A 144,179-nucleotide genomic window follows, 5' to 3' on the forward strand; every position below is an offset into this window, starting at 1 on the left:
ACCGGTAGTTCTTGCATAGAGCAAAGGATGGAAGAGATTAAAAAAGCAAGGTGAAGTGTCCCAGTTTGGGGCAGAGAGGGTGAAATCAAACTCTAAGTGGAAAGAATGCAGCACGGTAATTGCAAAGGGTGATTGAGGCGAATCGACTCTGGTATTTTTTTTAAACAAGAAAATCGAAAGGTAACATCCTTGCATAGTGCTTCATATTGTTCATAGTAATCAAGATGCGAACTGTTGGCATTGATGCCTAAAGTACGTAGGTCGTCTCAATGTTCACCTTTTTCTTAGAAACTCATCTGAACATGACGCCCACTGCGGTATTTTTCTGAAGACCTCATTGATGTCAGTGCCCTCAACTAGGAGTTACCTTATTGTAGTCATATTTCCTAGCAATCTTTAATTAGAGCACCGTTAAAACAGAGAGAGAAAGAGATGAAGATGACAGGCAGGAAGGTTAACCAGATATCAGTCTCTGATTTGCTACCCTACACTGGGGATGCGAGATAGGGGTTAGAAAACCGTTAAAACAGCTAAAAAGCGAATTTTCTTGACAAACAGAGCCCTCAGTCACAGTAGTAAAAGCTTCATCGAATTCCACCCACTCATTGAGCTATAAAACGTCCTGCATCAGAAAACACAGCCGCCGTTGTGGCTTAGCGACTGCAGCATGGCGCTGCTAAACACGATGTCACGAATAACAAGTACCAGTCATGGTAGCTACATTTGGATAAAGGCGAAATGCGAAAGTGTCCGCGTATCCTGCATCGGGTGCCGGTTTGAGAACCCCACGGGGTCAGAATTTCTTCGGTGTCAGCAACTACGACGTGTCTCGTAATCATTTCGTAATTTTGGCCCGTTATGTGCCAGAACTCGGTTTTTATACGCAAAATGCGCAATGCATAAACTTGTAAAAACTCGCTATGGCGTATTTCATCCCGTCACTTCCCATCATTGTCCGATGAAGATGCGGACGCTCATCTTTGAAGAAAATCGAGAAATAAATGTTGCGCATGGTGCGTACTCAACAGCGTTGCGTATCTGGAAACATCACGTTCGGCATGCTGCTCATGCACGGAACACAACACAAACGGGTATTCGATGGGTACATGAGTAGAGTAGGCATGCATGCTATTCTTTTTCGCTCTTCTCTCGTGCGTGCTGATCTTGAAGTTTGTTCGTGACTGCGCGAGATTTTTTGTTTCCACGAAATGGCAGCTATTGTGCCGCAATCTGACCAGGGATTCGACTAACACGTTTGAATTGGACTTAATTTACCGTAGAGAAAAAGCGTTCTTATTTTACTGTTCGGCATGACGTAGCAAGTTTGCGTATGTTTATGTACGTGGGCACTATCATGTACTAAAGTAATTGTGGGTACACGTGCTGCCCCACACCCCTAAGCATAAGGTCTATAAATGACCTACAAACACTTCCAAATTTCTTCTCCGGCGTGTTACTTTGACTTACCCGTATCGATTGTCTGTTTCTGAAGTCTTTTTGCAGCGTTTTTGGAGCGCCGATCTCGAGGTCAGTGCTACTATAACTGGCAAAAAACTGATGATGGACGACTGTATAACTTTACCTGGGCTATACCGATGATTACATTAGGGTGGTTATTTAAAATAATAATAATAATAAATAATGTGATACTGAAGACGATAACCGCTGAGAAAAAGTTGAAATTCCGCTTAACGTTGTCGCTTCAGCGGGCATCCCACACATATGAAAACGCTAATAACTCAATTCTCACACCAGACTTACCCAGGAAGGAATTACTTTCATCGACCTAGGCCCCAATTCAAATTCCAATTTTTAAAGTGAATTGTTGATATGCGACGTGCCTAACGCATCAAGCTTCTCAAAGCGCTGGTGCTCAATACACGCAAAGCATACTTTCGCGAGCTAACCTTGCGCGTGGTTGTACCACGTGCTCCAGCATGAAAACACGAAGTTGCCGATGTCGCACGTGCAGAGTAGAAAAATATAGACAAGCACGTAGGATTTAGCAAGCGCCAGCGATGAGCATTCAGCCAAGCGGAAGAAACTATGGGTCTCCCTTAATCCAGAGTCGATGTAAGCGTTAAATGGCTACCATCCAAGCAGATTGCTTGGAGATGATACTAGACGCTATCGTGAAATACGTGTAATGCATTTTCGCAAACTCAAACTCCACCATACCCCATTACACCAAAAGAGCCGGTTTTGTATTCAACTTCGTTGCAAGTGTCCACTTGGCCAAACAGCCATCAGTAGCGCGCTGAACGCTGCCGGCTTTGGTCAGAGGGTCCCTAGAAAAAGATTTCAGAGTGTCGTATTTGTATCCCGCGAGCCGCCGCCTGCCGCGGCCGCCGATGATTGGGTCACTCGTGTCACGTGACTGTTTGCCGCCGCGTTCCTTTCAAGCGTTTTCAGTAGGCGCATTGAACATGAAGCGGAGGTAACGCGGGCGGAGAGCGTGAACTTTGTCGCTTTCGATATGAATTCGTTTCTACGGAGCACAGCCACCAGATGTTACCGTAACATTATGGCTGGTTGCGGCGCCTTCTCTAGCACCTGTCAAGTTGAGGCCGGAAGGGTAATCTTTTGCATTTCGTGCTGGAAGGACGACCGGAATCAACGTTCTGCGGGGTTGCACAGAATTGGTCGCAAAAACTTCGCGCCCTCTAAGAAACCCCGCTTGTGCCGGCTGAGCTTCTTCAGTAACCTACGTGCAGTTTGCTGGACACTTTTTGCTTTCAAGCGACTGTAGCGACTGTACCTTTCCGGTTCGCGCACCTCGCTCTGTTTGGAGCTTTTGTTTCATGTTCGGTGTGCGCAGCTCGCTTTGGTTCAGGCTATTTAAAATGACGTAGAACATACCTATCAAGTAAGCTAATCGGTTCGCGCGTCCAGCTCTACTTTGTGCGACTGTTTCCAGTAAACTGTTTGGTTGGCACAGCTCGTTTTACTTCGTGCTGTTGAAATTCACCTAGTACCTACTTTTCAAGTAAGCTCGCTTTTCACGGCTGGCTCCCTTAGCGCTAATGAAAACAACGCAGTCTACAAACTTCTCAGCAAGCTGTTCGGCTCGCTCTGTTTACATAGATACTGTTTCGCTTGGTTTGCGCGGCGCTGTTAAACAGACTTTCTACAAATATATCAAGTAAGTTGCCATGCCACCTTCGCGCCGCTCTCTGTGATTAGTGCTATTGGAGACAACGTACATATATTTCACGTAAGCAGGTATTGCTCACATGGGGAACAAGAGTGTTGAAAGATTTGGTGGATTACTGAGTGTTTATTGATCAGACATCTAGACGGCAGAGATGGTGAGATCTGCCAAATATTCGTAACCGAAATATGGCTTAGGTTGCGTATAAAATACCCATGATTTGCTTTTTACGCGACATTAGCATGTGTACATTTTCTTCAAAAATACCATACTACAACGTTATCGTGCGCAAGGAATAACCTAGCAACAGTAGTTAGGTCGTAATAAACGGTCACCGGAAAACAATAAACAATGAACGTGTTATTGTGCTTTATACTTAGCACAGTTGCGTACTTGGTATAAAAAAAGACGTGAACGAAAAGGCACGGGAGTTTTTATTTCATCTTCATCTTCTAGCCATCTCACTCATGCTCATCAAATAGCGAAAGAGGAAAAGGAGTCAGCTCCTACGAAAAATGTGTTTTAAATTAGCCCTAGGTCCATACAGAAGATGTTGCTTCAGTATGTTTTCCATAAATTTACTGGCCCTGTTCTCTGTGACAGCTTGCACTTGACATAATTCGGGCGGCGCCTCAAGGAAGTTCACTTAGGATTCATGTTATTTTATTCTTTTTCTGCGTGAGGAAATTAGAGGACTATATTATTGCTGTTGAATTGCCGAAACCAAAAGTATATGGTGGAAAAAGCTAAAGTGGTAGGCAGTAAAAAGCATTTTTGCACATGAGCCGCAGAAAAAGCCCACACAGCCACCGTTTCGTAGACTCCAATACTCACAGCAAGCAAGTACTGTCTCGCAACCATGCGGCCGCCAGCAGACAGCTGATAAGCTGGGTTATGTATTCGAGGCACCACAAGTAACAGGGAGCCAAGGAGCACCTAAAGTACCAGAAGAGATTAAAGGTACCCGTTATGTACCTGACTGCTTAGGACGGACTGCCAGCTCTGCTATGACTGGAGACGTGTTATTGCAATGCTCCACAGGAGCTACAGGTACATGTATGTTACCATACAGTTAAACGCTACTTCACAGTTTGTTTGGAAACATTAACTGAAGACTGAAATACTGTGTATTGTATTTATTCAACCATGACAAAGCGAAGTGATAACGAGTACTTCATAATGAGAAGTACAGTCCACTGTTGGAGGGAACACTCATATGTGCGGTCTTCATTTTGCGGCAGGCAACTCTAGCTACAGGTGGCGACTAAAGCTATCGCATGTTTACCTCCAGCGTCAACGAAATATAGAGGATGGTAAGTAAAGGATTAGATGAGCACTGCGGCACTGCTACGAACTGTTACAGCCTTATGACTGTCTTTTCATGCGCGAGAAAATAGTTCAGTGTTTTTGTGCCTGTGTAATCACGCACAGAAGCCTCAAGTTCAGTAGTGCACAGTCCATTAAAAACACAGAGGTAAAGATTAGTGCCGTGCACTGGCGATGTTTGCGAAAGTTCGCTGTTATGCGAATTGTGTTACATTGGCTTGACGCGTCTATTTAGGAGAAAGGAAAACGCAGGAAAGCTTTTTTTCCGGAGTGAAAGAAAGAGGTGATGCATTTGGCCTTGTATTGTTGCCTGGCTTCGCCGCTGATCAGCACAGAACGCCACTGCAGATCTTCTGCAGTAGATGAAGGTGGCAGACTTGACTGCCCAACCGTAGATTCGCTATATCTGGCTTAGTGTCCTTGAAAGTGCTATCAAGACTCGTGTCTTCTCTTTTTAACTGTCCGATCCCATCCCCACACGTAAAGTAGCAAGCAGCGCAACGTCAAATTAACCTTGCTGCCTTTGCTTCTCGCTCTCTCTTCGCCTTGGTCATGTACGCTCGTTTTTTATTGTAAGTGTGTTTGAAGGAACAAAGATGCGAAACCTGCCAGCCAGCGAATGCATACTCATTTGAAACAGGAAAGAAAAAAGCACAACCTAGGCTTTAGTGGTGCTACACACACACACAAAAACTTCCTCGATGAAGAAATGGACTGAATTCGATCTCTTGCTTATGATGAGACGTTAATATGCCATGCAGTTTATTGGGGACCACTTTCAAATTTGCTATTTTGCGCATGCCTGAGTTTTTTTCTTTTATATCTGATGCAGTAGCAATAACCTTTCAGTGTGAGTAAAGATGCATTGTGCCTAAACATTGACTATGCTACTCCTTGCAAGCAACTGTCAATCAACCATCTTACCACCAGCCTGCACCTAACCCAGTAGGTTCCGGTGGCGCACCACAAGGAACAGGGATAGAAGGAGCACCTGACAAACGAATACCCTCATGTCCCTTTGTCGAAGCACTGACTGTAAGCTGAGGCTTCCCTTGTTTGCCTACATTAACTCTGCTGTTGTAAGGTTAAAATAAAGACTATCGTGAGGCTAGATTGATGTTTCACTGTCGAATGTCAACTATTGTAGGAAGACTTGGTATAGCAATAAATAATATTTCGTCAGTGCAGTATGTTACTCTTGTGCAACAAATACCTGTTGTTTGCCTCCACATATAATGCGTGCTTTCCTGAAGATGTCAATTTGCTGAGCGCACAAAGCATGTCAGAGACAAATCTGGATAGGTGTCTGTTCTACTTTGTTATTATAATGTTCTACCTCGTTATTGCAATGTGTTCAACATTCTTGTTCTATGAGAGTGTCATTTTGTTTTTGATTGTTAGAACAGTGAGAAACTAATATTGTATTGTCTGTAAAAAATCCCACTTGCTCGGTCTTATTTAAGACCGCAGTATACCTGTAAGTAAATAAATAAATAAATAAATAAATAAATAAATAATAAATTATTGTCCCTTAGACAGGAAGGGTGTTGAGTAACAATTTATTGCCAGCCCGTTCCAGCACCATTTTAAATGCTTTCCAATTACCAACATGTGTTTTACCTCTAAAAAACAGGCGTGTGCATCCTTTCATGGGCATAGTGCAGTGATAGAGTATCGCTTAAAGTGGTTCCGACATCAACTTTGGAAGCTATAAAAACCCTGTTGTAAGCTGCTTCTGTATGCGAGGACACCCACAACGAGGTACTGGACGCTGCAAACATTTGAAAATAATTTTAATTCAGCTTAAAAAAGTCAATAAGCGCTCCTTCTCGTGGTCGAGACGCATCGAGAGCACGGCTGCTATGACGTGACAACGCAAGAACGAAAATATTGACGTCATAGCACACTAGCACAAAATTGTGACGTATGATGAGTAGCGATGAAATGCCGATACAGAGCCTGCTTAACCGAGCCACTGAGCATAGCCTCCACTATGACCGAGCCACAGGAATACAGATATCCTTTCTCTATGCTACAAGCTTCTAGAACACTGTAACCGTGCTAACCCTGGCCCCTGGCTAACCGAGACATGCACAGCGCTGTAGCGGAGAGTAGTTGACGCAGCATCTGCGAGTCGCGTAGTAAGGCAACTCAGAGCGGTCTCTCGTTCGCCTGGCGTTTCTCAATGTGTAAAAACCCCTCCACGTAACGGGCGTGGCAACTCGCCGCACCCCATTCGCTGCTCGCGAACGTCAAGATTTCGTTGCCATGGAGAAGATGTATACGGGACCCATTTGCGCGACCACCGTACGGTGAAGTGGCCAATCAGCGACCGAGGAGTGGTCCCTCGGGCGCTGGCGGCTGCCGCGCCGCCGCTGATTGTTCGGCCGCGCCGATAGCGGCGCTAGGCATCCTCCGGTTCACTTCAAAGCTTAAGCTGACGGCACTTCGGAATGAAACATCGACGCTCACAAGCCGCAATATTTTCTTATCGTTGTTGTCGCTCTTCGCAATAATTATAATTATCGCGACATTCACTTCGAGTCGCCAGTTGTTTACGTCTTCTGGCAGAGCACGCGTATGCGCGAGCAGATGACGCAGCATAGTTTTACGTCACAATTTTTTGTGACCCACGTGACCAAGCCCTGTTGCGTTTCCTTTCTTATGACCTCACAGCATCACCCGGAGCCAAGAAACCGATACCGAAATCACTCGGTATAATAATGCTATTATTAAATTATTTATCGGCTACGTATGAATCCCGTGGTGTGTATCGTGCTTCCTGAAGCACTACGCAACGCTTGAATTAAAGAACGCAGGAACGAAAATTTTCATGTTCAATTTCCACCCCTTTAAAAATTAAAGGTATCAATAGCCGGGTACCATTGTGTTTTCGAAAGCTAGCTTTACCCTCACCTCGCAACGTCTCTTGCTAATGTATACGTACTTTCTTCGTGTTTGTGATCCGACATGAATAAAGGCTCTACATTAAAAAGAGCAAAAGATAGGTCAGCTTTGAGAGGACCCACTCTACTGTTAAGCATTAGCAACGTCAAGAAACAGACAACATTCCAGAACACAGTGTCGCGAAGACAATGTAACGCGGCCTTCTTTGCTGTCTTTCGGGGAATTTTGTGGGGTCCTTGGCGCGGGGCAAACCATTGTACACAAATGATCTCGACGGCGCCGCGGACAGTGCTGCCGCGCGGCCGCCGCCCCTGACGTCACACCTGCACATGTCGCGTCGTCTTCCCACGCTCGGCTGTCAAAAGCCGATTAGTTATGGTCAAAGTGCTTTTGTGTACGGAGTGTTGACGCGACCATTTCTTGACCCCTTGAACTCTGCCGCTTATTGGATGATGTCGGCTTGCCTGATTGGTCGGAGTAACGAAGTAGCCCATTGGTGGAGAAAAGTGTCTCTTGGATGCTGGGGAAACTTATTTAAGGAATAGTTTGGGGTAGTTTAGGGTGAGCAAGTAGACAGCAGCAGACGGCGCATCTTCACCAGGGGAGACCAGGCCGGTCAGGCAGGCCGACGACGACGGGTATGACATCGTTTTATTTGTAGATATTTTTGTACAGTTCAAACTTACGGCAAATGCCAAGGGAATAAATCTAGTTGTTCAAATGCTACTCTCGTCGTCGTACCTGCGGATTTGGACTTTCCCCTGCCAGAGCTCATCCCCATTCTTCTTCCGTCTTCCTGGTGAGTTGATGCGTCTGATACCTCACGGCTGCGTCACTTCGCTACAAAGTGGTGGAGTGTGCTGGGTACCGAAGGCCACGCACTAATATCATGCGCCGTGGCAACAAACCTCAAGAACCTAGCTCTAACAGCTCGACTATAACTGAACCCCCTACTGTTCTCGCTACCATGTCGACCCCTCAAGCTAAACCTTTCGTCGGACCGCCAGTCTTTAGAGGCACACCGGAAGAGTCAATAACCGAGTGGCTGCTTTGCTACGAACACGTAGCCTCCCTCAACAACTGGGATGAAGGGACGAAAGCAAAATTTTTATATTTGGCATTAGATGGCAATGCGAAAAAGTGGCACACCACGCAAATTCTAACGGGTGCCCCTAATACATGGGAAGAGTGGGCGACGCTCTTAAAAACGTCCTTCACAAGTCGTCACTCAGTTGAGATCGCATATTTGCGGCTCCAAAACCGAACGCAGCTGCCATCAGAGTCCCCGGAGCAATACTACTATGACATTGTGCAGCTGTGCGCCAAAATTAATCCCTCTATGACAGAAGAGGAACGGCTACGGCATCTCATGCGCGGCCTGCGTCCAGACGTGCAGGAGAAGATAATCATGGCTAATCCGGACAATTGCTCAACTTTCCTGCAAATGCTGCAGCGGATTAATCAGGCGGCTTTGATGACACGTGCGTACCAACCAGAAGCGATCGGCACCCACCTCCCTGCCGGCCAGCAGTCGTGGTACCCACTCGCCGCGGCACCCTTCGCGGGAGTGACCCCCGCCGGGGTAACAATGCAGCCGCCTCCGGCATGTCTCGCTACCTGCGCTGCGGCAGAACACCATTGCCCGCGAGAGGCCACCGACCGCGATAGGGACTTAAGGGCGATCGCGGACTCTATAGCCACATTATCGGACCGCCTGAAGGCTATTGAAGAAGACGTACGCCGTCCTCCGGTGCCTTGGCCGGCAAGAAATTCCCGTGCCGACGACGGGCGTCCACGATGCCAGCTATGCCGTCGCATCGGTCACGTCGCGCACCAATGCTGGACGCGGTTTCGAGATGACAGAAACCAACAGAGAGGGCCCAATAATAATCAGGGTGGGCAACCCAACCCTTCGGGAAACGAGAACGGCCGGGCCTAGGGAGCCAGTCCGGCCGTCCCGTATGCACTATGTCAGATAGTCAGCTTTTAACAGTACCGATACGAGCAAATGGTACCGACACAAAACTCATAATTGATACTGGCTCCTCGGTAAATGTCATCTCGTCGCATTTCGCTGAAAAAATATGTGCTTCATATAAATCAAGAAAAGAGGTCTTCATCAGAGGAATTGGCGGAAGCTTGCTCTCCCCCCAAGGTGAAACTGAAATAACTCTTGATTTCGACTCCACAACTGTTCGCGAGAAGTTTTTGATTGTGAAGGACTGTCCCTATGAGCTATTAGGTGGTCTCCCGTTTTGTCGAGCAGTGCGTCTTCTAATAGATTTCTCCAAGAGTGAGCTCCAACTCAACGGTGAAACTTTTCGGTTGCATGTAAATTCGAGCACCCTGGCACACAATGATGTACTTAGTGCGCGGTGCCACGAGCATATTCGCATTGAACCTCGCACTGAAATCGCTGTCCAAGTAAAAATCGTAAGGGACGGAGTCCATCTCATCGAACCAAACAGCACGCTCAAAAACGGACTTCACGTTGCTCGTACCGTGACCAAGGTCGTGCATGGGACAGGTGTGATTCGGATCGCTAATCCCACCATGTCGCCAGTAAATTTGCTCAGCGGAACAAAGCTTGGATGGGCTACTTCTATCCACAATGCACAAATGGCAGTCATCGCACCCGAAGGCACGCAAAACTCTCGGGATTTTGACGTGGAGACTGGAGACCACTTACGTCCAGGTGAAAGGGCTGAGTTGCTTTCGCTCATTGACAACTTCCGCCGCCTGTTCACTGGCGATAACAATCCCATTCAGCAGACGTCTATGGCAGAACACGTTATCGACACAGGCGATTCTCGACCAATTCATCAGCATCCCTACCGTCACTCTCCTTTTGAAAGGAACCTGATTGAGAAGCAAGTAGAGGAAATGCTGCGCGATGGGATAATAAGGGAATCTCGCAGTCCCTGGTCATCACCTGTCGTCCTCGTAAAAAAACCGAACGGGTCATGGCGTTTTTGTGTCGACTTTCGAAGGGTGAATGAAGTTACGAAGAAAGATGTACACCCACTGCCGCGAATTGATGACATTCTAGACGTGCTACAGGGCTCAAAATACTTCACAACCCTTGATCTTACATCGGGCTATTGGCAAGTGAAAATCAAGGAGGAAGATAAACCGAAGACCGCGTTTGCCTGTGGGCCCGGCTTGTATGAGTTCAATGTTGTTCCCTTTGGTCTGTGTAACGCCCCGGCCACGTTTCAGAGAATGATTAACAAAGTACTCAGTGGTCTGCTTTGGAAGGTATGCTTGGCTTACTTGGACGACATTGTAATTTTCTCTAAGGACATGACCGCTCATTTGCAAGATTTGAAAAGCGTATTCTCGGCCTTGGACGCGGCGAACTTGCGGCTGAAGCCGGAAAAGTGCAGCTTTGCTCGACAGGAGATTAAGTACCTTGGTCACATTCTCACTGGCGAGAACATCCGACCGGACCCAGACAAAGTGGCCGCGATTGAAAAGTTTTCCCCACCAAAAAACAAGAAAGGTGTACAGAGCTTTCTCGGAATCTGCAATTACTATCGGCGATTTATCAAGGATTTTTCTCGTATTTCTCGGCCGCTCACTAACCTCACTAGAAAGGATGTCCCTTTCGTCTGGGATGCAGCTTGCGAAGCGGCTATGCAATCCCTGAAAGAGAAGCTGATCACGGCGCCCATTTTGCGTCAGTTTGAGCCCGGGAAGCCGATAGAGGTGCACACTGATGCCTGTGATTATGGAATTGGTGCTGTACTAGTTCAGAAAATCGGATCCGAAGAGAAAGTAATTGCCTACGCTAGCCGACACCTTAATAAGGCTGAGATGAACTACAGCACAACTGAGAAAGAATGTCTCGCTGTCGTGTACGCGTGCGGACAGTTTCGCCCGTACATTTTTGGGTCTAAGTTCACAGTCGTGACCGACCAAGCTAGCCTGGCCTGGCTAATGAAAGTGAGAAATCCGAATGGTCGCCTTATGAGATGGTCTCTGTTGCTTCAGGAGTTCGACATAACGTTGCGACATCGCCCTGGCCTGAAGAATGGAAATGCGGACACGCTTTCTCGCATTCCTCATGATCCCGCACCAGCAAGCGAAGAAACCCCATTACCGTTGCTCGTGCTGGATCATGTGGACATCGGGAAAACGCAGAGAGAGGATTCCTGGATGCAAGAAATAATACAGCACCTAGAGCAGCCGAGTGCGCCCGTTGTCAGAAAAACGAAAAGAACGGCACGGAGCTTTCGGTTGGTCGACGGTGTATTGTATAGAAGAGCGAAGGGTTTTCAAGAAGATCGCGCAGCACTCGTTGTCCCCAAGTGTTTGAGATCGGAGGTTCTGAGGCACTGCCATGACGACATCACGGCAGGCCACCTCGGTGTCAAGCGCACATGGGAGAAAATTCGCAGCCGCTATTTCTGGCCAAAGATGTTTTGCCACGTCACCAAGTATGTCCTCTCCTGCCCTGACTGTCAGACGCGAAAGCTACCACCCGGAAAGCCGACCGGTTTTCTCCAGCCGATCCCACCTGCAGGTCGCCCTTTCCAACAAGTGGGCATGGATTTTCTTGGCCCTTTCACTAAAAGCAAAGCAGGAAACCGCTACATCCTCGTGGTTACTGACTACCACACGAAATGGGTCGAGGCTGTCGCGTGTACAGCGGCCACTGCTGCAGAAGCTGCTAAAGCCTTCGTCGAGCAAATTGTCTTACGCCATGGGGCACCAGAAAAAGTGATAACAGATCGGGGGCAGCATTTTGTCGCCAACCTGACTGAAGAAATTTTCCGACTTATAGGTAGCGAGCATGCCACTACTACAGCGTACCATCCTCAAGCAAACGGCTTGTGCGAGCGCTTCAACCGCACGTTGGCCGATATGCTCAGCATGTACGTTTCTTCGCACCATCGCGACTGGGACGAATTTCTTCCGTACGTGCTCTTTGCATACAATTCTTCTACCCACGAGACCACCGGGTTCACCCCATTCTTTCTTCTTCACGGACATGAGCCCACACTTCCTATAGATGTAGCGCTAGGCGCGGAACGCGGTTTCGACTGCACACTGGACGCCAGGAAAGTGGCCCTCCGGCTGCAGCGTGCTCGCGAGCTAGTGACCGAACGGGAGAGGCGTCAGCAAGTAAAGAACAAACGTAGTTACGACGCTAAATGACGTAGTGCAGTCTACCATGCGGGGGACTTGGTGTATTTGTGGACTCCCTTCAGAGCTCGGGGAAAGACAACAAAACTCCTTCACCGATACCACGGGCCTTTCCGTCTTGTTAGGCGAATCGGCGAGAACAACTGGGAGGTAGTGGATAGAACTGGCAAAAAACGCGACGTTGTTAATGTTGCGCGCTTAAAACCGTGCCACGTCAGACAGTGCTCGGATAATGACGACGCGGACGACGAGTCTGTTGACGGACATCGAGAGGAGGTGTGTGATCCAAGTGGTGCTGTGCGCGAGTGCGATTTGAATGGTGGTGTGCGCGAGTGCGGTTCGCGTAGTGATTGTGTGTACGAGACAGAGCCTTGTGAAAGAGTGCGCGTCGTGGAAGACTCGGACGATGGGACTGAACTTTACTCCGACTGGAAGACATTCCACAACGAGGCCGATCCGAGAACTATCACTGCTTACGACACGGACACTGATGTGTATCACAACGCAAGCGAATAACCTTCATTGTTAATTTTATTGTGTAGCGCGCGCGAATGAACTTTGTTTCTTGTCTTGTGCATTTTGTTCCCATTTTGTCAAAACTTGTTTGTTTTGTTTTACGTCATGCTAAATCTTCCTTACGGATACTTCAGTTTTTTATATGAATCCCTAATGTGCGCGTTTAACTTCTTGAGCCATGTTTTATTTTGAAGTAATGATTTATAACGAGTGGGACACTCTTTTTCGTAGGGGGGAGGTGTCGCGAAGACAATGTAACGCGGCCTTCTTTGCTGTCTTTCGGGGAATTTTGTGGGGTCCTTGGCGCGGGGCAAACCATTGTACACAAATGATCTCGACGGCGCCGCGGACAGTGCTGCCGCGCGGCCGCCGCCCCTGACGTCACACCTGCACATGTCGCGTCGTCTTCCCACGCTCGGCTGTCAAAAGCCGATTAGTTATGGTCAAAGTGCTTTTGTGTACGGAGTGTTGACGCGACCATTTCTTGACCCCTTGAACTCTGCCGCTTATTGGATGATGTCGGCTTGCCTGATTGGTCGGAGTAACGAAGTAGCCCATTGGTGGAGAAAAGTGTCTCTTGGATGCTGGGGAAACTTATTTAAGGAATAGTTTGGGGTAGTTTAGGGTGAGCAAGTAGACAGCAGCAGACGGCGCATCTTCACCAGGGGAGACCAGGCCGGTCAGGCAGGCCGACGACGACGGGTATGACATCGTTTTATTTGTAGATATTTTTGTACAGTTTAAACTTACGGCAAATGCCAAGGGAATAAATCTAGTTGTTCAAATGCTACTCTCGTCGTCGTACCTGCGGATTTGGACTTTCCCCTGCCAGAGCTCATCCCCATTCTTCTTCCGTCTCCCTGGTGAGTTGATGCGTCTGATACCTCACGGCTGCGTCACTTCGCTACAACAGTAAAAGGTATGCAAGCAAGCGCACTGGAAGTTTCACCTTATCCGAGGTGCACCAATATAGAAAACACATTCGTACACAAATTTTGTATACCCACATACGAAAACAAGCTTGCATTTCGCGGTGTGTTCTGCCCAATCCGAAACACAGAAACACCTCCGTTCGGCACTGCGTGTTGTGTATGCGGTTGCCTGTTGTTGAAATAAGACAGCAGCTGCGCTCAAAGATCGCATTACCAAGAAGCGTAATCTTCGGCCAATTTTCTTATCGCATCGGTAATAAAGCACAGCACGTGCCACACGCACAAAGTGTGAAACGCTGCCTCGGCGGCTCCAGCCAGGATGGGCGGAGGCGAAGGCCATCTCTTTGTGTAGCAAGCAACCTTAGAGGTGCGCGCGAGCATGGATAGATGGGTGTTATGAGCGTCCCCTTTGGAACGGAGCGGTGGGTTGCGCCACCAAGCTCTTGCTATTATACTGCCCTACTTAGGTTAAACAATGAAGAAAAAAAAACACTGGGAACTACCACGCCCAAATTTTCTGATCCCCTATTGCGAACTGTGCTTTTGTACGTCTCCGTCTTTTGTCGTTTCGCTACTCCGTCTTTTGTCCCTACTTTCCCTCTTGCTCTTGATCTGAGCAACATCAAGAAGCGAGCGCAGTCTAGTGGTGTTGCAAGAAACCAAGCAGGGCACTCAGTACGACCACTGCAGAAGCGCCCGGAAAGTCGGCAGAGAAGGAAAAGAAAGCTGCGCTTTTAAAAAGGCGCTGGGCCGGTTTCTCTCGATCGGGTCAGTCTCGGAGTTGCGTATGCGTAAAGCAGAGGCCAAAATTGGGGTTTTTCTTCACTGAGGGGCCTTCAAGTTCCTAGCTCTCAGCATAGGCGTAACCGCAAGGATCCCTTTCTCTTGGAAAAAGCCTATGTCGCACGCCGCTACACGCTGGAGGACCTCCCTATGTGAGCGAGTCCGTGGTGTTGGATGTCACCAAACGCCTGCCGACACACACACACTTGCATAGGCGCGTCTCGAACCACTACTCGAGTAGCGCCATCACGTGGTCCAAACAAAAGGTCGAATTCTATGCAGCCCTGCAGAGAAACTAACTTTATTAACACCAAGCCAAATCTATATTTTCTTGATTTCCATCGACGGCACTATCCGTTGCTAGCGAGAAGTGCATATGCGTTTTACCTAGCGGCTTCCAGTATCAAAAAAAAAAAACGGCGGTGTTTTCTTCTATTCTGAAGTTAAGCCGGATGAACCACGCGAGTTTGGTAAAACTTCTGCTTGAGTATAAAGAGGTGTAGCGTATCTAACTGTAGAAACTATGCGGAAAGCGCCAAAGCATTTCCAGCAGTGTCATGCAAGGCCGGCTGCTTGAGCGCCGGCAACAGCTATCGCCTATTGGTATGATTCGCGATCGGCAGTTTGTGAAAATTGCCAGGTCGTTTAGTCTGTGCATAAAGGAGTCGTACAATGCTCTATACATGAAATGTTTGCGCGTTGATATTACAGCGAAGCTGCATATGGCTAGCCGAATCGTTTCACCGTCAGTCCGGTTGTCGGTTACCTGTAAGCCGAAAGCTCCTCCGGCGCAACGCCATGTGAATGTGCCGAAAAAAAAAAGAACGAGTCGTGCGCTTACCACACACGACCTAGATAGCTCAACGCCTGTTTACTTCGACCCGTAACGTCACGCTACCTTGCCCAAAATTTCAACTGACGAGGCTGGCGTGATGAAAGTGGCGACATCAAAATCACTTTTGCCTGCGCGGGAGCATCCCAATTAAATTATATGGCAGTCGGGCGAGGTAACATGACGTAATGAATCGGAGCGAAAAGGCATTGTGCTATCTGCGTGGTGTTGGATTAGCTTCGCTAGTAATCATGTCTTTGCTCTGCGTCACAGCCAAGCGCGCGCGCAGCAGTTCTTTCCGGCTCCCTAATGGGTAGTCCACGTGGCATACGCACTCCTGAGGAGCAGGCACCTTTCGATCAGCACCGCCAAGAGCAGAACCGGGAACGAGGTCGTCTAAGTAGTGCCGATTCTGCAGCCCGGGCAAGTGAACAGGCTCGTGCAGACGAGCGCAAGCAGCAACATTGTATGGATGATCTGTCAGCCTACCAAGCCATCGCTTAATTAAGCGTGGGGATTAACCCAATGATAAACACCGGGGTCGCAAGTTTCATTTTTTTCTTGTTAACCATCCGTAAAGAGCGCTTGGGTGGCGATTTTTTTGTGTACTTGACATTTAAGCATCTACAACGCATGCGTCGGACGGCGCTACTGCCGTGAACGTCGGTTACCGATAACTAACACTCCCTAAGGGCCCCTCCACACTACTACAAAAATTTGGCGAGCTAAGCGAATTCGTTTGCCGGAAAAAAGAGAGAGTGTTCTCATCTGTTGACGCGAGCATCGGCGGATCCGCCGCCGCTTCTCGCTTTTCCGCGAGGACAGCGAGATCTCGCGGCAGTTTTTTTTTTTGGTTTCGCGACTTCGCGAACGAGACGAGAGTTCACGGGAGTACCTCTCGTTCGCGGGTTTTTGTTGCGTCTGCTTGTATTCCGCCGTTGCTGCGCTTCCAACTGTGAGGTACTGAGCACAGCACGATGGCGAGCTTTTCAGAAGACGAGGAAATGTCGGAAGAAGGACAACTTGTCATGATTCTCCTCTGCAACTCAATGATGACTATGCTTCAAGAGCTGCGACGGGCTGAGCAACCAAGATAGCGGAGGTGGAGACGACGGTGGTGGGTCCGCCCGTCCTTGCAGGAGCGGGATAGGTTGGCACAGGCGAACAATCTCTTGCCACTGCTTCGCGATCGAGACGTCGAGTACTACAGAGAGTAAGTATACATGTCTGTACGTGGTGTTTTATGAAAGTTTCACCATGACTGTTGTAGCGCTAAACGCACTGCAAAATGCCTCGCTTGGTTTAAACTGCCGCTTATTCTTGCTATTTGACTCAGAGATGGCATACGATAGTCTTGCTTTTTAAATACCACGTTTGGGGGAGGTGCTTGACTGAATCGATCAGAATTGCTTAGAAATCCGTGTCGCCTGCAGCATCGGTGACCTTACACAAGCAGTTGTCGCGTATACTGATGGTGCCTTCCGAGTAACGCTTGTTTTGCCTAATCTGGAAAGATTTACCTTTGAAGCTGCAATATGTATAGGCACCAAATGGCACTACCGGCATCAGATTTGCGTAAGCTGACTGCTCTAGGTCACCGATGCTGCAGAGGGGCCGATTTCTGAGTAATTCCGATGGAATCAGGCAAGTACATCACCCATACGTGGTATTGAAAAAGGAAGACTGTTGTATGCCATCTCTGCGAAAATAAGGCGCCATTAATGGATTGGTTTAAACGAGAGAAGCATTTCACGGTACATGTTTTGCTTTGCAACACTCATGATCGAGCACACAGGGGCGTTGTGTGTGCTTTCTTCTCAGTGCCGGTTCTCTTTGGGCAGCTTCCTGCGCATGTCACCCAGCAGATTTGACACACTGATGGAGCTCCTTGGCCCCCACATCGCAAAAAAAAAAGACACGCGGTTTCGCAAGGCTATACCTCCAGACCACAGCCTGGCGCAAGGTGATGCGAACATATTTTTGCTATTGTGCACACCCTGTTGTACACACGCTTTAATATTGTTTGGTTTGCTTTTTGTTTTGCTCAGAAAACAGACTACTCGTCATATCAGGGATACTGTGAAGGTCGTAAAGGATTACTGCATAACTTGAAAGAATGCGGGGATTTAAAACTCATTTCCTTTCTATATTTCGGCGCCTGATGAGTTGGTTCTTGAACTTCGTGTGGGTCACGGTTGGGGTTATCATTTTATCCAATGAAAACAGCTGCTGGAACTAGAGGCGTTGGATCCATCGCTTTGGAACCACAGAACACTTGAAAACTTAATTAACGAGTGTAGCTGAATTTGTTTGTCCCTTCTCTTTCCCTCTTTTCACATTACTGGCCATTGGCGATACCCTGCGGTAGTCTGCCGTTTATTTTTTGGCTGGCAGGTCCACAACGTGCAACCTTGTTTTAGAGGTGTGCCCAGCCATTTGGGAAGTGTTTCGCCCTATATACATTATAACACCATCATCTCCACATGAATGGTTGAGGGGAAGTTCTTTGATCTCATTTCCTTGCACATACTGCATAGAGTGTAATCCAGTGACAGTATCGATAAAATGTAATTTAGGCACTGAAACTTCGTAAGCACCGTCGTTGAAACTAAAGTGACCAGTACAAAAAGTCTGCAGAAAAGCAGAATTGCCAGTATAAATAATTTCAGTGTCATTGTGGAGGGTACAAATCACTACTACGTCTTCTAGGGCTGCTATTCTACATAGAGCATGTTACACATCCCCCGCCCGAGGTTATCTTCGAGCTTGTGCTTAACATATGAATTTCGTTTTTTTTTTCTGCCCTTAAACTTAGGTATCCGAAGAGTTTGAGCGCATCTGGAACATGCCGCACTGCCTAGGCGCAATAGATGGAAAGCATGTCAATATTGAGTGTCAGAACGATTCAGGCAGTGTGGAAAGAAACTATAAAATGCTTTCAGCAAGTCCATGGTTGCGATCAGTGATGCACACTACAGGCATGGAAGTACAGTTGCGTTACTCAAAAGTGCTTGGAACTGTTGTATATGCTGTGCCTGGCTGATTTTCTTTTCTTGGTAATTGCCAGCTTTTTTGCATGTAGTGGTGGGTCTCAATCCCAGAGAACACGATGTCCTTTGGTAGATGCTTGAGAATCATATACGCCCTCTAAGCAGTCATCTGTGGTGTTAATTTCAGAAAACAGCCAGTAAGGGATGCTTTCTTAAGAACTTATAATGAAAACATAGAGATATACTTGAAGCAACCTTATTTTACAAAACCAACTTTCAAGTAAAGTTTAAAACCGCTTCTTGCTTTTTTACTAGCCACTGTAAGTCGCTTATGGCTAGATCTTGTCAGATTCTGGCTTCAGCCTTTGTAGCTCTGTCACCTATTAAACCTCTCAAAGAATGAGGATGGTTGTAGTTGTATCATTTAGTTGGTATTTAAGCTGCATGTTGATGCACGCAACAGTCCAACTGTCATGATTAGTTTTCATGTGAGTGATATGGCAGCAATAGCAAGTTAAATGTGCCTATGTTTCCTTGAACCAGATCGTATGAATATAACTAAATTTGTTTCCACTGCACTCTTAGGTTCTTGTTTGCAAAAGTAGGCCACAATGGCAGCAAATCAGATGGGGGTAATTTTGGCCGGAGCCCATTCTTTAAGAGAGTTGACCAAAGCTTGCAGGGGATTCCTGAAGGCTCTCTTTTGGCCGACATTGGCAGCACGCCCTACTCCTTTGTAGAAGACGAAGCGTTTCCTCTGAAAACCTACCTCATGAGGCCGTATGCAAGGAAGAATAAGTAATACCATTACCTTCGTCATTTCTTCACCATTACAGTACTAGCCATTAGCTAGATTTCCAGGAGTGATTTAACACATTTTGGGGGGCTTGTAATATGATATGATATGTGTCATCAGCCAGTGCTGCAAATTTATGCGAATGAGGGATTGTATACAAGCATGGAAAGACCCTTTTTCTCCATTGACCTAAAGCACTCTAAATGTTGCCATCGCAGTTATTTCTAACAGGTAGTGACTATCTGTAGCGCATTTATTGCGGTAAACATGTAGTGTGCTCGAATTTGGAAATAATTTATACGTGCAAATTTACACAACTTTCTAAGGAAACTGAAGCGGCACCCCTTCTGCAGGTCTACCCCCTTTGTTTGGAAACTGTGTTGATGGGCAAGCTCAGCAACCAGATGTTCAGGGAGCACCAAGTCAGTTTTAACAGCTACAAGAAAAAAGAATTTTCAACTATAGACCGAGCAACCCTCGACGAGTTGCTGAAAATGCCTTTGGGATCCTGGCTTAATGGTGGCGCATCCTGCGCCGGCCATTTAAAGCCAAAGATGCAAACGTCTGACGCATTATATTTGCGTGTGTATGCTTAGACAATTTCCTGATGACAGAAACAGCTTCCTCTCAAGCAGTTTACTGCGCACCAGGAACTACTGATTATGAAGATTGGTAGAGACGTCAAACCGATGGGACATGGAGGCAAGAAGCGGGCGTGAATGGCGGACTGACTCCTGTGCCTGCCACATGTTATCACCAAAGGAGGCAATCATGTTGTCGAAATATCTGCGCACAGAACTGGGACTGCTGTTTACTCACTATTCCCCCAAATAGCTTGCTTTTATGATTGGTAGGTAAAGCGATGTTGATTGCTACATGTTGGAGCAAGCACTTAAGCTTCAATGTTCCATTTGTTTTGTGTTTAGGCTTGCCTACACTGCACGGGACAGGCTTTGCAAACACTTTATCGGAAGCGGCAAGGTCACCTGGCAACAAGAGATGATCAGGAGCAGCAGAGTGTAGTAATGGTAACATTTTTATTTACTTACAGCCACTTTAAACACATCTCATATTCCATTGTCTGCCTGCAGTGATGCCAGCACCCTGGTACACTTTGCTGTCTTCTACAAATTATTCATGAGACATATGTATGTTGCAGGTACGGATGCAGATAATAGCAAGTGGAGCACGCTTTCGCCTTCTAATATTTTTCACGTGTTCAGTAACTGCAGTTGGCATCTGCGGTATGTGCATGCTGCTGGTGGACGCTAGTGCGCTTCCTCATAGACAAACAGTGTTTCTTCATGTCAAAAGAAAAGGCCTGATTGCAATTAGAACGGAATAGGATGCTCTGTTTACTTGTGTCTGCAGCTATATATTTGGCAGCACTTGTGACAGACGAAAAGGCACATGCGATCACAGATGAAAATGTGGCAGCAGTTAACCCCATAACAGCTGGCTTTCTAACAATGCTGGTTGTAAAAATGTGAATAGTTTTCATTGGTAGTTGCAGGTGAATACAACACCCTTTCAGCACTGCACAAACCATATTTCCTGACATATTCCATATAACAATAAATCTGAAAATGGGCCGAGCAAGAAATGCCAAAGGAAGAACTGTCATCCAAAATGTTTATTTATTTAAAATACCTTACAGGCCCCTGAGCATTCTGTAAAGGAGATGTTATTCTTAACAGTGCGTTTGTAAAAGGAATACAAAAAGGGAGAAATTCAGCTGATAATAAATAACATTTGAACACATGATTACAGATAAAAAGCAGGAAGAAATGGACGATACAGTCTAATTCAATTAAGAGAAAAAAGAAATAAGACGCATAACACGTAAACACAAGTAAAAACTATAGTGTTACAGAGATGCAGCAAAGTAGAAAAAATATGCGTGGACGAAGTAAGCAACTATAGAACGTTAGTTCGAATTTTCTTCATTCGTGGCTCCTTGGAGCCGGTGGTACATCAATGTTTGAATTTCGAAAATTGCATCTGACTGGTCTCTCAGGCCAAGCATTCGCAGCTGCCCGGCAAGTGCCATGCACGTACGGTACACGGTATCTTATGCAGTGGCGTAGCTAGGTCATCTGGCACCCGGGGCCCATAGGTCTTCTGTCACGACCCCCCCCCCCCCCCCCGCCCTCGGGTGTAGTCGAGGAAGGCGATGATATGGATATCGCGCACGTCGCCCGGGTCCCCCTCTCCTTCACTTTCTTTTCCAGAGATCGCGAATGCATCAGGTATTGGCGGCGAGGAGTTACAATGTCGCCATCTATCGCAAGCGCCTCGCTGGCGTAGTATGAGGGATCACGCGGTGCGCTCCTCATAGGTTTTGCTATCAGCGCTCACTGAAAACACCACGCGGGAGCTCTCCTGGACATTTCTGTTAGTACTTTCGAAACGAGAGAAGTTTTTTACTGTCGAAATAATAATCTTGGGCAAACTGAAAGCACAGAATCCGTTACAGACGCTATATATCTCTTTACCGTATACAGACAGTGAACGCCACTGTGCGCGGTCGCCACGATGCAGTCTCCCTAACCGGCCTCTTGCGTGAAAGGTAGGCAAACGCTGAGAGCAAACTATGTGAAATATGTTCTTATAGTGTTTGTATAACTAAATGGAGCATAATAGAATGAAGCCTCAATGCAGCGATCGAACAGCTTCGCAGCGACCGACTACGCGTCTGCACGGTTGTCCGCGCACTGTTTCGCTTTCGCCGCGTGCGCGTTTTTGCACCGTGCCACGTGCTTTAGGCCACAAAACATGAGCATTTGATAGTATACACGCAACCATTCTTGCGTGGGCGTTATCAGAGCTGTTCAAAAATAATTTCATTGTAGAGACTTCGACGGCTACGGGGACTGTGATGTGCCGTCGCGACGATTCAATCTTTTTTTTCTAAATTCTTGGACGTTTCAATATTATTTCTCGAGTTGCGTCGCACTGTATTTTTATCAGTGTTCTCAGCGTGCGATTTCCCGCTGCTTGTTTTCTTGTAATCCAGTGCATTAATTCATAACACAAACATGACCATATGCCATGCTTTCTTTTAATGTGCTTCTTACCGCTCCCTTTCCCCTCCAGTGAACTTGCCAGTATCTATAGCATCGACAAGTTCATAGACCAAACCATCATGACATTAGTTGGGCAGGGGACTCGGGCGAGCGTCTCATTGCGCGTTTTTCGAACATCGCAGACCCGGCGCCGTAGCAGAAATCTTCTTCGCGTCTGTGCTTTCTGCATACTCGAGTTGTAGCCGATGACTGTTTGCCTGTTTTATGTTTCGCGAGCCAAGCTTCACGCAGCTTGTTGTCCTGCGGCTACGTATGAATAAGGCTGACACCGGGCTCCGTTGCGTACGTCCGGCACTGCGGCACCGAGCAGTAGCCTACCATGTTGCGCGCCTCCAAAGACAGCCACTATCTATTGTAGTGCTTTCAATGGCTGTAAAGGACACACTCGAAGCGGGAAAATCTCGCCACTAAATGAGGGCCAGAGCGTACGAGGGAACTTAAACTGGTTTTCCGCTCGCTTCCGCGCTCCCGAAGCAACCGACGCGGCCGCTGTGTCCACTTGATCTCTCATAGCACGTCATGCCGACGGTGGCGCCAGCTTTTCCAGGGGCGCAGCTCGAGGCCAGTACACACTGTTTTTTTCTGCGCCAAATAACACAGGGCGCTGCACTGAAAACTTGTGATAAGCGCATGTGCACATCTTCTGTCAGACTGTAAGGCTTGGCAACCAATACAAATGCGGCATCGTTGCAAATACGGGTCACGTCACAAGTAAAAAAAAAGTTATAAAGTTTTAACTACCAATTTTAGCGGCAACATTTCATTTGCAATATTGAAGGCCGACATTCATATCTTCCCCAACAACAACTTCACAAAAATCGTTGTAGGTACTACGGCCCACAGTATTTTGGCTATGGGCAGCCCTGAACGAAAACGAAAATTAAATTGTGTCTGATTGACGCTGATCTCCCCACCATATTAGAAAAACGGAAAGCACCACCTGCCTCCCTGCTGCGCGGACGCCAATGTTATTAAAAAAACGAGTTCTCTTCATTCTGATCAATAAAGCCTTGTTTTCATTTTCTGCTAGACGGACAAACGTGATTATCCGAGCTGCGGTTCCACCAAAAGATTGGGAATATATAGCACGCTTCGCGTCGATTCTTGGTGTCACCATAAAAAAAAAAAAAAGACCGCGATGAAGCCGTGCCAGCGAAACCTGTTGGTCTGCACTCGCAATGGAGAGGGTTGAGGGATCAACCTCACTGGTCCAGCATTTCATATTTCTTTCGCTAATGCCATACTGGGCGCCGCCCGCAGTGCCAAAATACTGTAGGTTTTAGCCCCAAAAACGATTTTGTTTAAGAAGCTTTGTTGAATCAGTAATATGACTTTGAGACTTGAGTCCTCTATTATGGAATTGAAGTGCTTCCTCTATGAGTACTAATTGAGGGATTATTAAGGATATGGTTATTACTTACCTGCCATATTTTTCACGCTACCGAATTCGTAGTAATCACAAAGACACATAACTTCATAGAATATCGGGAAATATCCTTACAAAATTCACGTTTCTTTTTTGTAAAATTCTGCGCAGCTGACACAGATACTGTACTTGTGACATGAAGTCACACAACAACAACACTTTATTCTTAAACTTTCGAGGGTAAGGAAAGCGCGAAACATAACGGCAGGTTTCGCAGCGGCTTCTCGGAGCGAGTTGGAGAGGGGAAGTAAAAGCGAGCTTAACATCGCGGCGCCCGCGACTATATACAGCCGGTCGAGTCATACGCCGCCAAACTATTCCGCCGCACCGAGTCTGAAGACGATCCAGAGAATCCCATTCGCGACTTTTCACGGCCGCACTTATGCAACGTCGCTCTCATAGAACGCTTCGCCGCAAACGCGGGAGCCGGGCGCACTCGTTGAAGGCCCTCTTGCTGCGGTCTTTGTTCGTCTTCGCTGCGCGTTCTGAACGGAAGCGGGACCCAAGAGCCTCATCGCCTTACAACGCCTCACTATATGTTTCGCGATTCCTGCTTCCAGCATGAACGCACGGCAGCAGCGCACCCCACGTGAAACGTTCCGCTAAGGCGAATACTTTAACGACCATTTTGCGAATTAAATTCTTTAGCCCACACAAGTATTTCGTGGGGTGTTGATAGAGCTGCAGCCGACAATTCTTCGGCGCAACGCATCGGGTACATGAGCTCGGGCTACTGGATACGGGAGCATTCTTTGCCATTTGTGGCCAGTCAAGCCGGCAAAAGGAGGGGCGTCTTCAGACGTATGACACCCCCCCCCCCCTCTGGCCTCTTGCACTCGGGGCCCACGGCGCCCCGGCCCCCCCTGTTGCTACGCCACTGATCTTATGGCTCCTGCAGCAGTTGCTTCTGCTGCCTCTCAGTCCGCACCACCTGGAGGTGCTCCATACAGGCAGAAGTTAATGCACCATGCTGAGGGGCTTTCAATGGGCTGCAAGTTGAAACAGTTTTTTTAGTATTCGTGTATTATGTAGTCATTCCTGATTTACGTCTGTTGTTTGCTTGGTGACCACCGTGCTTTTTTCCGCCTTGGAGTCCTTCAAAAATATTAAACCTTTCTCAGCAACGAAATGCATTCACTCCAGAGGCACTACAGCAAGCGGTCAGATGCAAGCATCTGTTAGATACGAAATGGAAAAGCTCGAGTCGCAGTGCTCCACCTACCTATCTGTGTCAGACTCTAAGTCATCATATTTTGGTCTCTCATCAAGATGGATGTAAAAATGAGTGTGTAAATGCCATGTTTGTACAGATTGCATTGCATTTCAGTGATTGCAGTCTTGTATGCCTATATTATAAGTTGTTTACCTTTCAGTTGCAGCAGCTGCTGGTGTTGCTGGGCCACTTGACGGAACTGATGAGTTAGAAGTTCGCGGCAGCTCAGCTTGGTCCTCGAGACGTCTGTTTCCAGTGCACAACAGTTAATAAATGAATAAACCTATAATTATTTGACCGCCTAAGTTTGGGCAATAACACTGTGATAAATTCATTTTAGATATAGTCATGACTGGCAGGAGTCGCAACCTGTACATGATAGAAAGAACATTGTTCAGGAACTTACTCTTCAGGAAGGAAGTCAAGGCTTGAATAGAGCCTGCAAAAATATATTTACACAGAAGGAGAGCACTCTGAAAGGTTGCTAACTTGAGAGTGTAGGTTTTGTTTCCTCCTGGGTTTTTGCATGGATAGCATATAACAAGCAAGGCTACAAATTCCCGTGTAGATTTTGGAAAATTGCTCCACTCACATTGGCTCTTCTGAAACTGACTGCATGACTGCTTGCATGAGAATAAAGTGTTTCCACTTGATAGTAGGGACGTCTGCGGCACCGGCTCCGCTCTTCATGCATGTTCTTATTTGATTTCTAACCTTCGCTAATGTGTGCTTTAGGTATTTAAACTTTTTTTTTGACACAGCGAACCTGCGGAGAATAAAAGGCGCCTTTGTCAAGTAGAATGAAGCAAATTGATGGACTGTTCGCTTTCATTCCCGCTCTTTCGAGCCATCCAGCATAGCACCTCCGATAATTTTTAACGGCTATTTACTGTGCTCTGATGCAATACGCGGCCGCCGCTATTTCTGACCACAACAAAACCGCGGCTGGGCGCGGCAATAATTGCCGGGCATCGGCTGTCGCCGCAGATCATGAATCTTAGAAACACTTTACGCTCACCTTTGTAGCACAGAGAAGTTTCTATTGTAACACTGCGCTACTCTCGCGGTGCCATTTGTGTCGCGCGTGCATGCCTGCGCAGGCATTCGAACGGCGCATGAGCGGAGCAAGCACGGCATATGAGCAAGCAGCGGTGCGGGAATGATGTTTGCTGACGTTTGACGGAGAATATGCATAAAAGCAAGGTACTGGCAATGAGAAAGTCTCGTCGCTCCGGCATCGGCGCGAGTAAGCGTGAATAGCAGTTGTACTTACCACTCCTTCTCATTCCTTTCCCGATCTTGTCCCATAGCTGCTCTTTGTAGGCAATGTCCTTGAAATTCAAGTGCCTTTTGTCGTACAGTATGGGGTGCTGCTTAATTGCATCGATGAGTACTTCCACGGAAAAGGCTGGTCGCTCAGATATGCTGGCTGCCATGTTGACATTGAACGTGCTGTGACGTCGAAGACGCAATTTCCGGCTGCGGCGAAAGTGCAAAAAATGGGTCCTGGACCGATTGCCTTCAGCGCGCCGCTTTCCGCTCTCCTCGGCGTCAAAAGTGACCGAATCCGCTTCGCTCGCCGGATATTTCGTGTAGTGTGAACGGGCCTTACGATCTCGAGCTTATCCGCATTGCACGGGGAAATGTTTATCCGCATGTATCCGCATGAGGAAATGTTTATTTTGCCCTATATAAATGCTCGTTCTGAGCATTTTGTGCATTCATTCGTTGCTGTGGCACTAGGAAAGCCGCACTAGCTCTTGTACAAATGTACAGCCGACGGCAACAGCTGAAAAAATAAATTACAGGCATGTGTAATTTTCATAGTTAGGCCTGATAGGAAAACTGTGTGTAGACGCGAAACGTACGAAAATGGTGAACGGGTAATATTAAAAACAACTGCAATTCGCTTTTAAATACACGGGTAGGAAAATACTTGACTCATCTCAAAGTATACCATTAAATATGAAAAAAAAATCTAAATTCCGAGCACTCACCCATTCCGAGGCATTACTTCCTGTAGTGTAGGATCACAAATACATGGTTGCGTGCCTCATAATCAGTAAGTGGTTTTGGCTTGCGAAACCACATAATTACTTGTTTTTGCAAATACATGGTTGACTGCACATTTTCGATAAAACTTGACATCAGCCAACATGGTGGTAGGCTATGTACACATAAGTGTCCACAACAAAGGCTCCCAGCCCGACTGTGTTACACCTTCGCGGAATGCCTACTACTCGCAGTCAATGCAAATGCATGGGCGCGAAGCCTTTCTCAGTCGCTCAGAAGATGGAAATTTCTAGTTACAACTTCGTGGTTTTCGAGCATCTGCGCATTCTCTATGCGCAAGCAACAGGCTCACTTCATATTACTCCTAGCAACCCCTCGTTGCGTTTTCGGCAAGCGTGGTTACGAAAGAAGGGATATGTTGTTAGGGGGCATAAAAACCACTAAGCTTGCACCTTCAATCGGGGCAATCTTTCCCTGCCCCTTGTTTACTGTGTCTTTGAGGTTTTTATAACGCGCACCAAAGCTCTGCATGAGTCGGTGTTCTCACATGTGTTTAAATTGGATATATCTGATCAAATAGACTTTTCACCTTCTACAATAGATTCGAACATTTCCTCTACAGAAGGTCCAGCGTTTTGTTCCACATCCGCGCAAACCATCAATTTACAAACCCAATAGCATTCATATGCAATACGCCAGCACTTGCATGGGCATGGCGCAAAAGCGAGCCATTGATTATCACTAGGTAGGCAGAAGCTACAACTAAACAAAAGGATGAAAGCAAGATGCATGGCAATCGACCAGCGCTCAGCCATTTCGCCGTGGGCACTGAAGGTGGTCTGCAACGGTGCATTCTTTATACCAGGAATTTGGTGACGTCATTTAGCCATGGATTGAAGCAGAGAGCGGGGCAGCCTCGATGACGTTGTAGATATGTTCTTGGTGCGCATCGATTCTTGGAGCAGTACACTCTGGCAGCGACGAAGCTGAGGCAAAAGTGGAAAGCAGCGCACTGGCAACTGACGGTAGCAACGCCTGAACGGTGAAAGCAAACGCATGTGGAGCGATCTGCGCTCAGCCCATTCGCCGTATCTATCTATCTATCTATCTATCTATCTATCTATCTATCTATCTATCTATCTATCTATCTATCTATCTATCTATCTATCTATCTATCTATCTATCTATCTATCTATCTATCTATCTATCTGCTTGCGCCTACCCAATGGCCAAAGTTCTCTACCATCTTGGACCTTTAGCCACGTACTCGTGGCTGTGATGACTTCGTGGTCGTTCTTACGTCGTCATTCTAATGTCGTTTTCTTACTCGTCATGTTATCGTCATCACGCCTCCTTTGCCGATACAGAGGAACAAGTTCTGTAATAGCATGAGCCCCTAGCCATTTGCTCCTGGCGTTTGCATCGTCGTCACTCCATCTTTTTTTTATCTCACTCTCATTGCGCAGTCATTGCCGCACCATCGTCATCATGCTGTTGTCATAATATTCGTTGGCAAACTGCCGTCTTAAAGTCGTGGTCGTTACATGCACCTTACTCGAGCTTCTCATCCCCCTCTAATCATGCGGTCGTCGTGAAGCAATCGTAGCCATGCACACTTCGTAATGCAATCTTCTCAAGCTTTCTTTGTTACGCGATCATCGTCTTGCCTGTCGACATGGCGTTTTCGGCGCACTGTCGTTTTACCCTCGTCATCACTGCAGTAACGTACTCCTATTGTCGTCATACCGTCGTCTTTCTATCGTAATCACACTGTTGCCATGCAATCGTGATTATTCCACAATTATCATGCCACAGTCGTAATTGCCTCTACGTCAGCCATGACATCACGGACGCACCATCGTCGTCATTCCAGCTTCATCACCCGACTATCGTCATTCCATCGCTGTCATACAGGTTTCATGACACAGTCGTCGTCACGCTGTTCTTATCATACACTCGTCGTCATCCCATTGTCCTCATACCATTGTTATACCATTCTCGTGGTAACTTCGTCGTCGTGCGTTCGTTGTCAAAGAATCATCGTCAAGCTTCCATGGTCCTTTTATCGTCGTCATTGTAACTTCAGCAGTCGCCATGCCATCATCGTTACATTAGCGTGCTACGGTCATCATAACTTGAGTGACGTTATCCTATCTTAACACCATGGCGGCAGGCGCTAGTTGCTGGATACTCTATATTCTATTGCCTTTATGCCATGGTCGTCATATCAGCTTTTCTCAATCCAATTCATTCATACTTCGCAATTCTATCGTAATCACATCAGCTCGTTGTTTTTGTTCGTAACACCCAAGACTAATTTTTTACCGTAATCATGCTGTCGTAATTCAATTTCACATGGGGTGGATTAGGATAGGTCGTCATGCTTTCGGGGTTTTGCAATCATCGTCATAGCCGTTTCGTCATCCCGTTATTGTTATACTGTCGCCGTTATTCCTTCGTCTTCATCAATTCGTCGGCATCTCATTATACTCATGTTGTCGTCACGTTCTCAACGTTGTACCGTCGTCATCGTTTAAATAATCGTCATCTCATTGTTACCATAAAGGTCTCGCTCCCAGAGACCGGGGTTTGATTCAGACCGAGGCCGAAATGTACCAAATTTTCTTTTCCAAGCCACTAATTTGCTTTGTTCACAGCAACCAACCTGACAAATGTGAAGTCAATTCGAGCATTTTTGACGTGCTTTTTACTCTTTGTGGCTCGACCATTTAACGTCACGGCGCAGGTTCGCTAAGGTGACCGACAAGGGCACTTACAACATAGACACCTGAGGCTTTCGCCCTAGGTGTCTACGTCTAACTCCCGCTACAGCTTTTTGTTGCTCAATACGTGCTACGTAAAATATTTTCCCAAGGGTGAAAGAAGACTGCGAATATGCGTAAAGCGCCTCGAATGGGCCAGTCGCACGATAATTTTGCGTGTATTCACCGGCTTTTTCCACGCTCAAAAAACAGTTTTATGTGTCATGTAGCGAGCAGCAGAAAGCTGTATCGGGTGTTTTTCATGTTCCCCTACTATTGTATGGGTCACACTTGTCTCCTAATTATCAAATTTTGATGCTATATTAATAATTAACACTAATTATGTAACTAGACGGAATGCGATAAGTAATGTCAGTAACTCCAAGCCACAGAAAAATTTACCTTGGTTCTGGCGACTTATGTGTCATTTGCATACTTTTAAGTGTTGGCGCAGGACAGTTGAGACCCGCTGCAATGCTAAACACATTACCGTGGACATTAATGCTGAGATAAGTACAGTTGACTGGTTTTTCTTTTTTCAGTTTCAGCCAGTACAATTCGCTAGGTTATGTGGTTTTTAGTGACCGGAGGTCTGCTTCCGATGTAAATAAAACATTCTTGGCATGGGAAAACACGCCACACTTCATCAATCACATTTCGAACGGCCCATCATGCTGTAACATCTTACAGTATACTACAGAGTGATAACGCTAAGGTTGGTAACAGTGAAACAGATCTGGACAAGTGGCAGTAGCTTGCACTAGACTTCGCTGTGTTACAAGTTTATGTACTGTGGTATCGTCTTTGGTAGTGACCGGCTAGGATCGCCGTGTCTGTGCTCTCTGTCGCCCTCTACCCTGTCATGCTTTTTCTCATTTTAGAGCAGAAATGAGATTTCCCGTTGTCGTTAACTTCCCCGTATTTCCATTTCCTTCTACGACTCTCTCTCTGCTTTGTATTTTGTTGCGATAACAATTGTATGGACACTCCAGATCAATTTTCATCCCTGTCAGAACATATAGGGTGTCGGCGTGATTTTTCATGTGAAGTCCCAGTGCGATTAAGTCCTATTGCGACCCGCACGACGTGAGAGGCGAAGCATGCAAGTGAGAGCCAAAAAAGTTGGTGGTTTGATGCATTCCAATCTGGGAGGTCACGTGATGAAGAGCGCGAGGTAGGAGGGAGGGGGTTGTAAGTAAGCGTGCGTCTCCTCCTCTATCTTGGCCGTGCCTTGCCCGTGCCATAGCTTGGACGTAACCTCCGGTGGGCGCCATGGTTGGCTAGCCGAGATGCATCCCTAATTACTTCGGGTACCATTACTGCGAAAGGGAATCTTTTTTTTTTGCCTCCTCTTTAATTTTCTTGGTCTCCAGATACACAAACGACATCAATGCTTCGTTTAAGAGATTTCGCAAATGGGCGACAGTTTTCTCTAAAAACGTATCCATATACTTGGACAAAAAAAAGCGGCCGGCAGCGCACCGTTGAAGCGCCGATCTTACACGACAGTGCCGATGTTGATGATGCTATATGCAAGGTCGATGTACACCCACGTGCACTGCAGGTTAAAGGAAACGGTAGGGCCATGAAGAAAGATTCCAATTGATTAAGTGTAAGATGTCACTTATTACTTGGGAGGACAGCTGCAGGAGAAAAGGGCAGCGCTAGTGCCACCTTGTGTTTATTGACAATGCCTTTTTTTGACATTTAAAAAGTAAGGTTGTGTTGCATAAAGTTCAGAGCCAAGTGGAATGTGCGGCTGTTTTACGTAGTACCAGGATCAGGTTGAAATGAAATATGTGCTTTATCAGACAAGGATGGCCCTTTAACAACGTAGTCCTGTAGGTTATTTTAAGAGCGTTACAGAATCATGCCATCCACTCTATTAGAATATCATCGTGCTTTATTTTAAAATGTCATTCGATCAAAGCAAACATTGTACAATATGTATGGAATTTACCAGTGATCTCATGTACATTGTTTTGGAAAACTGATTGATTTATCCACCGATATTCCCTCGTACTAAGCATACGTCATGCACCTTATCACTGGTAAATGGTCTCGCATAGTGAATTGGCATCTATGACATCTTTCTAGCAAACACGATGTCATACATGGTTTTGAATTAGGCGCTAACACGATGTCATACATTGTTTCGAATTAGGCGCTGGAAACGGTGGTGTTACTCGGATAGCGATGGAAAGCAACATTGCTTTTGTACTATGATCTCGGTGAATGCTAAAGCTCGACTGCTCAAAGCTAACTCCCAACCATACCACTAGGATTTAATTGTGGGATATGGTTGTATTGGGAGAAAGGTAAAGAGAAAAATTCATTAGGTTTTAGATTCAATGCGTGAGGAAGGAATATCGCTTAATTCTAGGTGAAATATGAGCATTGTAAATTATTACTCAACCCTCCTTCTAGCTCTTGGTATCTTTGAAAATTGTACGTGGTTCGTAGTATGTTTCGGCGGTGTAATTGGTGAACTCATCCAGGCATTTTCTTTATATTTCGCGCGAATAAACGGCATGACAGCGGTTGTGTGTTGCCGAAACTCAAAGCAAGTACATTAGCTGTTGCTTTCGCAGTATATTTGGTATCCGAGCGCTTCGTAGCTTTAAAAGTGTGTTGCAAACTGCGCACAATTTAGCCGGCTGTGTTGGGTGAGCTATAACTGATACCATGACCAAATTAGGTCATGGAAAGTACGTTATAGCCAATGTCGTTGCGAAGGTTATTACGTGGATGAATTATTTACAAGCTTTGTATAACAGATTCCTCACCGAGGGTATGCAAGCGTTATATCCAAGCAATGTATCAAATGTGTTAATAATATGCGAGGCACCTTTAATGTATATAATTTGTCTAGGCATCTGAAGTTGTCCATGTAGCTAACCAAAGGGCAGAGATCAAACAAGGTCGCGCAAGTTTGCTGTTTTTATTATAAGTTTTACCATGCATAACGGCGAGGAGTGAAACAAACGCACAAGGCTCACTATGAATGGCTCGGCCAGGTGAAAACGACGTCCTCTCAGGGTGGGTGGAAGAAAGAAGTTGTCTTGAATGATTGGCTGACCAGCTGTCGTACTTCTCATGAGTGGATGCCAAAGCCAAATGCTTCAATAATCACATAAATTACGAATTGTATAGGTAAGAGAGAGCTGCGACGGCGCACTTGAAGATGAAATGGATATGGTAGCATACGTGGTACAATTTGTAGCCCTAGAAGCCGTGGTGGCCCTTCACATTCTGCGTTGTTGTTGAGGCTGCAGCGTCACTGACACCAATTAAGGTTGGTTACCGAATTTCAGCCAGCCCATGATCCATAGGGTTAATTATTAGAGAAATTTTACTATGAAGATACTGTGGATATTGTGCATGCAGTGCGATGGCATGCCGCTAGTTGGATGCCTTTATTAAATTCATTACGCCTTGGCTACATTAGTGCTTCCTTTCGATGTATTAGGAGTAGTTTGGACAATGTATTTGTAATTAGCACATTGCGTTCACGCGTAGCGCTCTGTATGCCAAAACCAAGTGATTTATGGACCCAGCTGTTTTTAGCGTTAGTTTCGACAGCACGCAAGACAAGAAAATATTTGACAAAAAGTAGGGACGCATAGCCGCCGTTATTTTCCTAGGAAATGCAAACGCATTTGAAACCATTGACCGCGTACACATTCTCGCAATTCGATGGAAGGCGAACGGACATGTTGCTGGCGCTTCTGTCTATTTCACTTTCTAGCGCTCCTCAGATGTTGCATTTAACAGTAGCGGAAGAAATGAACAGATCCGTGGCAAAAAAGTTTCCTTCGTACTTTACGTGAAACACGCAAAACAGCATTTGGAGATTAAAAACGGGTCTCAGACCTGATTGTTTTCGCTCATGCAAAAGTGTGGATACTCATTGCTCTCTGATAACTATAGTGTTCAGCAAAATCGCACTGCTGTAAATGTGCAGCGGCTCTTACGAAGAATTAAGGTGTCGTTGTGCGATGGGCAATTGGAAACGCTTGCAAGGAACAACGCTCCAGTAAGATACTGGACTTATATTTCGCTCACTGAAGACACCTATAGAAATTCTTAGGTATAACATTGTACAGAGATTCATCTCTACTTCATATGTACGCACCCATCGGCTTCACGTGGGCTTCAAGGCACGGCTGTTCGATCACTCGCTCCATGATATGGCCTGCCACGTAGCGCCCAGCGCAGTAGGTATATGCTAGACGACGGAGTTTACTGTTGCCGCCACTCTTTTAAGTGAGGTTGCTGCACAGCCGGTGCAAAAATTCGGAGACAACTGAGCACATCCGGCTCGAAGGTTAAGGTATTCACCCAGCGAGACCTGTAGGAAACATCCCCCAACTAGAAGCGCTGATATTTAAAGCGCGAAAAAGCGATAACCGGTCGCCAGTAGAGACAAGCTGAAGACGTATAGAGTATTGGGGCGAAAATGCAAGGAACATATTCATAGGACCTTATCTGTCACGGGTATAGGTAACTGCACAAGATAGGTAAGGAGGTTTTAGGAAGAGAAAAAAAAACGAATAAGGACGCTTAGGCAATATACTAGGCTGATGCATATCTATAGATTATTTGTATAGATGGAGGGGAGACGACGACGCTGACGAGTGTGGAAATTGAAACACCGGCTCCTGCTTCTTGAAATGTTTTCGATCAAACATTATATTGACACTTCGAAATTTTGGTGTCATTCCACGCATAAAGCCGTCACGATCACGACAACACCACGACTGTTCCGGTGGATGGTCATTTTCACCATGTTAAAGAGGATTTTCTGTGTGAGCACGCCGCGGCCGCGCTAAGCCTAGCGCTCTAGGCACGACTCGGCGGGTGAGCTTCGCGCAGCGCTGAACAGACACGCAACGATGGCTATGGCCGTGCAAATCACCATGGAAGGGGAAGATATCACCGTGGAAGGGAAGGGGCGCTAGTCGGCCAGCACGGACGCGCCTCAGCAAGGCAACCGAGCTTCGTCCGCACCCCGAGCCGAGAACAAAGGCCCTGTTCTAGCTAACGTGAAGAAACGTATCAACGCGGCTTCTAGGATTCCACGGTTGCCGAGGGAACACATTCGAATCATCGTTCGCCCACGCGGAGGCCTGGACATCAGTAAAGTGGGTCATCTTTGGTCGCCCAAGTCCTCACGGCTGCCGCCTACCTGCAGGAGACGGACGTCACGCAGGACATCGTATGTCCAAACATAATACAAAACATCATGATTGCGAGCACCTCCTCGAGGCGCAGTGCCATGGCGTACGCTGGGGTGAAGGCCTTCACCATCGGCCAAGCCAATTACGAGGTGAATGCTTACTTCGCTGTCCCCGAGATCTCGTGCAAGGGAGTCATAGGTCGCGTCGATCCCGCCATACAGCATGAGTTACAGCGCCTCATAATTCACCCCAAAAACTGCAGTGCCCTCAAAGAGAGGAGACCTAAGAATACGAGTACCGTTGCCATTATTAGAGTGCCATAGAGTGCCTGATTAAGCTGAAGGTGACCAAATCTCGTAAAGTACTCACTCTACCGCAGGCAGACCGATATCTACTACGCATGCGGTTGGCTAGGCCATCGAACCGATGTCTTTCCGGGACGCGAGAATGTTATCTGCCGAGGGCACGGCAAGAGAATCCCCGAAACAACCATGAATGCTCTCCCAAATGCAACCTCTGCAGAGGGTCTCAAATTGGGCGGACATGACCCGTAAGCAACGTTATGAAATGCCCTTCGTTTTCCATCACTGTCGTAGGCAGGGACGCAAGCAAGAACAAGCATCCCAGCTGATGCAATCGCGGGCACCAATGAAGTCAGCCCTGAGCGGAAATACGTCACGAAGCTGTCCACGTCATAGCGGCGCCACCGGCAACGGCTCCATAGGGCGCTCGACAGCGCGGTCGTCCTCAAGAGCGCGCAAAGCTTCGAGGACCACATTCGATGCTAGGGGCGGTCTTGCTCTCACTCACCCACTAGGGGACCTCCTGTTGTTCGCCTCCAGGTGCCAGGCTGCAGCAGCAGCCAGAGCACCAGCTGTACTGATCGAGCCAGGGACCCACCACCACGGCCACCGAGAAAGGTAACGGGGGGTGTATTTCCAGAGCAAAATAGGATCGCCCAAGTAGAAAAAGAAAACGCATTATTTAGACAGGCTCACGAACTGCTTAGGTCCGAGGTCACAGCACTTAAGCGGGACGATCGGAAGACAAGAACGGAGGGCGCCTAACAGCCTGAGCAACCCCCTCCCTCCCCCGGAGGTCGAGGTTGCCATGGAAGTTCTGGTAGCAGTGTCGGTGACTAGTGGTCAGTCCAAAAGTTGAGCATTCTCTCAGACGGACGAGCAGCCGAAGGACGTCCTTTCCGGTCGAATGGAGAAACTGCAAAGCGCGACGGATAGTTGTTTTGAATATATTGAGATGGCGACGGGCAACAGGCGAGTCGTCTTAGACGAAGTCGTCGAAGCTATCCAAACCCTCGTGGCCAGACGCGACAAGATGGGCAAGGCAATCTCGAACTGGTGTATTCTCCAAGGGCAGCAGGCAGGAATTCACCGTAACACTCAACATGGCGGTGCAGCAAAATAACATAGAAGTTTAGCAATACAACTGTAGAGGCTTCCCCCGAAAGAAAGATATCTTCTGTCAGTTTGTTTGATCCACGTCGGAGAAGCAAAGAAATCGCTAACGAGTAGGTAAAAAAAACAAAGGCTCAATTGACGGCATAGAAAAAAGATTGCGGAGGTTAACAGGGCCATAGACGAGCACTGTCAGTTACTAAGCCAGCAGCAACTCGGTAGAAGGTATGCAACTCGGTAGAAGGACCAATGAGACTGGGTGCTAAGTGAAATCGCCTCAAGCACCTACTCTAAATCGCGCACTATGCCACTCGAAAAGAAGACGTGCTGAAAATCCTCGATAACATGGTCTGCAGGCATATCTAGCTAGCAGGGCTGGGCCGAACCCAGTGTAGGGAGGTGGATCGTGCCCCGAGCTGGATGCTCTTTTCAAAACCTACGACGTTAGGGAGGCCTTACAATGTATCAATGCCAGGTTTGCGCCGGGGTCCGACCATGTCACAAATAAGGTTCTCAGGAAATTAGAACGCGACTGCATAGACTGGGGCACAGAAGAAATCAACAAGGCCTGGCAGATGGGCGAAGATACCCGGGGCTGGAAAGATGGTCTGGTAATACTAATGCCCAAGCCCGGCAGACCTCCGAACTTGTCCAGTCTCAGACCGATTTCCCTCACGTATTTTGTTGGAAAGGTAGCAAGGCACGTAATTCACATTCGCATAACCAAGCACGTCGAATACAACGGTCTCCTGCCTGTAACCAGGCCTCTCGACCAAAGACGCAATGAAACTCATCAATGATCAGATCATAGACAATGATACGAAGGACGTGCGGGAAATTCTCGGACTCGACTTGGAGAAGGCCTTGAATTACACATATTCACAAGGTTTCCCACAATGTTAAAAAAACTGCCGCACGGTGCGGCGTTCGGGTTGTGTTCTCGGCGCCATGCAAGATGTCAAGTCTATGTGCTAGGGTTGAAAATCTCGAACATAGGAGCGCCTGCAGTACCAGCCATAATTTCACAACTTGCATCAAAAATTTTATTCATCGCATGCCATCGAAGTGTGGTAGCGTGTATATAAGCCAGACGGTGCGCTGTAATAATGTTCGCTTAAAAGAACACAAAACAGCCGTCACGTCAGCAGGGAGGGCAAACCTGCCTACTCATTGCCGAGTCTGTGGCATTTCACCTGTTCTAAAAGACACACAAATTATTGGCAGGGGAACCACACGATACGAACGAGAACTTATTGAGTCGTGCCATATACGAAAACATGGTCCCAATCATTGTGTTACTGTGCCGTCGTTATGTCAAAGAAAGAGATAGCTTATTGAGAAAAATGCGGTTACTAGATATCTATTTTGGGTTTGTTGATAGTCACGGAATATGTACGGCGCATGCGCGCTCTGGATGCCCTACGAACTTCTTTGTGGTTGTTCTCATTAAACTTGTTGCTAGCCCCAGCGTGTGTCTGCCTACTTCTCTCCTGGTGTTTGCTTCTTAAAGGCTGCCTTCCATCGTTTATAAGAGCAAAACCAATTGCTCGGGGTTCTCCAATCCTTTCAAGCACTTGTCCGAGGCACCTCGAGTGTCAGAAACACACATGGAGCATTTGAAGATGTTTTCAGTCGCATGTCTTCTGCACGGCTCTATAATTAGCAGACGTGCATGTGCTGTACGCGCAGAAGAAGCGAGATCAAACACATCTTCTGCTTTTCCGTAAGGTGCCTCGGAAGTGCCACTGCTATGACCCTCACTGATGTGCATGGCTTAGATAGGTTAGTTTCATACATGCAGTTTCTACGGTCCTTTTTATGAACCTAGTTTTGAAAAAGTTTTTTTTCACGATCTACCGCCTGAATCAACACGTTGGGGTGCGTGCACCGAACATTTCACGTGGAGGAAAGATAAGTACAGCCAGTGGCAGCTATACTTTCAGTCTAGCATCCGTCCATTGAGCTGTACAGAGGCTTACTCGAGAGTTTGAGTGAAACAGAACATTCTCCTACGTAATGTAGTGCTGGTCCGCTTTGTAGTGTGACCGATATATAAAAATCAACTACAGGTTTCCATACACCGCAGAAAAAGTTTTCGTAGCTGACCTGACACCTCCATATGCACACGGTGAAGCCGAGAAACAAACGAGACGAGTTCTTAACTACGTGCACTTGTCTTGAAGCATTGAATGTTGAGGCATATTAAGCATATAGAGGGGGTAATTCAGCTGCGAAATTCAATAATGCTGCCCGTCTGCAATAACTGTTTAATGAAAACCACCAAACATCATTTGACTGAGCCTGGTTTATAGCGGATGCCTAAAGGAACTAAGGCTCTCTTCAATCTCAAGGTCCGCAACTTCAAAAGACACTGAGAAGGCTGAAAGAAAGATGTCTTTCACTGGAAGAGAGATCAGAGAAGTATGAAGACGACGGGGCAGTGCAGGCCTTCGATGATGAACTGTCAAAGGTACCAAGAACGCCTAGTTCGTCATGTACCCGAATAACGGATTTATTTATTTATTTATTTATTTATTTATTTATTTATTTATTTATTTATTTATTAAAATATAAAGTGGCTGTCGACATTCGGTTCCAATGCGGTTGGTTACAAGGGAACGCTGGTACGACAAAACCTATAGGGCAAGAGTCAGTGCTAAGGGAATGTGTATTATAGAAACCGACCTCTTGCAAAGGCTGCAGTCATGTGCGCGGGCATCAGTAGCACAAGAAAGAAAGTTTCTTGCTTCTACTAAGGCCTACAAGTGGAGGCTGCCCTCTGAAAGCGACACAGCTCAACTTGAACAAACTACGAGGGAAATAAAAGTCAATTGAATCAAAGAGCTTGACATTGGTTTACTTGAAATGCCGCCTCAACGATACCCATGGATTGTCACGTTTCTGCTCCCAGAAAGGGTTGGCGTTCTTCAGACATTTGTTATTACCTTTTGATTGCGTCTGATTGCTACTCTATGTTGTTCATTGTCAGACAAATTACTGAAACTCCTAAATAGACAAAATTAGTGGCCGACATTCATCTGCCGAGTCGCCCCGAGGCTCTTCCCATGCCCGATGACAATCATCACTTACGGCATTGCGTGAACGGCGCTGAAAAGAACAGTCAGACTGCGCCAATCTAAGGGCGGAGAAGCGCTGGGAGCAGTTCTCTCCCAGGAGAATTTAGCGGCCTTGCTGAAGGTAAACGCTTATATCTCTTGAAGTCTGCATTTCGAAGAGGGAACGGAGCAGAAAGACATTTCATACTTTTGAGGTAATTCGTTCATTATGTTGATAAACAAAATACGGTTGTGACTTTTTGATGAAGTAATAAAGCTTGTACAACCGGCCCAGTGAGAACTGTGAAATTATAGAAATATCATAAAAACAGCAGCTATTTGTTTAAAATAATATATGGTGATGCACAGCTCAAATTTTGGCAATCATGAAATAAAGAAGAAAGAAATAAACCAAAACACTTAAGTAGCATAGGAATAAAAATTTCTTCCCCGAAGGAAATTCACTACGATGATCATTGTTTTATGTGATAGTAGCTCCGTCTTTACTTAACCTAAATACGCAAACACCTTAAGTATGTAAATAAGAAATATGTTGCAATAGCGAAATGGGGCTGTTCAGTGTTGAAAGCACTTCTGCTTAAAAGTCATGTTGTGGTCAACCACAGTTTGGCAATATTAATCATCTAACTTGTAGCACAATACCTTCCCATGTCACCTGTTGTCCCTGGGAACCTTTGCTCAGCACAATGGACAAAACAATGAAGACAATGTATTTTCTGTCAGATTTAAGGCATTCATATCCAGACAAACCAGACAGTAGCTTGTGATCTCTCATTTGAGCGTCATTTCCAGCACGACAAGGTTTCAGTCCCGAAATTCGAACATGTTCTTTACAGCAAAAGCAGAGGAAACTTGTGAATAGAATTTAATTGATTTGAACTTAGGTAAATGTGTTGTTAAATTACTTCAGATGCTTCGTGAGGCGAATATTATGCGACTAAAAATTTATTTCACTGGTTTACATAACTGCGAAACTATTCTAGGACAGTGCAACTGTAATTTACCAAATGGAGAAATGAAAAAAAAAGAAAATGGTGCACATAAATAGCGTTGACGCTGGCACGATAGCATCACGACGTTGTTAATTATTTTAAGGAAACTGCGCTTTGCACTCGTTTGAATAAAGCGTATGCGAGATATTACATAAATTATTGTAGTGTTTTTCGCATTCGGACACTGTTCCATTGATATTTTCGTCCCACACATGGAGTTCGCATAGTGTCATGCCTGGAAATGAAAAATAACGCGTATTAGCAAAAGGAATCAGGCGAACGCCTGCAAAAATTGCAAAATATGTTAATGAAATTACAGTAAATAAAATTAAATTATGGGGTTTTACGTGCCAAAACCACTTTGATTATGAGGCACGCCGTAGTGGAGGACTCCGGAAATTTCGACCGCCCGAGGTTCTTTAACGTGCACCTAAATCTAAGCACACGGGTGTTTTCGCATTTCGCCCCCATCGAAATACGGCCGCCGTGGCCGGGATTCGATCCCGCGACCTCATGCTCAGCAGCCCAACACCATAGCCACTGAGCAACCACGGCGGGTTCAGTAAATACAAAATATACAGCACCCGCTTCCTGACTGCAAGAAGACATCTTGTAAAACAGGACTGTACTAGAAACCAAATCGTGCAATATGCTCTGTACTGCAACCCACATACGAGCCTACCCCCCATTTTCCTTCCTCAATCCCTCTAGTACATCTTAACTTATGTGCTGTAGACATTTGCATGTTCGGCATTTTCTGATGCTGACCTCGGAAATGAGAACCCGCATTTTTAGCGATTAAGTCAATTTTCTTTTCAGTACGACCAGGTTTTTTAAACGCCTGCAACGTAGCGCTGTCCTAACTTTTGAATTCAACTTTTGGACAAGGAACAATTCATCTGCAATAAATATTGTAGCGTTCAAGCAGGTGTTAACTATATTATTTGACTAACTTGCTCAATATTAATTTATCTGTACATGTACGAATTATTATTGGAATTCAAGCAGTGATGCAACGCCTGCGCCAGTCGCACCGAACTGAGCCGAGACGCCACCCCTGTTACATTCTGCTACATCTCAACAAAATATGAGAGAGATGTGCAGATTCTGCACCACAAGAGTTGCTCCGGCTTTAGAAAAGGAACTAAATCTTCGAGAGCAATTTTACAGCACTATCGAAAGTGGCATGGCGTGAGCCAGTGGCAGCGTGAGCTCTGCGGTGGACTGAGTTAAGGATCTCCAATTAGCCAGGGATCGTACTCCTGTTTCTTCCTTGGGCTGCTCTCTATATTCAAAAATATCAACCCTTACCCGCGAGGCTTGCTTTGAAAATGGGACAGCTTCGTTTTTCAGGCGCCGGCGAGGTATCGCGCTGGCGCCGAGTAAGCTACCCCGCTTCGCTCCCGCATGACCAATGTAACGCGGGGCAAAGTTTCGGACTCCTCAGGGTGTCTCGCTCAGCTTTTCGAACAAAACGCAGAAAGTTGGCGCAGACATGGCAGCCGTGAACATTTTTTTTCATTGTTCAGTTTATCGTGTATCCTCCTCTTTTGTTGGCGTGGTGATATCAGGGGGTAACGATGGCATACGGCCGCTACTAAGATTTTTGTGGACTCGACACCAAACAGTAACCCTCGCCTCTGGATACTAACGAAGCGCCGCTGGTTAGGTGTTGCTGTATTCTACGGTCGTGAATTCACTGCCAACTGACGTGGTGGCCAGGAGCAGGTTATCGCACCAAGGTAGCGTAGCATCCAATATGTTCGGACCAGTAAACCGCTTCGGTGACTGGGCGTGAGAGCAAGGGCGATGAGGGTTGGGCCCAGGGGTGGCATGTCTGCCACTGCTATGAATGCTGTCGCCAAGTATTTTTTTGGACTTACTCGGATGGAATAGAGAAAACTTGCTTAGGGGCGAAAGCTCCCAACAGTATTCGCGCATCACAGGTTAACCTGACAAGGTACAACGCGCCTATTCCTGCACTTCACGGCAGCGCGCGACGCAAATTGCTATCAAACTGAGATGCATGACGAACGAAAGCAAACCACCCGGGCAATGTCAACCATGGCAGTATTTGAAGTAGATGGCATATACCACTGAAGCATCAGCGCAGTGAAAAATAAGTAAATTTATCATAATGCTGACGTAGCTTTCTTTCACAAAGTGAACCGCATTAAAAGATACATTTATAGCAGCGAAATTACGGTGAAGGCTCTCAATACGCGTCCGAAATCTTCGCGTATCCCGCAGAAGTGGTTCCGTCTTCATCACCCCCCCCCCCCCGCACCTTGATCGCGGTCCACAGTAAGGACTGCGATGAAGGTGGGGGGGGGGTAGTAATTTTTAGTGTTTGCATTCAGTTTTTGAACGAGTGACCACTCAATTTTTTAACTTTGTTTGCCCACTGTTGAAGCTTCACACATTATAGTTTGACATCGCTTCCAAAGTTGCCATCGCTGCTGCAAAAGCTGTACGGATGTGGCATTGGTCAGTAGTATCGCTGCGAGCATTGGTGCAGTGTGGTTTGCTTACCAGAAACAAATTAGCCCAACTAACAAGATATGCGCTTTTATACTTTTTGCGAAATTATTTAATCGTTGCACTGAGATTGGTTGGTTCATTGTTTGGTTGGTTAAGGTGTTTCCTACAGGCGGGTGTAGCCTGGCATTCTGAGCCGCTCGTTGCCCCGCCTGCGCATTTCGTCGCAGGTCAGGAATTATTTAGTACTATGGACAAGTGGGGTGTCGTCTAGATATGCTAATCCATGAATACTTTGTTTAGCGGGAAACGACAGACACAAGAAAGACGACCAGGACAAGGCGCTACTCTCAACTGACATCATTTTTTTGCGTCACTCCTTTATAGACCGCTCAAACCAGAGGAACATGCGCAGTGAGCACCATGCGGTGGTGCTCACAAGGGAATCCTTGTCTTGTGGCAAAGTGTATGTAGGGCAGTCAGGCCACTGTGTTAACGAGCGCCTTTGAGAACATGAGCGATCCATACCAACAGGCACAGGTTCCCATTTGGCTCAGCCTTGTAAAACATGCAAGTGCAAACCCATGTTTCGTTATACTACGATTTTGAAGAAGAGCCGTGACCCCACCGCCCGAGAGTTATCGGAAGCATTTTTCATCCAGTCATTCGGGTCACAGTGCTTTAGTGTGCCTTCCTTAACCTTGTACAGCGCTGAATTCGGTTTTTTGGATTCTGTCGCATGAGTGCGCTCTTGGGATCGGATGTTTGTGGTTCCACTGCATGGTGCTCACTGCGCATGTTCCCCTCGTTTGAGCGGTCTACAAAGGAGTGACGCAATAAAATGATGTCAGTTGAGAGTAGCGCCTTGTCCCGGTCGTCTTTCTTGTGTCTGTCGCTTTGCGCTAAACAAAGTGTTCATGGATTCGCACCAACTAGCCCACCAACGCATTGTGCGCAGATATGCTAATAGAAGTGCGGGAAGCTTCCTTGCGAACTATCCACAGCCCTGTGGGAAACACTATATGTTGCACGCACGCGTCAGGAAAACCTACCAGTAGGTTGTCAATTACAGTCTTCCCTCAAACACTGAAATGCTGCTATGCTCTAATGGAGCGTTCCTCCAGAGTAATTCATTGACATTCTGTGCAAAGAAAATACGCAGCTCGCGCCGTTCTGAATGCTTATTCTAGAGCGCAGACCGATCCTGTCCATGTTCTATTAATTAGAGAACCAGAACTCGGTTAAGCCTTTTCACTACAGAGGACTCGTGGTGTGAGATTAAGGCCAACTGAAAGTGGGAAAGTTGCATCATTTAGAACCTAGTCGCAGATGGGCGTTCTCACTGTTATTGACCTTCAAAGCGCTTGTTGTGAATACTGTCACGTGGTCGTGACGTCGAAGAACATAGTAGCAATACTGTGAAAGGCAAAACTAGCTTTTACTGGGCGAACCTATGCCCACAAAACAGGCTAGACTTAAAGCACAATGAGAGCGGCGAACACAGTCGGCGATCGTCGAAAATCTGATGAGCGGGTCAAGCGCGTCCGCTTTAATACATCAGTCGTCGAATGTTCCAGAGTAATCGCTGGGACCCGCCTCCCTTCCACAAAATTCTACATTATTCGCGTCGCGCACACATGCGATCAGATTACAGAAGGTTCAGTCGGATCGGTCGCAGACAGCGGATGGAAGCATCGATAACATTCCAGAAGCTTCCGACACATGCAGGCGCATCGTGCGCTGTACGATAACATTTGCTACGTGGTAAAACATGTCACCCGATAAAGACAAGTACACATGTCAATACCCCGCTCTTAACAAGTATGGACCTGATGCTGCAAACAAACGAAAGTAATAAAGAAAACCACTCGTAGCAACGAAAACAACCAAATAAGAAGTTCGTCAGCGTCCGTAAAAGGCTTTAAGATACACCACGTAGACCACTTTAGATAGTGCGCGGCGCCGTTGTGAATGCGAAATGCCGTCTGGCACGACCTCATAGTCCAGTGCGCCAATACGTCGGGTGACCTTGTAGGGCCCGAAATAGCGTCGAAAGAGCTTCCCACTAGGTCCTCGTCGGCGCATCGGGGTCCATACCCAAACGCGGTCGCCGGGCTGGTACTCGACCAAGCGTCGTCGGAGGTTGTAGTGTCGGCTGTCGGTGCTCTCTTGGTTCTTGATCCTCAGGCGGGCGAGCTGTCGGGCTTCTTCTGCGCGCTGGAGATATGTAGCGACGTCAAGATTCTCCTCGTCAGTGACGTGCGGCAGCATGGCATCTAGCATCGTCGTCGGTTTCCTGCCGTATACTAGCTTGAACGGAGCGATCTGTGTTGTTTCTTTCACCGCCGTGTTGTTAGCGAATGTTACGTATGGCAGAACGGCATCCCAGGTCTTGTGTTCGACGTCGACATACATTGCTAGCATGTCGGCGAGGGTCCTATTCAGACGCTCCGTAAGACCATTCGTCTGTGGGTGGTAGGCCGTTGTCCTCCTGTGGCTTGTATGGCTGTTCTGCAGAATTGCTTGGGTGAGCTCTGCTGTAAACACGGTTCCTCTGTCGGTGATGATGACTTCTGGGGCACCATGTCACATAAGGATGTTCTCGACGAAAAATTTCGCCACTTCGGCTGCGCTGCCTTTCGGTAAAGCTTTAGTTTCAGCGAAGCGGGTGAGGTAGTCCGTCGCCACGATGATCCACTTATTTCCGGACGTTGACGTCTGAAACGGTCCCAACAAGTCCATCCCGATCAGCTGAAAAGGTCGGCGAGGAGGCTTGATTGGCTGTAGTAATCCGGCTGGCCTTGTGGGTGGTGTCTTGCGGCGCTGAGAGTCTCCGCATGTCTTGATGTAACGGGCAACGTCGACGGTTAGGCGCGGCCAGTAATACCTTTCTTGTATCCTCGAAAGCGTCCGTGAGAAGCCGAGGTGCGCGGCAGTCGGATCGTCATGTAGGGCGCGCAGTGCTTCTGGACGCAGCGCCGACGGAAGAACAAGAAGGTAGCTGGCGCGGGCTGGTGAGAAGCTCTTCACGAGTAGATTGTTTTGAAGCGTCAAGGAAGATACTCCGCGCTTAAATGCCCTGGGGACAAGGTCGGTGTGCCCTTCCAAATATTCGACGAGGCCTTTTAGCTCCGCGTCTGCCCGTTGCTGTTCAGCGAAGTCTTCCGCGCTTATCATTCCCAGGAAGGCGTCGTCATTCTTGACATCTTGCGGCGGCGGGTCAATGGGGGCACGTGATAGGCAATGGGCATCAGAGTGTTGTCGTCCGGACTTGTAGGTTACAGTGATGTATTCTTGTAGTCTGAGGCTCCACCGCGCCATTCGTCCTGAAGGATCATTTATATTCGCTCGCCAACACAACACGTGTCGGTCGCTGACGACTTTGAATGGCCTGCCATAAAGATAAGGGTGAAATTTCGCTGTAGCCCAAACGATAGCGAGGGATTCCCTTTCGGCCGTAGAATAGTTGCCTTCCGCTTTCGACAGCGACCGGCTAGCGTAAGCTATCACATGTTCGACTCCCTTTCTCCTCTGGGATAGAACAGCACCGAAGCCTAGGCTACTGGCGTCAGTATGGATTTCTGTATCGGAGTACTCGTCGAATTGCGCAAGTACCGGCGGCGACTGCAGGCGTCGTTTGAGTTCTTCAAATGCGTCGACCTGCGGCGTTTCCCACTTGAACTCAACATCACATTTAGTTAGACGTGTCAACGGCTCAGCGATGCGTGAAAAGTCCTTGACAAAGCGCTTGTAGGAGGCACACATGCCAAGGAATCTACGCACTGCCTTCTTGTCGATGGGTTTCGGGAACTGTGCGATGGCAGCTGTCTTTTGCGGGTCTGGACGAAACCAGATTTGCTGATTACGCGGCCTAGGAATAGAAGCTCATCGTAAGCGAAGCAGCATTTTTCCGGCTTCAGAGTAAGCCCATGACTTGATGGCTTCTAGTACAATTGCAAGCCGCCTGAGGTGATCGTCGAAATTTCCGGCGAGGACGACGACGTCAAGTAAACGAGATAGGTCTGCCACTTCAGTCCTGCTAAAACCATGTCCATCACGCGCTGGAACGCTGCAGGCGCCGAGCACAGTCCGAATGGCATAACCTTGAACTCGTAGAGGCCATCTGGGGTGATGAAGGCGGTTTTTTCGCGATCTCTTTCGTCGACTTCTATTTGCCAATAGCCAGACTTGAGGTCCATCGACGAGAAGTATTTTAGCGTTGCAGAGCCGATCCAATGCGTCGTCTATTCGTGGGAAGGGTTATACGTCCTTCGTGATCTTGTTCAGACGACGATAATCGACGCAGAAACGTAGCGTTCCGTCCTTTTTCTTCAGCAAGACTACAGGAGATGCCCACGTGCTTTTGGACGACTGGATGATGTCGTCGCGCAGCATTTCGTCGACTTGTTGTCTTATAGCTTCGCGTTCTCGCGTCGAAACTCGGTGAGGGCTCTGGCGGAGTGGTCGAGTGCACTCTTCGATTGTTATGCGATGCTTTGCGACTGGTGTCTGTCGAATCTTCGATGACATCGAAAAGCAGTCTTTGTGTCGTCGAAGAAAGCTTCTCAGCTGTTGTTACTTAATCTTGGGGAGACTTCGATTTATGTCGGTCTGGTTCGGGAACTACGGTGGTCGGGGTGCATGCGGCAGATTCCCAGAGGACAAACGCATTGCTGGTTTCCAGAATTTCCTCGATATATGCGATCGTCGTGCCCTTCTTGATATGCTTGAACTCGTGGCTCAAGTTTGTCAGCAACACTTTCGTGTTTCCTCCGTGCAGTCGAGCGATCCTCTAGCGATGCAAATTTCATAGTCGAGTAGGAGACGTTGGTCGCCTCCGATGACGCCTTCTACGTCAGCGGGTATTTCTGTGCCGACCGAAATAACAATGCTCGAGCGAGATGGGATGCTCACTTGATCTTCGAGCACACTCAAGGCGTGGTGGCTACGAGAGCTGTCAGGCGGTAGCGCTTGCTCTTCCGATAGCGTTATCGATTTTGAGTTCAAGTCTACGATTGCGCCGTGTTGGTTCAGGAAGTCCATGCCGAGAATGGCGTCTCGTGAACACTGATGGAGGATCATGAAGGTGGCAGGGTAAGTTCAGTCATTAACGGTAATTCTTGCCGTACAGATTCCAGTCGGCGTAATGTGGTGTCCTCCAGCGGTTCGAATTTGAGGGCCTTCCCATGCAGTTTTAACTTTCTTCAACTGGGCCGCGATGTGTCCACTCATGACGGAGTAATCGGCCCCTGTGTCCACTAAGGCGGTAACTGCGTGGCCGTAGAGAAGCACGTCGAGGTCGGAGATTCTTTCTCTGGCGTTGATACTAGGTCTCGGCGTCGGATCACGGCTGCGTCTTGTTGAACTGAAGCTGGAACGTCGCGTCGTCAGGTAGTCTTTCGTCGTGGTATTCATTGCTTCCAGTCTTCGTCGGGGTGGCGGCGTGTCGTTATATCGTCGGGGTAGTTTCTTCGGTGTCTTCGTCGGCGGCGGAGGATCTTCGTCAGTTCTATGAACAGCAACCGCACCTCCATCGGTTGCTGCTTTTAGTTTTCCGGATACGGGCTCGCTGACCGGCCCCGGGCTGGGCCAGTGAATGGTCGGCGCTACGGCGACAGGTAGCGGCCTGGTGATGGCGAACGCGACGGTCGTCGAGAGCCCCACTGAGTAGCGGCGAGGTAGTCGGCGATATCACGAGGGCGTTCGCCTTGCTGCGGGCGCGGAGCGTTGACGGCGAAACCCCGCAGCCCAATCTCCCTGTATGGGCATCGTCAGTAGACGTGACCCGCTTCTCCGCAGTGGTAGCAGAGCGGGCGGTGGTCAGGAGCGCGGCAAACGTCAGTCTTCCTCGGGTAGCTGCGCTGGGCGACGGGTGGGCGTGCTGGCGGTGGCGGTGGTGGTCGACGGAATTGCGGCGTTACGGGGCCCTGGCGCGGTCGTGGAGGGGGACCTTGACGGTGGGCGACGGCGGCGTAGGTTGTCGCTTGCGGCTGAGGCTGCGGCGATTCAGGGGCTACTCCGAGTTGTTTTTGGAGCTGCTCACGTACCGCGTCGGCAATCTAAGCCACTTGAGGCTGTGATGATGGGAACAGCTTCTGTAGCTCCTCCCGCACGACCACTTGGATAGACTTGCCTAGGTCGTCGGTGGCCAGTGACTGAACTCCGGCGTAGTTGGTCGAGTTCGTGCGGTGGTCGAATCGCCGGTTTCGCATCTCGAGTATCTTCTCGATGCAGGTGGCCTCGCGAAGAAACTTGACGGTTTTCGGGGGGCTTCGTACCATTCCGGCAAAAAGTTCCTCCTTCACACCACTCACGAGTAGGCGGACTTTCTTTTCCTCAGGCATTGCAGGGTCGGTGTGGCGGAATAGACGGCTTATTTCCTCCGTGAAGATCGCGGTTGGCTTATTTGGTAGTTGCAGCCGGGTTTCTAATAGCGTTTGGGCTGGTTGTCGGCGTACGACTCTTGCGAATGTCTGCAGGAAGCCGCTTCGGAACAGCTCCCAGGTCGTTAAGCTGGCTTCTCGGTTCTCGAACCACGTCCTGACAGCGTCTTCCAATGCGAAGAAGACATGACGCCGTTTGTCGTCGCTGTTCCAGTTGTTAAATGTAGCGACTCTCTCATACGTCTCAAGCCAGCTTTCCGGGTCCTCGAACGTTGAACCGCGGAGCGTCGGAGGTTCCTGGTCTGCTGCAGCACGACGGGGGACGCTGGGGCTTGCATTGGGGTGGACTTGGTGGCGATCTTCCTTGTCATCTCAGGCAAAATTCTGCGCTCCGGGGGCAGTCCTTGCAGCCTGTGGCTACCTTGCTGGTTCTTGGCGACGTTGGTGTCGTCTTCCGCGTGAGGGCTTGGGTCACGGCGCTGTGGGGGCGTCCGGTATATGAACGCAAAGCACTTCCACCAGATGTCACGTGGTCGTGACGTCGAAGAACACAGTAACAATACTGTGAAAGTCAAAACTAGCTTTTATTGGGCGAACCTGTGCCCACAAAACAGGCTACACTTAAAGCCCAATTAGAGCGAGGAATACAGTCGGCGACCGTCGAAAATCTGATCAGCGGGTCAAGCGCGTCCGCTTTTATACATCAGTCATCGAATGTTCCAGAGTAATCGCTGGGACCCGCGTCCCTTCCACAAAATTCTACATTATTCGCGTCGCGCACACATGCGATCAGATTACAGAAGGTTCGGTCACAGACAGCGGATGGAAGCATGGCTAACATTGCAGAAGCTTCCAACACATGCAGGCGCGTCGTGCGCTGTACGATAACATTTGCTAGGTGGTAAAACATGTAACCCGATAAAGACAAATAAGTACACGTGTCAATAGCATCCGCTTTTTCATTCCCAAGGGCACCAAAACGGAAAAGCATCCAGTAAAAGACGATGTTTTACGTTGTGCTACAGAAATGCATGAGTAACGGCAGTCATTTACGAGGATCGTGATGGGATAGTTTGGAAGTGCAGTTATTGAATGCTGTAGCACGGCAGTGTTATCGGACTCCACACTTGCACTCCAGTGCAGTTTCAGTGAGCGCAATACAACTGTAATAGCAGAAGTCTTCTTAATTTAAGTTCAAGAGTGGGTCATCCAAGAGGCCTGACAAACTACTTCAATCGAAGGGATCCAAAATGAAGAAGCTCTATCGCTTAAGACGAGGCAGACTCACCCGTCAGTTTACACCGTGCAGGTAATCTTGATAAGCAGTATCTAGGTGTCTAAGCAACAAAGTGCGTGCCTCTTAAGAATGTGTTAAGTGATTGTAGCGCAACCGACGGAAGCTGTGATGACAAGTATTATTGTCTAGCAACCAACGCGTCCGCCGCTTCTATTTCAAAAGATTGATACCAGAGGAATGTGGAGTACGTAATGCCACATAAAAGTGATCACAAAATCTAGGGCTGATATATCGTAGAAGGCCTTTGCCAGGGACGGTCTGAGTCGATGGGGCTTGGTTGAAAACGCCAGAGTTCCGAAAAGACGAAGCGACAGAGCCTGAGCCTTCTAAATATTTTATTGTCACTGGCTGCAGAATACGTCCACGCTGCGCTAATGACCAGTTGCATGTTTACCTTTTAAACTGCCACTGATGCCTTGTTTGGAAATCCAGTACGAATGATCGTAGATATTCTATATGAATGCCCTGCACTTATCTAATAATTGATAGGTTCCCCGGACGCGTGCGTCGATCACATCGAAGTGATTGCTTTTTTTTGGCCAAAGTTGAGGGCAGAGGGATATCTCGAAAGTTGATCTAGTCCTCGAAATTCTACAAAGCGAACATGACTTCGCTACTGCACAGATTGAACTTGAATCTGGAACTTGAATCCTAATTTATGCATTAGAAAGTTATGTATTTTTCTCTCGGACACCATGGTGTTCCGCTTTTTCCTAAAGAAAGTGCCCGTCTCTTGAGGTTATGTACTTGCGGTAACCTGCCTTAACAGACCGGATTGCACTATAATGCTCGATAATTAAAACAATTCTTCGAATGAAAAGAACACTCTTGGTATCTGAATAATGTGCACTGGATTGTGCTGCCCATGGCTATAAATTTTGTTGACATGGCAAAAAACACAATCTTTTGTACAAACGGACGTTTAATGCTGTTAAGTAGGTTAGGTTATTGTAACATAGAAAAGAAAAAACAAATTACAAGGAGCTCATGAAAGTGCTTCTGTCTTCTCTTTCCACCTGAAGGATCCATTCGTGTAGCCGGTTGACTATATCAGGTGCATTATTATACGTATACTGAACATATTCTAGGGGGAAATAGCTTCCGTAAGACAGTGCAATTCTTCCTTAAAAGTGGATTTAATGAATAGATGAATATTGATAATTCGATAAATTGCAAGGGCCAAGTATTTGGTGAAAATTGCTCAGTAATTGATTATTTGTTTCATTCGCATAAGTCCCACGTTGAAATTGAGAAGTTGAAGCTGAGCAGATGTGAAGGTTATCTATTTTTGACAGGCTTAGACAAGATAGACTCCTTGTTGACAGGATACCTGCTTTGTCGAAGCTATGTAATGTCGGTTTGCAAGTATAGAGAGTTCCAAAATACGAGCCAACCTCTAGTTCCTGTCCTCGACATCAGTGGGCGCACTCGTACATTGAGGGTTCCCGTTGCCTTCTTCAACTGCTTCTTGCTGTAGCACATGTGTATTGTGTCTACAATGCTTTCGAAATTTGCTTCACAAAACTTGCCTTCTGCATTTATGAGGGATTGTACCATTAAAATGTGATTGCATGCACAAAGGTACACATAAGAAACATGTTGAAGGACACATAGGATGTCAGGAAGCTTATTACAGTCGTTTACGTCGGAGATAAACAAAGAGCACTAGTTTCATATTTAACATATTTATGAGTACGTTAGCTACGTCGACTGAACTGACGTATACCTCAAGGTCGATGTTGAAGATTACCTATTCGCTGACGAATGGATAGCACTTGGCGTTTTTATCATGTCTTAAGGTCACATTTGGTTAGTTACCTTAAATCAGACGCAAAGCACGTGCTCATCTTTCTTGATCTTCAAGCCACGAGAAAGGTATCTTTCGTCAGATTGTTTACACAAAATTGCACTATGGACAGCGCACTGCCGTTTCTACAGCAATTATCGCGCAGGTTCTCAACATAGAGAGCCGACATCACGAGGAACGACAGAAAGAGAGAGCATGCAGTCACACCGAAAACAAGCTACAGCCAGGACAGCACAGAAACCCGAAAAGCAGAAACCCGAATTTTTCAAATAAAATAAAACACTTTTGCTAGAAAGTTGCTGCAGTGCAGCCTAGTAGTACTTGTCGAGTCTATAAACCGTATTCTCATCTTAATCACTGGAAACCTGTTTAAATTAGTTTAGTTTTAATCTTTCAGCCACCAGTGAATGCATAAGATAATAGTCCGTCCGGCTATAAAAGCGTTGCACCATAGCAGGGACGCCAGCATGCGTGTGGACAACTCACGCCAGCAGCGGAAAACCACTTTCGATCTCAATGAGTCGAGCGGGACGCTGTGTCCATTTGCTTCGTTGATTATAACTCACAGATAAGTTTCAATGGGTAGGTAGTCAAAGCTACAGAGACGATACACAAGTCCTTCAGCGCCACTGCATATAGTGCCGTACTTAAGTCAATAATGTAGGACAGTACCATTTCCAATATTATGAGTGCTTTCGTTTCAGACACTTGCGTATACTATACGTTCTTATACTTACCAACGAGTCATAGAAATTGCCTGTATTACAAGAAGGCAATAAACCTAGCTTTGCCATTCATTCCTATGCCAGGCGCGCTACGCTCGATCAAAGGCTGCGCCGCAGTGATGATGAAGGCACCAGATAGCGATGTAAAGCTGGTGCGGACTACCTTCGAACTTATAATAGTGAGGAAGCTCCAGCCCTGCAACTTTTTTTTTCTTAGCCACAGAAAGTTGTCCGCAGCCAAACGAATTGAGTCTCACTAGGGGAAAACCACACCGCGGTGCGCGGTGCTTAACATCTAACACCCAGGAACACAACTTTGCAAACTTCCACCTGGAGCTGCAGCTGTTGCGGACCTCGCTCTAAGCTGTTTGTGGCCTTACCACAATTAGTGCAAATATTTGTGCATGGCTCGATCAACGACACTTTCCTTTTTTCCTACAGGGCCTATACTAATGTATTATTTTGCAAATGATGTGTATGAGCCATTTCTGTGAGTCTCTGGAGAACATTCTGAATACGCACATCGAGACATCCTTGAATTCGCATCAGGTGATACAACCTGCGTATGCTTACAAGAGTACCTGAAGCACTAGCCACCGAACACTTGCGGGTGACGGTAAGAACCGCTGTGCTCGAAGAACTACGGAAGATGTGCGTATTTGTGCGTCCCAGCTGCAGTTTGCAGGATAGATGGTACTATCCTGTTTGGATTGTCACCTTGAAGCTAACGACCCACTACCCACCTGTTGCACGAACTGGATTTAGACACCGCTTTTCAACACCGCATGTCGCCCTCATAATCTGTGACATTGGGAGCTGTAATCGAAGCTCGGTGCACCGTTGTACGATATTGAGCGTTTAAAATAAAATTTCTTGACAATGTGCACCAGTCCACCATCCTTTAAATCCTCGCTAAGACAAAACAAAGTGCTTTCATGCACGTGCAGCATTTGCTTTCTGAGCACACCGTTAGCCTACTCAGGGCAGACAAAATACCTAATGACGCATTCTCGGTTGACCGTGGAACTCCGGAAGGCGCAATACGTTTACTTGGTCTTCTCCACTCGGCTATGCGATAATTATTGCACTATCTTGACATAATCTAAAATGATGAAAGCAGTAAACGACGCAAGTGTGAATGCTGTATGACGAAACGCCGCAGATGTCCTGGCACTGTTGATGAGGCTGCAAGAACCGTTTAGACAACCTAGCAAACCGGACACTTAAAGACCAAGCGAACGATGCGTGTAAAAAAACTTGACGCGTGAAGTAACAGTTGAGCGGCAACGCGATGCAGGCCTTATCCAACACCACGAACTAACTGCATTGGAAAACCAACACCGATCTCGGCGTGCTTCTCAACAGTCACAACGTCACTGATCTAGTACAGATGTGAGCAGAGAACTACGTTATGAATGGATGACTTGCCGCCAGGTTAAATAAAAATAAGACTGCACGGGACCTCGAGGACACCTAATAACGCCGGTTTGAACCTGCCCGGTACGGCTGCACTTACCGTGTCATTTTCGTTAACTGATACATTGCTTACGAGACGTAATTCTCTGCATAGAGTTCCTCAGCCAAAGCGACGAAGTCATCGACATAAGTTCAAGTCAGTAAGGTTGCCCACGGATCATCCATTCCGCGCGATAGTATTCTCAGTCGCCGTGCCTTGAGCATTCTTGAAGATTAAGGTAGCATCTCACCTGGCGCCACAATCAGGATTTCTATCGGCGCAGAAGTAGCCAGAGGCATGGAGGGCATTTTTGGGAGCGGGCCACCGTCTGCTGTTCGCCCGAGAAATTACCATCGTAAGGGGAATCGTTTAGTCCTATGGTAGAAAAGCGTAGGTAATGGTGGCTACCTTCGACGCACAATACAAAGAAATAAGAGCTCGAATATCGCATCCATAGCAGTTAGGGCCGTCAGTGACGCGTTTGTCTTCTTGGATTCGAAACCCCCTACATCGACGTTACGAATTCCTGAACTAGTTTTCGATATTAACCTCAGAGTTTCCAACCTAAAAGTGAAACAACTTAAACGTGTCCTCCTACAATTCAAGGGCTACTTTTCGACTTTTCGGCAATTCGACTAGCAGGAGTCGCTAAGCATCGCATAATAACCGTAAAATGCGTTGTACCACTCCGCCACAGCCTGCTATCCATCGCACCTTCCAACGACGCACGTACCGAGAAATGCCCAAACGGTGTCAACGGAAACTCGATCAGGTCGTCTGGCATGATAAGGATGGTGTTTTCTATATTAATCAAACGCAACAGTTTTAATGCAGCATTTCAATGAAATTCTGTGCGGTGGAGTCTTCCAGCCGCACAAAAGCCCGTGGGCATCTCTTGTACTCTTAGTGAAAAGCGAAAAACCATAGAACCCGAGTTTTGCGTTTATTATCGTCACCTGAGCGAACTCACAAAGGAATGCATGTCCCTCCTCCCGCGGTTAGACGATGGCTTAGACGGGCTCTGTTATGCAAACGATTTATTGTCGATGCATCTTCAGACTGGCTACTGGCAAATGGAACTAGATGAGAGGGATCAAGAAAACACCATCCTTATCATGCCAGACGACCTGATCGAGTTTCCGTTGACACCGTTTGAGCATTTCTCAGTACGTGCGTCGTTGGAAGGTGCGATGGATAGCAGGCTGAAAGCGACAGACTTGTCTCATCTGTTTGGATGATGTTGGCTTCTTTTTCTGCAAATATTCATGAGTACCTGCGCCGCCTTGGAGCGGTACTTATCTGGAGTACGTCATCTGGAGTCACTCTGAAGAAAATGTTGCGCTGTTACTTCGGACAGTACAAAATACTCCGACGGCTTCGCGTGCCGGAATGTGAGGTCGTTCCAGACAATGTTGCGCAATCACTGCGGCACTGTGCATGACCTGATATCCTACATGTATACTGCTGTGTGCGGTTTTTCGTGCGCTATAAATAATGAACAGTGTACATTTATATTTTTACTTGCTTTGTTATTTTCCTTTATTACGTACACATTTTTGCCTTCATGTTCTATTCAAAACCTTGAGATAATGCGCATTACGAGGGGACCGTTGACAGGTGTATATTACTTGTTTTTCCGGTGACCGTTTTCATCAGATAAAAGAGGTTACACATTCATGGCTGGACACGAGACAAACCTTTCCTGTATCGAACTTTCTCGAATGTTATAGCCGATTCTGGAAGGCAGTAGCCTTTGTGTAATTAAATTGCGTGCGCGAGACGAATACACTCTAAAAGCTTGAGCGAGTATAGCAGGAGTAAAAGGTCCGATTTGCTTTTCAAAGAATTGTTTTGCTTTCTGAAAATGTTGAGTGGAGTGAAATGCATTGTTCACTCCGTGAGCAAGAGGGGAGCGAAATGTTCTTTTTACTCTGCCCTTCAAGAGAAAATGAAATGCACGTTTACTCTTGCATCAATAGAAAACAAAACGTAACGTAAGCTCCTGCTTCAAGTGTAGGAGGTTGGCCGCGAATATGGCGATGTATCACCCGCGCACGCTGAGCAAAGGGCACACCGTTTTGCTTGTAAGAGAAAAGGCAGCCACAGTGCAAAGTGAATCGGAGCCAGTGCTCTACTTTCTTACTCGGAGTTACGCCACCGCGAGCGCCCACAACATAGCAGAGCAGCACAGCACCGGAGAAAGGGGATCCGTCCCGCAAGCAGCAACGGAGGCCATCAAAGGGAGATCGTGTGTTAGCCATCTCGCGTCGCCTTGAAAACAGGACAGTCATTCATCATTCGTTGGATACAAAAACAAATCCTCCATGGTAAGCGAATTCTCCCTTACGAGTACATTCTGCGTATATGACATGCTGTCGCCAGGAAGTCGTCGCGGCGTTTAGCCGACGCTCTTGACAACTGACCAGGCAAGCGCGCAGTGTATCTCGATGTCAATCGAAAAAGCCAGACGTCGCGATAACTGCATGTGATTTTATCTCTTCCGGCTATCCGTAAGAGCTTTGAAAAGTGCAGACGCTTCCAGGACCATGGTATTTTAAATAAGACCTGAGGCGAGGGGACGCTTAAAATGATTTGTTTACCCGTCCATGATTTCGTGCCTATGCGGAGCGTGCTTAGCATGCGTATTGTGTGTTAGAATTTATTCTGTTTGGCAGTCTACTATGTTTGGCAGTGTACTATGGACTAAACGCTTTCGAAATAAGGAGTCATATAACAGAAGGTGTCATTTTGCTAGCGGGAAGCTTTCGTTATAAGAAGCCGCGCGTTTGACGGTGTATTTCGCCCATGGATAATCTGCGACGACTGAAGTTATGTGCAGCGCCAGTGCTAGCTAGAAACATTGCCGCAGGCATTCATCTGCATGCTGCAACAAGTAAATTGGGCGTGTTATCTTGAACTTACTGAAAACGCATGAGGAATTTATATTTTAGGCTGAATAAGACAGCTATTCTTGCTCATGTATAGGAATAGTGTGATTATATGTCTGATTTTATGTATCGTGTTGCGTTTCTCGACCACAGAGCGAATGTGAAAGGGTGCTTATGTGTATGAACTCGTTGAATTGTCAAGCGCCGTGTAATGCATCGGAATCGAATATAACGGCTACTGTGTGGAATTACAGTTGCAGTGGTGTTTTGCATACGCTTACTGTTTTGTTTGATTATATGTCTGATTTTATCTCTTCTGTCGCGGTTTTCGAGCACGGTGCGAATGTGAAAGGCTGCTTATGTGTACAAAGTCGGTCCATTGTCAAGGGCATTTGCTGTGCATTTGCGAATATGAACTGGCGCTGGAGAGTTGTTGCATATGAACAGTTAAATCACCTTTCCTATGGGGCTTGCAAGCGTAATCTGTACATTTTGCTACTGCGTGGCAGATCAAAATTTGTTTATCGCATTAATATTTTTAGTGGAGCAATAAAGCGTTATAATGAAACTTTGCCTTAATTCTGTGTCACCAGTCCTCTGCCTTACACAAAACAAAGAATTGGTCTAATAAACTAATAACAGCGGTCTAACTGCAAGTTTTACGTGGCTTCTAGAATGTAAAACGCTAGATTTCAAACGGCAGATAGACGAGTCTGTCAAAAATGAACCCCATTGCGTACCTCTTAAATTTCATGCCTTAAGAAACCCTGCCTCGGTTGCTGATTACTAAGCCCCGCAAATTCTGAACCATCCTTAATGTGAAACCAAAACAAGGCATCATACTGAAATGTAACCACGGTACTCTGCTTCCACCGAGCCAATCTTGCAGATTATTAAAGAACACATTTTTTTAATGATTCTCAACAACTACTGCGGTTACCCTTCCCGAGGTACCTTCCATAGACTTCCTATTGATGGATGATATCGTAATTGACTCGGAAGGAATTTCCAAATTCGTCAATAACTCTAAAACGCCATCCTCCTCGGTGTTGACGATATTAACCAGTTGTTGAAAAGCACCAATACCTACTCTTCTCTCATGCTATCAGAGATTTTTACCCAGTCTTTGCAGAATGGTGCGCTCTCTGATCACTGAAATATGGGCAAGGTGGTCCCATTTCACAAGTCTGGTCATGTTCACCGTCCTTTAAGTTACAGACGAATAGCCTTAGCATAAATTCCACGCAAATTACTTGAACATATTATCTATTCTGCCCTCGTCAGCCACCTTGAAGCCTATTCGTTTTTTACAGATTATCAGCGTGGTTTTCGAAAAAATCATTCTTGTGAAACACAGTTAATCACTTTTACTAATGATAACTTCTGCAGATTTGGGTCGCTCCTCCGTCGTTGATTTTATATTTATTTATTTCACTGAAACATATGAAAGCGTGTCTCATCCTCTTCTGCTTTTTAAACTTGGTGAAATCCAGTAATATCCATTGAACCGGAGGACCATATTTTCATCTCTACTGACTACTAAGCATCGTGTTTGCAGATACGATCCTTAAACTATGGCTTGAGCAGTGACACAACCAGAGATGGTGCGGAGGGCACACTGAGCACGTGCGTAAGACGTGTCACAAGTGGTGTTTGTGACACGAAACTAATGACAGAATCATAACATCTGAGGATGAGCAATAATGTACACATTAGTAGTAGTATTGTAACGCTGGTGCTGAACGAGGATTAACTATCGGGCATTTGTTTTCCTTTAAACCTAAAAATTGAACCTAACTTAGGCGTTTACTATTCAGTCATTTAGATGTTTCGCATGCATTTCAGTAAAAATACTACGAGCTAATACTTTCCTTTAGTGCAGTGACCTTATTTCGTGACTGTCTGGTTTTACACCATGTCCTCGTGTTAAGTTCTGCAGGCAATATTTTTCAGGCACCCGCTTTGCATAATGCAAGGAGGCAGCTGAAAGGACATGGTGATGTCAAAGAGCTAAGCCAGCACGACTCCACGAGGTGCCGACTAGCGCGCTCCAAAGAATCAAAATACGTTGCCATGCAGTTTGGACGAGAAATGTGGCTATATGGGTGTACCATTTGACTAAATATTACCAAAACTTTCAAAATACAACATGTCATACCAAGACGAAAATTCTCACGTACTCTAGGCAGTCATCTTAACATGGTATTTTTTTATAATGTCTGTGATGGGGAATCAAAGATTAAGTATGCTATCTGGAGACAAACGCATAAGAGCAAGTGTCACTGAAAAGCTGTAAATGTGTTTTAAGGAAAAGCTGATTAGGTTTGTCAGAAGTAGCCGCTTTTTGTCTTCCCTCTCAACAGATGTATCTATGTGACAAGAAAAAAAGTGTGATACAATAACATTGCAGAGTTGCTTAGTGACATAATACATACTTGTAGTGAGCCCGGTGCCTGTGTTCACTATAAAAAGAAACAGCTTGGTTAGTTGTTGACATAAATTAACAGGACATAAATACAGGAGGGCAAATACCAAAGCACTGTAATGCTCTATTTTAAATGCTGACATGATGCAGGCAGATTTTCATGTCTCCCCTCGTATCTATTTTTTACGCCTTATTTTAGAAGTTTAGCAGCCTCTGAGGTTCCACAATGGGAAAGCATTGAGGGAAGAGTACCCCAGCTTTAAGAAGTGATTATTGTTTACGTGCATGCGCACAAAACGAGTTCATTACGACTGCTCACGGCTCCCGAAGCGGGAGCAAGGACCAGGGCATTTAACTGTACTTAACGTCTTCATAAGAAGCCACAGAGTCGCTTGCAGTTGAAAAAAATATTTTGGCACATGTGAAATTGTGGTTTCAGCTGCGAAATAGTCATGAGTGCTTCTGCTGAGATTTTGATTAGGGTTACTCAATCTCTTGCCAACCAAGTATGCTAGTGGAGGCAAAGATGTGTTCAATACAAATAACTGAGAGCATCTGCGTGGACCAGTTCGTCGAATGGCGGATGTGAACGTATAACATTTCTCAAGCAAAAGTTTAATGGCTTCTGCAGACAATTTTTATAAGGCAAAATAAAATAAAGCATTTTTGCACATAGTTTTACTGGACTTAACATAGAGTACACCGTGAGGCACTGTATTAGTCTTCGCAGACACATATATACTTGTTTTGAGATGAAGATAACATTCTGCAAAGCGCGATGATTCTCGCTTTAGTGTACCTTGACCACTCCAGTAGGAAAAAAGCTTTGATTTCAGGTAGTTCGTTCATTGTACAAGTATATGCACAGCCGCATACAAAATGCGCGTGCTTGGAAGAGATATGAAAATCAGGATGGTGACTTTCCCTCTTTCTGCTTTGCTGCTTTGTCCCTTTTGTGCACTTCCCTGCATGTTCTTGTGCTTATGTCGCCTTTGATGCGTCATAATTATCATATCTGAACTTTGGTTCACATCTGAAGCTATGCTATATTTTAGTTAGATTGCATTTTGAACTCATCACATTTATTGAACATGCAATTATGCAAGCTGCTTCCCAGAAGTATAGCGTTCATACCGTAAGGCGAAATAAAACAAATTTGATACACAATACTTTATTGCAATGCTCCTTGCAGTTCTATACTAATTTACTACACAGCACTGTGTTACCGGGGCTTAGCGGAGAGACGAGAACTAGGAGTCGGATTCCTGATTAATAAGGAAATAGCTGGTAACATACAGGAATTCTATAGCATTAACGAGATGGTGGCAGGTCTTGTTGTGAAACTTAATAAGAGGTACAAATTGTAGGTGGTACAAGTCTATGCCCCTACATGCAGTCATGATGACCAGGAAGTCGAAAGCTTTTATGAAGACGTGGAATCGGCGATGGGTAAAGTCAAAACAAAATACACTATACTGATGGGCGACTTCAATGCCAGGGTAGGCAAGAAGCAGGCTGGAGACAAGTCAGTGGGGGAATATGCCATAGGCTTTAGGAATAGCAGGGGATAATTATTAGTACAGTTTGCAGAAAAGAATAATATGCGGATAATGAACACCTTTTTCCGCAAGCGGGTTATTCGAAAGTGGACGTGGAGGAGCCCGAATGGTGAGACTAGAAATGAAATCGACTTCATACTCTGCGCGAACCCTAGCATCATACAAGATGTAGACGTGCTCGGCAAGGTATGCTGCAGTGACCATAGGATGGTAAGAACTCGAATTAGCCTAGACTTGAGGAGGGAACGGAAGAAACTGGTACACAAGAAGCCATTCAATGAGTTAGCGGTAAGAGGGAAACTAGAGGAATTCCGGATCAAGCTACAGAACAGGTATTCGGCTTTAACTCAGGAAGAGGACCTTAGTGTTGAAGCAATGAACGACTATCTCATGGGCATCATTAAGGAGTGCGCAATAGAAGTCGGTGGTAACGCCGTTAGACAGGAAACCAGTAAGCTATCGCAGGAGACGAAAGATCTGATCAAGAAACGCCAATGTATGAAAACCTCGAACCCTACAGCTAGAATAGAAATGGCAGAACTTTCTAAGTTATTCAACAAGCGTAAGACAGCGGATATCAGGAACTATAATATGGATAGAATTGAACAGGCTCTCAGGAACGGAGGAAGCCTAAAAACAGTGAAGAAGAAACTAGGAATAGGCAAGAATCAGATGTGTGCGTAAAGAGACAAAGCCGGCAATATCGTTACTAATATGGATGAGATAGTTCGAGGGGATGAGGAGTTCTATAGAGATTTATACAGTACCAATGGCACCCACGACGATAATGGAAGAGAAAATAGTCTAGAGGAATTCGAAATACCGAAGGTAACGCCGGAAGAAGTAAAGAAAGCCTTAGGAGATATGCAAAGGGGGAAGGCAGCTGGGGAGGATCAGGTAACAGCAGATTTGTTGAAGGATGGTGGTCAGATTGTTCTAGAGAAACTGGCCACCCTGTATACGCAATGCCTCATAACCTCGAGCGTACCGGAATCTTGGAAGAACGCTAACATAATCCTAATCCATAAGAAAGGGGACGCCAAAGACTTGAAAAATTATAGACCGATCAGCTTAGTGTCCGTTGCCTACAAAGTATTTACTAAGGTAATTGCAACTAGAATCAGAAACACCTTAGACTTCTGTCAACCAAAGGACCAGGCAGGATTCCGTAAAGGCTACTCAACAATAGACCATATTCACACTATCAATCAAGTGATAGAGAAATGTGCAGAATATAACCAACCCTTATATATAGCTTTCATTGATTACGAGAAAGCGTTTGATTCAGTCGAAACCTCAGCAGTCATGGAGGCATTACGGAATCAGGGTGTAGATGAGCTATATGTAAAGATACTGGAAGATATCTATAGCGGCTCCACAGCCACCGTAGTCCTCCACAAAGAAAGCAACAAAATCCCTATAAAGAAAGGCGTCAGACAGGGAGATACGATATCTCCAATGCAATTCACAGCATGTTTACAGGAGGTATTCAGAGGCCTGGAGTGGGAAGAATTGGGGATAAAAGTTGATGGAGAATACCTTAGCAACTTGCGATTCGCTGATGATATTGCCTTGCTTAGTAACTCAGGAGACCAATTGCACAGCATGCTCACTGACCTGGAGAGGCAAAGCAGAAGGGTGGGTCTGAAAATTAATCTGCAGAAAACTAAAGTATTGTTTAACAGTCTCGGAAGAGAACAGCAGTTTACGATAGGTAGCGAAGCACTGGAAGTGGTAAGGGAATACATCTACTTAGGGCAGGTAGTGACCACGGATCCGGATTATGAGACTGAAATAACCAGAAGAATAAGAATGGGCTGGGGTGCGTTCGGCAGGCATTCTCAAATCATGAACAGCAGGTTGCCACTATCCCTCAAAAGGAAAGTGTATAACAGCTGTGTGTTACCAGTACTCACATATGGGGCAGAAACCTGGAGGCTTACGAAAAGGGTTCTGCTGAAATTGAGGACGACGCAACGAGCTATGGAACGAAGAATGATGGGTGTGACGTTAAGGGATGAGAAAAGAGCAGATTGGGTGAGGCAACAAACGCGGGTAAACGACATCTTAGTTGAAATCAAGAAAAAGCAATGGGCATGGGCCGGACATGTAATGAGGAGGGAAGATAACCGATGGTCACTAAGGGTTACGGACTGGATTCCAAGGTTAGGGATGCGTAGCAGGGGGCGGCAGAAAGTTAGGTGGTCGCATGACATTAAGACGTTTGCAGGGACAACATGGCCACAATTAGTACTTGACCGGGGTAGTTGGAGAAGTATGGGAGAGGCCTTTGCCCTGCAGTGGGCGTAACTAGGCTGATGATGATGATGATGATGATGATGAGACAATATTGCATATTTAATTTTATTTATTTGTGAGAAAGTGTATTGGATAAGTTACAACAGCACCAGGATGAAGCTGAACTGACTAGCGCAAGAGCAGACACGGGACACAAAAGGACGACAAGTACAAGCGCATGTCCTTGACATCCTTTTGTGCCCCGTGTCTACTCTTGCGCCAGTCACTTAGGCATGGAATACCGACTAGTCCGCTCTCACACCCTGCTTCAGCACGAGGAAACCACTTTCGTGAGGACGCCAGCCAAATAGGAAACATAAAACGCCTCTGTACTGCATTGAGACTGGGCAGGATATGGCTGCAGAACCACGAGAAGACACGCTTAAAAACAATGAGGTGTAGCCAATACATGAATGACTATGTGCTATATTTATAACCAAAGTTATACCGGCCACCTCATGTGAGAATATTCGTCACATTTCTAAATGCAGCGTACTCTCAGGCGGGAACATCTTTAGGCTGTACAGGACGTTATCAAATGAGCTGATGTCTAAGAATATGGCGCCAAAAAGTTTCTTGCAGATCTGTGTTAGCCATCTCATGCTTAGCAGCTTATCTGGTAACCTCTGCCTTATAAGTTCATGCATTTTGAGCTAGAAATGCGCTGGCTGGCCAGTAATGTGGCGTATATTTCTCTTCGATCATAGTGTCAATACTTTGTGAGTTTACGCGCGTTTCTTCTACGTTGAGGTTTCCAATGTATACTGTATAATTGAAGAGATGGCAACAACTGATAATAAAGGATCTTTCACCACTTTAATACTGATGAAACTTCAGAGAACATAATTACGATTACAAGATACGTTGTAAAGTTCATGGGCGTTATTGTAATCTGATTTTATGTGTGTCAGTTTGTTTCTAAAGTTATTATCAAGTTTGTCTTGTGACTGATCAGTAAAGATTTGGATCTTCCAAGAGAAAAAAAGTTTTCATTTGGGCATTCGGCGACTACAGATAGCATTCGATTCACCAAGCATAATTGCAAGAGCTGCTTATGAAGGAATCAAGTATTCCCCAAATGCAAATATTGCGAATACTTCTAAAGTGACCATGGCTATACATCATGAGCACGTTCCCATTATTGGGAAGAGTACTAACACTCTGTTCTGAAGAAGTACAATCTCTCTGTTAGGAGAAGTGCAAACACTCAGTTTAGGGGAGTAGAAACACTCTGTTTGGAGGAGTAGAAGTAGTCTGTTTGGAGGAGTAGAAGCACTCAGGCTGGGGAAGTACTATTACCCTTTTGGGGATAGTATTAGCACTCTGCGGAAGTGCACAAGCACTTCCTTGCGGTGGGAGTAATAAAGCTGTCAAGGGGAGCTATTCTATTCTCTCTGAAAGGCGGTCGATCTACTCTCGAAAAGGGAATTAAATATGGGACAAGCAGTAACTCCCTGGAGTAGAGTTCGGGGAACGCTTTTTGTTGGGAGAGTGTAGCGGTGCGCTTTTCGGAACACATGCCATTTGCAATGATTCGACCTGAAGATCAGATTTCGACGATCGATGACATTGGTTTGTTTGTTTTAAGGCGAAAGCGTTAAGTGGTTCGTTGCAATAGCTCATGCCCGCAATAAGCGGCAGTTCAGTCAGACAAAAAATATAGTCATCAGGTGTGGCTCATACCCCCGAAAGAAAGTAAAGATGCAATGGCTCAATATGAATGCAGAAACGAAAGAAAGAGAGAACAAAAGAAGGACCGAAAGAAAGAACTAACGAAAGCACGAAAGATTGAAGTAAAGAAAGAACGAAAGAACAAAGAATGAAATAGTGTAAAAAGAAAGAAAGAGAGAAAGACGGAAAACAGAAGGAAAGAAAGGACGAAATAACCGTTAGGTAGTGCATTCGGCGCTCGCATCTGTCGTTGAGGAGGCCGACCTAGAGCACAATGCGTTTACACTGCCATACTTGACAGTGCGGCTCGTTATGTTTTGCAAGAAGTCTGACCCATCCGATCGTAAACCTTAATGCACTACCATGTGTGCACCAGGATTTCAATTTCACGTGTTACCGGAGTGTAACATGCTGCCAAACCTTTTGTTTGTATTGCCGGGCATAAGTTCTCTCAATAATGTGTTAAATATTTAATTATCCTTCTTTGCAGTGCTATTGTTAACACAACATGAGACTATTAAGTGACAATATTATACAGCGTGACAATATTAGGTAGGGTAATTTTCTATGGATTAAAGGCGGCAGGTCACTTTATTAAAAATCTTGAACATACAGACTTTATGATGGTGTACTTTACAGGGAATCACTGTCACGTGAAAGTTAATTCATTGTGTTATCAGCTTATCAATGTAGCTGTCATAGGCTTGGAAAACGCCTTCGATTCAATAAGGATACCTCTAGCCGTTTAAGAAGCGGGTAGCTTAAATGTATGGAAACATGCCTGGAAACGTATGAAATTTCTGCGATTGTATCCTATATATATAAAGAGGGTGTGCTAGCTATTACGCATGAAGCTCTAAAGAAAGATGGAACGTTTTATGCTGATGAGCGCGTACTATTAAGCGCTTGAATGAGATATCACCAGTAAATCTTTATTGATCCAATGCGTAAATAAACGTTTTACGCAGCCTTTTCATTTTTCTGGTTAATGCCATGATGTCAGTTAGAGATTTTTTATGGAAGGATCAGAGATGTGAAAATTAGATGCTTCCAGGAACCTACACGTCGCATATTTAACTTTCATTTAGCAAAAAAAAGCAATATCTCGCCATATAAGAAAAAGATTCGATGTGACCACACATCTGCGCGTGCGTATCGAGCACCCTTATTGAAAAAGCAAGCTGTTCATGTCCACGCTTGACATTAAAGTCAGGGAGTTTCCTGGCTGTTGGCACGCAGTAATGAACTGGAGCTTCGGGCGGCTCGGGGGAAGCACGGGTGTTGTTATCGTTGCCGCTCGGTCTAGTCACAGTTTAATGGTTTTCTTTCTCACTGAGAGTGCTTGATGTGATAGCTATACAGTACGTGCGGGCGCATAGATACGCAGCATCTTTCATGTTTCGCGGGCTTTCTTCCTTCCCCAGTAATACTCACCAGCAGCATATATTTATGTGCACTGCCGGACGAAGGCCTCTCCCAGCGATCTCAAGTTACCCTTGTCTTGTGCCAGCTCATTGGAATTTCGTCTGCAAATTTCGTAGCTTCATCGCCCACCTACTAGTCTGTCGTCCTCGATTGCGCTTGCCTTCACTTGGCATCGTGTTATGTGAGGAATACACGTCCATTTATTTGTTCTGCGCATTACACCGCCGGCCCAGTTCCACGTTTTCCTCCTAATATCAACCGGAATATCAGCTACACCAAGTTTCTAATGCAAACTGTTCTCTTCCTTTGTCCTCATTTTAAGCCTTACATATTTTGTTGCATCGGTTGTTACGCGTTCCTAGACTGATTCTAAAGCTGCTGTGTTAGTTAACCAGGAAGTTTCCTCCCTCTTTCTCTCTTTGACCCTATACCCCTCCCTCAGAGCAGGGTAACATATCTCTTCTATTTCTCTCCCTCTCTCTCTCTGCCCTATAAGTTAGCACTGGAAGAATGCAATGATTCTACTTTCTTTTCAAGAACAGGGAGTTGCCTGTCACTATTTCGTAATTCCGGGTGTATGCGCTGCAAACCATTTTTATTCTTCTAAAGTAAGTTTTCTTCACCCGATCAGGGTGGCCTGTGAGTCAACCATATGTCAACCCTTGCACAGATTATAAACGCTCACTGCTAATCAGAAGTTCTTGTTATCTTGTCAAGGTTTTGCATGTTCTCTTGGTCTTAAACAAACTAATCTTCCATACACCTTTACACTTTCTCGTCTAAGGTCTTCAACCATTTCTTCCAATTCATCCCCGCCGTTGCTGAACATGACGATGTCATCTATAACCCTAGACTGCTGAGATATTCCCCCCTGATCCTTACTCCTAATGCTACCCAGCTTAAATACTTTTAAGCATGCAGTGACTAGCACTAAATTTTGCTTCATGATCAGGCGCCTTTCCTTATCAGTATTTTTCAGCTTTTCTTGCCGGTAATGAATGTGGCTGGGTGGTCTTTAAATATATTTGCTGTGATAATCACGTTTGTTTGCTCTACATATTCATATGGTAATGCCTTTATGAGCGCTGTCAAGAATAATCTTAAAGCCGAATATTTACTTTGCAGAAAATATCTTGTTTACTTATCTTTCGCGATTCTCTACAAAATCATAATTCAAATCTCAGCAGTTAGAGCAGTAATTATACATTTATATAATTTTTAAAATATCTTGTAGGACCACAGAAGATAAAAAAATTAGTGCCGGTTTCTCAACAGTACTGGCAACACCATGCACTATGTTTATGCGCGTAGACTGATTCACCTGCCTGTAATGCATTGCGCGAGATAGCTGAGGCACCACCATGAGCTATAACATATCCCCATAATATTGTTCATGTAGGTAGCACTCTAGATTTCTTATTTTTCCTTAGTGTCACGTGCAGTCTTATGAAGATAATGGTGCCAATGAGAACAAAACATTAAAAGTTGCTACCACACTGTCGCTTTGATATATCTCAAAGGCGCACTGAGACAACGACTGCATGTTCAGCCAAAACTGTTGCTGCAACAAACAGTCATCGGCGTCATTTTCATGACATATTATAAGCAATGTCAGCAGTTCTCGACAGTACCAGGCACTCACCTAGGTGTTGAAATGTTAGAACGCCGCACTTCTGAGTCTTGTTCCAAGCCTCAAGTGTGTATTTCCTCCCAGGTCCACCTGTGGACGAGTACATTACATAATTTACGGCAGCAAAAATGAGAAATGATCAATTGCAACTACTGCGAAATCATAGAACAAATTTTAGAGTATCAGATGGGACCAATGTGTTTACATGTAGAACCTGTACTTAACTGCCTGTGGACCTGGAGAGGAAAGGGGAACAGGAGGAAAAAGGGGAACATTTTATTATTTCATCGTCTATATTAGTAAACAAACTGTAACGCAATAATTTGTCAATTCTTTTCTCAGTTTCTGTGTAAACTCGTGTACTATGTGTGAAAATATTTAACGTTATGTGTGTTCGCTCATTGCCAATGAACTGCCACTAAATAAAGTATAATACACGCGTATTTTACGGGTGCAGGTATCCCTGTCAGGCGCTATTCGCCTTTTGCCCCAGCACCTTTTATGCAATTGTAGTCAAGATGAAATAAACATTCATTCAATCAGTGCGTATAGCTGTCGCGAGTGGAACACAAGCATGGTTCCTACTAGAAAACGCACTTTATCACGAAAACGTAATGCCGAGTGTACTACTAAAAACATTATCCGCAAAACTACGTTCCTATACGTATATCTTAGGTGGTCGGTATAGTTGTTCTGTATAGCCGTAAATAAACATATGGCCATAAGCAAGTTCATTATTGCATGCGATGTTTGATATATGGGAGTCTAGAGAAAGTGTCAGGAATTTGTCGGCCTATTTGTGAACACAGGAATAACTTCTGTAGAAGCTACGGTGTCGAACAAAATAATACAGAGGTTTCACAGCACTATGAAACTTCGGCATGGCACGTATTGAGCTCACCAGTAACGTGCCACAGTGATGCTGTTTTGGAGACACAGTCAGAAATACAAATACAAACATTCAAATAGAAATAAGCCTGTATGCTAGCCGGCGCACTTGTTTGGCCCGTCATGTGCAACTTTGTTGAACGGATTTCAATCTAACTGTTAAGGATAGGTGAGTTCAGTGGTCAGTATGGTACCAATCATTTTGTGTCCTCACGATTACGCAGCCCAGTTCACCTAATAACTGTGCATGATGCCTTACGTAAATGCTTATTTCATCGCAGGAAGTTCGAATGTTGCAGCTGTAGGTGAGCCTTTTAGACCGTGGACTAAGGGAGTTGCACGTAGATTATCGAAATTTGTGGCTATGAAGTGATTTTTTTGCCTGCTGGAGGCCTTGAGATTTTCTTTTTACAGAGTATTGCGAAAATGAGCCTGCGATTTACGTCTACCTGGCTACAAATGCGGGACGCGAGCTGCGCGAGACGGATGACGTCCCCTCCGGGTTGTCACTTGCTCGGGGCTGCTTAACTGAACGGGCGCGAGTTTAAAAATTAAATCAAGGTTCTGTAAAAAAGTTCTGAACAATTAAATTTTGCTTCATGTATGCCAGCGATTTATTTTGGAACATCTTCGCAAAAGCTCAGCTATGTGGTATTCGAGGTATATGTTCATATGCAGTTTCGTTACACTGCCACCGATAATAATCAATTTATAAGCGCTACTTACACCTCATAAATCGACAAGGTTACAGAAAGAACGACGAAAACAGGCGCTGTATTGTCTTCTTACCCCTTGTCTATGTATGCGCTCTAAGTGACGTTTGCAATGGAATACCAGCTAGCCCGTTCTCAAAGTCTGCTTGAGTATGATTTATAAACCGTCAAATAACCTAGAATTTCTGTTAGAACGCAGCTCTTGGGCGCCCGTTCCTGCGGCGAGCGTCATAGTCGGCGGTGGCATAACCAGCAAACAAGCACAGCAAAAGATGAATGCGGACGCCGAGCGCAGCAGCGGTGGTTAAAAGACGCGAGGAGTAAAGCGCGGAGAATGGTGCAGCGGAAGCAGGAGGTGGAAAGCGGAGGAGCGTACGGTGAAAGCGTAAGAAAAACGTAGCGCGGCGACAATGGCTACGGGATGGCGCCAGAGTAGTGCGCGTCCTCTGGCAGCTTTGTCTGTGGCGGCTGCTGTGAATCGTGTCCACATGTCATCCGCGCGCTAGCCCTCGCGATCTCCAGATTAGCGAGGCAGTCGCGCCGCACTTCGGTCCATTTGAAACGTGCCGCACGAGACAGATTGTCCACGCTAGCCAATAGATCACGAAATGGAAACATGTCTAGAGCTTCACTCATGTTTTGGATTAGGGGGTATCGTAATCACTGCTGAATGTTTTTCTCGACTGTGTCTTATATGAAGGCCCCGGACCACATATGCCATCACGATACGAAGGATGACCAAAATGAGTTCGCTCATCCGTAAGATCCGTTGGTCTAATTAAATTGTAGTGAAAAGGGCAGCAAGGTCGCATTCTATATCCGGATCCTTCAATATAAGACACATTTCAGTTAGCAGTTATTGTTAGTTGTTACTTAGCAGTTAACAGTTAGTAGTTAGCAGTTAGTAGTTAGTGTGGTAGTTTGTGTAGTTAGTGTGGCATTAAATAACTGCAAATGTTCATTGTTCTGCACCTCTCGCAGTGCATAATGCATAAATCATTGCGGTTGTGTCAGTTCTGCCATCTGCAACGCACAGTGCATGGCCTTCGACATTCCCTCCCAGTAATTGCATAAAGACGCATCCGAGTTGAGCAGAGGAAAACTAATAGGCAGTTATTTTTTCTAGGGAAACTAGGCAAGTAACTACAAAAAACATTGCAATGAACTGCCCGGTCCAAAAATGTGATCTTTACGCAAAAGTTGAGCAATATAGAAGCTACGGTAAGCTCAAGATATCTTTTCTACGATTGTACACGTTCAATAAGGATCATGTAAGCTTCGCTGCAATACTTATGTGCATTGTGGGAAGACCAGTTAGCATACTAAAACACTACTAATAGCCGCATACGTAGGCCACATGGAAGCACCTGAGAATGTGATGAAGCGCATGGCACAAGATCCCAAAGGCGGTGCAAGGATTGGGGCTGCCGAAGCCAGAGCGTGCCGTGCGGTGACTGCATGCAAGATCGGCTGTGTGCAATTCTCACTTTAGCGAAGCATTACATTTTAACGCGATAGCGTTAAGGAGCTCGTGTCGCAGAAAAGCAGGTGTCGTCGGCGTCGGTGTCGGCGTCCGCGGCGTTGGCCGTGAGCGATAAATCACGGCAGGCACTTCATAAATAAAAAGCAACTTCCAAGATGGGCTGGGTGGGAATCGAACCAGGGTCTCCGGAGTGTGAGACGGAGACGTTACCACTGAGCCACGAGTTTTTTTTTTTTTTTTCTTTATTATAGCCACGAGTTCGATGCTTCAAAGCGGTACAAAAGCGCCTCTAGTGAACGCGGTGTTGCCTTAGAAACGAGCTGTTTCTAAGGCTCAGGCGTGCGTCGCTTGCTCAGGCGCACATTTAGTTGTCGCGCCGAACGCTGCGTTGCTCGACGCTCACCGCGTCCGATGCGGGGCGCGTAGTCGCTGCGCCGTAGCCCATTGTCTTACACCCCTTAGCGGGTCGACGGGAACGCTGTCGCGTTCAACTCTTGAAGGCGAAGCTTAAGCGTCCTCCAATTTTTTTCTTTCACCGCAGTACACGATGGTGCTGCGGAGAAGCTACTACCACATGCTATACGCCTTGCGTATAAGCCCCTTAAGATACGTTTTCTTTGTTATGCTATTTGCAGGTAAACAGCATGCTCACACACCACGTTTCTTCGTTTTCTGCACTACGGCGAAAGCATTAAAATTACCTTAATATACCTGCAAAGTGTTATTAACGACATTTACTGGCAGCTAGCAACCGCCAACCGCCAAATTAGTCATAAATTCAAGGAAAAGAAAGAGAAACGAAAACTTCGCACGGCGCCTTCACATTGACATTCACACCACTCATCCCGCACACTATCTCCCAAAACGCGGCCATCTGGGGAAAGACCCTTGCTGCGCGTTCGTGAAAAGTCAATTGATTTATTTAGAGTGTAACTTCTCTTCCTTTTTCTAGACTGAGAGTTGACACAGGATAGCATGGCACAATGCTAAATTGTTTGATTTCTATGCAGAACTTTTTGATTTCTCAAGCATGCGTATTCCGGAACAATCCGAGTGTATACGCGAATGACAATCGGCAAATAGGTAGTGCATCATTGTCACCTTGGTACTGGCTGACGTTCATCCACGGATTTGCTTCCCCGCCACCTCCAAGTTTAGCGTAGAGAGTTTGATTATGTCTGAAACCAGATTGAGAAAATAAAGGTGACACACTCTACATGCAGAATACGCCTACAAATAAATGTCGTTGGTCATGCATGCTCTACATTTTATGTACAAGGTGCTCGAAACAGAGGTGCGATCTGTTTTATTTGAGCTGGAGGTTTGGCTTTACAGGATATTTGCCAGAGCGATTCGCCCATCAGACATCAGACAAAATGAAAGACCCGAAAAATAGCTCATCATATTATTTCGAGAGCCACCACAATATATACGAATTTTAGTTAACAATATATATCACAATATGGCTATTGGTGTACATTTACGAAAATAACTCGCCTAGAAAACTGCGTGCGGCAATAACAAAATCATCATTACGTATGCTTAGATCGGGACAAACAGCGACCGACACAACGAGCACACAGCCGTGAGCCACAAGTGCACGCCTACTTTCTATTGCAGCTCTTCATTTGTAGCTAGGGCATCCCTCTATATTGCATGAGCTTCACAGTTAGCATAATAGTCAGACAGGCAAAAAAGGATAAAATATACTAAGGTTCCTGTACCAAGCGATTCAAAATAATTCGGAAACGCTCCCCTATGGCATGTCTAATGTTTGAGGTTAGACGCTAAATTTTCAGAATGAATCAAAAGAAGTAACTGTAATTTCGCCTTGCTTTCTATCATACGTTGCTTTCCCCAGTGGCATATAGCACGGATTAAGACACCAGCAAGCGGCATAAGAATTGCTTCAGAGCCCCTGTAAGAAGCTATGTTTGACGGCCCTGCACAAGAATTCAATTTATAGGCCTAAACTAGCCTAAAATACCGCTCGTCAGTGTCTGGAAGTTTTGTAATTATTATAGCCTTTTTAGCGTTAGCCATTTTTCTAACGAAAGGCTCAGACAATCGTCAATTTTTTTGGCCCGCCGTGTGAATGTGATTTTGTTATTGTAATATACATATTAAAATTTTTATAACTGTCTATCATACTTTTCTTGTTCAGGATATTGCAACAGTGCTGCGTAAAGATTTAGTCATTTCAGCAAGCGCAGTCTGGGTTCACATGCTCCCGTAATATAGCTGCGAGACGTTTTAGCAAATATTTCTCCATGGTTCCAAATCTAGTCTTACAAAGATTAAAAGAGAACCCTATCGGCCACATATAATTCTCACTAGCCGACATGGAAAATCAACTACTAATGCCTGATCACGTTCTTCATTACACTATATGTACCAATTAACTTGAGGTAAAATTTAGCAATTTCGGAAACAAATTCAGGAGTAGCACAGTGCATGTTCACTTAGCATGAAACCCAAGACCAGCCGACCTTTGGAATATCTACCTGCGAGTACGCTTGTAAAAGCATTTTCGTTCAACAAATAAATATTTGCAAGGTGCTAGACAAAACCGTGTTTCAGAACTTTGCGGTCGGTCGCCACACAATTATTCACTCAAAAAAGCCATTGCATTTATTGAAATAAATAGGCCCCACGTACTGTAGGTGCAGTGGTGGCATAGAGCTAGAAAACCCGCCTCGCGTGCAAGAGGTCCGTGGTTCGAATCCCGGTGCCGCGCAATTTTCCGCCGGATTTTAAAAAAATCCGCGTGTGGATAAAATTGCATAAAGAGGCCTAGAGTGAGGCCTGACCCCAGTGACCAGAACCGGTAACGCACTCCCTCACCAGAGCAGGATTGGCCACCCTGGTGCAGTACTAGGCCACAACCTCCTATATTAACACAACAATAAAACCTCAGCCCTCAGTCCCCAGCAGCTGCGAAGCAACTGACCACGGTGGTGCTCAGACCTGCGACGCAGCAGAGGGTGCTAAGAATCCCTGGCTCCGGACTGGCGCCATTGGAATATGAACCTGGCAACGTTTAACGCTAGAACGTTATCTAGTGAGGCGAGTCTAGCAGTGCTATTGGAAGAATTAGAGGGCAGTAAATTGGATATAATAGGGCTCAGTGAGTTTAGGAGTCCAAAAGAAGCATATACAGTGCTAAAAAGCGGGCACGTCCTGTGCTACCGGGGCTTAGCGAAGAGAAGAGAACTAGGAGTCGGATTTCTGATTAATAGGAATATAGCTGGTAACATACAGGAATTCTATAGCATTAACGAAAGGGTGGCAGGTCTTGTTGAGAAACTTAATAAGAGGTACAAAATGAAGGTTGTACAGGTCTACGCCCCTACATCCAGTCATGATGACCAAAAGTCGAAAGCTTCTATGAGGACGTGGAATCAGCCATGGGTAAAGTCAAAACAAAATACAGTATACTGATGGGCGACTTCAACGCCAAGGTAAGCAAGAAGCAGGCTGGAGACAAGGCAGAGGGGGAATATGGCATAAGCACTAGGAATAGCAGGGAGAGCAATTAGTAGAGTTTGCGGAACAGAATAATATACAGATAATGAAACCTTCTTCCGCAAGCAGGATAGCCGAAAGTGGACGCGGAGGAGCCCGAACGGTGAGATTAGAAATGAAATAGATTTCATACTCTGCGCTAACCCTGTCATCATACAAGATGCGGACGTGCTCGGCAAGGTACGCTGCAGTGACCATAGGATGGTAAGAACTCGAATTAGCCCAGACCTGAGGAGGGAACGGAAGAAACTGGTACATAAGAAGCCGATAAATGAGTTAGCGGTAAGAGGGAAGATACAGAAATTCCAGATCAAGCTACAGAACAGGCTTTAACCTAAGTAGAGGACCTTAGTGTTGAAGCAATGAATGATAATCTTGTGGGCATCATCAAGGAGTGTGAAATAGAAGTCGGTGGTAACTCCGTTAGACAGCGTACCAGTAAGCTAATGCAGGAGACGAAAGATCTGATGAAGAAACGCCAATGTATGAAAGCCTCTAACCCTAGAGCTAGAATAGAACTGGCAGAACTTTCGAAGTTAATCAATAAGCGTAAGACAGCTTACATAAGGAAGTATAATATGGATAGAAGTGAACATGCTCTCAGGAACGGAGGAAGCCTAAAAGCAGTGAAGAAGAAACTAGGAATCGGCAAGAATGAGATGTATGCGTTAAGAGACAAAGCCGGCAATATTATTACTAATATGGATGAGATAGTTCAAGTGGCTGAGGAGTTCTATAGAGATTTATACAGTACCAGTGGCACCCAAAACGATAATGGAAGAGTGTAAAGAGAATAGTGTAAGAGAATAAGATAATAGTGTAAAGGAATTCGAAATCCCACAGGTAACGCCGGAAGAAGTAAAGAAAGCCTTGGGAGCTATGCAAAAGGGGAAACAGCTGGGAAAGATCAGATAACAGCAGATTTGTTGAAGGATGTTGGGCAGATTGTTCTAGAGAAACTGGCCACCCTGTATACGCAATGCCTCATGACTTCGAGCGCACCGGAATCTTGGATAAACGCTAACATTATCCTAATCTATAAGAAAGGAGACGCCAGAGACTTGAAAAAATATAGACGGATCAGCTTACTGTCCGTTGCCTACAAAGTATTTACTAAGGTAATTGCAACTAGAATCAGGAATACCTTGGACTTCCGTCAACCAAAGGACCAGGCAGGATTCTGTAAAGGCTACTCAACGATAGACCATATTCGCACTATCAATCAGGTGATAGAGTAATGTGCGGAATATAAAGAACCCTTCTATATATCTTTCGTTGGTTGGGAGAAAGTGTTTGATTCAGTCGAAACCTCAACAGTCATGGATGCATTACGGAATCAGGGTGTACACGAGCCGTATGTAAAAATACTCAAAGACAACTATAGCGGCTCCACAGCCACCGTAGTCCTCCATAAAGAATGCAACAAAATCCCAATAAAGAAAGGCGTCAGGCAGGGAGATACAATCTCTCAAATGCTATTCACAACGTGTTTACAGGAGGTATTCAGAGAGCTGGATTCGGAAGAATTGGGGATAAGAGTTAATTGAGAATACCTTAGTAACTTGCGATTCGCTGATGATATTGCCTTGTTTAGTAACTCAGGGGACCAACTGCAATGCATGCTAACTGACCTGGAGAGGCAAAGCCGAAGGGTAGGTCTAAAAATTATTCTGCAGAAAACTAATGTTTAACCGTCTCGGAAGAGAACAGCAGTTTACGATAGGTATTGAGGCACCGGAAGTGGTAAGGGAATACATCTACTCAGGACAGGTAGTGACTGCGGATCTGGATCATGAGACTGAAATAATCAGAAGAATAAGAATGGGGTGGGGTGCATTTGGCAGGCATTCTCAGATTATTCGTAGCTTGCCATTATCCCTCAAGAGAAAAGTTTATAACAGCTGTGTCTTACCAGTACTTACGTACGGGGCGGAAAGCTGGATGCTTACGAAAAGGGTGCTACTTAAATTGAGGACGACGCAACGAGCTATGGAAAGAATAATGATAGGTGTTACGTTAAGGGATAAGAAAAGAGCAGATTGGGTGAGGGAACAAACGCGAGTTAACGATATTGTTGCATTAAGGAAGCAGGCCCACGAGTGTAAAATAATGTATATTTACAACTGATATTAATGGCGTTCAGGCAACTGCCAGACTTCGTCTTCGTCTAGTCCAATCCAACTTCTTCCTTCCCTTCACCGTAACATCACCCTCCCGGCGGGGTAGCTCCGTCCCGGTGCAAGTTATAGAGCATCACTTAATGGGGTGACATAGGGCTTCAGCCTGACGACGTGAACAACATCGCTGGTGACGTTGGAAGGCACTGAAGGCTGACCGACTGGGGCGATCTCGTATGTCACGTCGGACAGTTGGCGTAAAATCTGGTACGGAACAGAATAACGGCAAAGTAGTTTTTCCGATAAGCCGACGCGACGTGAAGGCATCCAGAGAAGGATAAGGGAACCAGGTGAAAAATGGGAGTCTTGGTGCCGAAGGTCGTAGCGTCGCTTTTGAGAAGCTTGCGAGACTGTGAGGCGATGATGGGCGACTTCTCAGACCTGGGCGGCTAAGTCAATAGCATCGGGAGCGTAACCAGTGCTGAGTGATTGTACTGCGGAGGGTAGCAACGTATCAAAGGGCAAGGTGGGGTGGGCAAGGCGGCCATACAACAGGTAAAATGGTGAAAATCCGGCAGTGTCGTGACGGGCCGAGTTGTATGCGAAAGTGATCTATGGTAAAGCGACGACCTAGTCGCTGTGATCGTCGGAAGCGTATTTGGCCAGCATTTCAGTTAGCGTGCGGTTGAGTCGCTCGGTGAGGACGTTTGTTTGAGGGTGGTACGCGTTAGCAATCTGGTATTATGTAGAACAGGAGAGGAACAGATCGTCGACGACTTTCGATAGAAAGTAGCGGCTGCGATCCGTGAGCAACTGGTGAGGTATGCAGGATGACGTGGTACAGTAAGCTGTCGGCGACATCTGTAGCGCAGCTGGTTGGTAGCGCTCGTGCGATGACATATCTCGTGGCATAATCGGTTGCCACAGCAATCCATTTGTTTCCTTTGGTGGCGATGGGAAAGGGGCCAAGGAGGTCTAGGCCCACCCGGTAGAAGGGCTCTGTAGGGAAATCAGTTGGTTGCAGCAAACCAGCGGGGGGCATAGGAGGCGTCTTCCGGCGCTGACACAGGTCGCAAGAAGCGACATAACGGCACACAGAGCGATAAATGCCGGGTCAGAAGAAGCGTCGCCGCAGGCGGTCGTATGTACGAGTGATGGCCAGATGTCCAGTGGTAGGAGCGTTGTTAAGTTGCTGGAGCACGGCTAGTCGAAGGTGCTTGGGAACGACTAGGAGGAGCTCCGGGCCGTCAGGACGAATGCTACGACGGTATAAAGTTCCATCGCGCAAGGTGAACATGCGGAGAGAGGGTCATTGGGCGAGTAGCTTAGGCGTTCCATAAGTGTTTGAAGAACAGGATATTTGCTGTGCTCGCCGTCAATATGGAGGAAGCCGGAGACGGATAGAACACTGATGTCCGAGTCTGCATCGGTATCGTCCGGTTGATCCACGGGATTGCGGGACAGGCATTCAGCGTCTTTATGCAGGCGCCCTGATTTATACATTGTAGAAAATGTATATTCTTGTAGACGCAAGGCCCAACGTACAAATTGTCCAGTCTGGTCCTTCAAAGAGGAGAGCCAGCAGAGGGCGTGTTGATCGGTTACGAAGCAGAAGATCCGACCGAAAACGTACGGCCGAAATTTCGCGACCGCCCATACGAGCGCGAGACATTATCTCTCAGTAATGGAGTAATTTCGCTCGGGCGAGGAAAGAAGGCGGCTAGCTTAAGCGATGACACGGTCTTGGCCCTGTTGACGCTGAGCAAGGACAGCGCCGATACCATGACCACTCGCGCCAGTTCGTGCTTCAGTTGGCGCACAAGGGTCAAAGTGTGGCAGAATTGGGGAAGTTGTAAGCCGCTCAATCAGGGTAGAGAACGCTTTCTCCTGCAGTGGTTCCCAAGAGAAAGAGACGTCTTTCTTAAGAAGGTCAGGGAGAAGGTGAGCTATGTCGGCAAAATTGTTCACAAATCGGCGGAAATAAGAGCATAAGCCTTGAAAACTACGGACAGCGTTTATTGAACAAGGTACAGGAAAATTTCGCACGGCGTGAACTTTCTGTGGATCAGGGTGGATTCCGGCGGCGTTTACGAGATGGCCGAGCATGTTAATTTCACGGCGACCGAAATGGTACTTGGAGGAGTTTAGCTGAAGGCCAGCCCTGCGAAACACGGAGAGCATGGTTGTGAGGCGCCGCAGATGGCACTCAAAGTTTGGCAAAAACACAATCACATCATCGAGGTAACAGCGCCATGTTAACAGAGCCACTTCAAGCTGCGCAAGAGAGAGTCCATCATGCGCTCGAATGTAGCTGGCGCTTGGAGGAGTTTAGCTGAAGGCCAGCCCTGCGAAACACTGAGAGCATGGTTGTGAGGCGCAGCAGATGGCACTCAAAGTTTGGCAAAAACACAATCACATCATCGAGGTAACAGAGCCATGTTAACAGAGCCACTTCAAGCTGCGCAAGAGAGAGTCCATCATGCGCTCGAATGTAGCTGGCGCATTGCATAATCCAAAGGGCACGACTTTAAATTGGTACAGACCGTCCGGTGTGACGAAAGCAGTTTTCTCGCGGTCCATCTCATCGACGCGAATCTGCCAATAGCTGGAGCGGAGATCAATTGATGAAAAGTATTGGGATCCGTGAAGTCACTCAAGAGCGTCATCAATGCGAGGCAGGGGATAAACATCCTTCTTTGTTATCCTGTTGAGGTGACGGTAGTCAACGCAGAAGCGCCACGAGTTGTCTTTCTTCTTTACTAAGACAACTGGTGATGCCCACGGGCTATTTGAAGGTTCTATGATGTCCTTGTCCATCATCCTGTCTACCTCTTTTGCATGATGGCCCTTTCTGTTGCAGAAACACGATACGGCCGCCTATGAATGGGGCTGGCGTCACCGGTGTTGATGCGATGTGTGACAACAGATGTCTGGCCAAGTTGACGGTCGTCCAAATCAAAGATGTCGCGATATGATGACAGGAGGTGACGAAGAGCTGCTGTTTGCACGGAAGGAAGGTCAGGGGCGATCATCTTAGAAACATTGTCCGTAGGCGTTGAGTACGGGGGAGTGAGTGACAATGGTCCGTTGGTACAGAGGAAGGATGCAGAGGTCAAAGAAGAAACCTCAAATTCTTCCAAATGAGTGATATGCGCAATGGCGATACCGTGTGGCTGCACATGCAACGAAAATTCAAAATTGAGGATGGGCATGCGAGTGCAGTTTTCGCTGATCCGGACTAAGGTGCTCGGCAGGGCAATATTGCGCGACAAAACCACGTCAGTAAGCGACGACACGTCGTACTCGCAATCAGGTACGGAAGAACAAGACGTCAGGAGGAGATTTGTAGCCACTTCTGGAGACAGCCTTGCAAACTCAGCAGAACATAAGCGCTGTGAAGCACAAGTTGTTGTGTCGGCAGGAAGCGGCAGATCCAACTGTACAACACCTGCGGAGCAGTCAATTTGGGCAGAGTGTTTCGAAAGGAAGTCAAGGCCGAGAATTAGGTCGTGCGGACAGCGTTCGAGGACGATAAATAAAACAACGGTATAATGGCCCCCAGTGGTCACACGTGCTGTGCACATTCCAAGGACAGGTGAAGTACTCCCATCAGCGACTCGCACAGTGCCCAGTACGGCGGGTGTCAGAACCTTCCTGAGCCTTCGGCGGAGAGCAGCGCTCATAACTGAAAGCTGCGCTACTGTATCAACGAGAGATCTAACAGGAACGCCATCAACAGCGATGTCGGGTAGGTTTCCACATGTAGGCAGGGTCAACAGAGGATTTGTGGGCCGGGTCGTAGTTGCAGCTTCACCTCCACTAGCGGCACCACCTTGTTTCCCGAAGCGAAGCGACCGGTTGCAGAAGGGGACGAAGAGCGGTGATCGAGAGGCGAACGGGACCTACGACATTGCGGAGACGGGGAGCGGCTAGATCTTCGTGGAGCACTGTCGGCGTTGATGTTCCTAGTCGGCGTATAGGGCGAGAAAGTGCGATTGTCTTGTACTTGGCGTTAGTGACTCGGAGACGACCACCGAGCAGGCGACGATCAGTGGTTGCGGCAATGACGAGCGATGTGTTCAATACCGGAACAATTAAAGCAGATGGGTTTATCATCCGCTGTGCGCCTGTCAGCTGGGTTGCGACGGGGTGGCGGAAAGCTTTGCGTCTGGGAGCGAGCGGCAGGAGAAATCTGGTAGGTGTTTGTATGGCGGACCGAGTAGAGAGATGGAATGCCGAAACTTGCTATTTCTTCCCGAACGACCGCTTGTATGAGGGAGATAGCGGGCACGCTTTCTCGACAGTCGGGACCAACTGGAGCCGGAGCCATGGCCTCAAGCTCACGGCGAACGATGCGCGTGATATCTCCGGGTCCTGATGGCTGAACGAACCGCGGCGGGTTTTCGCAAAATGTCGCGGCGGTAATGGTCGAAAGTTTGTGCGACGCGGCGGCCCTCCTTTGCAATTGCGTCCACAGTGGCACAATCCTTACACATCAGGAGATTGAAGGAATCGTCTGCAATACCTTTCAGTATGTGACCAATCTTGTCTGCCTCGGTCATTTTGTCATCAGCCTTGCGATAGAGGGCCAGCCCATCCCCTATGTACATGACATAGGATTCTGTGGGCGTCTGAGCGCGGCCCGCAAGTTATTTTTTTACTGCCAGCTGACGACCGACAGGTCTGCCAAACAGGTCTCGCATTTTTTCTTTGCAGACATCCCAGCTCGTTAGGTCAGCTTCGTGTGTGTCGTACCATTGCTTCGCAGTTTCTCTTAGATAAAATATCACGTTTGCTAGCATCATTGTTGGATCCCACCTGTTATTGTCGCACACTCGCTCGTACATCGTTAGCCAGTCCTCGACGTTGGCGTTGGCCGTGCCACAAAAGGTCCCTGGGTCCCGCGGATGAGTGAGGGTGACCGTTGGCACGGGTGGCTGAGGCATTGTCGCCCGTATCGGTTGATTTGCCATTGTGGCGGCAGGTAGATGAAATCCGCTGCGAAGTTCCGTGATTGTACCCCGCACCTTCCCCCAAAATGTTGCAGGAAGTAAGCAGGCCCACGAGTGTAAAATAATGCATATTTACAACTGATGTTAATGGCGTTCAGGCAACTGCCAGACTTCGTCTTCGTCTAGTCCAATCCAACTTCTTCCTTCCCTTCACCGTAACAATATCTTAGTTGAAATCAAGAAAAAAAAATGGGGGGCATGGAAAGGACACGTAATGACGAGGGAAGATAACCAATGGTCATAAAGAGTTACGGAATCGATTCCAAGGGAAGGGAAGCGTAGCAGAGGGCGGCAGAAAGTTAGGTGGGCGGATGAGATTAAGTTTGCAGGGACAACATGGCCACAGTTAGTACATGACCAGGGTAGTTGGAGAAGTATGGGAGAGGTCTTTGCCCTGCAGTGGGCGTAACCAGGCTGATGATGATGATGATGATGACTTAGGTGAACAGAAATAAGTGTCTTGTAAATGTGAAATAAAATTTTATATCAGCGCGGCGATCGCATACCCTTAAAGTTTAGTTTTACCTACGATGTGGAATCCCTATCAGGTTAGCGTTGTCGTAGGAACATCACAATAAGTGTAATATTCACTGTTTGCACGCTTCTTTAGAAAGCAGAGTTGGATGAAAGAGAAAGGTAGCGGCAGCAACGAATCAGAACCTACTTTCAAGTACTTGGTGTCGTTGAGAGGAATAAAGGTGCGAAGAAACGATGTAAAATGGACAGACGGGCACATAGTTTGTTCTTCATCCTGTTGACATCGATTCTTCTTGCGCTTATACCTCTCAAGGACACTACATTATGCAGCAGTGGCATAACAGTCAACGCTACCTTCTAGTATGTCAGCCATAACTGAGACAAATACATTTGGAGCCCCCACTGACGATAATTTTTTTCTGGTATTGAATATTAACGCCGCATGCGGATGCCACACGGAAAGTGTAGTTGCCTCCAGCTGCCGTTTGGCAGGAATTGGCGAAGGAATCGCTGGTGGCGACGCACTTCTGCTTGCGGCGGCAAGCAGAGACCAACACGGTGGCCGCACGACACGCTTTCCTCTCAGTTGCCTTTCACATTTCCCTTAATATTCTTCATACAGCATGTGAACGAAAAGAGCTGCTCCGCAATGATGAAATCTCCTTTTCTTTGGCGTATTGCCCAATCGAGATTGAATGTCAAGGGCAGAGTGGCTCGCAACCTCTACGCCTTGTGATGTACGTCGCTGTTGAAACTTCTAAACTAGTTCGAAGCGCTTGGAGTCCTGGAAGCATAACAAAGAAATGAAACCACAGGACACCTAATCGAACAAACTCCAAGAGATCTCCCCATCGAAGCACAAAAATTCCTATTGAGAATGTGAAAAGTAGATCCCGCAAATACTACGAAGCTACATACAGGAACGCCAAAAGAACAAGAGTAGACGAGCCGTTACCTCTTGTAAGGAGCTTGATTCGTGCATTCTTGGGCATCTGAAAAGCGAGGACGTGGGAAATGATCGAGTTGTACAAGCGTCTGTCGAGCCGCAACGATAGAATCATCCTCTTCCGTTAGTTGTGCGGCATGTTGAAAAGTTTTTGTGTGTGGGTGTTTAGTTTTGTTTCCTGTGGCGAATTTGTGCACCGTTTTGATATTGCATTGGCTGTTCGTGGTTGCGCGTATTCTGTGCACTTTGTACGTATGTGTGAGTAGACTTTTCTTTCTATTTTCTTGCTTTTATTTTGCGAACTGTTTCAATTGGGACGCCACACACCCGGTCTGGCCACCTTGTTGTCAAATGCGAGCTCAATGTGTGTCGCGTGCTGACGCGCAATATTTTAATTTTCTTTTCTTGGAGGAAACTGCGAGAAGCTGCCGATAGCTAAAAAAATTAAATTTATGGGTCTTACGTGCCGAAAGCTCGAGAAGATTGTGAGGCACGCCGTATTGAGAGACACGAGAATCATCTTGACCACATGGATATTTTAACGTGCAGCCAGCTTTAACTGGCTGTGGCAGCCGTGGAGGCGACCGGAGTAGGCAAAACGCGTGAGATAATAACATGAATATTACCCGCCTTTTCACGTGTCACCCTAGATTTTCACAGAAAATACCCCAAGCAATTTTCAGCTCTGCCTCGTGCTCTTGCCCAAACATTTTCTTAGCTCAATCGTGAAGCTTTCTTGTGCAGTTATTTTGCTTTGTGTCTTTCTATATGTTTCTCCGTTGATATTGTAGTATGTATCACCCGTACTTGTGATGTGATTGTTAATTTCTTTTTCTATAAAAATCACGTGGGTTCCAACACTGTTAATTTTCTGAACTGGTTGCTTATCGTAGACTGGAAGGTTACATATTTGCTTGCCTAGTTCTTTCACTTTGCGTTGCCGACGATTCAGCAATCGATGTGACAAGTTTCACGTTTCGGCACCTGTTCTGTGATAGAATGATGTTCACGAAATAGTGAGTAACACCTTCCGTGCTTTTTCCTGTTTCTATTATGATATCGCGTCGTATTTTATTGTGCGAGTAGTGGTTTTTAAAGTGATACTTTTTTTGTTTTTTGCCATGTTGAATGTTGTTACCTTACCCTTGACAATTCTTTGCGGTCCTTTCTCCTGAGGGAGGGGACGCCAGTGATTAGCCTACGCCTTGCGCTGCGCCTATTTCTTTCATCATCATCATCATCAGCCTGGTTATGCCCACTGCAGGGCAAAGGCCTCTCCCATATTTCTCCAACAGCCCCGGTCATGTACTAATTGTGGCCATGCCGTCCCTGCAAACTTCTTAATCTCATCCGCCCACCTAACTTTCTGCCGCCCCCTGCTACGCTTCCGTTCCCTTGGAATCCAGTCCGTAACCCTTAATGACCATCGGTTATCTTCCCTCCTCATTACATGTGCTGCCCATGCTCATTTCTTTTTCTTGATTTCAAATAAGATGTCATTCACTCGCGTTTGTTCCCTCAACCAATCTGCTCTTTTTCTTTATGCATATAAAGCCCCACTTTAAAGGTCGCGTATGATGAACCCACAGTGGCTGAATCGGCTAGCGTGGAGGTCTCGCAACCCGCAGCTCGGTGGTACGAAACCACAGCCCGACAAGAAATTTCGTTTTCGCGCGGTTTAAGTTTTTTGTACGGCTACACCGACACCGACGCCGACACCAGTGAGGCAATAAGAAGCTTCGCCTGAATAGGCACCAGCAAGCACCTTGCCTCTCGTAGACCATTCGGGGCAATTTCCAGATCACAGCAGCACAAGAGCACCGTCTTTCTAGCCTCATCGAAGCCGTGGAAACTGCACCGGAGCACCGGAAAGCCTCTCCGAGGCATGAAAAGCCCCTAGTTGCAAACGCCGCGATGCGTGAAAGAAGTGGGCCACGCCCACTACTTAACTATCGCTTTCTCCATGTAAATGGAGCGACAAGAGCTAAATTCGCCGGCGCGCTCAGTCTCGGAAACCATTATTTGTAAAAGGTGACCTGACATCCTTGGCGTGTCAGTAAAAGAGGCTGGCTGGCTGGCGTCACCTGTTGTATTGGTTGGTGGCGGCTGTCTGTGAAGGAAGATGCCTTGCCACAGATTCCATTTCGTCATCTTCACAGCTACTAAAGTTTTGCCACTCATTGGTACTAGGCCACTGATGTCTCTCTAACTAGCTCAAGGAATATTTAAGCTCCCTTCCCTGCGGCAGGTCAGGCACTGGCCCACCGTGCCACCCATACCTCTTAGTCCACAAAGGCACGCCGCTTACACCTATTTTTTTTCTAACCGATTCTTTATAAATACCCAAGTCATCCACGCTGCCGCTCTATGTGCCCCACTTTTATTATTCGCCTTTTCTTTACTGCATCTTCCTAACATTGCCCGCTCTACCAACTCTGCCCCCAAATCAATCCTTCTCACTACGATACCTAGAAACACGCAATGAAAGTGCTCATTTTCTTATCAGTCTCTGCCGTTACAGAGATCCGCCACCTACCACAGCAGGTAACACAAGCCGAATAACTTGCTAAAACGAACTTGCCAACGATTACGAGGCAACCGACCGGCGACAAAGGTACGATCTCTGATCGGAACGTTGACCGGCCACTCTTAGGCAATTCCTCCCTCTTTGTACAAATAATGGCTTTGCTAGTGTGCGGAGTCCAAATAATTTGATTTATGGAAGAAACCTTATAGAAGCGACCGCTTTCTTGTGCTATTTTGCATCCCAAATGCTAGCGTGGTGTCTTGTGCGTTGCACACAGTACCAAATTATCTCACTACATCCAAGCACCAGGCTGATGATGATGATGATGATGATGATGACATCCAAGCACTTCAACTGGCCAACAGCATCACAAAAAATTATATTGAGAAATATTTGCGCTGTTGCGAATGCCAACGAAACAAACGTGTATTCAACTCGTATTCCTGAGTTGCATTTGTTGCGTAGTTCAGCAGCACTTAGCTTCAATTAGTAGGGGAAGAGCATGTCATATGTAACACAGGAAAAAATTATCTTTGGCGATGGTATAATTTTGATAATACAGAGACTTGCAAAGGTGCATGACTGCAGACCAAACAAAATGCTTAGTGATAAACAGGAAAAATGTGAATTGCCAATAAAACGCGGCCTCGTCACAGATTGGCCAACTACGGGTAAAGATAACTGAAAATGTCCAAGATATTTGGCATACATGGTATTGCTATTACAGCGGCATAAAAAGACCGCATTGTGCACGTAACCGCGATATGTATCTCCTTAGCTGGTCTCGCAGCACCCTTCTTCCAGAAAGGGCATTGAGCGAACGTTGCCGTACGCTTAGAAATGTTACAAAACATAATCATTCTGCACGTAATTGCCACTGGATATCCCATGGGACACGGAGAAAAATTTAAAAAAAGAACTCCAGAATGAAAATTTCAATTTTCAGGCTGCGAAGAGTAAGGTGCTTGTGTTTTTTGCGAATTTCCCTGATATATGCCGAATTTCGCGTACGAGTTTGAGTGCTTTGTGTTTTGCATGAGACTGGCGAAATGATTTGCCTACGTGAAACCTAACGACCACGAACACTTGGGCCAATGGAAACAAGAACGTGTTCGATCTGAGAAGATCAGCCCACAGGAAAAGCAATGGCTTGTGGTCTGGCAAGCGGAAACTTGAGCTTGCTTACTCAATGGCGTTGCGCCTGCGAAACCCGAGGTCGGGGGTCTGAACGCGGTCGTGGCGGGCGCAATCTCATGAGGCCCAAAGAAAAACGTGTGTGTACCATGCCTTTGGTAAACGTTAAGCAATACCAGGTGGTAAACATTTATGTGGAGCGCTCCGATACGGTCTTTCCCGTAACTCAGTGTGCAATTTCAGAGGGTCGAACCCAACACTTGTTTGATCTTGTGCCCTCTAGACGTGCGATAACGACTTTTGTCATGACACGCTTTTCAGTGTAGCTTTTGGACTAAAATTGCCTTGTCACTATATGAGCAAAACGTGAACGAGGTAAATGCAGGAGCCAACGTTTCGACAAGTGGAATTGTCTTCTTCAAGGCGACGTATGCGTGCCTCGCCACAGTATGTATAGGTGGGGTTCTTCTAAAGGGGGGAGGGTGTGAGGCGGGAGGATGCGAAAACGAGGAAAAATGTGTTAACGTGTCGAATGGAGAGTAAAGGAACGCTGTGTACAAGGTCAAAGCCAGGGCACAACCTCCCCCCACCCCCCCGGTCTGTCAATGCACGGGCGTCAGCCGGCGTGTCAAGGGCGTCTGACACGCCGGCTGACAAAAAAAAAAAATAAAGGAAAGGCAAGGGAAAAAAAGAAAGGGGGTGGGGTTACGCCAAGAAATCAAACTAAGTGTTGTTGCTTATAGCTTGAAGTTTAGCATAGAGAATAGATTCTAAAGCTCACTTTGAAACGTTTATGCCTATTGGTCGCAATGTCTTGAGCTTATGGATAAGGTATTATTCTCTGTATTTTCTTTGTCATTCAGAACGGAAATTTGACTGTAAGATGTAGAGTTTAATTTCATCAAAGTTATGACCATGTTCGTTGAAATGCTCGGCGACGGCTTTGGGAAGCTCTTTAGCTGTGTCCGCGCGATGTCCGTTTAATCTGATGTTCATTGATTGTCCTGTTTCACCGATATATTGTTTCTTACAGAAGCAACATTCAAGCATATAAATCACATCCGAACTTGTACAAGTGAAGCTAGATTTGACTTCATGTGTATAAATATTTGCGGTGCTTTTAACTTTAATGTCACTTTGAAGGTGCCTGCAGGTTTTGCACCTAGAGCGACAACATGCTTTTATTACGGGGGAATGCTGTTGGCTGACTTTTGCGTTCACTAACATGTCTTTAAAGTTCTTGTTTCGGCGATAGGTAACCCTGGGTACATCCGGGAACGCTTTTCGCAGACGCTCCTTACTTGATAATATTGGGTGGTATTTTCTTAGGATGTTGTTTATGTTTGGGAGTGCATTAGAATATTTTGTTATAAAGGCCGGCGGTCTGTCAGATTCTAATGTGGGCTGTCTCTTCGCCAATTCCGACTGTCTCTCCAATTTTGACGCGGCATCATAAGCTCTATCGAGAGCAACTTGGGGATAGTTCGTTTCTACTAGCGTTGATTTAAGGTCATTTAGGTGGTGGATATAATCGTGGTCTTCGCTGCAGATTCTTCTTACACGTTTCGCTTGTCCGACCAAAATTCCTTCCTTGCAATGTCGCGGGTGATGACTGTTGTAGTCTAAATATTGCTGGCTATCTGTAGGCTTCCGTTAAAGTGTCATTCTCAGTTTTCCGTTTTCTATGTAGATCGTCGTGTCCAGGAAGTTGATCTGACTAGGAGAGTGGTGAGCAGTAAATTTAATACTCGGGTGAAAGCGATTGAAATGGGTAATTAAATCGGTTAAGGCGCTTGTGCCGTGTTCCCATATTATAAATATGTCGTCGATGTAATGAAGATAGGTGTGAGGTTTTAACGGGTAGGATTTCAGCACGTCTGCTTCAAGCTGTACCATGAAGATGTTCGCATACGTGGGAGCGAATGGCGTCCCCATACTAGTTCCGAAAATTTGCAGGTAGTGTATAGAATCGAATTCAAAATAGTTGAGTGTGAGAACTAACCTAAGGAGCGATAAGTAAACTTCAGGAGCGTGCGCTTGGGGATTGATTGCGAGGGATCTAGAAACGGCTTCGATTCCTTCACTCATGGGAATGTTGGTGTAAAGGGCAGAAACATCCAGAGTGACTAGAATAGCGCGGTTGGAAAGGATCTGGATGGCGTTGATGCCGTCGATAATTCGAAGGAATTGCGGCGTGTCTTAAGGAAAGATGGGAGGGTGGTGGGTATGTTTGACAGGTGGTGATTTAAGAATTTAGATAGTGACTCAGCAGGTGTAGCCGACCTGGGATTTCTGCTGTGAATATTTCTTCGACCGGAACATTGTGTATTTTAGGAAGAAGATAAAAGCGGCATGCTGTTTTGTTCTTGTTCTTTGTTCTTCCCGCATTCCCCATCTTTTCTCTTGTCACTATATGTTAGATATAAGTTTCTTTGTATACAGCTTTGAAAGAACAAATGGCAGACACTATATCCGTTATTCTCTGACTCTGGGCCGAAATGTGTGCCAACCGTCTCTGATTATGCGATGTCACTTTCCCGCCATACCCTTGTACACGTTACAGATTTAAATTTAGGGAGGCGGCCTGCTTCATGTCTATTATACATATAAAATGACAGCGCCGCTGCATATGAGGTACCTACTGCCTGCTTTCAAGTCAGATGGACGAACCAATATTGGGCCGCTTTGCTTTTCTCTTTTTCCCCATAAAAACTCTTCAGTGTTCTTGAAAACGTGATTCCGTAGATCAGCCAGATTTCGTCAACCCATTTTTTGTGGGCCTCGCCATTTGGCGCGAAGGAAAGAAACCAGACAGATTATACCCTGACGGATCTGCGTGCGTGCATTCGAAGCAATTGTTCGGCAGCGATTTATTACTCAGAAAAAGAGGGTACGTATGCTTTGAAGGTAAGTGAAAGGGAAAGTTTATTTCACTTCGACGAAAAGAGAGCGCCAAGACAAAAGACAAGAGCACGACAAGGTCCTAGTCTTCCGCAAACAGCTGAAATTGTGTACAAGCACTTTACATTAATTTCACAGTGAATTTTACAAAGATAAGAAACAAGCACCGCAGGAATCATCCTAACGTTTTCATGGATCGCTCCCGTACTTCTTGAGAATTTCCGCTTGCAGTTCATGCATTGCAAAAGATATTAAGGCAGAATATAGAACTATTAGGCACAACCGGCTTGAAAAAGCGTCGTTTTATTAAGTATTTAATAAGTGACTAGAGTTCACAGCCAAGGCCATGACTGTCTCCTCCGTTTGTAAGGCGTTGGCAGTGCGGACCATCGTCGAGACCACCTCTTTAAGGTTATAATCGACAATGCTAGCCACCTTGGCTGTTTTTACGGGTTCTACGAGCACGCCACAATCCATACCGACTCCTAGGCTGCTTGTCGTACCTACGTCAGATATATACTGTTTTCCATCACCCACCGACTCCAACAGACAAGCCTCCCAATTTACGCACGTTGCAATAGTGTGGACTCCCGGACAATGGTCCTTCCACGGAAATCAACGTGCGCATGCTGTAGCCCGAGCTCATGCCTCCGAGACGGAAATATAAAGGGACACGGCCGCATCAATGGAGTTCTTATCTTTACAATACAACATCATACTACAACAGCACAGAATAAACAAACAATACCCACCTCCAGACAAGACCTCTCACGCGAAGATGTCGCAGCATGATGACAATTGACAGCATGCTGCGACATCACATCAACACATACCCCCAGTCAAGCAGACTGGAGTTGATGCATCCTACTTTATACTCGTACAAATGACACCCGTGTAACGACTAGGCCTCCATATATCACACCACATGGACATGCAGCAACATACAGGCAACCCCGCAAATACCCAATCTTCACCCCGAGAAGTGGGAGGCCGTGCTGACATGCTCGTACCCTCGTGATCAGCAGCAACTGGTGCGGCAGGCCCGGGAGACAGCAAGAGCCGCAAGAGGCTTGGGCGGATAGTGCTTCCGCACATGCAGAACACCTGTTTATTTTCCTTCAATAAATGTTTTTCAACCTCCTCCGCCTCTTCCTCGATGAATAAAATTAGCGCGATGAATTTGGTCACGAGTATAATTTTTTGCAGTGTTGCTCTAAAATGCCCATGACAATTCATGCTTTCAATGCGTCAAAGAGTTTCCAGCTCCTTCAATAATGTGGAGCTCGAACCACTGGTATAGAACACCACTAAATAAATCTGTATATCGTAGTTTTTCTGCCACATCTCCTCTTATTCCTATCTGTGACATACTCGTGTCATTAAAAAAGCTGTCTAAGTTTGAAGAAGGGCTGTCAAAGATGTAAAGTTTATAATCTTAGCGATCGACTCGTGTTCTCTCAAGGAGCTTATATTGCTGATGCAACGAGACAGTGCTCTTACATGATCTGCTCTTTTTATACTTCTAGTGCTTCCCAATAAGGTTCACATCTTCCAACGCGGACTGCCATCCCTGGTTCAGGCTATGCATCAGATGAAGAAGTATACTGCTGTGCAAGTTCGCTTTCCGCACTGCTATGGAATTCAGAGCTCCAAAAAATCGCCTTGTGTCACATTGTGTCCACGAGTTCTGCTGGGCTTAGGTTTATATCAGTCTCATCATGGCCTCATAGAAACATATCACTCGCGTGCTAAACTCGACCGTCGGCTAAGCGCCATTCACGTTGGTGTCAGAAAAAAGCAGCGCACACACAGACTAAAAAATACATGACACTTTGCTACATTCATAGATCCTATTTGTAGATATTTATTCCCCTCTGCCGAAGTCTTTAATTTGAGGGTTTTCGTATTGGATATGACGCTTATACACTTGTAGCCATATCACGTGTTTTTATAAGATTATGCAATTTCTGACTGCTCATAGCCGGAATTTGTACTTGGTCGATATATGGTAAAATACGAACATAAAGCTTCACTATATACAAAAAAGAGTTTACTCACTTTTCTCCAGAGCTCTGGTAATATTGTGTAAACTGGTAATCAGTATTAGTCAAATTTTTCATTAAAACAGATACACAGGTATTGTTATTGGTAAAGCTTCGCTCCTTCACCCAAATAGGTTTAGTAGTGTTCAAGCCCTGTGGAAAGCGTCAAATAATTAAATTATGGGGTTTTACGTGCCAAAACCACTTTCTGATTATGGGGCACGCCATAGTGGTGGACTCCGGAGATTTCGACCACCTGGGTTTCTTTAACGTGCACCTAAATCTATGTACATGGGTGCTTTCGCCCCCTTCGAAATGCGGCCGCCATGGCCGGGATTCGATCCCGCGACCTCGTGCTCAGCAGCCCAACACCATAGCCACTGAGCAACCACGGCGGGTAAAGAGTCAAATAATAACGTACGCGTTTGGTCATCGGTATAATACAAATAGACTTCAAATGTGCAATAGTTTCATCAAGTACTCCCATATACACGCATTTGTTCATCTTTTGTGTGTTGGTACGTTATTATTGCAAATAATCTTGATCTCACCGTGCAGGATTTGGTTGGTATGTAAGATTCCTTTCTGTCACGCCTGTAATACGCGTGGGCACTTAATGTGCCGGTTCGTAAGAACGCTCTCGCTAAAGGATTAAACATTTCATAGCTTGCCACCCCTCGTCGTATCTGCCTGCTTTTCAATTCTATTTTTTCCACAGTGTAAAATAAGTAGCAAGCGAAGTAGCATTACAGGGCAAACAGGGTGTAGGTGATATAGAAATAGGAACAACTAGGCAGATTGTGTAGTTGCTAGATATAAGATAACCGTTATTTTATAACAAAAACACATTGGGTGCAACGCAAAAAACGTAAATGAAGCATGCGGCGGCTAGAAGCTCGTCGGCCGGAGCGTGAACGTGATAAGGTAATATGCCACTGTGCAAGAATAATGAACGAATAAGTAACGAATAATGCTCGCGCTATAAAAAGGCCACTTCTTCTGCGACACCTACTTATCACATATACACCAACGATGCGCTTCCTATTCATGGGCGCTCATATCGTGTGTCTACCCGTGAGCGTGAAATTATTCAAAGTGAACTTGACAAGATCTTTGCCAAGACCTTCGAGCCATCTTGCAGTCGCTGGGCATAACCTGTCGTATGGGTCAAAAATAAAGAAGGCTCATGTCAATTATGTGTGGTTATCGGCACCGTAAGAAAATAATGACAGAGGACATGTTCACTTTTACGCGGATTGATGATACTCTTGATTTTCTGCATGTTGCCCGCTTTTGCTGATCCATCGACTTACGTTCCGGGTAATGGCAGATTGCTCTAGATAACATGTGCCGTGAAAAGACGGCATTCGCAACACCTAATAGGTTTTACCAATTCAAGGTCATCCCGTTCCGACTTTTAACGTTCGCGCCATCTCTGAGCGCCTGGTTGATTCACTGTCCAGAGGCTTCAAATATTCCGCATTTCTATGCTAATTGGACGACGTCATCATTTTTTCAGTGACCTTTGAGAATTATATAGAGTGCCTCTCAGTCGTCCTGGAAGTTGTTTGTCGGGCCGGAGTGCAGATGAGCTCGTCCAACTGTCACTTTGGTGGCCGCCAAATCCTATTGCTTGGTCCTCTCCTAGACTCTAATGGTGTAGAACCAGATCCGAGGAAGTCAGCGCAGTCAAGAACTTCGCTTTTCCCCGATCTGTAAGGGTGGCAGCATTTTTGCAGGACTATGCTAATACTTCCGCCACTTCGTGAAACATTGTACGGACAAAGCGAGGCCACTTACTGAGTTTTTGAGAAAAGGCGTGCCTTTTTTATGGGGCCCGGAAAAGGCTTCTACGTTTTCGCACCTCAACAGGCTGCTCACGCCTCCTCCGATATTTGCCCACTTTCACCCGTCCACGTCTACCGAGGTCCGTAGCGAAGCTAGTGCAGCGCTACCTCAACGCCAAGATGGCCACGACCAAGTCATCGCCTACGTTAGCCGCCTACTATATGCAACTGAGCGCGATTATTCCATTACGTAGGGCGAGCGTTTGGCCCTCGTTTGGGCGGTTGTGAAATTCAGACCCTAGTTATACTGACGACTCTTCTCTTCAGTTAGCAGCCACCACGCGTAGTCCTGGCTCTCTTCTCTCAAATATCCTTCTGAACGGCTTGGCCACAGGGCCCTGCACCAACAAGAATTATATTCGGTCGTCTATAAATCCCGCCGCCTCCATCTTGATGCAGATTGCTTGTCCAGGTATCCGGTCGACCACCCTGAGAACGCTAAGGACTACAACGACTTTATTTTTCGTGTGTTGGATATGATTCACATTGGTTAAGAAGAAGGCCATACTCTTCATTGCGTGAAATCATCAATCAGCTTGAATCATTGCCCTGTGACGCATCCGTTCACAAATTCCTCTTCAGGAGGGTGTGTTTGTGTTATACCGTCATAATCTTTAGCCTGATGTGCCTGACTTTCTTATTGTCGTGCCTACACAATTACGACCGAATGTCCTCACTGAACTTGATAATATGCCCGCTGGCGGACACCTTGGCGTATCTCGCAGCTAAGAGTGTGTCTCGCGTCGTTTCTTCGGCGAGGCCATGCACGCTTCCTCCGCCGGAACGTGGACGTTTCCAGATTACGCAAACATCATAAAACTACCTTGCTACTACTTGTTGGTTCATCTCCGTCAATAAACGTACCCACGAAAATCTTATTTCGCGTTGGAGTAGATCTTCTTGGCCTTTTTCCCAGATCTACGTTGGGAAAGAAATGGATAGTAGTGGCTACTGAGTATGCTACGCGTGGCGTTTTTACCCTAGGTCTGCCGACTAGTTGTGCGACTCAAGTGACGGACGATACACGTAAAATATGACTCATTGGCCGTGACCGTTATATTCTCTCTCAAGTCATTGCCGACATTCTGCGTTTCTGTTCGACTCTACACAGGCTGACAACTTATTACCAACCATAGACCAACAGCCTCACGGAACACTTGAACCGCACTCTCATACACATGCTTTGTTTTAGACTTTATACTTATTGTACGAACGAGAGCCGACTTTACCTCTCGACACTATGCTATCACCATCTGCCACATCCACTAGCGAGTACGTACATGATGCCATCGCAAAGGTTTACCACGCTTGTCAGCTTGCCAGTTCTCGGCTCATGACGTCACAAAGCAACCAGAGGCGTCACTAAGATGCTTGGCATCGCGAAGCTACTTGCTTTTGTGGGGTGCTTGCGCTTCTCTAGTCCCCTTGCCGCCATGTGGGCCTCTCTGAAAAGCTTCTTTCACAGCACACGGAACCAACCTTGTGCTGCGCCAGGTGGCAGCACCTGTTACCGTCAAGATTACCGCTGTCAATTCCACGTCGCAGTATTTCCTTCTTTTCAATAACGTCAGGCACGTATCAAGGGCCAAGATCTACCTCTGTGATTCCAACAACTCCATTGAGAACCTCGGGACGGTGCTTCTACCGGTGGGGGTTATGCTACGGAACAGTTATGTAATATACCAAGAGTAATATAGCATGACGGAAGAGACGATGAAGGCGAGGACGTGTTAACATGGCGCAGACTGTGCGTTCTTGGCAGGGCTACATACATACCTGTACCTGTACATAGTCGTTCCCGTGCATGTTTACGTAACAATATATATATTCAAGGTGTCCCAACTATCGTGTACCAAGATTTGAAGATGTTGAAATGGCATGTAGCTGAAGAGGACCGAGGTAATATTGTCTGCCACGGCTTCAAGACACTCACAAGATTTTTCGCAAAAATTTCGGAAACCTTGCACCACCCCCGTGAAGCCTGCGGGAGGCCTCTAATACGCGTGGTGCGCCAGTGCGTGCGAACACTGAGATACGCGTGATGAGGCAACCGGGCTCCTCTCTCGCTCTTTTTTTTTCGGACATGCTGCGCCTTCTATTGGAACTCCCGAGAAGTCCGCGTATGGCTTGCAAGGCGAGAAGTGTGGTGCGCGAGCGCCAGCAGACGCTGAGAATTGCCGCACACTCAGTGGCACATACTCAGTGACCCATGTTGGCGAGACGTTCATTGAAGAGTGGCATATACCTAGTGCAGTCACAGCGCAGCTCGCTAGAGCATTGAACTCATGCACGCTCTGATTGTGATCTGCCTTACGTATTCGGTGCCATATTTAAATTTCGGCAATGCACAAGTGGAGGCTCTCGACCGGCTGATACTCGAGGCCTATAAGAAGCGCTCAGACTCCAACCCGGAATGGCCACTTCGCCTCGAGGAGACAGTTGTGTATTATGAGGCACAGGAAATCGTAGAGGCCCAACTGGTAAGCCACAAGGAACAGACACAATTCATGATAGCGGAGTGCTGCATCTTGAAACGTCTTCGATATACCGTACGTAACGCCAGCACACCCATAAAATCGCTCCACGAATGCAGGAAAAGCAGGACGTCTCCCGAATTTTGAGGGGCATGCACCCTAACTTCCACACCTTGACGGTGACAAACCCAAGCGCAGGCGCTCCTGAGGAATTATAATAGCCACCTCAGTGGTTTGCACGTAGACGCGGGAAGCACCGCAAGAAGCACCTCAATCATCGCCAGCGCCGTCGACAAACAAGGGACCGAAATAAATTGGAAAGTTGGTTTCCGGAGCGAGCGTTACGAAGGCAGAGGAACTAATGACAGCGTTAGCCACCACGTCGATACCGCACTATGAGTAGGTCATAGTACTGCCGGTCTCTCAGACGCTATGCAAAAATTTATCCAGAACCAAAATTTTCAGCGCCGGACATCGTAGTGTGAGTGGAGCACATCAGCTCCCGCAGTTAGTACAAATTGTGTGGACTCCGGGGGTGAGTCCTTCCGCGGTTATCAGCAGGCACACGCCTACGTACGTGCGCATGAACATTGGGAGCCGCAAGAGGGACGCGGCGAGCAGTTCCCTGCCTCATAATACTCTCAGGCGAGAGGAAGCCGTAGTACGACACAAAATTCAAGAAAACACATTTTCAAAATGAGTCTCTACGGCGTCATACACCTGGCGCAGTGTCCTTGTATATGCCTACCGTGCGATCAATGCGCACCGCTCTACAACATTGTATGGGCTTGCGCAGGCATGCCAGAACTCACACCCATAGCCTACCCAAGCAGACGGCAATGGTAGGCAGCGCTGTCCAGCTCCAGCTCGACGGACTGCCTAAACCTGGTCTACCGAGCGAGAAGGGTAGCTAACAGCTAAGGTCGCTGGCCCCTTGGACTGAAGGGAACACCCACTGGAGAGCAAAGGAGCTACCTACTTTCACGTGCTAATTTCTGTAAAATTTATTTTTTGTATTTCCAAAGCACTCGCGTTAAAGGCGTTCATTGAAAGCGACATATACCTAGTGCACTTGTGGCATAGCCACCTATAGATTCAGGTTGCTGTCCTCGAGGTATCCTTGTGACGTGGTTTCAATTGCGCTCATCATCGAAGAAACTTAAGGGAAGGAGGAGGAGACAAAGGAGAGGAAAGACAGGGAGGTTAGCCAGTGTAAGTACCGGCTGGCTACCCTGTGCTGGGGAAAGGGGTAAAGGGGATAAAAGGAGAAAGAAGAAGAGGGAAAAAATGGGAAAAAAAGAGAAAATTCACACAGTAACGCGAAACTACGCGCTACAACGTTCAAAGGCGGTCGCACAATTCGCAGTTCCTTAAAAACTTCAACAAAGCCCTTAAGGCCATGAGTGCCGAAGCCCGTCTGGACCAATGTCCTAGAGCTTTTTCCTCTGTAAAGGGGCGATTTTCCAGTTTTGCGAGAGCGGTCACGAGCACTTTTCTTCGCACTGCGTAATGGGGACAGTCACATAGGAGGTGTTGAATCGTCTCCTCGCAGCCGCAGGTGTCCCAAGTAGGGCTGTCGGCCATGCCAATGCGGAATGAATAGGAGTTCGTGAATGCCACGCCGAGCCACAGGCGGCGCAGAAGTGTTGCTTCCGCTCGTGGCAACCCTGGTGGTAGGCGGAGTTGCAGACGTGGATCCAATTTGTGGAGACGTGCGTTCGTGAAATCACTGGTGTTCCACAGATTCTGCGTAAGCTCGCGGGCGAGGGAGCGAAGACTTGTGGCTGCATCTGTTCTTGACAGCGGTATGGGTATAATCTGGGCACCATCATGAGCCGACCGGGCAGCGTCATCCGCACTGTCATTTCCTGAAATTCCACAGTGTCCCGGTATCCACTGGTAGATGATGTTGTGTCCCTTGTTGATTGCGTGATGGTGGAGCAGTCGGATGTCTGCGACTAGTTGCTCATTTGGTCCATGGTTGAAAGGAGACAGACATCAGACACTGAAGAGCTGCCTTTGAGTCACATAAGATGGACCATGAATGTGATGATTTGTGAACTATAAACTTCAGAGCAGCACGGATAGCTGCGAGTTCTGCAGCCGTCGATGACGTAATGTCAGATGTCTTGAACTTGAGGGTGACGCACTCTGCGGGAATCACCACTGCTCCACCTGAACTATTAGAGGATACAGAACCGTCTGTGTAAGCATGGATGCGTCCTCTGTGCTGTTCGTGTAGCACGGAAAGCACGGTTTGTTTGAGGGCAAAAGTGGACATCTCCGTTTTCCTTTTGATACCGGGAATAGCAAGAAGAGCCTGGAGTGGATGGAGGCACCACAGCGGTTGAGGTGGTCTTACTGCAGGCGTGAAGTTTGACGGTAAAGTTCCATGGTTGGCGACAATAAGCTTGCTAAACGCTGAACGAGGTCGAGTGTCAGGAAGGGAGGCGAGATGATGCGATGGAAGGCGGGCGAAGTGCCTGATATGCATCCTTAAAGTGTCGACTTGAAGATACGTGTTGATGGGGTGGTCATGCGCGATGGCTATTGTTGCTGCCGTGGACGCACATCTGGGAAGACCAAGGCAAATTCGCAGAGCTTGCGCTTGTACAGATTGGAGGGCACGGAGGTTGGTCTTGCCGGTCCCACCCAGAACAGGTAAGCTATAGCGCAGGAGACCGAGGAACAGTGCGTTATAGAGTTGGAGCATCGCACTCACAGACGCACCCCATGATTTTCCCGAAAGAAATCTGAGCACGTGGGTTATCGTGACTAATTTCCTTTTTAGGTAGGAGATTTGAGGACTACAGGAAAGGTCTCGATCTATTATCACTCCTAGAAACCGGTGCGTCTTCTCGTAGGCAATTGGCTGTCCATTAATTCTGATAACGTACGGTTTCATTGCTTTACGCGTGAATGCGACTATAGAGCACTTCTCGCAGGACAGCTCCAGACCTCGTGCTCGAAGATAACCTGATGTTAGTGTGGCCGCTTTTTGAAGTCTGGCGCGCACCTGAGGACGCGTCGCTCCTGATGACCAAATGCATATATCGTCTGCATAGATCGACACATGGACGGATTCCGGAAGGGCATGGACCAGGTCGATGAGCACCAGGTTAAATAGAGTGGGGCTCAAAACTCCGCCTTGTGGTACGCCTCGGTAGGTGTTGCGTTGTGATGACGCACCGTCCTCTGTTTGCACAAAGAATGACCTGTCCTTCAAGAAGCTGGATATCCACCGAAAAACAAGGCCGCCTAGGCCGACCTCACCCAAGGCGTCCAGGATGGCTTGATGGGTTGCGTTGTCATATGCGCCTTTGACATCCAGGAACATCGCCGCTGACAGTCTCCTGAGGCTTTTTTCGTGCTGAACAGACGAGACAAGATCTATAACGTTGTCTATAGAAGAGCGTCCGCGTCGAAAGACTGCCATAGCGTCAGGATATAACCTGTAGTGTTCTAGATACCACTCTAGACGCGTCAGCACCATCCTCTCCATCACCTTTCCTAGACAACTGGCCAGAGCAATGGGACGATAAGACGCCACATCTAGGGGTGATTTACCTGGCTTGAGCAAAGGCACAAGGCGGCTGGACTTCCATGCAGCTGGAACTTCTCCTTCACGTCATGAATTATTGTACACGTCTAGAAGTGCATGCCGGGCTGTGTGACCGAGGTTTCCCAGAGCTGCGTATGTCACCCCGTCAGGCCCAGGCGATGAGGAACGTTTGCACGCTGCCAACGCCGCCTGCAACTCCTCGATGGAAAACAGATTGTCCATAGGAGAATCCCGCGAGATTGGAACATCACGGGGATCACGTATAGCGAACGATGACGGTAAACCAGCAACTTTGAAACAGAAGTCCTCCGCTACGTCGATCTCTCTGCGACCTTGGTAGAGAGCCAGGCATTTTAAGGGGTGGCGTTGTTGCGGTGATGTTCGAAGACCACGCACTGTTCTCCATATATGTGACAGGGGTTTGTGCGGATCAAGGGTATCACAGAAGGTCTTCCATCTTAGAGACTGCAGGGAGTTGATCCGACGCTGGATCTTCTTCTGTATGCGTCTCGCCTCCCTTAAGTCGTAGATGGACTTGGTGCGCCTGTACCTTCTTTCCGCGCGACGGCGGATTGCTCGAAGCCGCTCCAATTCTGCTTCGAATTCAGAAAATTTAGGAATAGGCCTGAAAGATCTTGTGGCTTCTTGAGCAGCAGCGTTAATTAGCTCCTCGATGTTGCCAGGCAGGCAGTCCTGGATCTCTTGGCAATTTCTCTCCATGAGCAATGTGTATTTAGGCCAGTCGATGTGATGAAGAACTGTAGTAGAGTGTGACTTGCGTATGCCGTCGATCTTAACATATGTTGGAACGTGGTCACTACCATGCGTTTCGTTGTCCGTGAACCATTTCACACTGGCACTGAGGCATCTTGAAACAAATGTCAAGTCCAGGCAGCTGATGTATGTCAATCCCCGCAGAAAAGTGGGACTGCCATCATTTAGGCAGCAGAGCTCATGGTCCGACGCGAAAGATAGCACACGTCTGCCTCGACAGTCCATCTTTAAGCTTCCCCATAGCGGATGATGCGCATTGAAGTCGCCGGTAATAACCTATGGTCCAGGTGCCGTTGTTAAAATTGCACCTAGTCGTGCGTTGTCAAATCGACTATTAGGTGAAATGTAGGAACCTATGAGCGTGAGTGCGACGTTGTTGCATTTTATATTCAAACACACATACTGACTGTCGTCATCAGGTGCCACTGGGTGTAAAACATATGTGAAATCGCATCTGATATAAACGATGACTTTGCTGCGGTCGGTACAGGTGGCAGACATGAAAGCTTCATATCCTGATAGGCGGATGGCGCTCTCAGCGTTTGGTTCACAAATGACGATTATTGGTAATTTGTTCTTAAAAACAAACGGACGTAAGTCAGAAATACGCGATTTCATGCCTCTGACATTCCATTGGAAGATAGACGCTTCCTTGACCTCTTAGGAACGAATGTAGAGGAGCAGCCATGGTGCTTCTCAAGACCGGACAGTACCGGATACAGGGCATCCAGTATTTGAAGTGCGCCTCGAGCCGCCGGAGTGTGTATGGCGGTCAGTAGTGCTCGTAGCATGTTCATAAGGGCCCTTATCATGGTGACAGCTTGTTTGTCGTTGTCTTGGTTGCTGCCAGAAGGTGAAGCATGATTCGGCGAGCGTGCTACATCTTGTCGCTCCGCTGGTGGATCTAGCCGTGGCAATGGCGGCCACTCCTCGCTTGAGGCAATGATATGGGAGACATTCTGCTGAGGAATCTCATTGCTGCTATTGCTAGTTGTATGCAGAAGTTGCTGGACTGTCAGTGGACGCGGTGCATCCTTAGCAATAGCAGTGGGTTTCCTAGATCTCCGGCGACGTCAACGCCGACGTCGCACCTTAGCGGCAGCCTCCCTGTGCGAGGAACCATCCCTGACCATTTGCCTCAAGACTTCCGCCTCATTTTTCACATGTGGGCAATTCTTCGAAGTTGCATCGTGAGAGCCCTGACAATTTGCGCACTTTTGGTTTTCTGCACGACAGGCGTCGGAGCTGTGCGACCCAGAGCACCGTGAGCATACGGCAGCGTTTGTGCAAACCGCACTAACGTGCCCTATCCTTTGACACTTCTTGCACTGAAGCGGCTTTGGCACAAAAGGCCGTACAATGTGTCGGAAGTGACCGACCTTGACGTGGGACGGTAGGCTGTCTCCTTTGAAAGTTAACTTGACACACTGCGAGTTTCCCAGGCGACGGGCTTGCAATATGGCAATTCCCTCTGTCGCCGGCTTGATGAGTATATGCAGGTCAGCATCGCTTATGGAATTATCTACGTCATACACAACGCCGGCCGTAGAGTCATGATGGTCTTGTTTATAGCAGCGTACGTTGATGCTACCCAGCACCTTAACGTTGCTCAGAATGTCTAGCGCGCTGCGGTTTGTGACATCTATAGCGAGGATGTTCTTACGGCCGTTGATCCTTATATCTTTGATCTGACCCGGAAGAAGTGCCTCGAGCGATACAGATGTGGCTTGGCGGTTGATCCGGTTCAGATTGTCGCTAGCAGCCACAGGCACATATAAAATGATGAGGTCTGATGGCTTTCGCGTTGGGATCACAGTTGCCTTACTTGTGGAAGGAGACGTCCTGACGAGCCTTCTCTTTGCTTTGTGCTTCGCTACGGGCACGAAGTCGCCGTCATCCGAGGTTTCATCACTGGTCCCTGAGCAGATCACAGTGTCACTCGGGCGACTAGACCGCTTTCTCGGTGCGGTCGCTGTTGACGTAGACGGACCAGAAACCTCTCCAGGCGACTCCACGTCCATCGCCGTAGTTAAGGGAGTGGCGTCTCCCACAAAGTAGCTTTTAATTCTCAGAGACAAAAAGGCAGCGTTCCACACAGGACACTTCGTCGTCGTCCGACCTCACTTCTTCGTTATTGTATAGCGGCACATGCGAAGTGAGAAAAAGCTACTTACTGATTGATTGAAAACATCTTTATTTGCTGAATATTCGTCGAACAAATAAAGATGTTTTCAATCAATTAATCAATCGCGTTGGCGCCAAAGTCGTTCATCGAAGACCGAGACACACCTCCTGGAACACAACAATTGACCCAAGTTGGCATGAAAAAAGTTCATTGAAGACCAGCTCAGACCGAGTGTCGCATACGAATTTCTCCAATTGTCGGCAAAGAGCTGCTACGGAATGCTCTTCCTATCCAGTCTTGCGTTTACAGTGAACCTTGTTGGCGTGAAACAGGTTCGTGGAAGAGCAGCACATATGTACAAATGGTCACATACTGCGCGATCCAAGTTGGTGCAACGATTTCGTTTGAATCCTGTTAACTCAGCAAAGCAGCCCGATGCGCTGCCCATGCGATCCCAAACTACCCAGTGACGCCGGTAGGCGGGAAAATGGTTAGATACAAACCAACATAGATACTTGAATTCACAGTCCCCGAAATGTACATAGAGTACCTTAATAGCAACCATTTGATTTAGGCAAATTGGTTCACATTGAGTATAACTTAAAGCAATCGGAAAAGGACGAGGACAGGAGCGAAAAATCGAAGTCGCATTTTGTGTTTTTGTTCGATTCATGTCCTCGTCTTCGCACTGCTTCAAGCTATACTGCAATAATGCTAATGCTTTATTATCAAAAATCAGAATCATGTATCAGCGAAGTTAGCCTAGTGTTATGTGGGTTAAATTACCGAAAGTCATCGGTTGACTGACGTTGTTTCCCAGGTTCATTACAACAAGGTGTCGGACGAAAAATAAGTGCGAAGAGGACAAACAAACTAAAGAGGACACCAAGCACCAAGCAGTAGGCTTCGTGTAACAACAACCTAATTTGTTCATAATTGCTGGAACTATTATATTGGCAATGTTAAATTGAACTAAATAATTCAGAGTAGTATATAAAAGAATGTTTTACTTACGTCTAAGAGGTCTTTGAAGGGGAGTGCATTAGCACCGGCAAAAAGTACAAGAAGCACAGGAAAGTTGAAGTGCTGCATAATTCTTCTTTAAAAGGGACCCGTGTTGAAGCTGATGGGCTGATAAGGGAACACTGAAAGCAAGCCTCTTATATATAGCAGAATGGGGAACGCCAGAGAATAATTTCTTTTGTTATTTTGAAATATATATGAGTACAATGTAGCGAAGGCATTTAAAACATGATAAAAGATTAATGCTTTCAGAAGGTTGCTAAACGCCCATGCGAAAGGTGACCACTGTACGAAGTATAATTCAGAAATACTTTCACGCACAAACTTTTTGGTGAAGAAAGCACCTGCGCGCAAAAGGCCATCCGTCAGATATGGATGGATGGGTAGACAGAACTTTATTGTACGTCCGGCAAGGTTTAACGCGACTCATGTCTCCCACGGTGGAACGTCAAGGTCCTGCCTCAACGCCGCCTCACGGGCTTGCTGGAGTGACCTCGTCTGGAGGCCGTGGCCTGAGCTGCGCAGAGCGGCGAGCCACCTCGACGACAGGGCCACCGGAGCAATAACCATCGTTCCTATAACTGCATTGCACTCCCACAGCATGTGTTTGATTACTGCTGGTGCTTCCTGGCACAATTTGCACGTGTTGTCCTGATGCTTATCTGGGAAGAAACGTTTCAGATGGAATGAGCTCGGGAAGGTGTTCGTCTGGAGCTGTCTCCAGGCGACGACCTGCCTCCTGCTCAGTTTGGGACTCGGCGGTGGGTATATCCTTCTGGCGTTTAGCGTTCTGCCGTTCTGGCGTTCTGGCACTGCTTATGCCATTATAATAGCGAGCCTGTCCCATTCTGTGCCAGGAATGTTCGCTATCGCGCGAGAGGCGTTGCTCTGTTTGGCGCAGCTGGTCATGTCTCACGCTACCCGTTGCGCGGTCTCGTTTAGGTTCGGCAGCGCGTCACCTTCCATGGTGACGTGCGCAGGGAACCATACGATCCTCAAGCTCGCCTTTTTCAATCTTCCCGCTGCGGCCAGAATGGCCAGGGCTTCCTAGGAAACTCTACGTTTGGCGTAGTTCTTCACTGCCGCTTGTGAGTCCGTTAGTACGACTTCGCATTCCTCATCTGTGAGGGCCAGCGCGATCGCTACATCATCCGCTGTTTCCGAACGTGTCGTGTATACAATGCTTATGATTCTCACTTTGGAGCCTGTGTCTATGACTACGGAGGCGCATTTATGGCCGTTCGGATATTCGACTTCGTCAACAGAGCGCACGTTTGTCACCCTGACGAATGAACGGAACAGAGCGTCAGCTCTTTCCTTTCATCTGCCTCGGTTGTAATCGGGGTGCATGTTTCTTGCGATGTTTGCCACCGTAACGGTGTCTTTGATTTTGTTAGCGATTTGCATTTTCTGTCCGTGCTGATTGTGGTACGTTATGTCGCGCTTGTTCATAAAGTGCCTTCCCGTCGAGGTGGTCGACAGGCGCTCGAGCTGCGAGATACGTTGTCCTTCGGCTATTTCTTCCAGGGTGTTGTGTATGCCCAGTTGGCTAAGATCTCAGTGCTCGGCGATTCCGGGAAGCCCAAGGCTTTTTTGCACGTTTTCCTGTCGAGCGTGTTGATCTTGTTCTTTTCCGCGACATACCAGATTTCGTAGGCGGCTACGTAGGCAATGTCGCTGACAAAGAAGGAGTGGATCAGTCGAATGACGTTTACTTCCTTCATGCCCGCGTGTCTGTTGGTTATCCTCTTTATGAGTCTCGTGGCACTGGTGACTTTGCCTTCAATCTTGTTCATGGTTTCACCGTTAGCTCCATTGCCCTCAATGATAACTGCGAGTATTTTGATCTTGTTAACTTTTGGGATTGCGTTTCTGTCTTAGGTGTACATGCCAACTTCTGACTGACTGATTCAACTGGCGTTTTTCTCGGCGTTATCTGACGGATCCTCATGTTTGTTGCTATAATCTGTAAGCAAAAAAGTTTACCCAAAATAAATCTGAAATGCTCTGAGTGGACACTCTGTACGATTTACTTAATTTCCTTACTTCTGATCAAATTCAAAGACACGCAGTTGCGAGAATTTTTGTTAAAGTGTTGTAATTATTGTTTGTTTTATGAATGTATCTTTATATATAATCCTGATATTTCTATCCGTTTCCTTGTGTATAAATGGAACACCCTATATCCATTGTATATTTTTGTAGCCTTTGTTTATCAGCATATATGCCTAAACTTCCAATTCATGTATTGTTGCTATGTATGTTGTATTTTATTTTGTTTGTCAGGGTGTAGACGAGCCGTATGTAAAAATACCGATAGATATCTATAGCGGCTCCAAAGCCACCATAGTCATCCATAAAGAAATCAACAAAATCCCAATAAAGAAAGGCCTCAGGCAGGGAGATGCGACCTCTCCAATGCTATTCACAGCGTGTTTATAGCAGGTATTCAGAGACGTGGATTGGGAAGAATTGGGGATAAGATTTAATGGAGAATACCTCAGTACCTTGCGATTGGCTGATGATATTGCCTCGCTTAGAAACTCAGGGGACCAATTGCAATGCATGCTGACTGACGTGGAGAGGCAAAGCAGAAGAGTGGGTCTAAAAATTAATCTGCAGAAAACTAAAGTAATGTTTAACACTCTGGGAAGAGAACAGCAGTTTACGATAGGTAGCGAGGCGCTGGAAGTGATAAGGGGATACATCTACTTAGGGCAGGTAGTGACCGCGGATCCGGATCATGAGACTGAAGTAATCAGAAGGATAAGAATTGCGCTGGGGTGCGTTTGGTAGCCATTCTCGGATCATGAACAGCAGGTTGCCATTATCCCTCAAGAGAGAAGTGTATAATAGCTGTGTCTTACGAATACTCACCTGCGGGGCAGAAACCTGGAGACTTACGAAAAGGGTTCTACTTAAATTGAGGACGACGCAACGAGCTATGGAAAGAAGAATGATGGATGTCACTTAAAGAGAAACGAGAAACGAAACGAGAAACGAGAAATGAGAAACGAGCAGATTGGGAGAGGGAACAAACGCGAGGTAATGACATCTTCGTTGAAATAAAGAAAAAGAAATGGGCATGGGTAGGACATGTAATGAGGAGGGATGATAACTGATGGTCATTAAGGGTTGCGGACTGGATTCCAAGGGAAGGGAAGCGTAGCAGGGGGCGGCAGAAAGTTAGGTGGGCGGATGAGATTAAGAATTTCTCAGGGACGACATGGCCACAATAAGTACATGACTGGGGCAGTTGGAGAAGCATGGGAAAGGCCTTGCTCTGCAGTGGGCGTAACCAGGCTCATGATGATGATGATAATTTTGTTTTTGCTCTGCCGCAGTATCTGCCTGGTAACGGCTACTTGGGCGTCTGTCAAGCTTTCTGCACCTTTCTACACCTTTCAAGCTTTCTACACCGCCTTTGGCCCAGGTAGCCATGCAGTAGTAACTGGTGAATGACCTGAAATTGAAATTGAAATACACTTAAGGCTTTATGCCGTGTATCAAAGAAAAACGATACACTTAAGACTTTATGCAGTGTATATTTTTTCATTGAACACCGTAAAAAAACATAAAGTTACTCGAATGACCTTACTACGAGAACTATCTGTCCAGGTAATCACCATTCATTAAAAATTAAAAATTTTTCTTATTTAAGAACAGCACATTGCGCGCCACAATTCACAATGCAGCATGCGCAACAAGGTAAATTGATTGAGCCATTTGAGGCCAATTGTTTTTTATACATCTCCGTTATTAAATGTAGAAGACAGGTTTTCTGAAGATTCCGTTGACCTTTCCAATAAAAACATATGCCGTTCAGGTCGAAGGAAGGACTTAATTGCGATATGTAGTTGTATAAGTCAATTGATAAGTTGGATTGCGGATATGGTCAGACGTACATCAGCAAGTGATGTCCGCCTGAGCCTGTAAAACTTATTCAGATCCGCAATGACACGATCTGAATAGGTTTTACATGCTTTGAAAAGATTGATCAACTGAAATAAAGTAACGCATTGTATTATTTTAAAACATTTCATTTTATAAAAGAAGAATCATTGGGCATTCAGAGATAAATACGACAGGACTGCGTAAGCTTTACTCCCCTCCTCTTTGAGCTCCCGCTGCCATGACTTTAACCACATTCAACCATTTTCCCCCTCAACACACGTCTTGCCTCCTAGGATCGAAGTGTAAATTACAGTGATACAGAGCAGATTATATTCATTGGCGCTATATAAAGGGAGTCCCGACTGTCATGCACGAAGACTTAAAAATATGTAAATGCCAGGTAGCTCGACAGAGCCAACGTAGTGTTGCTTGCCGCTGCTTGGAGATACTCCGATTATTCATGAATTCAGCCTAATTACATCTTTTTAAATTCAATAATCAACTTCACAATCCGAATTCACAAGACAAAATTGAAAAATGCAATAATCTTCGCACTAATTTAACTGAATGGTCAATCGCTAACTAGGTAAAAATAAACTGCACGGAAACTAAAGTAATGTTGTTTCGCACAAAAAACACAGTTCTTACTAGTAATCAAACGTTAGTGTGTGCTGGTAAATAACTGCAAATTTTCCATGAACATAAGATATTAGGTGTCACTTTTTCTTCGCACATTACTTGGGATAAATTTATAGAAAATATCTTCAAAAAATCTGTCTACTATCACAGGTGTTTTGTTGGATGTCGCTGTCTTCTTATATCCAAAGAAAAACTTAACACTTATGCCGTATTTGCTTCCCATCTAAGTTACCGCACCTTAGCGAGGGCGTGTACAGGAAAGACGAATATTATGGAAATCCTGTCGTAGCAAAAGAAACGATATATATATATATATATATATATATATATGATGTTACGGAAAGGAAGAAGCGTGCGTCTATTTACAGATGGCTTGTAACGGCTGGGCCAACAAGCGTAGTGCAGCGCTAAAAAACTACCCTCTTCCTCGTCGTCTCTCAGACCACCATCATAGTCCTCTTCTTCCCACATTACCGACTGTGACATCACCCTCGCCGGAAAAAGCACCTTATTGGTGCGGCTCATCTGTCCGAGAAAGGTAAGGTTTGAGACGGCTGACATGGATGATGTCAGAAAGAGGTGAAGGCACCGTCGCATCCAGCGGAGATACTTCATATGTGACAGGGGTCACCTGGCGAACGATGCGGTAAGGGCCATAGTATCGCGAGAGGAATTTCTCCGAAAGTCCAACACGCCGAGTTGGATACCAGACTAGCACAAGAGCACCTGGTTCGTAATGCACGTCGTGATGGCGCTGGTCGTAAAGGCACTTCTGGCATGTCTGTGAAGCAGAAAGGCGAATGCGGGCAATGTGGCGTGCTTGGGTCGCTGTGGTTATGACATCCCGAGTCTACTCTGTCGGCGAGTCGAGCGTGGTCGAGAGGAGTGTCTCGAAAGGCAAAGTTGGCTCACGGCCGAAGAGGAAATAGAAGGGGGAATAGCCTGCTGTGTCGTGGCGCGAGGAATTGTAGGCAAACGTGACAAATGGTAGAGCAATGTTCCAGTCGCGATGATCGGAGGAAACATACATTGCTAGCATGTCAGTTAATGTGCGGCTCAGGCGTTCGGTAAGGCCGTTGGTTTGAGGATGGGAAGCGGTAGTAAGTTTGTGTTTAGTAGCACATGATCAAAGTAGGTCGTCTATGACTTTGGAAAGAAAGTATCTGCCGCGATCTTGCGCAAGTGATTGCCCCGCACGTCCACCAATGATGTTACGGAAAGGAAGAAGCGTGCGTCTATTTACAGATGGCTTTTAATGGCTGGGCCAACAAGCGTAGAGCCGCGATAAAAAACTACCCTCTTCCTCGTCGTCTCTCAGACCACCATCATAGTCCTCTTCACACGTTACCGACTGTGACACTATATATATATATACATCCTCAATACTTGAAACGTAACAAGCAGGGTAATGATCGCGTCGCCAAGAAAAACAAATTCTACGAACAATGCAATCCATCGAATAGCATAAAATAACAGCGAAATGAATTATGCAATGTTAGGCACTTTAAATATTGTAGAGCTTGCGATAAGAACCAGAAAGTAAATCAGTAATCTAATTCGTACACGTTCAAAAGACAAGATAACGTGTAAGGTAAACGCTGTTGTCCGGTATTACGTTGCAGAGTCCTAACTAACCAGCTTTCTGCATGTCTAGTTGGGTAACATATTTATTTATTTTGAAAATTTGCAAGAATTTCTAAACTAGTGAGGTTTTGTTCGCTTTGCTGGTTTGTGCAGCAGGTAAATTTTGCCCCTACCTCCACGGACAGCCTTTTACGGTTATCACCGATAACAACGGACTATGCTGTATTTCGTCTTTAAATATCCAGCTGGACGTCTCGGTCATTGGGCTCTACGGCTCCAAGATTACTCTTACCAAGTGGTGGATAAGACAGGCCGACTCGATGAGGGCGCTGATTGCTAGTCACATCATCCAGTAGAACCACGAGACCAGTCTGAGACCGGCGAGTCAACTTGCGTCCTGGCGCTTACTAGGTTTGGTGACATCGCCGATGCGCAATGACGCGACCCTTACCTGAGGGACATCATTATTAGCCTGACGGACCTGACAAGTACCCCTTCTTCGCATATGTTTGTCCTCCAAGGTGGCATATTGTACCGTTATAACGTAGACTCTAATGCCCCTTTACTGCCACTGGTAGTCTCCAAGCATATGCGTAAGAATGTACTCGCACAATTGCATCATGTCCTAACCGCTGGTCATCTGGGAGTCTCAAAGATATATGACCGCGTTCGGCGCCGTTTCATTTGGCTTGTGTATATACCGTTCCGTTTCCCATTACGTCGCCTCCTTTAAATTTAGCCAGCACTGCAAAAAACCAGCAGACCTGGCAGCTGCAGCTCTCTGTTACGCCAGCCAATAGTTCTGAAATCGCAGAAGAAACATTGTGTCGGAACAAGACGGGTTCTGAAGTTGCCAAATAAAGAAAGTTGCTATCGCAACCAGGGCTTTGACGTCGCATCAGGAAATTTCTCTCCCGACAACCACGCTTTCTGCCGCAGCGTTAAAAATTTACCACTTTCTTTCGCAACGACATGAGTTCTGTCTTGGTGGCACAAGCGCTTTCCTTAGCGATGGTTTAAAATTTGATGTCAGTATTGCATCGAGGGTACACTCTGCACTTTCCTCTTACGCGTTATTCAAACATTTGTTCTATGAATTTTGCAACGCTGATAGCACCGATGGCGGTATTAAAGTCGACGTGGCCAATTGTCGTAATTGTGCCGGGACAACACGACCCAAGCAATAGCTCCACCGGACTCCTCAACATCGGTGCTGATTGAAATCATCGAATCTGCGGAAACAGCTGTGTATTCAATTATTTTTATTTTCTAAGGTGTGACATATAGGCGTGTGCACATGCAAGTATTGTTACCCTGTTACATTGGTTAATTTCCCAATAATGTTACATCATATTTTATTGCATAGGCAGAAATAATGCATAAAAGAAGGTTAGGGTTCTACAAAGCTGCGTGAAAATTTGTCTTTCTCGGGTGTCAGGCTTTCCACTACACGAGTTGCGACGGCGCAGCGAAGTTATTCCGGAAGTTTTCGCCATGTGCACAGGGAATTTATTTTTCCCTCTTAAAAAAGCACAAAATATGTTGATTCACTTAAAAATTGATTGCAAGAACAGGGAGCTACAATTACTAAGGTTTGCAAGCTACCTTCTCACCACTGCTGAAAGAAAGCGTTCTTCGTGCGCTGGTTTCGCAGTGCAATAATTGAAAAAACTAACCATGCAGACATCCGTACTTTTGCGCAAGAGGCATAGCTTCAATAAAAACAGGGATCGTTTTATAATTGCACAACTTAAGAAACACCACGTTAGGTTCATTAGTTTTGCAGGCCATAGAAACGCTCACGGTTGAAAGATAGGCTGGAAATTTCTTGACAATCGTGGCCCAAGTGTTCTTGTTTCACGTTTGTCCAACACAGCGGACCACATCAGCAAACGTTAAGCAAAGAAATACATTATAGGGAGAAACATATCGGGCGGGCAATGACCATTCATTTAGTTCTTAAGCAGCGTACGATTTTGAATTTATCAAAGGTTGGCGACAGTGTCAGGTCACTGAAATAACTTCCAAGGTATGTAACCTTCTGCTTAGTTAGGAAAAAAGCAGAAAGCAACGGCTGCTGCCTTTCGGCAAAGAAGTTGGGTTCGTTGCCTTCACAAATGAAGAGTGCAGAAGAGGAGCCGCAGAGGTTATCGTCCTGAAATTTGCCGCGTACATTAACATTGACACTTAAAGATTAAAAAATCGCAGAATAGTTGTGCGAGAAGATGAATTTGAGCGCCGTGAAGATGTATATTAAGGAAAGCATGGGCCTAAGCTTTAAGCTATTCTCCAGTGCTAAAATGCACTAAGAACTATGTTCTCTACGAACGACTATATCTGAATGCGGCACCTGACAGTTGGTACTGGGAAGGTAGCTAATGAAGGCTGCCTGTGCGCTTAACAGTGAAGACACCTTTAGCTTCCGCAGAGCTTGCAACATGACAGATAGCACACTTCACCATAATCATAAAAGGAGCATGTCATACATGTTTCGTATATACAAGGACATAGGAATGTTTTCACTTTGCATTACTCGAACGAAGATAGCTTCGAAAGCATTAAACTATTTTGAAACGGTAAATTTTATTTAAAATGCAAGCCTTGCTTTTACCACCGTGTCTGATGGGCTTGTGAATTGCCTTATCAGTCTACAGTTAAGTTCCTAGGCATGCAAGCGCATGCAGCCAACATTTACCGATAAACCGTTTCACTTGTGGAAATTGGAGGAATAGAGTAGTTCAGCTAAGCCACTGTATGAGTGTAAAAGGTCCAACGCTCTCATTACAAGAAGTTAAAAGAAGTTCTAATTACGTCGAATTTCACTGTCCACAATTTAGTGGGAATGCTCTAAGAGTGTAAGAAAAGGAGATAGGCCGCTTTAGCGCTCCAGGTAGCATATAGGGTCTGCTCTGTACCAACGAGAAAATGGTTCAAAGTGAGCCAGTGAATCCGGTATTATTGGCAGCTTTTCTAACCAGTAAACCTTTGTTGCATAAACATAATAAAAATAAGGCAACCACATATTTTACTGTTCGCGCCAACATACTAAGAAAGAATGGATGAGGGTTAAGGCGGACAGCCCGCCGTCGTTTTACGAGTAGCGTACGCGTGCGCAGTCTCCTCGCTACGCCATTCTGCCCAAGAAGGTTTCCGATTACACGCTTTGCGAGGGCGAAGTTTTTACGGAATGACTTGTGGTGTCACAGTGTGATTTAGTGGCATGTCTCCCTGCGTAACAAAACAAGTGTAAAATACGTTGACTCACTTTAAGACTGATTGCAAAAACTGAGAGGAACGATTACTAAGCGCTGCAAGCCACCTTCTCATGACTGCTTAAATGAAGCGTTCTTTACGTGCCGATTTTGCAGTAAAGTAATCGAAAAAGCAAGTAATCATGCAGAGATGTATACTTTTGAGCAAAGGGCACAGCTTGAATGAATATGAGAAGCGCTTTATAATTGCAAATCCGATGAAAGACCACGATAGGTTCATTTGTTTCGCAGGCCGTAGTAACGCTCATGGTTAAAAAATAGGCGGGAGACTTCTTGACAATCCCAGCTCACTTCTTCTTGTCGACGGTTTTTCCAACGCATTTTATTTATTTATTTTTTTATTTAGTAATACTGTCAACCGACAGTTGGGGGTCATAACAGGGAGGGATGTTACATATACGTTCATACAAGACAGCCAGATACAAAAGAAATATGCACATGCACTACATTGTCCTACGGATACAATACAAGATATGATATACAGACTGTAAGACATGTATTCAAATGTTCAACCAGCTGCCGCATGCACACAAACAGAAAAAAAAGAAAAAGAGGAAAAAAGAAAGAAAAACAGTTTACGATATCCACATGGTACAGTTTTAGTAAAAAACCTTGATTGCATTTGTAAACAATGCAATATCAGAACTGCGAACAATTTCTGCAGGCAGCTTGTTCCACAGCTCTATTGACTCTGGGAAGAACGGACAACGAAAGGCATCGGTTCGGGACAAGTACGGTTGAATAGCTTCACTATGATTTAAGCGGGAGCTCAGTCTGCCTGGAGGTTTTAAATACAAATCTTTATTAATTTTTAGTTCGCCGTGAATTATTTGAAGTAACGTTTTTACTCTCTGCTTCTTGCACCAATCTTCCAATAATTCAAGACCGCAAGACTTTAACATCGCCGAAACTGAGTCTGTCCTTCTATATTTCGAACAAATAAAGCGCGCCGCCCGGCGTTGCACCTTCTCTATTTTGGCCCACATTACCTTTTGATGGGGCGCCCATGCTACTAACGCATATTCTAGGGATGGTCAAATAAGAGATCTGTAAGCCACCAGTTTAACATCTTTTGTTGCCCTCCCCAGTTTTGCTCTTAAAAAACCCAATTTATTTTGTGCCGCAGAGCACGCTCTATCACTTGATTGTGCCATTTTAAATCATGCGAAATAGAGACACCAAGGTATTTGAAACAAGGAAGATTAACTAGATTGTAGCCTTGAATATCGTACTGAAAAGTGAAAATATTCTTTTTTGCAGTGATATGCGTGTATGTGGTCTTATCAAAATTAATTCGCATTTCCCACTTGTCACACCAACTCCCAAACGCCTGAAGGTTTCGATTGAGCTTAATCTGATCCTCTAAACAAGATACCGGCGCAAAAATCAAGCAGTCATCTGCAAAAAGTTTTGTCTTAGAAGAACTATCTAAAGCGGTTGCTACATTATTGATGTGAAGCAGAAAAACTGCTGGCCCTAACACTGACCCCTGTGGTACTCCTGAGTATACATCTACAAAACCAGACTCGGAACCATCAACGCGAACTGTCTGTTTGCGGTTAGTTAAATAATCTTCAATTCATTTTAGAACGTCGCCATTTATACCTGCTTTGTACAGTTTAAAAAGTAATTTACGATGGGGAAGCTTATCAAATGCTTTGGCAAAATCAACGCATAAAACATCCATTTGTTCACGGTTGTCCATAGCTTTGGAAAAATCGTGTAATGTCTCAATGAGCTGTGTCACTGTGGAAAGTCCCCGTAGGAAACCATGCTGGCATGCCCAAAGGAGGCCATTTGATTCTAGGAAGATAATTATATGTTTTGCTATGACGTTTTCCATAACCTTGCAGCAAACTGACGTAAGGGATGCAGGACGGTAGTTATTCATTAGAGTACGATTGCCACTCTTAAATATGGGGATAAGTACAGCACAACGCCAGTCCTGTGGCACGGAATGGGTGCTTAGTGATTTCTGAAAAATAATTACCAAATAAAATGATATCCACTCTGAATACCTTTTCAAAAAGCCAGTAGGTATTCCGTCTACACCATCGGACCACAGCAGCAAACAACGAACAAAGAAATACACTACAGATAATGGCCTGTAACGCTGGCGCTCACCTTTATCTTGTTTTTAAGCAACATTCATGTGATACTGAAATTATCAACGGTCAGTGAAATTATTAACATTCAATGTACGCTTCACACTTTAACCCAACGTAGCTTACTGCAGCTAAGGACCTATAAGGCAGGCGGTCACCTTTTATTTTTCTTTGAAGCACGGTACGATATTCAAGTTATCATAGGTTAATGACGATGTCAGGTCACTAACATACCTTCAAGGCATCTTACCTTCTGCTGGGATGAAAGCAAAGAAGCAGTTAGGGAAAAAAAGCAGAAACCAGCGTCTGCTGCCTTCCTGCAAGGAAGGTGGGTTCGTCGGCTTCACAAACGAAGAATACGAGAGAAGAGTCGTAGAGGTTATCTTGCTAGAATTTGCCGCGCACATTAACATAGACTTTTAGAGATTAAAAAATCGCAGAAGAATTGTGCGAGAAGCTGAATTTGAGCGCCGTGATGATGTATATTAAGGCAACCGTGGACCTAAGCTTTAAGCGATTCTCCAGTGCTAAAACGCACCAAGAACTATGTTGTCTAAGGACGACAATATATGAATGCGGCACCTGGCAGATGGCACTGGGAAGTTAGCCAATGAAGATATCTGTGCGCTCACGAGTGAAGGCAATATTAGCTTCCGCAGAGCTTGAAACATGACCGACAACTTCAAGGTGCACGACGGAGGACGGATCGCACGGTTCTCCATAATCATAAAAGAAACATGTTATACATGTTTCGCATGTACAGGGACATAGGAATGTTTTCACTTTGTTTTACTCGAACGAAGATAGTTTCGAAAGAATTAAACATTTTCGAAACGGTGAATAGTATTTAAAATACAAGCCTTGCTTTTACCACCGTGGACGATGTGCTTGTGAATTACCTTACCAGTCTACAGCTAAGTTATCAGGCATGCAAGCACATGTAGCCAACATTTACCGAAAAACCATTTCACCTGAGGAAATTGGACGAATAGAGTAGATCAGCTAAGACCAACGTACGAGTGTAAAAGGTCCAACGCTCTCATTGTAAAAAGTTAAAACGGGTGCTATTCCGCGGATTTTCACAGTCCATAATTCGGTGGAAATGCTCTAAGAGTGTAAAAAAAGAATGATAGGAAGTTTTAGCCCGCGACGTAGCATAAAAGGTCTGCTCTGTACCCAAGAATAAATGGTTCAAAGCGAGCCAGTGAATCCGGTATTATTGGTATCTTTTCTAACCAGTAAACCTTTGTTGGCATAAACATAATAAAAATAAGCCGACCGCGTATTTTATTGTTCGCGCCGACATACTAAGAAGGAATGGATGAGGGTTAAGGCTGACAGTCCGCTGTCGTTTTAAGGGTAGCGTACGCGTGCGCAGTCTCCTCGCTACGCCATTCTGCCCAAGAAGGTTTACGATTACACGCTTTGCGAGGGCGAAGTTTTTACGGAATGGCTTGTGGTGTCACAGTGTAATTTAGTGGCATGTCTCCCTGTGTAACAAAACACGGATAAAGTACGTTGACTCACTTTAAGACTGATTGCAAAAACTGAGAGGAACAATTACTAAGCGTTGAAAGCAACCTTCTCATGACTGATGAAATAAAGCGTCCTTTACGTGCCGGTTTTGCAGTAATCAAAAAAGCAAGTAATCATGCAGAATTGTATACTTTTGAGCAAAGCGCACAGCTTGAATGAATATAAGAAACGCTTTATAATATCAAATCCGAAGAAAAACCACGATAGCTTCATTAGTTTCGCAGGCCATAGTTACGCTCATGGTTAAAAAAATAGGCGGGAGACTTCTTGACAATCCCAGCTCACTTGTTCTTGTCCGACGGTTGTTCCAACACATCAGCCACATCAGCAAACAACGAACAAAGAAATACACTACAGATGCTGACCTATAACGCTGGCGCTCACCTTTATTTTGTTTTCAAGCAACATTCATGTGATACTGAAATTATTAACGGTCAGTGAAATTATTAACATTCAATGTACGCTTCACACTTTAGCCCAACGTAGCCTGCTGCAGCTAATGACCTATAAGGAAGGCGGTCACCTGTTATTTTTCTTTGAAGCACGGTACGATATTCAAGTTATCAAAGGTTAGTGACGATGTCAGGTCACTAACATAACTTTCAAGGCATCTTACCTTCTGCTGGGATGAAAGCAAAGAAGCAGTTAGGGAAGAAAAGCAGAAACCAGCGGCTGCGGCCTTCCTGCAAGGAAGGTGGGTTCGTCGGCTTCACAAACGAAGAATACGAGAGAAGAGTCGTAGAGGTTATCTTGCTAGAATTTGCCGCGCACATTAACATATACATTTAGAGATTAAAAAACCGCGGAAGAATTGTGCGGGAAGAAGAATTTGAGCGCCGTGATGATGTATATTAGGGCAACCGTGGACCTAAGCTTTAAGCGATTCTCCAGTGCTAAAACGCACCAAGAACTATGTTGTCTAAGGACGACAATATATGAATGCGGCACCTGGCAGATGGCACTGGGAAGTTAGCCAATGAAGATATCTGTGCGCTTACGAGTGAAGGCAATATTAGCTTCCGCAGAGCTTGAAACATGACCGACAACTTCAAGGTGTACGACGGAGGACGGATCGCACGGTTCTCCATAATCATAAAAGAAACATGTTATGCATGTTTCGCATGTACAGGGACATAGGAATGTTTTCACTTTGTTTTACTCGAACGAAGATAATTTCGAAAGAATTAAACATTTTTGAAACGGTGAATATTATTTAAAATACAAGCCTTGCTTTTACCACCGTGGACGATGTGCTTGTGAATTACCTTACCAGTCTTCAGCTAAGTTACCAGGCATGCAAGCACATGCAGCCAACATTTACCGAAAAACCATTTCACTTGAGGAAATTGGACGAATAGAGTAGATCAGCTAAGACCACCGTACGACTGTAAAAGGTCCAACGCTCTCATTGCAAAAAGTTAAAAGGGGTGCTGTTCCGTGGATTCTCACAGTCCATAATTCGGTGGAAATGCTCTATGAGTGTAAGAAAAGGATGATAGGACGCTTTAGCCCGCGACGTAGCATAAAAGGTCTGCTCTGTACCCAAGAATAAATGGTTCAAAGCGAGCCAGTGAATCCGGTATTATTGGTATCTTTTCTAACCAGTAAACCTTTGTTGGCATAAACATAATAAAAATAAACCAACCGCATATTTTATTGTTTGCGCCGACATACTAAGAAGGAATGGATGAGGGTTAAGGCTGACAGCCCGCCGTCGTTTTAAGAGTAGCGTACGCGTGCGCAGTCTCCTCGCTACGCCATTCTTCCCAAGACGGTTTCCGATTACATGCTTTGCGAGGGCGAAGTTTTTACGGAATGGCTTGTGGTGTCACAGTGTGATTTAGTGGCATGTCTCCCTGCGTAACAAAACATGTGCAAAATACGTAGACTCACTTTAAGACTGATTGCAAAAACTGAGAGGAACAATTACTAAGCGTTGCAAGCAACCTTCTCATGACTGATGAAATAAAGCGTCCTTTACGTGCCGGTTTTGCAGCAAAGTAATCGAAAGAGCAAGCAATCTTGCAGAGATGCATACTTCTGCGCAAATGGCACAGCATGAATGAATATAAGAAACTCTTTTTGATTCCAAATCCAATCAAAGACCACGATAGGTTCATTAGTTTCGCAGGCCATAGTTACACTCATGGTTAAAAAATAGGCGGCATACTTCTTGGCCATCCCAGCTCACCTGTTCTTGTCCGACGGTTTTTCCAACACTGCGGACCACATCAGCAAGCAATGAACAAAGAAATACACTACATATAATGGCCTATAAGGCTGGTTCGCACCTTTAGTTTGTTTTTAACAATAGTGATGTCATCCTGAAGTTATCAATGGTCAATGAAAAAATTTACTTTCAAGGCATGCTTCGCACTTTAGCCTAACGTTGCATACTGGTGCAAAAGACCTATAAGACAGGCATTGACCTTATATTTAATTTTGAAGCAACATTTATATGATCCTATCATTATCAACGGTTGTTGAGGTTGTTAGGTCATTGAAATGATTAAATTTGAACCTAGGTTTCCAGGTCTCCCTTTTCACCAAGTCTCACCCCGAAAAAAATATGCAACACCACGTTTCAATAAAGTTTATCCATTCCCAAAGCGTGTTGCCTTCTGTTCACGTAAACGCAAGGAAACGCTTCTGGAAAAAGAAACAGAAACCTATGGCTGCTGCTTTCCGTCATTGAAGGCGGGACCTTTGATTCATAGAAGTGTGGCGTTTATTGGCGCAGGGGCCGGCTATTGCGGAAGAGCGCGAAATTGCCAAAGCTATTGCCAAAGTGTAGATAAATTATAGGCTGATCAGCTTACGTACCGTTGCCTACAAAGCATTTACTAAGGTAATCGCAAATAGAATCAGGAACACCTTATACTTCTGTCAACCAAAGGACCAGGCCGGATTTCGCAAAGGCTACTCAACAATAGACCATATTCACACTATCAATCAGGTGATACTGAAATGTCGGAATATAACCAACCCTTATATATAGCTTTCATTTATTAAGACAAAGGGTTTGATTCAGCCGTAACCTCAGCAGTCATGTAGGAATTACGGAATCAGGGTGTAGACGAGCCTTATGTAAAATTACTGAAAGATTCTATAGCGGCTCCCCAGCCGCCGTAATCCGCCGAAATTTCAATAAAGAAAGGTGTCAGGCATGGAGATACGATCTCTCCAATGCTGTTGAAAGCGTGTTTACAGGAAGGATTCAGATACCTGGATTGGGAAGAATTAGGGATAAGAGTTAATGCAGAATGCCTTAGTAACTTGCGATACGCTGATCATATTGCCTTGGGGTGCTATGTAGGATGCGCCGAGTTTGGCGAAACTCGGGATCTTCAAGAGCTCTGGCGACACCCCAAGATGAAAGCACGAATGGTACCGAGACACAGTTTATCTTTCGACAAGCCTCCAGTTTCATTAGTTTATCTAGATTCACTCTGGGTGGCTATCATTCCTTGGGCGTTGCCTTCTGGGCGGTCGACAAACTGGGGCTCACGTGATCATACCGTCGGTGCATGGTCGTGCCTTCTTTCACTTGTTTGTCGTTCCACCGAGTGCATTACATGCACAAGCAAGTTATAAAACAAACGCATTTAGTACAATATTATTAGTTAGTTTAACGTGGTTTAGAAGCATTTTAAAGCTTACAACATGTACACTGAATGTGCGTTAGACTAATTTGTAATTTAGCACGCTTCGCATTATACCACGAGGGAACGCTGTGGTGGCGTCATCACATCCATTCACCGGGCGAGCATGGCGGCTAAGCATCGGTGGCGCCCAGTGTAAACAAACTCGTACAACAAGCTTGCAGTGCGCGACGTAGTGATCAGGCTCGACGATGACCACTATTTCTTGGATAGTTCTGTTCCTCCGTGAGAAATCTTTCCGTGCACCCCAAAAGATTGCCAATAGCTTCGGCGATGTTACAGATCGCAACGCGCACCTACTGTTCACGGCGCAGTGCTGAAGAAACAACTTTTCCGGCACTCCTTCTGCGAGTGCGCCGAGTTCCTCCACTTTGCGTGACTGCGAGCGTCACGAATATTACATAGTGTGTGCAAAAGGAAGACAGCCTATATAGCTACGATGCGACAAGAAGGTGTTACCGACGATGGATCTCGCTACCAACACAGTGAAGGAGACATCGACAAGCTGCAGATAAGTATGTTTCTACTGTTTCATATTTAGCATAATAAGAGTGCACGGATTAAGTCACTTTCGTAGTAACGAACTCAATCCCCAGCAGTTTAAAGAAGGCAGTGAGAACCAATGAGTGTTCGTGCTTTTACATGCAAGTGGGCCCGCGAAAATATGGAAAAGATGAAGGTAACCTTCACTAACTTGGTGAGATAACAGAAATTTATGAGTGACATTAAGACAGCAAAATTTATGGAAGAGTATCTTTGTCCAGGTGAAATATCAATAGTAGGTACTGATATAAAGCAGGAAATTAAAACAAAAATTTCGTGGGTTGAACAGCACATAGAAGGCATTACCGAATCGTGATCGTCACGTTACCGATATCCTTGAAAAAAGTCTAGAATCATTGCATTCTACCGGTTATGCAATATGGGACATAAACCTGGAGGTTAACAAAGAAACTTGAGATGTCAAGAACTGTGCAGAAAGCGAAGTAACAAAAAATGTTGGAGATAGCATTAAGGCAGGAAAACAGTGGCGTAGTAAACCGTGGCAACTGATATGCTAGTTGAGATTAAGAAAAAAAAAGGAATCGGCAGGCAGGCCATGCACGTATTCGATCACTTGTTGCCAATTCATAACAGGTGATTACATAAGCGTGACAGAATGGATGTCAAGGATAGAGAACTACAGCCGAGGATGGTAGAAAATTGCGTAATGGGACAAAAATATGATGTTTGTAGGCGTAGGATGCAATCAGCTCGTATAAGGCAGGCTTGTAGGGTGAGGCACTTGTTTTGCAGCGAACAAAAATAGGTTTGTTGTGCCAACAGTAGAGACTCGGGAAGGTGCGGGGCCACCTCAGCTGCTGGCACACTAATCAACATCACAATTGGCTCTGAAAAAGAAAACCCCAGTTATGAAAAATAAAGCAACGTTGTCCCAACGCATTGTTTTATTATGCATACTACACTAGAGGCTTCCACAGTTAAGGGCACTTAGTACTAATAGTGCACCGAGCATTTTTCTTTGTAAATAATGGTTTGTATGCGGCTGATTCATTCCAATACACTTTTTTGCAGCAAAACATTCTGCTGCTGGAGGCACTCAACCGCCTGGTGGTAGTAGGCGAGCGCCAGGCACGTGCTCTTGAGAGTGTGGCAGAGGTCCAAAGGGCTGCTCTGCTACAGTAGTATCGGTGCCCTCGCTGCTCTCCTGTTGAGCCCACAGAAGGCACCTCATAAAGGAGCTTTCAGTTTAATATTTTGTTTATTATTCAAGAACATGAATAAAATTATTGCAGTAAACATTGTGCTGTGCATATTAGGAGACTTGTAACATGCACTTGGTGTCAGTTCAAAATAGGCAAAAACGCAAGACAACCTGTGCCACTCTTTGACCATGTAAATAAAAAATACACTAATGCAGCATACACGTCATTGTGCTGTTTCTTCTTTCTATGTGCAAGAATACAGTGCGCGTTGATTAGCCACAAGATGAACGGTGTGTACTGTAATTCACAATGAAGACAGGAAACAGCAGGAGCTTAATAATGCTATCACCTATAGACTGTGCATATGACTGCAACACTCCCCGATTCAAATGTGCCATTACATGCATGTTCGATACCACATATTCTGTGACGTTGTCCTATAATTGCATGTACTATATTTCACACATCTTAAGCCCTTGCACAGCACACTTCTGATGTATCCATTTCATAGGCCAAATAATCGTACACTTTGTCCTTTTGTGTCTTATGAAAAGCTGCATCTTTTACAGTCGGATTAAACTTCAGAAGACAGGAGAGGCCCCGCCCAGATGACCAAAGCACAGCAGCCGATTGCCTCCACGTCTAAAGAAATAGTCCCTCTCCAACGAGCAGGTATTAGTCTGTCCGGCGGCACGATGTCAGTCTAGAGTGCGTGCTCATTGGTGCAGGCATGTGTTCACCTGCCTTAAAGTGCAGATTCCACAGCCTCCTAAAGTTGTATCCGGCTTAGAAACACATAATGCCTTGCACCAGTTGCATAGACTTCTGCAACTTGATAGCACACAATGATCAGGAGCAGAAATCTATAAAGGCATCCAAGCAAAGCTGGCTGGCCACACTTCCATTATGAGGGGCTGTAAAAAGGTCTCGCCAAATATTCCCATGACGTCCTTGAAAAAGAGGTGGTGTTTGGCACTTCTTTAGAATCAAAAACAGATTACAGTGAATGTTGTGTAGCATGTCAAAACAAACTGAGCTTGGTTATCTGCACAGCATGTAATGGGAGGTTGTGCTTCACATAGGAAACGAATTGCTCTGTCCAGTACAATTTTGAGGCCGGTTTGGCACCTATTATGTCAACAGTGTCTATATACAAATTAAACTTTTCACAAGCCATTGATTTCCCCATTATTTTTGTATGATGGTTTTTTCAATCAGTGCTTGTATTACATGAGCAGGTCGATTTGAAAGCAAAGCTTTGTTTGCAAACCTTCCTACTTCCATAATTGTGTGGCAGGGCATTGGCATGTTGTCGAATAGCTTACACTTCCTCGGTCCTGCACCAAAGAAGCCCAATGCTCTATTTGAAGTTGGATCGCACAACAATTCAACGGCACACAAAGAAGAGTAACACACACAGCAAAGCATTCTGCCGTGTGTATTTCTCTTCTTTGTGTCCCGTCAAATTGTTGTGCAATTAAACTTCAAGCTTCTATACCAATACACCGTCTTCAACCTCACCAATGCTCTAGTTATTAGGCCACACTGGTGCACATCTTTGAAATTTCCCAACACAAATTAGCTCTCCAAAACATGTGTATGTATGCACGTGCCATATTCTTTACAACTAAACTCGCAGGAATCAAAGGGGCAAGCATTAACCAGCCTTGCTGCTGCCGTTACCATTATCATCATGACACCAATGGAAAGACAGTGCCACGTTTCAGTAAAGGGAGTGCCGGAGGGAAAGGTGTGACAGCGAGGGCTTACAATAAAAATAACGGTTACGAGACATGTTCAATGCCAATATATGCTGCATGTCGCTCAGCCTACTTTGGCATTGCGGCAAGCGTTTACTCGTTTGAGCTTATCAGGTTTTGTGTAATCATTGCTTTAATGCTGTACAAATGGCCTATTTGCTCTGCAATTTTTATTTTTATCATGGTGGGTTAAAGACCCACTTTTCATTGGCATCTGCGCCACATTTCTCCCAATATGTAATTTTGCCTTGGTGGTTCATGACATCTTCACGTACAGAGAGTTCTGCAGAGCATTGGATGTGCATTGTTCTACTGCTTAAGAATTAGAGCCCCATTATGACACGAAAATAGACAAGCTATCCATCCAGAATAACGTCGCCCCCCAAAAAAAGGAAGATACACTGAACCTCTGGCACATGCATCGACAGTGAACAGAGCAAACAATCTGAAGTATTTTCTTCATGCAATCCAGCACACTAAGACTCTCAATGCATTTTCATTTCGCCACAAATGCATAGGCACAACCGGCTTGGCGCAACATCCACATCTCGCGCTGCAACAAATTGTGCAATGCCTCGCTGTTTCATAGTGCGGCTGATAGATTACGCATGACCGAAATTCAGCAGTATGCATACTAAGTAACTTCACCAATGAAGAACCTTAAGCTTTTTATGGGATTAGGATTCATAGGTTACTTCAGACAATTTGTGATATCCATTTATCTATTTATACTTAACTTCTTTCCCAAAAAAGTGAGCCATTTGGAAGGCACCCTGACAGACAAGTAGAACAATCGGCAAAAAGTCATCAACCAGCGAAAAAATCAGCATCATAAGCAGTCGCATGTGAGATGTCGCTAACACAAAATTTAAGTCGGGTACACAGAAGTGACAAATTTGGCAATATGGCGCGTCTAAACATTGCTTCAATGTTAATCACAGTAACGCTGACATTGAAGGCGCCTTAATTCCTACGTACGTTCCGCCGACACACCCGACTACGTTCGTAATGTTCCCACGAAGTAGGAAGCATTATTTTATACATGCCCGCTCAGCCGCAGTATTCTGGAAAGCTAGCCACCGCTTACGCACTGCCGCATCGATAAGCGCGTCAGACACATCTCTGACACAGTGGCTAACAGTAGTTTGATGGCGTCCAATGTAACGCTCGGCGCCGACGCTTCCCTGAAAACTCCCAGTCCCGTAGAAACGGAGGGCACTGATGACTTGCTCTACGACGGTGAGCGAATGAAGCCCGCCCCGCTGTCTCCGCAGACGAGAGTCTTTGCCTAGCTCGTCACGCGAATGAAGCCCGCCACGCTGTCTCCGCAGACGAGAGTATTCGCCTAGCTCGTCACACAGCCAGCGCACTGATGTCTTCGACAGGCGAAAATGACGCTGAAACTCCCCGTCGGTCATGTAGGTGAACGGGTCCGGACGGTCATATTGACGCTTGCTGCCGCTGGATGCAATGAAACAGGCTGCTGCTGCCGCCGCCATGTTACCGAGTTGAACTCGGAGGGGGTTTCGCGATGTACGAGTTTAGCACGAGTTCGCCTGTCAATCAAAACCAGAGGTCACGCCCCGCGCGAGGCATGTAACTCTTGTGCGCGCACCCACTACAGTTAAGCCACGCCCATCTTCCGGCAACAGCGACGCGGCGTCGAGCATAGAGGCATCAACAATCTTGACCGCCGACATAAAACACGCACAACACACTGTCATCGGTGATGTACTGACCACCACTATGAAAAACAAAGCGTTGACTGTCGCTGGCTTATGCATACATCTTCTCGGGCTGAGATGGCCGCACAACGCGGTTTCATTGCCTGCATTGTGACGGCGCGTAGCGCACAGTAAATAATTACCGGCACTTCACTGTAGCTGCTTGCAAGGCGTCGATGCGCCAAGGCATCGATGCGACGATGCTGAGGAGTGCGTATTGCAGCAGTCGTTTGACATGGCTGCTCTGTCAGCGGTGATGAAACGGAGCCACAGCGTCATAAACACCATCAGCGTCCGAGAATCGCTCGCTCTTCTAGACCCAGTGCAATGGCATTTCTTCATCATATGCACTGCGCGCTCAACAGTTCCAACACCTCTCTCCGTTCGAAATCTGATTTCATAACTGCACACAAGAGCCCTCACCTGCCAAAATGCGAGTGCTGCGGTGTCGTTACGATATCCATCTGCGATCGCTACTGGCTCCAGCAGAGGTAATCCGCAAGCACCTTCGACTGCACAATACACTCATATACTGCGTACATGCGCTCAGAGGCACCTTCACTGGGGAAGCGATGACAAGCGATGAATTGTGTCGCTGGGGAAGCACGCACATTTCGCAATGTATCGCACAGGCTTCGCGCACAAAGACAAACTGGTACATTTTCACTTAACTGCGTCACTACGCACTCTAAAATAACACACCGCCATTTTGCAGCGACAGCCGTTGTGTCGTTTTTAGTTGGTTAAGCGGGGGCCTTAATAGCCTAGTGAAACGCCTGCGATGAACAGCCGTACCGCGGCGCTGCGTTTCTATTCCCCTAATAGAGAAAGAGTGGCCATGACCCTCCATGGATCATGACTGACCTTATTGAGAATAGCACTGCAGCGCCCCTAGGCGACTTATCACCATATGAACGCCCTCGTGCGTGCGACCCGCTTCAATGTACCGCTTCTAAGCTTTCGCCTCACTGTCGCCATCGCGTCAAGAAGTGCAAAATTTAATAATTTGCTCGATCTCCGTTTGACATCACAAATTTCTAGCGTTGAAAACGAAAAATAGATACTTAAAGAAATAAAAATGTTCGTTATTTTATTCGTTGTATTTTAACGTATTCGTTTGAGCGGAAGCGTAAGTGCAAGAATGCGCCGCATGTACCCTGTTCGCATTCGATGGAGGAAAGGCAGATAGAGCCCGAAAGAGGAGGCACGCCCTTGACGCGCCCGGGAAAGGCGTGGCAAGCGGCTCACGGCAAGTGTGCAGACAGCGGGGCAGTCACGGTATCGCTAAGTTGCGATAATCCGTTGATAACAATACGCGGCGCTGGCGCGTTTCGTTGTGCAGCCTTCTGCGCTTGAAACGTGGAAGCAGCGTGCCGCGCAGGGTGCGCTCATGTTGTCATACGCGTCTTTTTGTCTACATATTTTTTTGCCTGCACCTTCGGCGCGTTCCGCGCTATCTCCGTTCACTGACTGCCGTCGAGCAAACTCAGATAAAACTCGGGTGAACGAGAAACTCGGCGCATCCTGCATAGCACCCTTGCTTAGTAACTGAGGAGACCGATTGCAATGCATGCTCACTGACATGGACAGGCAAAGCAGATAGGTGAGCCTAATAATTAAGCTGCAAAAAACTGAAGTAATGTTTAATAGTCTCGGGACGAGAACAGCAGTTCACCATAGGCAGCAAGGCACTGAAAGTTCTAAGAGAATACATCTACTAAGGGCAGGTAATGACCGCGGATCCGGATTATGAGACTGAAATAATCAGAAGAATAAGCAAGGGCTGGGGAGCGTTTGGCAAGCATTCTCAGATCATGAGCAGCAGGTTGCCATTATCCCTCAAGCGAAAAGTGTATAACAGTTGTGGCTTACCAGTACTGACCGACGGGGCGTAAACCTGGATGCTTACGAAAAGGTTCTACTCTAATTGAGGACGACGCATCAAGCTATGAAAAGAAGAATGATGGGTGTAACGTTAGGGGGGGGGGGATAGAAGATTGGGTGACGGAACAAACGCGAGTTAATGACATCTTAGTTGAAATCAAGAGAAAGAAATGGGGGGGAGCTTGGGCAGGGCATGTAAGAAGGCGGGAAAATAACGGATGGCCATTAAGGATTATGAACTGAAGCAAGGGGCGGTAGAAAATTAGGTGGACGGATGAGATTGAGAAGATTGCGAGGACAACATGGCCACAATTAGCCCACCTCCGGGGTAGTAGGAGAAGTATCGGAGGGGCCTTTGCCCTGCTTCGGGCGTAGCCAGGCTGATGCTGCTGATGATGATGACGACCTATCAAATCGTAATTGGTTGATTAGCCCTCGCGAAAACCACACTGGTATGCGTAACACAGTTTGTTCGATTTTAGGAAATGTAGTAGGTGGCGGTTTATCATTTTTGAAGAATGTAGAAGCAGCTTGTTAGTGCTATATGCTAGTAAGTCGAAACATACGATGGAGCCTTGCCTGTTTCATAATAGGAATTATAATGACCTCTTTCCTGGCAGACGTGATCTCGTCGGAAGACCATACAGCTTTGTAGAGGCAAATGAGGGTTTTTTTGGTTTTAGAGGGTAGGTGCTACAACTCTTCGTAAGTTAAATGTTCAGATCCTGGAGCAGATTTATCGCAGATGTGCAGTGATGGCTGTAGCTCAGCTAAACAAAATGGCTCATTATACGCCTCGTATTTTTTTTGAGTTTTCATTAGAAAACTCAAGAAAACTTAAAAAATCATTTTCATTCTCTCCTTCTATTCTGGCTTTCTATCGTTTAAACGCTTCAGGATAATGCACCGAGCTGCCCGCCTGTTCAAAATTTGCGCGCAGAAAGCTGGCTTGGTCTTCAAATCCATCGCCTTCTTTGTTTTCCAAAGGCAGTGAATATGGTTGTCGCCCTTCTACTTTACTGACCCTGTTCCAGAGTTTTGCCATCTGTACACAAGTTGACATCCGATAAAAACTTCGTCGAACTCTGTCTTCTGGCCTGTCGGCACCTTCTCCTTCCGTGGGACTTTACTTTCTTAAAATTGTCAAGATCCTCCGCAGTGAAAGACGCGCGTAGCAACCCCCACGGGTTGTTGTGTTTTATACGAGTGTTCCCACATTCGTTGTTGCACCACGGGACACAGCGTTTACATGCTATACTACATACTTCAGATATGGACTTAGAGGCGGTATCAATCATAAAGGTGGTAAAATACTCCACAACAACGTCAATTTCTAATGAAGGCATGTCAGCCCACCAGATACCATTAGTAAGAGTTAGAAATTTCTCCTATTGACTCCATCAACCTTCCGGCGAAGAGCCTGTGGTCGAGATTCCTTTTCTTTGTATATTCTCAGTAGTATGGGGAAATGGTCGTTCCAGTAAAGATTTAAGTTTATATCAGGTAATATACACGGGAAAACTATGTTAAGATGAATAGAAAAAATTTTGTGTTTGCAAGACCGTAATATGTAGGTTCCTTTTTATTCAGGAGACACGCACGAGAGCAGAAAATAAACTGTTCAACAAGACGACCTCGTGCATCTATACGAGTGTCACCCCAAAGGGGGCTGTGTGCATTGAAATCGCCAAGATCGAGATAAGGTTCTGGCAATTTATTTTTAAAAGACTGAAATTCATGTTTATCTAAGTGGTAACGGTGTTGTATATAAATCGAGCAAACGAAGATGAGTTTCGTTAGAAGAATAAGTCGAACTGCCACTGCTTCTAGGCGCGTTTGTAGCTGTAAATGTTGACACGCTGTTTTTTGTATATGACAACGGCAACAACGCGGATAAGGCGAGAGCACCATGGCAATGTTTAAGAACCGTAACATACTGTCGGATACAGTTAGTGCGTTTCGATATTAAGTGTGTTTCCTGTACACACAGCACTCTTGGATTGTGTTTGTAGAGAAATTCTTGCGCGTTATCGAACTTTCTAGGAAGGCCTCTGACGTTCCACCGTATAATTTCTGTATACATACAGAAGATAAGTTGGTGCTTTGTGTAAAAATAAAGGAGCTGTTGCCTCAGATTACAGAGCCCTTTGCAGGCCCTGTAACATGGGGTTTGTCCTTTTCGGAATGATCGAAGGAGCCTTGCCGCTCCTTGGCGCATGGTTCTCCGTCAAGATATAGGTGTAGTGTCCATTGCCTCTTGTTAGGCGCCGTAAACGCGCTCTTGTGAGAGAGAAGGTCTGTGAGAGAGTCTCGCCTCGGAGGACAAGACCTGATGCCCACCAGCCAGGAGGCCGATGGGACTGCCTTTGGATTAGAGCTGCGAAGGCTGTTGCTAGCGCCAACAGGTGCTGGGGAAGGTGGGGCGGCTTTGACTGCGGCCACCATGGATGCTGCTGGTGGTCATGCGCATACGCTACGCGTAGCGCAGGCGGTCGCCGAGAGCTGCTGTGGTGCCAGCAGCCCTAGGGTAATCAGGCCTATTTGCTGATTGAGTGAACTAGGCTTAACTTCCTCCATGCCAGTGGCAGGAACCACTAGGGACAGCTCGCTGCGCGCGGGCTCGCTGCTTGGCGGTGGATGCTGCAACGCTGCCCCCCGACACGCCGCATTATCACAAGGTGTGCTGTGGAGAGGGGAGCACCGCTTACGGGATTCCTTAAAAGAAGTATTTTCCTTGACTTTTAGGGTGAATATGTCTCTTTGTTCCAGTTTGTACAGGAACGCGAGTAGGCTGGTTGGTCACCACGGTAGTTCACGCCGTGAGATGTGGCACCACAGTTGTCGGAAGGGTGGCCCAGGATTTTGCACAGGTTATTCGACCACGACAGCTCTGGGAGCCATGCCGAATCTTTGGTATTGAAAGCACCGTCTAGTGTTTAGGATATATGGTCGGAGAGTTAATTCTTTCAGTGGTTTCAGGCAGAAGGCTAGATGCAAATGTCAAGACAAGCTGTTTGGGGGTGATTTCTACGTTGTCCTGTCTAATGATGATACGTTTTACAACTGTGACATATTGATCTTTCCGCCCTTCCAGGAGTTCAGCTTCCCACAATTCCAGGAGGTCTGCTAATGATACGACTCCGCGTGAGCTATAGATTGATCGGGGTGGTGATGCAGAAATTGGAATGTTAGCAAACATCACAGGAATGCCGAGTTTCTCGTACATACGTTTCTCTCGGACCTCAAGAATGTCTCCGCTAGCCATCTTAATTACTTTATAACCGTACCCTAAGGCTTCGGTCAAAGATGTAGCAACTATGAAGGGGGAAATGGATCTTGCCGGTTTCTCAAAATTCGCACGGCGTACGACATGGAATTTCGGATAGGTTAGGCCTATTATCGTCGTATTTTTGAGAATGCTAGTCGACAACGATGTAACGCCACTTGGAAGCTCATCAATAATATACTTGGGCGTGAAAATAAACATGCTCTGCCTGAATCCTTAACACTTTGCGGTCGCGAATTAACTGGCACATCACTCGCAAATCACTTCAACAACCACTTCCTAAACGCAGTAACTCTATGTAATGAACATATGGAATTGGCTACAGGACGGGGTAATATGAAGCAGAGTATCTTTCTTGACCCAACAGATAAAAATGAAGTGTGTCGCACTTTTATGTGGTTAAATAATAATAAATCACTCGATGCCGATAATTTGCAGATCTCTCCTATAAAACACGTTATACATTTCATCACAGAAGTTCTTGCACATATCTTTAACTTAATTATCTAATCTAGAGTTTTTCCAGAAGCTATGAAAAGAGCCAGAGTATCAGTCATATTTAAGGGAGGCGATCGTAATATAGAAAGTAATTACAGACCTATTTCTTGCCTTCCTGTCTTCTAGAAAGTGCCTAGAAAAAATTATCTTTTTTCAAATTACGCGGTTCTTCAATATATTTAATGTTCTAACAGACGCACAGTTTGGCTTTCGAAGCGGCAGGTCTACTGAAACTGCACTGCTGACACTGAAAGAAGCTATAGTTCATCGCATTGAAAAAAAACGAATTCACACTCGGTATTATTTTAGATTTCAGCAAGGCCTTTGATTCTCTCGACCACAGCATTCTTTTGCACAAACTAGAATCAAATCGCATTCGTGGTAGCTGCGTACCTTGACTAGAATCTTATCTTCAAAACAGATTCCAGAGTGTGCACAATAATAAATGTAGCTCGTCATTCTTACCTATCACTTGCGGTGTACCGCAAGGGAGTATTCTGCGTCCCCTGATGTTCAATGTTTACATCAACAATATCGTCAACATGGACACAACAGTTACGTACATAATATACGCAGTTGATTCAGCAATACTTATCTCTGGCATTAACCTGCCTCACCTAATATCCAGAGCTAACGACGTACTTTCGGAGATTTCCTCGTGGTCAAAAATCAATAGACTAAAGATTAATCCAAATAAAACTAAAGCTGTTCATCTCATGCTAAAAGTAATATAATGCCTACTCACCAGCCGTTAATTCTTGATTCACAGCAAATAGATATTGTTGATACGCATAAAATACTCGGGGTTTACTTTCCATCGTTGGGATGCTCACGTTAATTACCTATGTAGGAAAATCTCATCTGTAACAGGAGTCGTGTCTCGCTGCCGTAGTCTGCTGCCACTCAAGGCCAAACTTCAAATATATCACGCATTATTTAACTCACATTTAAATTATTGTACGTTGATTTGGGGCACTACAGCAAAAAGAAACATAAATAAAATACTTGTTCTACAAAAAAGGATAATTCGCTACGTTGGGAACATTGAACGTCTGGGAACCACATGCAAATCATTTGAAAGGTCCAGTATAGTTCGGGTTGACAACATTTACTCATACCGCTTGTTGAACACATTGTACTTTTCAAACAGAGATCTCTCGGACTTTATTACAGCTTTATCATGTCTAGAGCGTCGTGTTATTACAGTACCTACAAGAAACCCCTATGTATGGTCTATACCTCGATTTCGTACAACCTATAAGTACCAAACTTTGGCATACAACGTTCCAACAACACTAAACACATATGAAAACACAACCAGTTGCAGTAAAAAACAGTTACGTTCTTTCTTTTGTTCTATTGTAGGCAAGTAAAATATTCAGTATGTATAAATATCTACTATATATATTATATATGCTGCTTGCAAATTGGTTAATAAAAACATTAAAGTTATTTTTGCAGCATTTTTAGTGTGTTTGTGTGAGTGGTAAATATGCGGTACTATGTGTCGAAATTTGCATATGCATTTTCATGTGCATCGTATTTCAAGAGTATTTGTGTGGTTTATGTATGTTATATTATACATTGTAATCTGCATCTTTTTTTCATTTCTGCCTTTGTAACGGCGTATCTTAGTCCTTTTCTTCTGCACCTTGTATAGCCGCTGCCATGTAACGGTTACCAGTGCCCCGTCAAGCCGTTTTTACGGCTTTTAGCGAAGCGGACCTTCCAGCATATTGTCTGGTAAATAAACTTGAACTTGAATTTGAATTTGAATTTGGTTCATTGAAACAGGCGTTGAAATCATAGGTGCGTGTTCTCTTTCGAGGATGACTATCAAGTATGCAGAAAATTTCTCGTGTTCCCATAGTAGTTGTGTTTATTTTCGGCATCAGTGGCGGCCACCCAGCGAGGCGCCCGACTAGGGGACGCTGCAACGCTGAACGCGTAAGGCTGCAGGCATCAAACGCCCATTGGCACTATAACCTAATATGTTATACCCAAGAGTAGCACATACACAAGGTTTACCCAACCTGCCTATGAAAATCAGAAGTGATGGAAAACAAGAGGCGGTAGGAAAGCAACATAAAGGAGATAAGAAAGCAAAAGACAGAAGAGGGAGGCCGGGAAAAGCCACTGTCGATTTCCTCCAGGTGGGTCAGTCTGGAGATGCCGTCTATTTGAAGCAGAGGCGAAGAGTTGTGTTGCCTCCGCCAGGGGGCTTTAAAGGTGCTGAAGCCCACCATCAACTCCACACCCAGGATCACCTTTTCCCCAGACACGGCTAAGCCATGCATGTCAACACGCGGGAGGCGACAGCCCTCACGTGCTCGGGTACGTGTTGTCGCCACACCAAACCTCTGCTGACGCACACGCCCCTGTGGGGGGAAGGTGGGTTTGCTGTCTTCACAAACGAACAATACAAGATTAGAGCCGTACCGGTTATCACGATGAAATTTGCCAGGTGCCATAACATAGGCTCCCCGAGATTAAAATATTGCATAATTATTGAGCGAGAAGATGAACTTGAGCACCTTGAAGATGTATATTAGCGAAAGCGTGGACCTAAGCCTACGGTATTATCCGGTGCTAACAACGCAAAAGATAGGTATATTCTCTAAGCACGACTACATCAGAATGCGGCACCTGGCAGTTGGCCCTGTGAAGGTTGCTCATGAAGGCTGGCTGCATGCTCCGCATTATCAACCCTTTTATGTGCCGCAGAGCTGGCGACATGATTGACTAATTCAAAGTTTGGGACGCAGGTGTGTTATACCATGTATGATACAAGTGTGATATATGGGGCCCTACAACATAAAACTATTCCAATATGTTTTTATTCCAATCATCTGACGTCAGATTTGCGTAAGCGCCGACGCAAGCATTGGGCTGTCACCCACAGGGTTGTCTGAATAGGCCAAACAAACGCTCTATTTTTTCACAGGAGGTCACCTTTGTTTGCTTGAAAAACGAATAAGATTGCCTACACTGAGCGGCTTGACTCACCTAATTGGCTGACGAGACGCGAGGAGCCCGATCAAGTGGAGAGGGATTTGATGGGGCCGAGCCGCTGCACTGAAAATCGATAGCACAATGAAGAGGGTGGTGCCGGAGTCTGTGATTAGTCCGCTTTCCCTTACTTAGCTTGCGGTGGCTTGTCGACAATCGTGGCGGTATGCAACGGAAGCTTAGGAATGGCGCTAAAACGGATCCTCAGCAAAGAACAGTAGGCAGAACGAGGTCGCAGACGTGCCGAATGTGGTCGAAAACGTTACACGGCCCCGCAAAATGTTTTGTTGCACGCAAATAAACCCATGCTCTCCGGCAGGTGAGAGTAGCCAATGTCTGAGCGATTGGCGGAAGCCATCTTTTGTTCCTTTCAGAACGGGGCAGCCTGCGGCTATTCAGAAGAAAATTCTGCTTTGTTCGGCATATTAATGCATCTTGAACGCGTACAAGTCACATTGAAGCGGTGAATTCTTGAGGTTTTGTGACATTGTTTGAGAGGCAGTTGAAGTGGAGGCCGCGGAACATTTGACCAGTAGCCAGGGCTAATGACGAAAGGGAGTCAAATCAGAAACAACTGTTTTGCTTTTGTTCGCTCAAATCATGCATAATCAGTGTGTACACGTATTAGATGGGGAGCTATCGCGGTTTTCGTGACGTCGCGTGAGACAGGTGAAGTGGGAGCGGTCCAAAAAAGTTGTTGACCAATCGCGGAGGCCTGATTGCAGAAATGGAATAGAAAAGTCTGGAATAGTTTTACGTTATAGCTCCTATGATATACGCTTGTGGCCGACGATATATAGGACATATCTTATTTTCCTGTTGCGCAGGCTGAAACACAAGAAAAAAAGAAAGGCACATCTGACACACACATTGCTAAGCGACATGTCTTTCTGTTATCCTTGTAATTCTGCTTGCGCTACAAAAAATAAAGTATGCAATACCAACAAGCCCCTCTAGCTATTCTCATTGACTCTATAGGACGAACAGGCAGATACATCAACGACAGGACAAGATCGCATGCACTATCTTTGGAAGGAATCTCCCCGGGCATCTCGTTTTCTTTTATTGCCAGCACCATTGCACCATTCAGTTTTTCGACATCAGTGTTTTAGGGAAAAGTAAAGATAAACTGACGCACGAAATTTCTTAAGCCATGGGAATTGACGGAAGCGGCCAATCTTGCATCAGTACAGCATCAATACTTCCAAAAGAAAAAGAAAAGGGATACTTGCACGAAGACGATAATTCAGCCTAAGAAGTCGGATAATTGGCATGACACAAGAATGAAGCATTGTCTGTTTTGTATTATAAAAGGTGTAGGAAGTCAATCATGAACATTCAGCTTCTAGTCTAGTGTAGTCGTCGTCTCTTAGTGTCCATGTCAGAACGTTCTGCTGGAAACCAATTGTGCCATGTGCCACCAACAAGCTCAGCAAACACTATTCTGATGCAGGAAACATCACATGTTTATTTTTTGATAAACATAAAAAATTATATAACTCCTTGCCGCATGGCAGCTTGTGCCATGTCGTAAAGGATGCTCTTCAAGCAGCACGAAGTGTGAACTCCACAATTTGTTCAAGATGAGTAACGACATCTTTCTGGAGCTGATGATGTGTTATCTGCCTCATCAATGAGCGGCTACGTTGCGCACTTTCTATCAGTCCTCGTCTTGCCACTATTTCCGATTTTATCCCAACGTCGCTTACTACTGCAAAAGGAAACAGTGCAAGCATGGAAGCTGATTTAAACTATAAAAAGAATAATATCTCCACATCGAAAACCCGACAACATTATATGTAGACCATGGAAATTGTCCAGAAGAAACAGAAAACACCGCGCAAGAAAATCCTATTGAATCTGACTCGCACCCCCTCAAACATGTTGGAGCTCAAAGCTTACGGCTTTCAAGAATTTAAGATAGTATTGTGTTCGGGGCTGTTCCACTGCGTCCATTTTGCATCTAGGTCAGCCGAACATATTTTTCTTGTGTTTTTTTCTCTGCAGAAGCAATGCGTTCCCTCATATAAATACATAGATGGCACTACTTCCGTGGACCTCCATTTCCCGTGCCCACGTTTTGGTGAACTTACCATGTGCGCTTGGATTTTCTTTCATAAATTAGTCTGTCAAATACATGACGCAGCTTCACCAAAAACACGTGCGCCCACATCTATCAAGTGCAAAACTTTGCGCGGTTTCATTGTATTGTAGCGATGCGCCTACGACAAGTAGTTACCATCCCACGGAAGGCGACGTGTAACATGTATTGCAGTTTTATTTTCTCATTTTTCAAGTATTGAGCTTGACAGCTAGCAACATTTCTCGCTTCAATCAATGATATTCTCGAGCTAAAAGGCATGCGCTGCTGTCGCTTGCCTAGAGTGACAAAGAAAGTTACAGCCAAGCAATGATTTCAGATATCTCAGGGTAACATTTTTCACATTACCCAAAATGGCAGCTATCCATATATTGTGCAGGTGGAACTCAGTTTGGTGAATGGCGTAATTAAAACGCATGTTGATATATTTCATGAAGGAATGTAAATCAACAACAAAGAATATTCTTATATGACTAATACTATACAGTACCATTTCTGTCGTCCGGTGCCTGGAGACTTCCCGCGTGGCCGAAAAACTTGAGTTAATAAAATAAAGGAATTATATTGACATTTCATAGACATGACTTACCACTTTCCCCTTCATTACACACTTATGGCATCCATGCATTCATTGGCACACAGAAGCATGTCTGAGTACCTTGCCTTGGTAGTATTATACGGTTCTTTCGCTATCGCGGAGGCCATTTTGTTGGTTGGTCGCCGTATTTGCAGAGCCAGTCGCGCGCATCATCCTAACATTGCACTATTCAAATCATGTTTGGTTCGTTTTCGATGTTCACGAATTTTATCGGCAGTGGTAATCTAAAGAAAATGATGGCACAGCGCATCTCACGATGGCTGTCTACTGTAATGTGATTAGCATTCAAGGAGTGCAGTGAAACACTTTATTTCTTAAGTGAAATTTATTTAGCGGCTGTAGTGCTTATTGTGATGATATCGTTACTTTGGCTATGCGCGGAAACTCCGGTGTCGTCACACCTAACTATAACGCTTGCTTGCCAAAGTCACCCATGAGCGTGGTGGCATGACGACGACTACATGACACCGATGCAGTGACGACCACGAAATCATAAAGAAACAAGGATGTCGATCGAATAAGGAAGGTGGCATTACGATGACGGCATGGCGACAATGCACTGACGATTATAGAGTGACGGCACCATGACGACAACGCCATAAAGACAATAATGGGAGGACGTGTGCATATGAATACAATGGCGCGAGAACGATTGCGAAATGACGCCGGCATAATGGAAGTAGGATGACGAAGCTTGACTGATGAAGATGGCACAACCGCAATTTCATATACACGATGGTATGACCATGGATGCCTAATAAAGTCTTTCGCACGACGACGCAATGGCAACCGTGCCACGAGAATGGCGGCGTTATAGCGATAGATTGAGTAGAGACAGCATAATTAAATACAGACGAAGACGCACTGCCGTGGATAGAACTACGAAGGATCTATATTATCAACAGCATGATGACAACGAGACGACGTACTTGAAGTCATAACCATAAAAACGACAGCGTGAGGACGGCGGTAAACCGAGAATGGTATGACGAACAGTGTGTGACCACGACTACATGAGGACAGCTGGATGATAAAATTAGAATTGCGAAAATGGCTAGACTGGGACGACATCACATTGACGCTATGACAATGACACAATGACGCAAACAGCATGAGGGCGACGCACTGACGACGATGGCATGTCAACGGTATGAGGAAAATAGGATGAAAAGTGTATGGCGACAACAGTGTGACGGCAACTGCATCAAGAGCCTGTATGACGACGATGGTGTGATGACGATGGCATGACGAGCGTCGGATAGCAAATCTTGAGTGGCACAGAAAGAACGAATATGATGGCATCATGACGGCAGTGTAACAACGAATGCATAACGACTATAAAATGACGGTGGCGTGACGAAGACGGTATGACAGTCGAATGAAAATGATTGTAAGAAAAATGACACAGTGAACACGATTTCATCATTACCAGAAGCACAAACATAGTAGTCCAAGCTGGTAGACAATTTCAGACACTATTTCAGCGTAAGAAGATAGATACGTAGACAGACAGACAGACAGACAGACAGACAGACAGACAGACAGACAGACAGACAGACAGACAGACAGACAGACAGACAGACAGACAGACGGACAGACAGACAGACAGACAGACAGATAGATAGATAGATAGATAGATAGATAGATAGATAGATAGATAGATAGATAGATAGATAGATAGATAGATAGATAGATAGATAGATAGATAGATAGATAGATAGGCAGGCCCGAAATGCTTTAGGTACGCAAAATATGCTAATCGCAATTATAATATGGACACCCCAAATTCGAAAAAGTCCTATGTTACATAGCGCAATAGTTCCTATATGCAAAATAGTGGTTAACCTGGTTCGTTCGTACAATGACGAAATATTGCTAACAACGCCATAACGGGACTACGACAAAGAGAACACGCGAGACGACTGCCTGGGTCCCGTGTTCGCTTAATCTTAGTCCTGTTGTCGAGCTGTTTGCGATAGTATCTGTTACATTCTTTCTTATTTTATTACTCATAGAGACTGCCATTTCACACGTGCTAAACTATTACATGTAATGTGTTATTCGTTGTGATGAGATTTCTTGCCAGTCAAGTGAATGCTTTATAAGCCCGCCCACCCAAGATCTCGCAATCAAAATGAATGACGATTGAATGGAAAAGTATCGTAAATGCCGCCCATGTGAAAAAAAAAGTCATCTGCGCAGAAATTCTTCTCGGAGTTGTCTAAGTATGCGTAAGCACTATGTCACTTGCGTACCTACAAGCAGCCCTGCGTAAATAATTATGTCATAAAATTTGATGCGGCAAATACAACCGACAGCGCTGCTACGATACGAACTGGTAAGGACGGCGACGCAAGATGCTTTCACAGTAGAAGGAAAGTACTGCAGCCGACGGCGCCAGGTGGTCTGATAACGTTCCGATAATTATAAGCCGTTATCGCTCTTTATCTCTGTATCAGTGTGCACCGAATCGTTGCGAACTGTGATCAAGCGTACTCTGGTGGCAGCTGCACACGGCATAGCCGCACAAACCGTATCTTGAAACCAATCTTCTATGCGGATTGAGAGTTACAACAGCTGATAGCTTGGCGCACTGCTTTGCCGCTTCCAGTTGAATAGATACACGAGGGCCAAATTAATGAAAACGATCAGCGAAAGTGGCAGAGTGCGTTGTGTGCAGATACCTTAGTGAGCGCTGTGTTCTCGCCGCTTTGTTCGTGTTGTAGCGACAGGCAGCAAGAAGGTAAAGTCACTTGCTCGCTTTAGGTTTTAACTTGAAAGCGATCGCCTTACGGGACGGACGGACGGAGGAACAGATGGACTGACGGATGGAAGGTTCTTCTTATTTGATAATCGTAAAAAATGCTTGCTCGTGTAAAAAAAAGCAGTCTCATAAAGGAGACAACGGCTCTTTTTGAACACATGAAAATTTTATCAATTGGAGGAGAGCCTCGGCTTCACATCGTGATCATCAGCAAACACTCACATTGTCCTTTTCAACCGTCTTGTAAAATCTTAAGAAACATTTGGCATATTTGTCATCAAGCGCCTGCGCCGTGGGCCATCTAGCCTGACGTTCATGAAGCTACGTGGCCTGAAACCGATTAACAACATCTGAAGATGCCCCTGAACTTCTAACGAAACAATAACTGGGTTTCGGGCACTGCAGAACGTTTGCGTGAAAAAGCGAAGTGGTGACGTGACGTATGTACATTTGTTTCACAGTTTCAAGCAGAGGTTGATTAAGAAAACTGTGGAGAAGGCCTGCGAGGCACCTAATGAGAAGCACCTGAAGATAGCTTCTGCTACCAGCAACAAATGTCGCATAGACTAATATACACCATATCCGATTTTCAGCGCTCACCGAGAGGGTGAGCGACTCTGGAATACATTTAAAACAAGACTGTGGTTGCCTTCAAGATACTGAATGCTTTAACTGAAAAGCTTTGTACAGTTGATGAAAGGGCAAGATTGTACTCAGGGGTACTAACATTAATTCTCTCCTTGCGTAATTATCAGGCCGACGACGCTGAACCTAAGCCTAGATGTTTGCCGTAACTTTACGCTATCAAGGTATAAGCTCGGCCATGCAAAAAGATGTAGCCATAAAGTGGTCGCGAATTAAGGAATTAGTCTTTTGTTCTGCGCGTAAAAACACACTTCAGTGGTTTATTCATAACGCTTTTAAGCAGGCATAACTTAAGTAAAACAACAGCCTAGCATTCACATCAAGACACGCAGTCCGCCCAGAGAGGAGCAAATTTGCTACTAAAAGGACATCCCACGAGGACAAGCAATTTACACGGGAAAACAACTATCAGACCCAGTTTTTTTGTAGTCAACTGATTGCTCCAGTCGCTAGCATACGCGTGAAACGTTTATTATTAAACGTGGTATTTGGTTTTTCGCTTAAGACAGGGGCCGACGTTACTGTAATTCTCATCAGCATATTTACATATTGCCAACCACGTCCTGGAGTAAGAGTATCAAGTTTCAAAATTGTAAGTACGGAAGTATACAGCTTCCTTATCTGAGTGACTGCAAACTGACATCCACAGTGATAGAGAATGATCACATTATGGTATTCCTAGTCGCAAACTGCCAAGTTTTACCAACACTAGTGGCCTCAGCATAATATCCGTAGGTGATATCCGTTTCATTGATGATAACTCCAGCAGAAGCGGAGTACGACATACAATACAAAAGCAAGGCTCCTTTTTAACAACACATTCATTTTTGATAAAGTCCCACGCTGACGTTTTCGAGGGAGTCGGTGAACTGTCAGGCCCTGCTAACATCAGTCTCAAGGAGGACGTAGGGACAACTCTAACAACCTCATTGAAGATATCTCCTTTTACTCAACTGAAAGTGAAAACATAAGTAGACGAAATGAAGAATGTATGACAGAACTCATCTAGAGATGGTTACCGAAGGCAATGCGAATTGCATTCGAGTAATTTAGGGGCAAAACAGTTTTTCTGGAGGACCATTTATTTATCATCTTTAGTGGTCATTAGAAGACTTCTGGGCTTTTGGTTGTATGCGACATGCTCTCGTATTGTGTCACAATGCCGTGACGCTTGCCGTGGTCGCTCATAAGTATGGCGGCATGATTATGACTGTATGATGCCGACGCAGTAAAGAATATGCAATGGCAAAGAACGAATGGCGTAGATGAAACGATGAAGGCGGTTTAATGATGGCTCTATGACGACTTTCTAATGACGGTACTTCAGTGACTGTGGTGGTATAACAATGAAGCATCATGACGACATCAGGAGAATCGAATGATTATGACTTCCTGACGAAGTTCGTGTGACGACAGTATGACGACAGCCGGGCAATGAAGCAGGAATAACGTCGGTGACACGACTACGATGAAGATACTACAATAGCATGAAAACAGCGTCGAATCATGGCGTGACAGCGTGATTAAGATAGACTGAAGAAGACCGAATGACATAGATAAATCGGCGAAGCCGGTATCACGGTGACAGCATGACGAGAATGCGGTATGATAAGAATTGTAAAATGACTAAGTGACCACGATGGCATGACGGCGACGGCATGACGAGAGTCGATTGAGTAAGTTATAATCCGACAATCGAATGACCACAATCGTGTCGCGACGATAATATGACAATAAATGCATTAAGATGGCTGTGTTCTGACAATAGCAGGACCACAATAAAAGGACAATAGTATGACGACAAATATATTACCACAATGGCGTTACGATGAAGGCGAGCTGACGACTGGATGACGAGAGTCAGATGAAGAAGCTTGTGTGACGATCGTAGCACGACCATGACACCATAGCAAACGACGATGTGACAACGTATGCATGATAGCGAATGCTTGACAACAATGCAAGGGCGATGATCACATGGAAATAGCGTTGTATTTACGACTCGATGAAGGCAACATGGTTGCATAGAATGACAAAGAATGCCTCACGTCAATAGACCCACGAAAGTGGTACGGCTACGCTGGTTTGAAGGCATTGGTGTGACGATGACTGTGTGATGACAATGGCGTGTTGTTGACGCATTAGAATGATCACGATATGAAAACGGCGATGGAAATATGACGATGGTATGACAACGAATGCATACCGACAATTATAGCGTCACGACGCAATGACAACGCTGGCATGACTACCATATGAGGACAATAGGATGGAGGGGAGTCTGTGACGGCAGTGGTTTATCGAAGGCTGTATCAAGAAGTTAATACGACGGCGATGGCGGGACGGCGACTGCTTGACGAGTGCCAGACGACGAAGTTAGAGTTAAAATGATGGAATAACCACGACGGCGTCACGACGGTGGCCTGACAACCAGCGCATTATGGCCTGACGATAACGGCATGACCATAAGAAAGGGGACGCCAAAGACTTGAAAAGTTATAGACCGATCAGCTTACTGTCACTTGCCTACAAACCATTTACTAAGGTAATCGCAAATAGAGTCAAGAACACCTTAGACTTCTGTTAAGCAAAGGACCAGGCAGGATTCCGTAAAGGCTACTCAACAATAGACTATATTCACACTATCAATCAAGTGATAGAGAAATGTGCGGAATATAACCAACCCTTATATATAACTTTCATTGATTGCGAGAAAGCGTTTGATTCTGTCGAAACCTCAGCAGTCATGGAGCCATTACGGAATAAGGGTGTAGACGAGCCGCATGTAAAAATACTGAAATATATCTATAGCTGCTCCACAGCCACCGCAGTTCTCCACAAAGAAAGCAGAAAAATCCCAATAAAGAAAGGCCTCAGGCAGGGAGCTACGATCTCTCCAATGCAATTCACAGCGTGTTTACAGGAGGGATTCAGAGACCTGGATTGGGAAGAATTGGGGATAAAAGTTAATGGGCAATACCTTAGTAACTTTCGATTCGCTGATGATATTGCCTTGCATAGTAACTCAGGGGACCAATTGCAATGCATTCTCACTGACCTGGAGAGGCAAAGCAGAAGAGTGGGTCTAAAAATGAATCTGCAGAAAACTAAAATGATGTTTAGCAGTCTCGGAAGAGAACATCAACTTACAGTAGATAGCGAGGCGCTGGAAGCGGTAAATGAATACATCTACTTAGGGCATGTAGTAAGCGGCGGATGCGGATCATGAGACGGAAACAATCAGAAGAATAAGAATGGGCTGGGGTGCGTTTGGCAGGCATTCTCAGATCATGAACAGCAGGTTGCCATTATTCCTCAAGAGAAAAGTATTTAACAGCTGTATCTTACCAGTACT

At 45.9% G+C, this 144,179-nt stretch overlaps 1 protein-coding gene and 1 long non-coding RNA gene across 4 annotated transcripts; both read right to left on the reverse strand.

Moving 5' to 3' along the window:
• Nucleotides 1-40,482: 40,482 nt before the first annotated feature.
• On the reverse strand, nucleotides 40,483-104,298 carry LOC142579944 (uncharacterized). Of its 3 annotated transcripts, XM_075690627.1 has the most exons (7): nucleotides 104,149-104,298; nucleotides 92,369-92,505; nucleotides 72,773-72,849; nucleotides 68,600-68,677; nucleotides 60,015-60,041; nucleotides 52,098-52,235; nucleotides 40,483-40,780 (listed from the first exon to the last, which is right to left on the reverse strand). In XM_075690627.1, exons 1-7 carry the CDS (start codon nucleotides 104,224-104,226, stop codon nucleotides 40,644-40,646), a joined length of 672 nt encoding a protein of 223 aa, XP_075546742.1. In that variant the 5' UTR covers nucleotides 104,227-104,298; the 3' UTR covers nucleotides 40,483-40,643. The 3 variants fall into 3 exon arrangements, with proteins under 3 accessions (XP_075546742.1, XP_075546743.1, XP_075546744.1); XM_075690628.1 differs by lacking the exon at nucleotides 60,015-60,041; XM_075690629.1 differs by lacking the exon at nucleotides 52,098-52,235.
• Nucleotides 104,299-122,257: 17,959 nt separating this feature from the next.
• LOC142579945 (uncharacterized) lies at nucleotides 122,258-132,832 on the reverse strand. Its single transcript, XR_012827510.1, has 3 exons — nucleotides 132,453-132,832; nucleotides 131,808-131,840; nucleotides 122,258-122,557 (listed from the first exon to the last, which is right to left on the reverse strand). It is a non-coding gene; the product is annotated as an uncharacterized LOC142579945 (long non-coding RNA).
• Nucleotides 132,833-144,179: the final 11,347 nt, after the last annotated feature.

This window comes from Dermacentor variabilis, chromosome 4 (assembly GCF_050947875.1).
Source record: "Dermacentor variabilis isolate Ectoservices chromosome 4, ASM5094787v1, whole genome shotgun sequence".
In the NCBI taxonomy this organism is placed as follows: Eukaryota; Metazoa; Arthropoda; class Arachnida; order Ixodida; family Ixodidae; genus Dermacentor; species Dermacentor variabilis.

Excerpts from the sequence above, each read along its gene's own strand:
- LOC142579944 (XM_075690627.1), bottom strand. The coding sequence starts at position 104,226 with ATGCAGCACTTCAACTTTCCTGTGCTTCTTGTACTTTTTGCCGGTGCT. Across the intron at positions 68,678-72,772 it reads GAACGTCAGCCAGTACCAAG|GTGGACCTGGGAGGAAATAC; the intron begins GTGACAATGATG and ends ACTCGTCCACAG. Across the intron at positions 40,781-52,097 it reads GTCGAGGACAGGAACTAGAG|GCATGACACTATGCGAACTC; the intron begins GTTGGCTCGTAT and ends TTTCATTTCCAG.